We start from the raw sequence: 138,516 nt of genomic DNA, 5'->3' as shown, positions 1-138,516 counted from the left end.
TCAGGGTCCAGGGATGGAGCCCGGCATTGGGGTCTTTGCTCAGTGGGGAGCCTGCTTCCCCCTCCCTCTCTCTGCCTGCCTCTCTGCCTATTTGTGCTTTCTCTCTGTCAAATAAAATCTTAAAAAAAAAAATTAGGTAGGCATTTGCTTCAACAGTAACTACACATGCAGCTGTGCGGTAGAGGCTTCATGCCTATCTTTATCACTCTTCCTCAAGCACTTCTAAGGTGTACAGGAATCCTTTAGGACAAGCTGCAGGGAGAAGAAGAGCACCCAGCATCTCTGCCAGTGCAGTGGCTTGAGCTCAAGTGCTGGTTCCTTCCGCTGTGGCAGCCCCGCCAGGTCCATCTCCCCCCAACTACCCCCTGCCCAGCCCTCGCTGCTGTGCCACCACAGCCACCACTGCCGCCTGAGCCCCGGCCTTGAATTCTATATATTGTATAATTTTCTCCTAGTGCACGAGTGTTTCAGTTCTGTGTGCTACATAAACTTGGTATTAGTCTGATGTTCCAGCTGGTCTTCTAGGGGAGGGCCCTGCTGCACTGATTCTCAGATATCTTGGTCTCGGGGAGCTGTACCGCCCTTTGCCAGGAGGCCAGGCTCAGCATAAACTGTTTCCAGTTGCTCTACATGGCTTTTGTTCCCTGAAGGTTTTCTAAGCCACTTCAGAGGGTAAAAAGAAAAATGGCGGTGCTCCAATCTCTAGCCCCAGAGCTGAAAGATCCCAGCCCCTTCTCTTCAGTCAACCCTTAGGGAAAAGCAGTCAATTGCGTGTGTGCACCAAACTCTGCAGGCTCCTGTGGTGTGCACCCCTGTCAGTCCTCCTGGGGGAAGGACCAGGGTCTCACGTTGGTCCTGCCACTTGTTTGGCCTCTGCTTGGAGTGCAGTCACTGGAATGTGCTGCGGTTGATGGTTTATGGCAACACTGAGCTAAGAGCCCACTCTGGGGCTCTCTGATTGTAGCTGGCTTCCCTGTTCTGTTGCTTGGGAACTCTGCTGACTCAGGCACCCCCATTCTTTCTGTGACCCCAGGGATCCAGAGACCACACTGTTCCATAAAGGATTCTGCCCTGTGTTGCCACCTGAGCACCTTTTAGGCAGGGATGTCCCTCACTGAGCAGATTTCTGAAAGTTCCAATTTTCTGCTTCACTGCTGTGTCAACTTTCCTATAGCCAACTTATGGAGGCTCCCTCCCCTCACTGTTTATCTTCCAATATATCCCCTCAGATTCATAGTCTCCACAGCTTCTACCTTGCAAAAAGTGGTTGCTTGTGTATTTGTAGAATTGCAGCAGTTCTTTTCTTAGCTCTCTGGTTGAATTCACAAGTGTTCAGAATGATTTGATAGATATCTCGCTGAATTCAAGGGACCAGATGAAATGAGGGTCCCCTACTCTTCCAGCATCTTCCTTTCTCTGATTTTCATATTTTGAACCACCTTTGAATTCTCGAGATAAATCCCACTTGATCAGGATATTTAATCTTCTTAATCTATTGTTGAATTTGGTTTGCTAATTTTTTTTAAAAGACTTTATTTATTTGACAGAGAGAGATCACAAGCAGGCAGAGAGGCAGGCAGAGAGAGAGGGGGAAGCAGGCTCCCTGCTGAGCAGAGAGCCCGATGAGGGGCTCGAGCCCAGGACCCTGGGATCGTGACCTGAGCCGAAGGCAGGGGCTTTAACCCACTGAGCCACCCAGGCGCCCCAGTTTGCTAATATTTTGTTGAGTATTTTTGCCTCTGTGTTCATTTGGGATATTGGCCAGTAATTTTCTTGTAGTGTCCTCTTATTTTGGTAATGCTGGCCTTGTAAAATGACTTTGGAAGTGTCCCCTCTTCATCTTTTTGGAAGAGTTTGGGAAGGGTTGGTATTAATTCTTTAGATTTTTCATAGAATTCAGCAGTGAAACCACCTGGTCCTGGAAATTTCTTTGTTGGGAGATTTGCTATTTGCTTCATGAACTTGTATGACCAAATCTCTCTCCATGTTTGGAATGTTCTCAGCCATTATTTATTGAAATAAGTTTTTACTCCTTTCAACTTCTCTTCTCCTTATGGGACTCCAATAGTATACATAGTATTTCTTTTGATGATTCTTTGTTGAATTTTTGTATTTTGTTCTTGTGTTATTTTTCTGGTAATAATTAAAAAAAAAAACCTGGATTCTCTTGTAGCTCTCTGAGTATTTGTAGAACTTTACTTTAAATTCTTTGATCTGTTAGACCTCATCAATAAATTCAGTAAAATTTCAGGATATAAAATCAACAGACAAAAATCAGTACCATTCTATACATTAATTAATAGAATAATGAATTTTCTTTATTTTTTCAAAGACTTTATTTATTTGAAAGAGAGAGTGAGAGCATGAAGAAGGGGAGGAGCAGGGGGCCAGGGGGAGCCTGATGCATGGCTTGATCCCAGGACCTCGAGATCATGACCTGAGCTGAAGTCAGATGCTTACCCGACTGAGCCACCAGGCACTCCCATTTTTTTTGAGTTTTTATTTAAATTCCAGTTAGTTAGCATACAGTGTAATATTAGTTTCAGGTGTATAATATAGCGATTCAACACTTCTATACAATATGCAGTGCTCAACACAGCAGGTGCACTCCTTAATCCATCATCACCTACTTTACCTATGCCCCCACCAAACTCCCTCTGGTAACTATCAGTTTGTTCTCAACAGTTAAGAGTCTGGTTCTTGGTTTGTCTCTCTCTCTCTCTTTCTTTCCCCCCTTTGTTGGTTTGTTTTGCTTCTTAAATCCCACATATGAGTGAAATCATGGTATTTATCTTTCTCTGATTGACTTATTTTGTTTAGCATACTCTCTAGCTCCATCTATGTCATTGCAAATGCCAAGATTCCATTCTTTTTTATGGCTGAGTAATATTCCATTATATATGTATGCCACAGCTTTATCCATTCATCTATTGATGGATACTTGGTCTGTTTCCATATCTTGGCTATTGTAGATAATGCTGCTATCAACATTGGGGTACATGTATTCTTTTGAATTAGTGTTTTTGTATCCTCTTGGTAAATACATAGGAGTGCAATTGTTGGATTGTAGGGTAGTTCTATTTTTAACTTTTTGAGGAAATGCCACACTGTTCTCCAGAGTAGCTGCATCAGTTTGCATTCCCACCAACAACACAAGATGCTTCCCCTTTCTCCACATCCTTGCCAGCACTTGTTTCTTCTGTTGTTGATTTTCACCATTCTGACAGGTGTGAGGTGATATCTCATTATAGTTTTGATTTATATTTCCCTAATGATGAGTGATGTTGAGCATCTTTTCATATGTCCGTTGGCCATCTGTATGTCTTCTTTGGAAAAATGTCTATTCATATCTTCTGCCTATTTTTTTTTAAAAAGATTATTTATTTATTTGACAGAGAGTGAGAGAGACAGCAACAGAGGGAACATAAGCAGGGGAGTAGGAGAGGGAGGAACAGGCTTCCCACTGAGCAGGGAGCCTGATGTGGGGCTCAATCCTAGGACCCTGGGATCATAACCTGAGTTGAAGGCAGTTGCTTAACCAACTGAGCCACCCAGGTGCCCCTCTTCTGCCTATTTTTTAATTGGATTATTTTTGGGGGTGAACTCAATAAGTTTGATAAGTTCTTTATATATTTTGAACACTAACACATTATCAGATATGTCATTTGCAAATATCTTCTCCCATTCTGTATGTTGCCTTTTAGTTTTCTTGTTTCCTTTGCTGTGCAGAGACTTTTAATTTTTAATTTTCTTAAATTTTGAAGATTTTATTTATTTATTTTTGAGAGAGAGAGCGCACGAGAGTACATGAGCAGGGTTTGGGACAGAGGGAGAAGCAGACTCCCTGCTGAGCAGAGAGCCCGATGTGGGACTTGATCTCAGGACCCTGGGATCATGACCAGAGCCAAAGGCAGACACTCAACCAACTGAGCCACCCAAGTGCCCTGAAACTTTTTATTTTGATGAAGTCCCAATAGTTTATTTTTGTTTTGTCTCCTCTTGCCTCAGGAGACATATCTAGGAAGAAGTTGCTATGGCTGATGACAAATAGGTTACTTCCTGTGTTCTCCTCTAGGATTTTGATGGTTTCAATCTCACACTTAGGTCTTTAATCCATTTTGAATTTATTTTTGTGTATAGTGTAAGAAAGTGGCCCAGTTTCATTCTTTTGTATGTTGCTGTCCAGTTTTCTCAGCAACATTTGTTGAAAAGACTGTCTTTTTCCTATTGTATATCCTTTCCTGCTTTGTCAGAGATTAATTGACCATATAGTTGTGGGGAATGACTTTTCTGAAAAAGAAATAAAGCAATTCCACTTATAATAGCATAAAAACAATGAAATACTTGAAGTAAGTTTAAGCAAGAAGATGAAAAATCTCTACTCTGAAAACTACAAGACATTGATGAAAGAAATCAAAGAAGACACAAAAAAATGGGAAGATACCCCATGCAGAATAAGAATACTGTTAAAATGTCAATATTACCAAGAGCCATCTATAGATTCAAAGCAATCCCTGTCAAGATTCCAATGGCATTTTTTTACAGAAGTAGGAAAAAAACTCCTAAAATGTTTATGGAACCACAAAATTTCAAAAATCAGCCAAAGAGGGCGCCTGGGTGGCTCAGTGGGTTAAGCCGCTGCCTTTGGCTCAGGTCATGATCTCAGGGTCCTGGGATCGAGTCCCGCGTCGGGCTCTCTGCTCAGCAGAGAGCCTGTTTCCCTCTCTCTCTCTCTCTCTCTCTGCCTGCCTCTCTGTCTACTTGTGATCTCTCTCTGTCAAATAAATAAATAAAATCTTAAAAAAAAAAATCAGCCAAAGAAATCCTGAGGAAGAACAAAGCAGGAGGCATCACACTTCCTGATTTCAAGCCAACTCTATAAAGCTATAATAATCAAAATAATATAGTATTGGCATACAAACAGACCTCCATAGATCCCAGTGAACCCATAATTAGCCCTAGTTCTTTCTACCCATCCTGACCCCCATTATTATGAGTGTGTCTATAAGTGACTTCTGCAACTGCATAGGCTCCTATAGCTGGCCTCTATAGTCAAGTGTGTGCACACCACTGGCTCTGATCACCAACACTACCTGCAGTGGTTTCTACCAGTCTTGGAGGTGCCACTTAAGAGCCCAACAGCCCTTGAAGCCACTGTGGACCTCCTTCAATTCTTGCCCTAAACTACACAGTTGTCAATACTGTGGACTCCGGTGGCCTGGGCCAAAGAGACATCTTACGCATGAGGACCTGGTGCCGCCAAATTCCCCTGCATTGGTGTCCTGCAAGGTCATGAGTTCAAACTCGCATTGGTTGTAGAGATTACTAAACAAATAAACTTTAACACAATTATCGATAGGTAAGGACCTACCATTGCCATTTTGTTCATTGTTTTCTGGTTGTTTTGTAGATTCATTTTTCTCTTTTCTTATCCTGCTCTCTTCTGTGTTTTGATTCTTTAATTATCAGTATGCTTTGACTTATTTGTCATATTATTTTGTGTACTTGCTATAGTTTTTCCCTTGTGGTTACCATGAGGTACAGAAAACATCCTAAAATTATAACACCCTATTTTAAGCTGATAATAGAATTTCTAAACACTTTTACTTCTCTCTCACTTTTTTGGGTATTGCTGTTAAAATTTACATATTTTTATATCACATACCTAGCAACAGATTATTGTACTTATAGTTGTTTTCACTATATTCGTTTTTTTTTTAAAGATTTTATTTATTTATTTGACAGAGAGAGAGATCACAAGTAGGCAGAGAGTCAGAGAGAGAGAGAGAAGCAGGCTCCCCGCTGAGCAAAGAGCCCGACACGGGGCTCGATCCCAGGACCCTGAGATCATGACCCGAGCAGAAGGCAGCGGCTTAATCCACTGAGCCACTCAGGCGCCCCATCACTATATTCATTTTTAAAAGATTTTTAAACTAGAATTATAAGTAAATTATGCAACACCATTACCAAATTGGAGTCGAACATTGACAATATATTTACCATTACCAGTTAGTTTTATGCTACCTTTTAATGTTTTTATGATGTTAATTAGCATCCTTTTACTTCCACTCAAAGAGCCCTCTACTGTTTTTGTAAGGCAGGTCTAGTGGTAATGAACTCCCTCAGCTTTTGTTAGTTCAGGGAAGTTTTTATCCCTCCTTTGTTTTTGAAGGATAGCTTTTGATGGCTATAGTATTCTTGATGGACCATTCTTTTATTTTGAATATGTCATCCCACTCTCTCCCAGTCTGAAGTATTTCTGTTGATAAATCTGCCCATAGTCTTACAGGGGTTCCCTTGTTTGTAACTCTTTCTCTTTTCTCTTGCTGTTTTTCATTTTTTTCTGTTGTAATTTTTTACAATTCAATTATGTGTCTTAGCGTAGCCCTATTTGAGTTCAACCTATATGGAGTTTTTTGAGCCTCGCAGATCTGGATGTCCATTTTTCTCTCCTTCAGGAATTTTTCAGCCATTTTTGCTTTAAATATATTTTCTGTTTCTTTCTTTTCTCCTTCTGGAATTCCCATATTGTGAATGTTGTTTTGTTTCATTGTGTCTCATAAGTCTCATAGACTTTGCTTTTTTTCCATTCTTTTTTCTTTTTGCTCCTCTGACTGGATAATTTCTAATGTCCTATCCTCCTCTTCACTGATTCCTTTTTCAGCATGCTTAAGTCTGTCTTTGAAACTATTGAATTCTTCTGTTCAATTATTGTAATTTTCAACTCTAGGATTTCTGATTTTTTAAAATGATTTCTTTTTTTTTTTTTAAAGATTTTATTTATTTATTTGAGAGAGAGACAGTGAGAGAGAGCATGAGCGAGGAGAAGGACAGAGGGAGAAGCAGACTCCCCATGGAGCTGGGAGCCCGACGTGGGACTCGATCCCGGGACCCCGGGATCATGACCTGAGCCGAAGGCAGTCGTCCAACCAACTGAGCCACCCAGGCGTCCCTAAAATGATTTCTATAGCTTTGTTGAACTTCTTGTTTGTTCATGCATTGTTTTCTTAGTTTTGTTCAGCTATCTCTGTGCCCTGTAGCTAATTAAATTTATTTAAGAGGATATTTTGAATTCTTGTCTGAATGCTTTATAGGTCTCCATTTTTTTTAAAAAGATCAGTTATTGGGTTCTTTTATTGGTGTCATATTTACCTGTTTTGTTTTGTTTGTTTTGTTTTGTTTTGTTTTGTTTTTTGGTGATCCTTGATTCCTTACATTGGTGTCTGTACATTTGAGTCATCAGGTTCCTTAAGAGATTTGCTTTGGCAGTGACAATTCTTCATCAGCCAGCTCAGTTTGGGTTTCTGGGTGTATCTACTGATAATGTTGTTAGGCAGGTGGTCTATTTTTTGTTCCCTTTCTGGGGTTGATGGATTGGGAGGGTGGGTGCCACTAGCGGAGAGCAGTTAGCTAAGTTGGTTTGTTTCCCTACCCAAGTGAGCCTGGAGGACGGACTCTGTGGTTGCTGGTTCTCTGGTCAGGCTTACCAGATGGTTGTAACTGAATGCTATATTTGGTAGTATATTGGGCCATGAATCAACTTCCCTACCCTGGCGGGGCAGCAGGACATGACCCAGAACATGCATGGTACGTTGTTTGGGGACCCAAATCATGCAAGAGTGAACACAGAATTCTATGGTCAGGTGAGGTCACTGGTTATACTCAGCGGATGAGGAAAACCCTGGGCTGTGTTCTCTGTTCAAGTATCACTATACGCAGGGACGTTGGATAAGCTACATATGTGCTCTGGTTGGTTTAGCTGATCAGGCAGGCTGGGTACTGTGTTCAACACCAAGCAGCACTATGAATTAGTTCCTCTGCCTGGATGCAGTGGGAGAAGTAGCTCTAAAGCTGGTTGAGCTCTTTGTTGTCTTAACTCACACCAAGCTATGCTCCAAGATTCCTAGCCAAACAGGTCCACTGGCTTTACTCTGAGTGTCGCTGGGTCACAGAGCTTCCAGGTGTTCTCACCAGCATTTCTGAACAGATGGGGCCAGGAGAGTTAAGAGGTCTTTAATGTGTATTAATCAGGTTAAGAGTTGGGCTATGTTTATTGTTCACTGTAGATGTGGGTACCAGAGGCTTCAAACTCCTCTATTTTCTGTGTTTTTACCCCTACCATTAATTTCTGGAGCAGGTCTCCTTAAATAGAGTCTATGCCCTGTAGTTCTTCCAACTGTAATCCAGTGTTGTTGGTACTGGTGGTAAGGTGTGGGGGATGGAAAACATTCTTTAATCTTTTGATAATATTTCAGTCTTTTAGTGGTAGAACTGTATTCCTGGGCTGGCTGTTACCTTCCCCAGTGTTTCTTGGCTTTTATTCACACTATAACCCCCTTAAGTGAGACAGGAAGGCTGGAGAGGGGAGGAGTTAGATAAATGTCCTTCCTTCCAACTAGATAAGGCTCTGGAAATAGCTTTTCCTATGGAGAGTAGGTCTTTGTTATGGAGGATGATCTACATCTATTTCAAGATGGTTATTTTTGGGGCACCTGGGTGGCTCAGTGGGTTAAAGCCTCTGCCTTGGGCTCAGGCTCAGGGTACTGGGATCGAGCCCTGCATCGGGCTGTCTGCCCATCAGGGAGCCTGCTTCCCTCTCTCTCTCTCTGTCTGCCTCTCTGCCTACTTGTGATCTCTGTCAAATAAATAAATAAAGTCTTAAAAAAAAAAAAGATGGTTATTTTTCCTCTCATCTTGCCAGAGCTATTATCTTTTTTCTTGGTTCTTTACCTTGAGAACTTGCTAGGATTCTTTAGAATACCCATGAAAATGTGTCCCTTTCTCTCCCCACCAAGACTTCAGTCCCAGGAGTTTCTCACTTTCACACTAGCCTATACAGCTTCCAGTATCTGTCGAAATTACCATATAAGTGTTCTGTTTATGCCATCAGAGTTTCTGCTCAAGGTAAACAGATCATTACATGATTTTCTATATTTGCATATCTCTTCAGATTTTAGGGTGGCAATTTGTCCCACAACCTCAATTCTCCAACCAGCCCAAGAAAAGTCATTGATTTTTCAGTCTCTTCAGATCTTGTGAGGATGGGAGTGATGATCTCTGAACTTTTATATGTCAGAACTCTTACATGTCAGAAACCAGAAGTCTGATTATGGACTTTAACCTTATCTATGAAACACCTTCATAGTAATACCTAGATTCACGTCTGAATAACTAGGGATTGTAGCTTAGTCAAGTGAACACACAGAGCATGGTCTACCCCTTGTCAGCTTGCTACCCTTATACATCTCAAGCTGTACTTTATCTCAAATAAAGGTAATAACAAAGTTATACTTCTGCCTAAATAATACTGATGTGGAGTCTTCCAGTGCAATGGTCAAGAAAGAATTCTTGAGATGTTTACAGGGCAACTTAGTAAGTTTATTTAAGTAGCATGGGGACAGGACCTGTGGACAGAAAGAGCTGCACTTTTTGCTGTGTGACGCTGGTGGTTACATACTTAGCAATCAGAAGGAAAGGGGGGCATGCAGGGCATATCAGATTATAAAAATTTCTTTGAATTATTACTTGGAAAACTACTTCTGCAAGATTCATCTGGTACATATTGTATAGGCCACTTTTAGGCAGACTCGAGCAATGGAATATAGAGAGGGTCCATAGTGACCAACTGGCTGAATACAGACAGGCCCATCAGGTGGCCCACCTCAAAATATCCATAGACCCTAACTGACCAATGGTCTACTTACAACCAGGCAGAGTTACCAAAAAGGGAGAATTCTATACATCGTCATACCTCCTCACCTCCCCCCTTTAAAAGCAGCCCCCATCCATTGCCTCTTTGCAGACAGCCTCTCTCCTCTCCTATTCTGCCCACGGCTCCCTTGCAGTGCATTCAATAAACTTCTATCTCCTTTGTTCTGTCTCAGATGAATTCTTTTGCCACCTGTACCACTGGCTTCACCCAATCATCACCCCACATTTGGAGTCCCCCATCCAATCAGAACAGACATCCCATTTAGACACCACACATTTCATTCAGTTTGATATTAACTATTTGTGAGATATATAAGCAGTTGTGATACTCTTTTTTTTTTTCATGATACTCTTAAAGAATGTAGCAACCAGCATATATTTGATCCTTATCGAAACTATGCAGACTTTAAGTCGGCCTTCCAAGCTAAAGGTAAACATTTTCCTGCTTCTGTCTCTCATCAATACAATTGCCTTTTATACAATCAAAAACATGCTAGCTCTTATTCCAGAAGAGCTTTCTCCTTTGGTCCTGTAACTTAAATTCTGTGATATAAATCTATTATTAATACATCCTATGTTAGAGATGATAAGGGGCTAAGAGAGGGAAGAAAACAATATCTCCTAGCTTTTGGATACTTTCATTTATAGTATATCAAGGCAGTTCTTTATAATATACTAAGGAAAGTTTCAGCTTCATTTGGTGTAGTCGAAACCTTTGGATCCATGGTTCATCCAACCAGCCATACTATTACATCCTTTTCTAAGCCCCTTAAGTTAAAACACTGAATTCAGAATCTCTACTTAAGGGGCACCTGGGTGGCTCAGTTAAGTGTCTGCCTTCAGCTCAGGTCATGATCCCAGGGTCCTCGGATCAAGCCCTGCATCAGGCTCCCTGCCCAGCAAGGAGTCTGCTTCTCCCTCTGCTTCTGCTGCTCCTCCTGCTTGTTCTCTCTTGCTCTCTCTGTCAAATAAATAAGTAAAATCTTAAAAAAAAAAAGAATCTCTGCTTAGGAGACTCATATCAATATAGTCAGCCTGATCCAACTTTATATTCTTTCTACTGTGATCCCACACCCTTAAGATCCATTCCCACACATATGACCCATATTTTGCATCTCTATTAATTGAAAAAAGTCACGCAGGTCTTTTAGTGTGTTAGTGCATCTTTCAGTGTGCAGGTAATACTTTGTAACTCACCCTTTGGTACCTGCTGGGACTTATACCGAGTTATTGGTCTTGAAGTAAGGAGAGAGGCAGGTCCTGAAGAGAATCAACAGTGCCTTTTAAGACAACTTCTTCAGGAAACGAAGGACTAACAAAGGTAAAAAAGCTGATTCTGGGGGCGCCTGGGTGGCTCAGTGTGTTAAGCTGCTGCCTTCAGCTCAGGTCATGATCTCGGGGTTCTCGGATGGAGCCCCGCATCGGGCTCTTTGCTCAGCGGGGAGCCTGCTTCCCTCTCTCTCTCTCTTCCTGCCTCTCTGCCTACTTGTGATCTTTCTCTGTCAAATAAATAAATAAAATCTTTAAAAAAAATAAAAATTAAAAAATTTTTAAAAAAGCTGATTCTGCTGGCAAAGAGGATCTCAAAGAATTGAGAGATTCAATGTACTTGGCTTCATCTCCCCCTTGCAATTTTCAAGATCCCATTCCTTCCCAATCAGTGCCCTCATTTGAAGGGAAAACACCCTTTTGGTAAAGAGTTCAATTTTCACTGTAGTTCAACCACTTGCAAGAAAAGCCACTGTAAGCTACAGGAGATGAGCGTTCCTCCAAGGGCAGATTTACCTTTCAGGTCAATGTGACACTGAAGCTGGGAATCAGAGGCCCTGAGCTCATCCTTCTCAACTTTCTCCACCACAGTTAGGACAATCAGCCAATCTCATTACACTCCTTAGTTCCACTAAAATATTCTAATGTAACAAATACATGGTCACCTAGAATCTCACTTCCTCTAGGTATTCGATTAGGAGTATCTAATGATAATATTTTGCATATCCCTTGTCACATCATGTCATGGACTACTAGTGTCCTCTTTAGTGCTAGAAATAGAGTCATTAGTGTCTTTAATAAGATTAGAGAATCAATTCCAGAAAACCCAGAATCAATTCAGAAAATTCATCTTTAAGATTCTGTTCCTCTAGGGGCGCCTGGGTGGCTCAGAGGGTTGGGCCTCTGCCTTTGGCTCGGGTCGTGATCTCAGGGTCTTGGAATCGGGCCCTGCGTCGGGGAACAGGGAGCCTGCTTCCTCCTCTCTCTCTGCCTGTCTCTCTGCCTACTTGTGATCTCTGTCTGTCAAATAAGTAAATAAGATCTTTAAAAAAAAAAAAAAAAAGATTCTGTTCCTCTAGAACCACTTCTGGTACCAAAGTCTGTATCAGTTAAGATTCAACCAGGGAAAGAGAACCAGAACTAGATAATATATATATTAAGACATGTATGCAAAGGAATTGGCTTACATGATTGAGGGGGCTTACCAGGCAAATCCAAAATCAATATGACAGGCCATCTTCAAGGGCAGGCTAGAACTTGGGCATGGGGTGATAGAGCTGTCCATAATTGAACTTATTTGGAGAAGCAAAGTGTGTGTTCAAGAAATAACATCTATAATTATTATGTAAAAGAAAGAGGAGCAAAAACAGACCTTTAGAGTCATGAAGTTAATCTTTTTACCAGTCTACCTTCATTATATCTGGCATGGATGTATTATTCCTTTTTAAGTAGGGATACAAGGGAATCCACCTAATGTATGAACTTCCCGGTCTCTGTTCTTATTTTGGAGATCAAGGAAAGCTTGGGTTATAACCAGGTTATATTCAGCTAGATCTTTGGCTTGGATCCCAGCTGTCCCTTGCTGGGTTCCTTGACAGCCTAGTAATGTTCAGAATGGTAGAGCCTCACAAAATCAGGTACTCAATACTTTTGTTTCGTTTTTTTTTTTCTTTTATTTGTTTGTTTTTAAGTTTTTCTTTTATGAGCGCCTGGGTGGCTCAGTTGGTAGAGCCTCATCCTTTCGCTCGGGTCATGATCCCAGGACCTGGTATCCAGCCACATCTGGCTCTCTGCTCAGCAGGGAGCCTGCTTCCTCCTCTCTCTCTCTCTCTGCCTGCCTCTCTGCCTACTTGTGATCTCTATCTGTCAAATAAATAAATAAAATCTTTAAAAAAAAAGTTTTTATTTTAATTCCAGTTAACATACAGTGTTACATTAGTTTCAGGTGTACAATATAGTGATTCAACAATTCCCTATATTACCTGATGCTCATCACAAGTGCTCTCCTTAATCCCCTTCACTTCTTTCCCCCATCCCCCCAACTGTCTCCCCTCTGGCAACCATCACTTTGTTCTCTGTAGTTAAGTGTCTGTTTCTTTGTCTCTGTCTCTCCTTTTCTCGCCTTTGCTCATTTGTTCTGTTTCTTAAATTCTATGTATGAGTGAAATCATATTGGTATTTGTCTTTCTCTGATTGACTTATTTCACTTAGCATTTTACTTTCTAGCTCCATCCATGTCTCTGCAAATAGCAAGATTTCATTATTTTCTCTGGCTGAATGATATTCCATATATGTGTGTGTGTATGTGTGTGTACACATGACCCTGAGATCAAGACCTGAGATGAGATCAAGACTTGGACACTCAACCAGCTGAGCCACTCAGACACCCTGAGAGAGAGAATTTAAGCAGATTCAATCCAACGTAGAGCCTGATGCAGGGCTTGATCTCACAACCCTGAGATCATGACCTGAGCCAAAATCAAGAGTTGAGCCACCCCGGTACCCCAGATTTATGTGATTCTTTAAATTATTAAATAAAAATGGTTAAAATTTACATAACAAAATATACCATTTTAATAATTTTTAAGTGTACAATTCAGTGACACAACAGTCTTGTATAATAATCACTATTTCTAGAACATTTTTTTATCCCAAATAGACTATCCATTAAATAATAATTCCCCATGCCCTCCTCCTCCCAGCTCCTAGTAACCTCTATTCTACTTTCTGTCTACCTGAATTTGCCTACTCCAGGTACTTCATATAAGTGAACTCATACAAAATTTGTCCTTTATTATCTGGCATATTTCACTTAGCATAATGCTTTCAAGTTTCATCCATATTGTAGCATGTATCAGAATTTCATTCCTTCTTAAGGTTGAGCCATATTGCATTTTATGTATATAATGCATTTTGTTTGTTCGTTCCTCTATTGATGGACACTTGGGTTGTTTCTACCTTTAGGCTATTGCGCATATACTGCTATGAACATGGCACACAAGTATTTGTCTGAATTCCTGCTTTCAATTCTTTTGTGTATGTACCTAGGAGTGAAATTGCTGGATTATATGGTACTTTTATGTTTGACTTTTCAAGAAATTACCAGACTGTTTTACATGGTGGCTGCACCATTTTACATTCCCACCAGCAATGCACAAAAGTTTCAATTTCTCCACATTGTCACCAACATTTGTTATTATCTGGTTTGTGTGTGTGTGTGCTTTTCTCTCTCTTTTTTTCTTCCTGTAATATCTATCCTAATGGGTGTGAAGTGGTATTCTGTAGTTTTGATTTACATTCCCTTAATGACTAGTGATGTTGATCATTTTTTCATGTGCTCCCTCACTGTTTATATATCTTCTTTGAAGAAATGCCTATTCGAAAACTTTGCCCATTTTTGAGTTGGGTTGTTTGTTTTGGGGAGTGAGTTATGTTTTAATGTCCAAATCTATCTGCTCTCCAAATGATCTTCTGGAATTTTTGATATTTATTTTAATATTTTATAACTGCCATTTCTAGAAAATGCTCCACAGGAAAACATTTCATGTTTCTATGATAACTGTGTAACATATGTGAAAGATCTTTCTTTGTAATAGATGAAACAGACAGTAATTCCGAGTTGCTTCCCATGTATGTGGGCTGTTTTCAGAGAGTGCTCCTGCTCTTTCTACATGGCAACTTTCAGAAAAGGGTGATTGGGGGTGCCTGGGTGGCTCAGTGGGTTAAAGCCTCTGCCTTCGGCTCAGGTCGTGATCCCAGGGTCCTGGGATCGAGCCCCGCATCGGGCTCTCTGTTCAGCAGGGCGCCTGCTTCCTCCTCTCTCTCTGCCTGCTTCTCTGTGATCTCTGTCTGTCAAATAAATAAATAAAATCTTTAAAAAAAAAGATTAAAAAAAAGAAAAGGGTGATTGGCTGGACTAATGGGACAAGATTTTGGGGTGAGGCTCCCCAGGGCTTCAGTGATACACTGTTATCCTTCATTTTTCTTTGGGTTGAAAAATTTTCTCTCTCAATGAAATGTAAAACATAAAACAAACAAAACACCTTCACTCTCTGGTATATGGTCGTGAATTAGACCTGCAAATGAAAATTTTACTTTGTAAATTTCAAATGTCATCATCTGTATGAAATGAATGTATTCTGTATGTAAATGAAACTGTATCAACTCCAGTAGTAGGAGCTCTGACACAAATTTGCTGTGTGCCTCTTCTGGGTTGAGAGGTACATATATATTTGGTGTTAGAGATAAAGGGATAAATGTAGCTTCTGCCCTTCATCAAAAAGTTCAGAATTAGGGCGCCTGGGTGGCTCAGTGGGTTAAAGCCTCTGCCTTCAGCTCAGGTCATGATCCCAGGGTTCTGGGATCGACCCCACATCGGGCTCTCTGCTCGGCGGGGAGCCTGCTCCCCCCTCTCTCTGTCTGCCTCTCTGCCTACTTGTGATCTCTCTCTCTCTGTCAAATAAATAAATAAATAATCTAAAAAAAAAAGTTCAGAATTAGAAATTTTAAGTGTGGTTTTGAGGTTATAAAAATATAAAACACATAAAAAATGTCAATTCATGTTTGTAACAAAAAAATCAGTTGAACACATCGAGTACAATTATTTGTCTTCATGGTAGTGCAACATGTGAATGTGATTAAAAAGAATAATAGTGAAAACAATAGAAAAGAGCTACCATTTATGGAGTACTTATTATGTCCTAGGCACTATGCCACATACTTTCCATGTATGCTTGTGTTTAATAATTGTAAATCAGGAAAATGAAGCTCAAATAATTAGTTAAGAAAGTTGCTCAGGGTCAGTACTTGGTACATGGCAGAGTCTGGATACAAAGCTAAGCCAGTATGACCCCACTTCCCTAACAGAAGTACAACAACTTATAAGGAGGAGGGAAACAGGGCAATATATTTCAAATAGCTTAGTATTACTGTGAGTGACCAGGAAAGCAACATGGATATCATCTGGAAAATAGGAGATTTAAGTAAGTAGGTAGAAAGGCCTTTTTTAAAAAAACTGTTTTGGAATATTACATAAAAGTGCAGAAAGCTGAGTACTCATCTCACCTGATCAATGCAGGTGTCCTTCCAAGTGTGTTGCAGGGTTTTTTTCATATGCAATTTTTAAAAGATTTTATTTTTAAGTACTCTCTACACCCAATGTGGGGCTCGAGCCTACAAGCCCAAGATCAAGAGTCCTGTGCTCTACTGACTGAGCCAGCCAGGTGCCCCTCAGATGCAAATTTTGGATTAAAATATTTTGTTCAAAAAAAAAAAAAAAGAAAGAAAGGGGTGCCTGGGTGGCTCAGTGGGTTAAATAAAGCCTCTGCCTTCGGCTCAGGTCATGATCCCAGGGTCCTGGGATCGAGCCCTGCATTGGGCTCTCTGCTCCGCGGGGAGACTGCTTCCTCCTCTCTCTCTGCCTGCCTCTTTGCCTACTTGTGATCTCTGTCGAGTAAATTAATAAAATCTTTAAAAAAAAATATTTTGTTCATATTTTGGCTGGCTTTTATCTTGATTACTATGGTCTCTTCATTGACCTTACCACCTTTCCCTGAATAAGATGCCATCTCAAAAGTCTCTTTCCCTAAGAGTTCTTACCATGCCCTCATCTTTCAACTCTATGTCTTGACTGCTTCCTAAAACCTGTCTTTAATGGATTCCACTTCTTCAGCTGAGGTCTGAAAGTCTCCAGTGAATCTACCTTTGCCTATATCATAGTTCTTGATTCTTAACAAATAAAAATACTTTTGTGCCTTTTGTCCTATACTTCTTCATTTGTGCTTTTTTTGTTTTTGTCTTCTTTTTACCCTTTCTTTGTCAATATATAGGATTTTATGGTCCTGTTTTGTAGGTTGGAGCCTAAAGACTGTCTCTTGAATCTCTCTCTTACCAGACCAATTTTCAGCTTTCTAGGATGGAAAATTCTATTACTCTGAATTGATCAGAAATCTGCTCTTGGGTTAATCAGTCATGACTAGTTGGGTGGGCACCAGAATCTCATAGTACAGACATGGCTGCAGGCGTCTACTAATGTAAACTATGTTAGGGACATTCCTAGAAAAGTCAGAATGCTTTCTAACCAGGCATTCACCTAAGACGTGCCTCTTACACTCTGTAGAGCAAAGTGTTGGAAAGAGTCATGATATCATATAAACAAGATGCAGAAACGAGCTGAGGGGTTCGAATGAAATTATAAGCAATTGAACAATCAGATCCAAAGAAGGTGGACTGATGTTTGCCTGGAGGAATGTCATTAGTGATAATAATTTCAGGGTTCTGTTCACCCTTTCCTGATTTTAGCATTTCTCTCAATGAGTCAAGTGAATTATCCTTAGAGTCCAAATGCCCACATGAACAAAGGTCATGTCCTGGCTTCCTTGGTGCTGTTAGGCTACATTAAGAAGGTAGTAGACATAATCTCAGGAAACAAACTGAGGGTTGCTGCAGGGAAGGGGGGTGGGAGGGGTGGGGTGGTTGGGTGATGGACATTGAGGAGGGTATGTGCTATGGTGAGTACTATGAATTGTGTAAGACTGATGAATCACAGACCTGTACCCCTGAAACAAATAATACATTATATGTTAATTAAAAAAAAAAGAAAGAAAGTAGTAGACATTTGTTATTTGGGGCCACACTCAACTACCTTTCCTGAATATACCATTCCCCAGTCCTTTTTTTTTTAGGATTTTATTTTATTTTTTTAAGATTTTATTTATTTATTCATGAGAGACAGAGAGAGAGAGAGAGAGGCAGAGGGAGAAGCAAACTCCCCACTGAGCAGGTCACCTGACGTGGACTCGATCCCAGGACCCCGGGATCATGACTTGAGCCGAAGACAGATGCCCAACCATCTGAGCTGCCTGGGCAGCCCCCCTCCAAGTCTTGATGAGACTGATGGGGGTCCAAGAGGCCCCCATCAGAGTTCCCTTGGAAAACATTGACCCTGAGATGGGGAAATGGCTGGATTTCATTCAGCCCTCATCTCTCACTCCCAGCCTTTTCTCTATTTCCTTCTGGGATTCCATTTGGTGAACATTGAACTTCTGGATTTTATCTGTTCTTTCACATTTTTCTCTTTTTTTATCTTATGCTCTGGAAGATCTCCTTTATTTTATGATTCTAATTTGGAGCATTTTATTTTACCTGTTGTATTTTATTTTAAATTTTTATTTATTTATTTGACACAGAGAGAGGGAGATCACAAGTAGGCAGAGAGGCAGGCAGAGAGAGTGGGAAGCAGGCTCCCTGCTGAGCAGAGAGCCTGATGGGGGGCTTGATCCCAGGACCCTGGGAGACCATGACCCGAGCCGAAGGCAGAGGCTTAACCCACTGAGCCACCCAAGTGCCCCTTAGTTGTTGTATTTTAAATCTCTAATTGCTTTTCTGATTTTTTTTTTTTCAAATCAACCTCATGTGGTTTTATAAAATCTTTGTTATATCTTTTTGAGTCAAGTTTTCTTCTATTCCTTGATTATGTTTGTTTCCACCAGAATTTGTCTCGGTCTTTCTTTCTCAAGCTTCCAGATCTGCTGATATCTTGGTGATATTTATGTGTCTTGTCATATTTTAGAAAGAAGGTGCCGCCTCCTGATGGCGCATGGGAGAAGAATGAGGCACAAACAAGTCAGCTGCAACAGGGTGGGAGCAGGGGGCGACAGTAGAAAAGACTTAGCACTTTATTTTATTCGGGAAAGACCTAGGTGTCCAACAAATTTTATTTTATTTATCATTTAAGTTATCTTTTAAGTTTTATTTATCATTTAAGTAAAACTTTGACGTTTTAGGTTACAAAGACTTTGAAAGCTATCTTAACAATTACCCATGCAAACTTTGAGACAGACAATGAGTTATCAGTTTAGTTATCTTTTTGTTAACAAATTCCAGCAGAGATAATATGAGCTTATTTGACCTTTAGTAAACCTTAAGAGAATAAGTTTTACATTTAATGTTGATAACTTTAAAGACATGTCTATTTTAATGAAACCAATAAATTTAACTTTCTTTAAATACTGATTATTGTTTTATTTGGGCCCACCCTATTTTTTAATTTTTACCTGAGACAGGGGTTTGTAAAAGCTACAGAATGGAGCGAATAAGAGTTTAAGTAGACCGCATAGTAATTGGAACTGGTTTTCCTTTAGTAGGCAAAAGTTTTACTTATGTTTTACTTTTTTTCATGTTTGTAAATCTAAAGTCCCTAATATAGGGAATTAGGAGCAATGTTTTTTAATTACCTTTAAAAGCTCCAACAGTTTGCCCTCGCTGACTTTTGCTCCTCCCGCCTTAGGAGCCTTTTCAACAAACATCCCTAAGGGTGATACTCGTTTGTGCTCTCCAGATTACCCATACCCTGGGTAAGTACCTACAACACAGCAGCGGGGTGGGGGGTAGGGGGAGGCACTGCCGTGCAAAACTCACGTTGGGGCTGGTCTCTCAAGTCCCTGTTCGGCCACCACGTGTCGCCTCCTTGTCGCCCCCTGCTCCCGTGCTCTTGCATCTGACTTGATTGTGCCTCATTCTTCTCCCATGCACCGTCAGGAGGCGGCAAGAAGGTCCATGCAGCTGGGCTGCATCGTCTTCCCAGTGAGAAATCTGACTGCATGTTCTGCTCTGGGCATGAGGGTGGGGAGGGGAGTGGCAACTCATTTTGACCCTCAGAGCCCCTGATTGCCAGAGTGAGAACTTTACTGTGGGACATGAAGTTGAGGACTAAAAACCTTGGACTCCAGTCTTGCCTGAGGGTAGATGCCAGCCGCCTGTACTTGCTGGGTGTTGTGCAGGGGACCGGGAGATATAGGGAGTGGCAGCGAAAAAAGCAGGTGGGTACAGTTGATCCACTGTGGGAGCCTGCCCAGTTCCCCTCAGGCTGACTGACTGCCCTCCTCTGCAGCCCTCATACATCCCCTCTCTGCGGTGTCCCTTACCTATTAACCCTCTCCCGTTGACTTCCTGGCTTCCAGTTATGTGCCCACTGTCTCATCCCAATATGACATTCTCTTACCCTGTTCTCCCTCATGTATGGGTGTATTTCTTTTGTACTTCTGTTCCTTTAATACAGAGTCAAGGCAGAGAGAGCATGTCTGGTTCATTAATAAAGGTCAAAAAAAAAACCCCACATTTACTGTTTGTTATTCCACAAGTAATATTTCCAGCAAAACCCTGTATATTAATGATATATTTCTATTAAAATAAATAACTTATCTTTTACAGCTTAAAAAAGTAAACAAATTGGGGTGCCAGGGTGGCTCAGTGGGTTAAGCCTCTGCCTTTGGCTCGGGTCATGATCTCAGGGTCCTGGGATCGAGCCCCACATTGGGCTCTCTGCACATGCTTCCCCCCCTCTCTCTGCCTGCCTCTCTACCTGCTTGTGATCTCCGTCTATCTTATAAATAAGGAAAAATCTTTATTAAAAAAAAGTAAACAAGTAATGTACAAAAACATGTTACTTATAAAAATGCAAATACAAAAGCTTGTAGACTGTAAAGGGAAATTGGCTTTTCCCCTAACTTAATTCTAGAATTGCCCAGGAACTAATGGCTGTTAATAATTGGGTGTATATCCACAACTATTGCTAATGGATTTACATATCTCTGTCCATCTGTCTGGTTGTCAGGTTATTTATCTTTTTAATTTTGATGGGATCCAGTTTTATGTGTTGTTCTGTGAATTTTAACTTGGTTGTATGTCTTTTCATGGCAGTGGATGTAAAGCTATCATTCTTTCCCCTACTGGTTGACATTTAAGTAATTTAGGGTTTTTCTTTTTCTAAAAAGACAAAATCTATTAATGTTCCTGTTTCACATGTTTTACCCAAATTGAGAAACCTTGTCGTATTGCAAAGAATCCCAGTATTTTTTTTTTAAGATTTTATTTATTTATTTGACAGAGATCACAAGTAGGCAGAGAGGCAGGCAGAGAGAGAGGAGGAAGCAGGCTCCCCCACTAAGCAGAGAGCCTGATGTGGGGCTTGATCCCAGGACCCTAGGATCATGACCTGAGCCAAAGGCAGAGGCTTTAACCCACTAAGCCACCCAGGTGCCCCAGAATCCCAGTATATTAAACTAAAAAACCTGATTGGATGAAATATAGCAAGTTGAACATATAATATGTGACCACATTTAGAGGTGCAGTACTAAAACTTCTTTGCTCAACTTCATGTTATCCTATCCCAGCTAAATAATGGAACAGAACCAAATCACATTTATTTTGTTCAGAGTCAAGGAGGCAAGGCAGCTTGCATGACGTCTCTCAATCATCCTATAAACACCCAGATTCAAATGTTTTTGTTCCCCTCTGCTGTCCTTTTCCTATTATTTCCTGCCTATTTTTCTCATTTTCCTCTCCATGCTCTAAACTCTTGGTTTACTGGTCTTTCTCTTTATTATAGGTCTTGAAATTGGAATCATTTTAACCTCAAGAGGAGCATCAGAGTGTGACTTTCCAGGTGACTCCTATTTATAACAATGTGTAGGAATATCTATTGACAAAAATACAAATTTTGGCAGCCCAGAGCTCTACTTTGGAGAAAGGTCACATTCTCCACTTTTGAAGAGCAGAAATCCTTTGCATGGCTAGTTCTTATAGATCTTTATAGTGTACCATGCCAAATGGTTTTGAAAATTCTACTGTGTTTGGTTAGCACTGACTTTCCTTGGCTCTGTGGCAGAACTAACTTTTCTCCTCATTTTCATATTTCTTCATCTGTAGAAGCCTGGTGTTCACTGACCTCCATCTGCAAGGTTGGGTCAGAACTCCAGCTTAGCCCCTGCTTTTAACAAAAAGGACAGCAGCTGCAATTCACTGAGCTCTAAACTACACCAAGGCACCATTGTATGCATTTCACATTCATTCTCTCATTTAATCCTCAGAACAATCTTATGCATTTGCCTCATGCACCAAAGCCCACACTCCTACTCTCGAGGCTCCAACCCTACTTCACTGATGAATCTTCAGGAGCCCATGTTAAGGGAAACTTGAAGACACTACCTACTAGATGAGTGAATCATAGGATAGATCATGGCCCCCTCAAAAAACATTCACATTCACACCCAGGAACCTATGAATGTTGCATTTGATAGCTAAAAAAAAAAAAAAGAAAAAAAGAACTTTGCAGATATGATTAAGTGAAGGACCTTATCCAGATGGGCCCTAAATGTAATCACATGTATCATCATAAAAGGGAGGCAGAAGGAGATCTGACACACAAAGGGGCAGATAAGGCAGTGAGATCATGGAGGCAGAGACTAAGTATTACAGCCACAAATCAAGAAATGCCAGCAGCTACTAGAAGCCAGAGCCTCCAGAGGAAGGAGAGCCTTACTGATACCTTGGTGATACTGGTTTTAGACTTCTGGCCTCCAGATCTATGAGAGAATAAATTTCTGTTGTTTTAAGTCACTAAATTTGTGGTAATTTGTTATGGCAGCCATGGGAAACGAACACAGTGATTTGTGACCTCTCTAAGCCAGTTTCCTTATCTGCAAAATGAGGATATTAATGGTAATACTTAGAACCTGAAAAAAAACTAATGAATTTAAACTGTCTGGCAGGATGCCTTGTACAAGGTAAATGCTCAGCAGAGATTAGGTGTTATTATTAGCAATGGGCTCTGATGGGAACACCTATGAGGTGCTTTGGAAGCATATGAGAAGAAAGGCAACTAATCCAGCCTCTACTTCATATGATGCACATACCATCCTGGAAGGTTAACAAGACACTTGAGAGGCAAAGAAGTTAAAATTAACTTAAAGTTAAAATATATGGCATTTACTGACCATAAAAAAATTTTCCACCCCCAATTTCTAAGTGTGACTACAACCATCAGAGATGTGCTTTTCAAGTGGTCACTCTTGTCCCCTGGCAGGTGCCCCAACAACTTTCCTATTTTTCTGGATCTGATTCTGAATGGTCATTCCAGGACACATTAATTAATGAATGAAACATAAGAATAAGCAGTGCAACTGGGAATTGGAAGTGTAAATTCAGTTGCCTATCGAGGAATGTAATCGACAGCCATCACACTTTGCTGTGTTGTCCATAGAAAGGAGCGCAGCGTGGGCCGTACTGGTCTAAGGGCCGGGGTGCCAGAGAGCTATGGATCATTTCTCCCTGAGGGCTGCGCTGGAGCGGGGCCGGAGCCTTTGCCTTTGAGCTGTCTCCATTTGTTCACCCTGCTCTGAGAGACATCATCGCCTGCACTGTGGGTTGCTCTGGGCTAATGATGGAGGAGTTAGCAGCATGGCCTGGAGTGGCTCTCGGTGGGCTGGAGCCAGCTGACACACGCCACTTAGGTTTCCAAGGAGCCAAGCTGTCCCCACTCACGCACGGCTGATGCACTTGTGGCTAAATGCGTTGTAGCTGGGGGCCCGGTGCCAAATTCAGGGCAGGAAATAGAACGCCACCTCCATCACCAGGGAAACAATGGCCTGCGTGCATGATTTAAGCCAGGGCCAACGAGAAAGCTCAAAGGGACAGTCGGCAGAGGAAGGGAGACCAGAGGGCGGCTTGCAAGGATTTTGTCTTGGGTTATAACCGTTGACAAGCCACTTCACTGCCCACATATTTAAGTTTATCTGAGTATGAGATGGAGGCAACAATATTTACACATCTCACTGGGGACTTAGGAAAACAATATTTCTGACAGACCACTTGGGATCCATGGATGGAAGGTGGTATGTAAGTGCAGATGATAAACTTCCTGTGTGTTTGTGCTTTTAGCAGGTGTATTAGAGGCATGTAGACCCTCCGGAAAACACCTGTAGAGTCTGATCGAAACCAACAGGTGACAATAAAAGCTAACAATTTTAGATGCATGGATTTGTCTATGGTTTTGTGCAGGTTTGGGGAGCTGCATGTATAATTCAGACTTCAGAACCGTGTCCGAACTTATTGCTGTGATGAGTGTTTACGGGTCCTTCAATCCTTTTGAGAATGTTGTAGTTGGGGATTGTTCTCAAATGTTTGCTAACCTTTCTCTAAAAAAAAACAACAACAAACAAACCCCAAGTTACTTTCATTGTGTAGTTTCTGAGTTGCACGAGGCAACGGGCCAAAAATCTGCTTCGAAAACAAAGTGCGAAGAGGACTTGTTGCTCTTCCCACCTGGGGTTTGCTGTTTCTGAGGAGTCCTTCTGAACCTGTTATACCTACTGCGTTCGGTTCATTTAAGGCTAAGCAATTGATCTCAGACCTCCCTGGAAGGCTCTTAAATGTTGTTTTCTGTCAGGGAAGGACCCGAGGGAGTCTATGACTCTGTTCTTGGTTAATTAAACCCCTCTCTGGTACATATTGTCTCTCTAGTAATTCCTGTGGGTCCACGTAAAAGGTGACTATTATAGAAAAACAAACTTGTTTAATAACACAAATAATACACATTAAAAAATTTAGAATAATTACATGAAAGCAATATGGAAAATAAAGATCATCTACAATTCTCTCATGCAGAATTCACCATACTGGCACATAGGTAGATTTCAAACAAGCATGGGATTCTAATGTATGTACCTGCTGTTTTACGACCAGTTTTGGGGGTGAACTCTTCACCTAGTGGATCTGGGGAGAGCATCGTAAGTCCTTCGAGTCTCTGCAGCGGGGAGGGGTCCTGCTTCTCTTGCAGGCTAGAGGCTGTGCTGGGAATGAGGACCTTAGAGCTTTAGTCAGCCCTTGCTTTCAAAGACTTTCAAAGACTTATTCTCGCAGATGTCACTCCACTTCCTTAGCAGTCCCGTGTTTTGGCAACAGCGTACACCCCAGAACTAGTAAACACTTGCTGATTTTAGCTTCTGTGTGGATGATGATCCTATGCCCTTCCAATCCATTTGCACCCTGCTGTCATGTGCATTAGTCTCCCCTCCCCCCCTTATTTTCATGCTAGCCGAACTTGATTAAGGCATAACTTATATACAGTACAAAACACAAATCTTATAGCCTATGGAATACAGCAGACGGGTATGCACACATGCACACTCCAGTGTGACTGACTACCGCTCAGGATATAAAACATCTCCCAAATCCCCAAAGTGGCTTTGTGTCCTCTCTAAGTTGGTTCCCCATGCCTCAGTAATTATTCCATACATTCCTGATGTATGGAATATTACTTAAGTTAACTAACCAATTAATTAATTTTAACTAATTTAATCGTGTTATTTCCTACCTAAAAACATTCCAAAGGATTGTTGTTCCTATATTTTGCTGCTTTGGGTCTGAATGTCTCTGCCTCATTTTCTGTGTCCACTCTCTTTGGGGTCCTGCCTGCTGAATCATCTGGGCCTCCGTTGACACCTCCTGACCTGAGGCTAACTTGTGCACTCTCACCCCCACCTCCCAGGCTCCATCTGGAGCTCTGTTTCACTCTGAGTCCTCACGAGAACTGCCCTTTCTTTGGCCTCCCCAAATCTCACCCATTCACCAAGGCTCAACTCAAGTCCCATTTCCTCCATGAAATCTTCCCTCTTTGCCAAATTTTTTCCCCATGTTTTTGCCTTCCTCTTACACCTGAATTAGTTAACACCATGTGACTGAGTTTCCATAGAGAGCTGGGGCCACGGGAGCCTTGCCACTATGCTGTTCCTACTTATGGTCCCTGGTGAGCATTTCTGTCCTGCAGCAGACGGTTTCCCAAACCCTCCCTTCTGTTCACTCCCGTTCTCTTGCATCTTGAGACTGTCCCCAGTCTCCACTCTGCAACGCCAAATGCTGCTCTCTGCGTGCTATCTATCTCTCCCCTTCTTTCTTTTTTTGCTCTTGGTGCTTTGCTCCCCAGCTCAGCTAAATCCAGCCTTCCAGACCTCAGGTCACATCTTACCACTCGTTTGACACCGAAATGATTTGGTGTCAGATTTGACACCGAAAATCCCGAAACCAGTCTTTCCTCAGGGCTAGAGTGAGAGGGGAGAATTTGAGCGGATGAAGAAGGAATTCTTTTTATCAGATACAGGAAGGCTGAAAATACTGACAGAGCTTCCAATTTTGCCCCATTACACCCTACATCCTTTGAGTCAAGGAGTTAGTGACTTTCTCACTTTCTGTTGTTCTGAGATGTTAACTTTGCTCCTGCACAGATTTGCTGAGTTCCCACAACACAACAAGAGCTCTGAGCTCACAAGCATTGGCACAATCAAGGGGTTTAAAAAAGATATTGCAGCTAATTGCTTAGCACAGGGTCTGCTTTTGGTAAGGCTCAGAAAAGTGAGCTATTATCAAAGGCCTGCAGCCCCTTCTCTGATTCCTCCCAGTCAAGCCAGGTGAGTCAGGGCCCCAAAATGATGTGTGTGTGTGTGTGTGTGTGTGTGTGTGTGTGTGTGTATGTGTGTGTCATGGTGGGGAGGGGTCCAGAAACTCTGCCCTGCTGTGGACACAGGCCCGAGAGCTATAGAGCCAAGTCCAAGGTCCAAAGTGGCATAGACTCACAGTGAGAGCCTCAGTCTCTCCATGGGGAAGATGGGGGCCATAATCCGTCCGCCTCACATGAGTGTAAATGTGAGCACATGTCAAAGTATTTTTTAGGTGGTGACATCTTGCTGTGTGAGCTGGTAGAATGGCCAGCAATACAACGTCTTGGTATGAAACTGGTTGGCCTGATTCCAAATTGCACATACAATTATGTTTCTGAATTGGTACTTGGCAAAGGCAGCCCCCCCCAGAGACAGAGCCGGGTTCTAGACAGAAGATGTTTTAGTTAGACTCCTTGCAGTTGTAAGCTGACTCCAAGGCTGGCTGCCTGCATTTATATACAGGGTCTGACACTGACTTTGGAAAGTGGCTCAAACCTCAGTTTACTTGTCTGTGAAATGGGGATAATAGTCCCTTCCTCTTATAATGTTGAGGGGCAAAAGGTAATTTATATAAAGTTGTAGCACAGTGCCTGATACAAAGATGTGCTCATAAATATTAGTGCTTTTATTATTTCCTAATTAGTGTTGCCCAGTAAGTGCTGAATGAATGAAGGAACAAATGAATGGGTACTGGTCTGGATTTGGCTCCTGAGGGTGCTTTTTTTGTTCTTCTCTAGTGTTTTCAGGCTGGTCCCTTGTTTAGGCAGGGAACAATGTTGACAAGGGATGGGGGAAAGGAATTGACCAAATAGAAGGGTTTCAAGCCAGGGTAGGAATGTCGGCCACAGAAGATAGGGACATGTCGGGGGCAAACCTACTGGGCACCTGAGAGCTTGCAGGGGACCCCTCAAGCCCAGGCCAGGCTCCACATAGCTGTCATTTCCCTCTCTGCTTCTTCAGAGAGGCCAGCTTGACTTTAGTTTTGTTCTTAAGCGCAGTTCCTGGATTCATCTTGGCAGACTGATGGCTGTTGTTTTAGTATCTCTCTAGATAGCCAGGTGAGACAAGTTGTAGAAATTTTTCTATGAAAGAATAAGCATCCAATATGGTACCTGGGAGCCCGAGCCCCTTCACACCCTCCTCATTTCCACAGAGTCAAGCCTGTGGGACAGAAGCTAATCTGACTACACACACGCATGACACACACACTCATACATGTACACACACATGCATGAACATACACATGCGCGCGCGCACACACACACACACACACACCCTTCATAAACCTGCAGAGTGGGGCAGGAGTTCCATAGCCACTCTGAGGGAGACAGTTTTTGCTATCCTGTCCTGTCTTTGCCACTGACTTACTGTGTGACCTTCAGAAAGTCCCTTCCCCTCTCTGCGCTTCAAATTCTCTGTCTTCAAACTGAGGGAGTTGACCCTTGTGGTCTCTGAGATCCCTCCCATCTCCAAAAGTGGCAGGATTGTGTGAGTTATAACCACAGGGTTGGAATTCTGGCTCCATTGCTTTCTAGGTGGCCTTGGGTGAACCACTTAATTTCTAGATTAATCCCCTCTGTAAAATGGGAATGACAAATAGTAATCTACCCTATAAGGATGTAGTGAAGTTTAAGTAAGCTACTGCAGCTAAAAATGCTCAGCACAGGGTGCCTGGGTGGCTCAGTGAGTTAAGCCTCTGCCTTCGGCTCAAGTTATGATCTCAGGGTCCTGGAATTGAGTCCCGAGTCGGGCTCTCTGCTCAGCAAAGAGCTGAGCTGAGCTGCCTGCCTCTCTGCCTACTTGTGATCTCTCTCTGTGTGTCAAATAAAGAAATAAAATCTTAAAAAAAAAAAAATGCTCAGCACAGGGTCTGTCTGTGGTTACGCTCAGAAGAGGAAGTTAATAGTAAAAGCATTGTGTGACATTTGTCTGATTCCTGTGTGTGTGGGCAGGTAAGTGGGGGTCCCGAAGTGATGGGTATGTGTAAGCATCTGTGTGTGTGTGTGTGTGTGTGCGTGCGCCAGTGTGTGGAGGGCTCAGTCTTCCACGGGGCATTAAGTGATGGTATGTGCAAGCATCTGTGTGTGTCTGTGTATGCGTGTGTGTGCGCCAGGGTGTATGGAGGGCTCAGCCCCCCACGTGGTGCTCTGGGAAGGTCTGAACAGGGAGCCCCCCCCGCTAGAGAGAGCCGAGCTGGAGCCCGCACCTCATCCGGCAGGAGCCGTAGGTCTTATCTTCTCCCTCACTGCAACATGCTGCAGTCTTGGAGCACAGTGTGTCTTTGTTGCTTCCTGAATAGTTCTACTTGCAGAGGCAACGGCTGGACCTTCCTGGCCTGGAGATGACCGACGAGGTTCCCAGCCGTGCAAGCAGCCCCAGTGAAGAAAAGCGGGCCGCCAGCCCATTCTGGCTGACCGGGGCTTTCCTCTATCCCAGAGGGCTGCCTGAAGGCAGTGATTCCCAGCTCATCTCCTGGGCTCTGATACCATGATTCTGGGTTTTGAAAGCAGGTCAGTTCTGCCCTAGGCCCCCTCCCTTCTTTCCTCCCTCCTTGGACCACACAGTGTTTGTTTCACAACTGGACACTTCACTAAGTGATGCAGGAAGTAGGCCCCTGGGAAGCAGATACCGCCTCGCAAACCAGATAACTGAGTGAAGCCTCTGGATGCCTCTGGGGCCTGGGGCAGGGTCAGAGATAAGCGGAAATGCCAGGCTTATCGCTGCTGCCTGAGTTCTGGAGAAATCTCCCTGGCTAGCCAGCCCACCTCATTCCCAGCACTCCGGGCTGCTGGGCATCTCCAGGCAGAGTAAACACTGAGTTGGCACCGTGGCCGCAGCCCCAGGATGGGGACTCTGTGCCCCACGCGGGTACTTCACAGTCCCAGCGCCAGAGGCCAGCAGCGGGCGTCAGATTACATCCAGATATTTGCGGTAAGCGCGGCTCCAGGCGGGTCTGCTTTGAAGTAGGAGCCCTCAGGGACAATTGTTAGGGTCATGGGACTAAGGGAGCCTTGGTGACAATTACCCCCAGACGTAGGTCCTCTTGGACCAAGAACCGCAGTCAGCAGGAAGCTTTGGTTGATGGGTACAGCCTGGGGACGGTCAGTGTGGGCCTCCCCCAGATAACGCAGGGTGTAGTGGGCACACAAGGCCCGGCAGCTGCTAACCCCCAGCTTGTCTGCGTTGAACCCAGCGAGGCTTTCTGCGGTTCTGTTTCATCTCTGATTTCCTTTTCTGAATAAGCTCGGCTTCATGGAGGACAGGGTGGCACTTTGTGAGTGCACATCAGCTGATGGTGCCCGCAAGGGAGGTGGCCTGGGTGGGCCGGGCACCTGGGGGCTGATTTAGGCCTGGGGAGATGCCTCCTTTCCCCCCTGCCCCCACCCTGCAGTGAGGTGGCTCTACACACTGCTGTCCTGTTGGCTGATTAGCTGACCATCTGGAGCGGGGGATGGGTGCGGGCTAGTGAGTTCGATTGTCTCCTGTTTTCATGCACTTACCATGTGCCAGGCCCCATGCGAGGTGTTTCACTTACATGGGGACCCAAGCAGCCCTGTGGTTACTGCACTGTCATGTGCCCCCTTTCGATATGAGGGAAGCTGCATTCAGTGAGGTTAAGGAAGTTCCATGTATGCAGCTGGCCCCTACAGCCGTTTCATGGGAAGTAGAGAAGGCCACTGGCCTCCATCTCTCAGAAAATGGTCATATCTGATTCTGTTAGAACAAGACCCTCACTGTGGCATGCTGCAGCCTTGTTATAAATATTCACATCCCCTCGTATGCAGTACCCGGACCTCTGCAAAACCTGCTTCCCGTCCTGCTTCCCAGCGGCAAACACCGGCCGCCTTTCAGCTCTTTCTCCTGGCATTTGCCTCCGTTTGCCTCTGCGTTCCTCCTCATCAGTTTTGTACCAGATCTGTGTGCTTCCTATGAAGAGAAACGATTCAGCTTTGTCACTCTCCCCCCTCCCTCCCCCATCCTTACAACATCAGTGTTTTAACCTCGTGAAGCGTTGACCCCATTATGGCATCATAGTGTGAACAATATTCCGTGAATGCTATTTACTGAAAACTAAATCACTTCAGTGTCTCTTTCAAAAAGCGCTTACATTTTTTACATCTTCGCAAGTCTTAAAATGCTTCCTTCTGTCCTCTGACAAAGATGCAGTGTCTTCAAATCTCTAACCTAGAATTCTACGTCCTGCCTCCTATTCCAGAGGCCAGTTGTTTTTAGGATGAGAAGTCTGATGTCATCCAGAGTCTAGTTCCTTGGTATGTGATTTTTTTTTTTCTTTCAGGTTTTGGGGAGCTTTGTAATCTTCTCTTTATCCCTGTGTTCTAAAATTGCATAATGACTGTACTATTTCTTTGATAAATTCCCTCCCTCTTTCATTTCCCCTTCTGAAACTCCAGTGAACTAAATGTGGGGTTGGGTGCATTGCCTATCATCTCTTCTCTCCCCAGTAGGCATCACCATCTTTTAATTCTCCTTTCTGGGATATTATCTTAACTTTATTTTCTCATCTCCGTATTGGATTTAAAATTTTTAACCCACATACTTTTAATTTTCAAGACCTTTCTTTTATTCTATGCCTGTTCTTTCCCCATAACACCTTCTTTTTTAATGGGTGGGATAGCCTTTTGCACTTTCCCGTGGGAACTAAGGACAGGCTTTTTGAAACTTTCTGCTGTTTCTTCTGCTTCTTGTTTTCTGGGTTTTCTCCAGAGTTATGTTTCTCTTTTGGGAGACTCTCCTTTTCATCACGGGGGCTTTGTTTGACTACCTGGCGATCATTTCTTATCTGTGCATATTTCAGAATAAGGTACAAAAAACTGGGTGAGAGGTTGAAACTTGTTGACTGGCTGGCCTGTTGAGGATGATCAGATGAGGGGATCCCAGGGATCGCCAATGCCAGCATATAGAACTGTTGTATTATGGACCATCGAATTTCTCCAGAAACAGACCTCTCTTCTCCAGGGAGAGTGGGGCCTCTCTTGGCTGTGCCTGTTCTGTGCAGAGGTGGAGAAGGGGGAGAGTCACTGCTTTGGAATGGACTCCTTAGCCTTGCATTTCTGCTCCCCTCTTAGTCCACCTGGGGCCTCAGGGTCCACAGTGCCTCTGGGGTTGTACAGGGAAAGCCGGCTGTCACCAGAAAGGCCAGGGAAGAGTCTTGGGTTCAGTGCAGGCTGATCCCAGCCTATGGCAAACAGAGGTCAGTCTGTGTTTTTCTGGGAGTGCATCAGCTGTCCTGTCTTCACCCAAGAAAGATGAAGTGTCATTGGATTTGCTACTCTGTACCCATCCAGCAGGACTGCCTCTTCTCTGGTCTGTGTTCACTTGGCTTGAGGGGTGGAATGCCTCCTCTCCTCTCCTCTCCTCTGGGCAGGCACCATTGCCCCCAAAAGAATTGCCCATGGTTCTTGCTGTGTCCTGTACATCAGGGAGAGTTGGAGAGAAGCCATGCCTCAGCCCTCACAGAACTCATTTCTCCTCTAAGCAGAGAAATGTAAGGGATTCAAAGCTGGTCCTCCTGGCTGCTCCTTTCCATCAAAGAAGCGTCAAGGATTTCACCTGTTGGCATATTTCGAACTTTTCCTCAGAAGGTCCCAGGGCTTACTTCTGGGAATTGTCAAGGTGTTCTGCTGCCCTGTACTTTTTTGTTCTGGGAAACCTTAGCTGCAGTCTCCCCCTTCCACAAGTCTCCCGACACTCAGTCCAGCCTCCTGCTCAGCCAGGGCCCCCCTTAGCTCATTCTTTCCATACGGTTGTATTGAATACCCCGCACTTGCCGGGCATAGAACAGTGGCGAATGCAGCAGGCACATTTCTACAACACCAGCTGACTTGCAACCCCTTGTTGATTCAGGGAGACCTGGGACAAATCCTTTTGTAATTTAAATAATTAGCTTTCACTATAGATGTGTGTCTGGGATATTTGTTTTTCTTTGGGTTCAGCTGGACTTTCAAGATCTGTGTTCAGACTTTCTTAAGCCCAGGCTTGACTGGATGTAGGCTGCTCAGAAGGTCCCCGCAGCAGCTGCCAGTGGTTCACGCTGGTGGAAACTCCCTTCTGGAAGCTGGTCTGTCTCTTTCAATTACCCCTACCTGCTGTAGGGCAGACGTTGAGCTGGTGTTAGACCCAGAGGTTTCTCTAGGCCGCCGCTTCCCAAAGAGTGATCCAGGGACCCCTAGTCCCACAGAGCAGTATGAGGAGATAGGTGCAGGGGAAGGAGGGATTCCCTGGTCAGGCGCTGGTTTCTTTCTTTGGCAGATGAGGTCCATGGAGGGGCACTGTGAATCCCCGAGAGGAGCTGGAGCACAGCGTTCCCCAAATTTCTTTTTCCAAGGAGAGTTTATTTATGTATTTGTTTTAAATCACATTGCTCTAAGAGACCAGGGTTCTTTTGAGCATGCTCCAGGCCATTCTGCCACTGACACCCAGGACTGTGCCCCAGAAATGGGTCTGGATTTCTACATGGACGGCTGAGGGCAGCTATCCCGGCAATGCGACGGGTAGTGAGGGGTGGGTGGTCAAGCTGCACTTGTATAGCTGGCACCCCATGCTTGCGAGTCCCCTGTAGCTTAAAATAGCAAAATGACCTAAGGGTGTTTTCAGATGTCAGATTTCCAGGTCAAAGTTTATTCTCATGATTGCTTTTATTCAGAAGGAGGAAACTCAGCAGGTCACTAAAGACACCTCCCTGCCCCCACACCACGGGGCCAGCATTGACAAAGCTGTGTTAGCCTCAGGAGGCCTTGTGCTCAGGTGACCTTGGACGTATTCCCTCTCTCTTAACTTTGCTGTAGGAGGACCTGGAAGAAAATGGTGTCAGTCAGTTGCTCCCCAGCAGCCTAGGGACTCTGTGGTGACTCCTGGTGCCTCACCTCAGTGTCAGCCTGAGCATCTCCTTTGTCTGCTTTATTTATCGATGCTTCTGTAACAGTTCCATTTGAACCAAGGGTTTTGAAGCTAAAACATTTGGAAACTACAGGAAACACAGGCCCCCTTGCCCTCTAGGCTGCTACTATGTCTGTTTAAGCATAGAGAGATTGGGTGCCCCACACCTGCGTGTGTGGTCAGTGCTGGAGGAGCAGCGTAGGGGTGGGGTGGGGTGGGGGGTAGCAGGAGACCCCTGGCAGCTATGCTCCAGAGGGATCTGTGCGGAACATGACCTGAGGGATGGCACCTGGCGAGTAGCCTAAGCCATTTTCCCTCACTTCTATTTTTAGGTACAAGCAGCTAGTGACTGAGGGCCCCTTGTGGGGAGGGACCTGAAGGTACACCCCACAGGCAGCCGAAACACTTATTTGGGGCACCTTCAAAGTCGGGACACCAGAAATTTGATTTTAATTTGCAGAAGCATCAAAACTTTTATCATGGCAAAAATCAGAATGGCTTCACATATATTTTTGTTTTTTTTCTTTGTGAATTCAGTGTTTGGGGCAGGCGGGATACCGTGTGCGCCACAGAGCTTTGGATCGCTAAAGGTCTTACCCTGCCCTGGGATCCCTGAGGCCCCTTGTAAAGTCCAGCGTTCTGGTTCATTACCTAAAGGACCCCCTTTCTTCTAACCTTTCATTTCAACTATCCAAACCCCTGCCTGCCTTGGGCAGATTCTTAAAATATTTGCCCATCAGCACCCTCTCAGAGAGGAATGTCAAATGCTGCCCTGATGTCAAAAGGGCCCCAAGGAGAAGCGTCTTGCCAGACCCAGCCTGTCACTCATGGCCACGGCAGAGCGACAGATAAGCAAAGGCGAAGGCTCAGAGAGCTCCCTGGGCTCCCTGAACCACCCAGAGGATCTGTGTGGGTTGGCGCTGCAGGGCGAGACGGTTAGCTGTCAAGAACAATGAACTGCCAGGTACCACTGCCCAAGTAAAAGCCAGGAGTCGGAGGCTCTTCTGATTCCTCGCCCTTGTCAAGCCTGCATCAGGATGTCTGGAGCCTCCAAGGAGGGCCTGGAGACCCGAGGGCCGCCGGTGTCAGGCAAGGCCTGCTTAACCACCATGGACCAAAAGCTTAATGTGCTAAATGAGAAGGTGGACAAACTCTTGCATTTCCAAGAAGATGTCACGGAGAAACTGCAGTGTGTGTACCAGGGAATGGGCCACCTGGAGCAAGGCCTACACCGGCTGGAGACCTCTCAGATTCTGGGCCCAGGGGGTGCTGACCATACTCCTCCCGTTGACTCACAGGCTGGGTGGCCGGAGGTCCTGGAGCTGGTGAGGGCTGTGCGGCAGGAGGCTGCCCAGCATGGCGCCAGGCTTGAAGCCCTGTTCAGGATGGTAGTGGCTGTGGACAAGGCCATAGCTTTGGTGGGGGCCGTGTTCCAGAACTCGAAGGTGGTGGATTTCATCATGCAAGGGAGTGTCCCCTGGAGGAAAGGAAGCCTGGCTGATGGCCCTTTGGAGGTTGGTTCCTGCTTCCTTACCCCTGTACCCTTCTGGCTGAAAGGGAGACCCAGTGGTCCTGGTGGGGACGCTAGCCAGACGGCTAGGCTTAGAAGCACTAGGAGCTGTTGTTCCCTTCCTGTGCCATCTGCATGACCTGTTGATGGGGAAGGGGAGAGACTGAACCTTAATGGTCACAGGTAGATTTCCAGACAGGTCACTGACAGGCCACTCCTCCTAGGGAAAGGAAGAAGCAGTGCCTCAGTGAGGTCTGCGGGGCCTTGGGCAGCTTCAGAGCAACTAGAAGTGGGGGTAAATGGGTCATTAGGGAGAGGAGGACAGTTAAGCTTATTGGATGTACTAGTGACTTCTTTTTGCTCCTTTCTGTTTTGTCACGCCTAGAGTGAGAAACAGGTGGGAGCCAGTTTGCCCCAACAGAACCCCCCTTTTAGAACCCTCCCCTTCCTATCCACAACCTATGCTGGGTCCCAGAGTGGGCGGAGTGTGCAGCTGCTTGTTGGAAGATGAGTGTTGACAGTGACCCCTGGGGGACAAAGGCCATGAAGGAGCCGGAGCCTGGGGGTGGAGTGTGGCATTTCTGGGAGCGGCTGTTCCCTAGGATTGCATAATCAAACCCGCTGGCTAATGGAAGTTTGGCTGGGGTGTGTGTGTGTGTGTGTTTATGTGTGTGGTGTATGGAGGCAATACTGTTTGGGAGGGAACAGCTAAGAGTCAGCCACTTAGCACCCCTCAGACGGCCTGGAGCCACCATTTCAGATCACTGTAGTTATCCACCAACCTCTGGAAAGAGATAAGATGGGGTCTATAGGAGGCGGTGCTTGACTCTGTGTCAGCTCCGAGGCTTTCACAGGAGCAAGGCTTCAGGAGTGTGCCTTCTTTCCTCATCCCCAGCCAGGCCAGAGCTCACCCTGCTGACCCCTTCCCCCACCCCTGCCCTACAGCCTTGGCCAAGGTATGCCCCTCCCCCATCCAGCTCCCCACTTTCTGCACCTCTCCTACGAGTCTTGCCTGCAGGGGAGATGTGACCTTCTGCTTTTTCACTGATAAGCAACCTGGACTTTATATTTATTTATTTTTTTTTTTTAAAGGGGGAGAAGGTGAGGTGGGGGAGGGGCAGAGGGAGAGAGAGAATTTTTCTTTTTTAAAGATTTTATTTATTTATTTGACAGACAGAGATCTTAATTAGGCAGAGAGGCAGGCAGAGAGGAGGAAGCAGGCTACCTGCCAAGCAGAGAGCCCGATGCAGGGCTCCATCCCAGGACCCTGGGACCACGACCCAAGCCGAAGGCAGAGGCTTTAACCCACTGAGCCACCCAGGCACCCCGAGAATTTTTTTTTTTAAGATTTTATTTATTTATTTGACACAGAGAGAGAGGTCACAAGTAGGCAGAGAGGCAAGCTGAGAGAGAGGAGGAAGTGGGCTCCCTGCTGAGCAGAGAGCCAGCCGGATGCAGGGGCTTGATTTCAGGACCCTGAGATGGTGACCTGGGCCGAAGGCAGAGGCTTAACCCAATGAGCCCCCGAGGCCCCTGAGAGAGATTGAGAGAGAGAGAGAGATTGAGAATTTTAAGCAGGCTTCAAACCCAGCTTGAACTCACAACCCTGAAATCATGACCTGGGCCAAAATCAAGAGTCAGACACTTAACTGACTGAACCACCCAGGTGTCCCATCAACCTCAGCTTTAAAGAAAATTACTGTGATATGATTTATGCATGTGGTAAAAGACATTCATGGGGGGGCGCCTGGGAGGCTCAAGTGGCTAAGCAAAGTGCCTGCCTCATGTAGTATAAAGAGCATGTGTTCCTCCTACTCCAGTCCCCAGGCCCAAGGACCACCCTCCTCCCCATGCAGTTATAGGTGCCTGTTTCCCGCAGAACCTCCCAGACAGAGTCTGTTTATCTGTAAGCACCCCCTCTTGATTTTAACTCAAATATTAATCACCTTATTCTGGCCTTGATTTTTTTTTTAACTTAATGTATTTTGGGCACTATTTCATATGTACACATAGAAAGCTTCCTCGTTCTTAAAGTTGTAGTGTGCCCTAGTTGGGGGATGTGTCTTTATTTGTTAACCAGCCCCACATCATTGTTTGGTTATATTATTTGTCATTTTTAGCTAATATAAATAACGGTGCAGTGAATATCCACAGAAGTGTGAGCTTATCTGTACCATACACTCCTAGAAGTGGCAGGGTGAAGCCAAAGGGTAAAGTTGTGTACATAAAGCCAAACTGACCTTCAAAGGAGTTATTTCAGTTTAGTCTCCTGTCAGTAGCATATGGGAGTGCTTGTTGCCGCCCATTTTGCTAACAAAACATATTATCCAACTTTTTAATTCTTTGCCTCTGTAGTGATTGAGAACTGAGATCTTACTGAGCATGTGTTTTTTTTTTAACACTTTGAAAATTTTTGCAAAATACGAATTTTTTTATATGAAAATTTTCAAACGTTTATAAAAATAGAGATTAGTATCATGAACCCTATAAACCCGTAACAGGAGGCCAATGTTATTGCATCTCTTCCCCACTGACCTCTGTCTCTCTAGACTATTTTGAAGCCAATCTGAGACATTGGATCATTCCCTCCACAAACATTAGCATTTATATCTAGAAGATAAAGCATCTTTTAAAAAATGTAATTACAATACCATTATCATGACTAAAAAGTAAACAGTAATTTAATGTTACCAAAGTCAGTGTTCGAATTTTCTTAATTGTCTTATGCTTTATTTTCCTTGTAGTTTGTTTATTCGAATCAAGATTCAAATAAGACAACTAATTAGCTGCCTTCTAGTGCTAATTCTTTTTCTTTAATTCATAAAAAATTTAAAACTCTTCATTATGGAAAATATCAAACATAACAAGAAATAGAATGATATACCTTGTAGTTTTTTTAAAAAGATTTTATTTATTTATTTGACAGACAGAGATCACAAGTAGGCAGAGAGGCAGGCAGAGAGAGGACGGGAAGCAGGCTCCCCATTGAGCAGAGAGCCCGATGTGGGGCTCGATCCCAGGACCCTGAGATCATGACCTGGGCCGAAGGCAGAGGCTTAACCCACTGAGCAACCCAGGTGTCCCATAACACTGTATAATAACTCTACTGAAATTAAAAAATTTTTAAGAAGTCAAAAAAAAAAAAGAAAAAGAAAAAAAAGAAAAGAAAATGGTGTCAAGAGTTTGTGAAGGTCCTCCTTGGGTTTTCTGAAGAGTGTGGGATGTCATTTTGGTTGTAACAATGAATTAGATTATTACTAAAAGCTAGGTGCTCTCTCCTGAAGGACAGGGTCAGGCTCAGCCAGGCCTGGGCCCAAATCATAAGCAAGCTGTTCAGAAGACACCAGTCCTCTAGAATGGTGTCGAGGGTCTCTTCTCCTTCCACTGAATGAGCCCTGAAGACATGACGCAGCTGTGTGCGTGTGTGTTTGCCTGTGTGTGTGTGTGTGTGTGTGTGTGTGTGTGTGTGTGTGTGCCCCTACCTACACCAAGAGCAGAGGGAGGGAGAGGACATGCTGAGCCCAACAAGGTCTGCCAAAGGACAGTTTGTTCGAGTCCCTCTCTACCGGGGTGAAACAGGAGGCGTCCCGTGATAATGCTTCCAGCTCCCCCAGCTCCGGGGGTGGCAGGACAGAGTCTGCAGAAAGAGGTCCAGGGAGCGGTCTCTGCTGAGTAAGGGGATCCGGGTCACATTGATGGCGCTGTGTTAATCATGATGACAACAGCTGGTGTTTATTTATTAAGTGCCTAGCACATGCCAGGTGCAAGGCTAGGTGTTCCCATGTGCTGTTACCCTCAAAAGGACAGAACTTGGTGTGCTGGAATCCCAAAGGGATGAGCAGGTAGTAGGATTGAGAGAAGTGGGTATAGCATAGGAAAAACAGTGGAACCAACCCTTCTCAGTGCCAGGGAGGCATTCCAAAGTTGTGAGGACTGGTGCCCCAGTAAGCGGGAACTGCTCCAGCCAATTTTTGCCATGAGCTTAACGTTGTCAGATCTTCAGATTTTTTTCAGGAGAATCTTAGAGAACTTAGAATTGTTTCTAATCAGTTTTATTAAGGCATAATTTACATACAATAAATGGCACACACCACACAAAGTATGTGTGAGTACACAGTTCAACAAGTATATACACCACAATGAGAATAGAGAACAATCCTAAGCCCCAAAAGGGAACTTAGAATTTTAATGTAAAAGTCTCCTAGATTTAAAGTGTTGATAACAAATTTAAAAATTGAAAATGCTGTGTGGGCCAAACAAAATGTGTCTCAAGCTCATTTTGGCTCCAGTTGGAGCATCTGTGGGTGAGGCCAGGGAAAGGGCCTTCAGGGGTGAGTGCCTTGACCAGACCTGCTGCTGTGATAAGGATCAGGAGGAGTCTTAGGGGCTGTACCCAAGTCTTAAAACCTTTAGAAGCACCAGAGGGATCCAGCAAGGAGTCAGGTCCTATAGAAATATTTATACTTAGAAATACTGAATGTTCCTACCATTTCAGGAGTAAGAGCACTGGCCTGGTACAGAGCACTCAGTGTTAAAGGAAGAGCTGCTGAGAGCTTCTCTGGGCTTTACACATTTGATCTGTCCCTCAATCAGTTCACTCCTTGAAGACAGAGCGCTCCCTGTCTCAGGCAGGAGAAAATCCCTAGAGCTACCGAGCACTTACCATGCGCTGGGCACATTTGTCAGGACATGCCACACATCAACTCCCCCAAACCTCTTACTAACTCTACGAAGCAGATAGTATTATTCTCCCCATTTCACAGATGAGGAAAAGGAGGCTGAGGGGTGAAGATGGGGTTTAAACCCAGCAGGGTCTGGCTCTAGAGTCAAGAGAAGCTGTACTTCCGGCCACGCTACTGTATAGTAAAGGGGTGACGGTAGGAGGCACCCAGCTCCCTGGCAGGCATTATTAATTGATAGGGGCACTCTTCCAACCCTCCTCCTTGCCCCTAGCCCCCTAATCAGGCATGGGTCAATCTGACTTTAGAATCCAAGCCAAGCCAGCACTGTAATAGCCATGACTGAATGATCTGAATTGACACTTTAAATTGATCTTCCATCCCTGGTCTAAGTATTTTGACGTCCAATCCAATTAAGAAGCCGCATCAGGTCTTTCCCTTACTGGCAATGTAAGGACACATTAGAAAGAATTTGTGACTTTGTGTCTTTATCTCTAGAATGGCAGTAGCAATATCTATCCTCTAGTATTACCGTGAGACCAGGTGAAGTAATCTAAACACTTCTACCTTAAGCACGTGGTAGATGTTCAGCCAATGTCTGTGGCCTGAACAATGGTGTTGATGATGATGATTGTTCTTTCAGAACAAAGATCGAGTGGAAGAGAAAGGAGCAAAGCCAAAGCGTGCGCTGAGCACCACAGCTGTGCAAGCTGAGATCAGGGGGCCTTGGGAAGGTGAGTGGGGCCCTGTTTGCTGTGTTCCATGTTGCACACATAATGGTTTCAGAATAAAAATATATTTTTTATTTTTTCCTTTTAAAATTTATTTAATTAATTTTTAAATTTCCTTTATTTTTCCTTTTTTTCATTTTTCTTTTATCCTATATATATATTCCACTATATATTGCTGTTTTAAGTCACTTGGACTAGCTCTTTTCTGCGTAAGCTATTCCACCAACTTGAATCTCAGGTCTATTTCACTTTGCTTTACATCTTTGTGGATTGCTTTTATTCAAGTTTCATTTTCTTTTACAATTTTGGGTAATATTTACATGGTTCTGAAGTCAAATTGACAAAACAAGGGGTATTAAGAGAAGTCTGGCTTTTCTATCTTTTTTCCTCCCTTGCATATGGAACCATTCACAAAATTTTTTGTCTTTCTTTGTGTGTCCTTAGGCCATGTTATCAGTGGTTATACACATGCACCTGCATATGTGCGTTCACGTGCACACGTGTGTGTGCGCACACACACACAAACACACACGCATCCTCCCTTCCTAGAGAAACAGAAGCACCCCAGACACACTTTTCTCCGCCTGGCTCTTTTCCACTTACAGTATATCTTGAGATCAGTCTATGGCCATATCTGGAGATTCTGTGTGTATGGCTGTGCAGTGTCTGGGTGTTGGGCCGTGCTTTAGTCAACCAGCCTCCTGCTCTTGGTCACTTGGGTTGTTTCCATTCTGCCTATTATAAACATGTTTCCCTGCATGGCCTTTGCATATCCTTTGCAGTACCTTTAGGCTGGACTCATCCATATAGAAATGCATTTTTATGCTGCTGATTTTCCTGTAGAGAGCCAGAAGACAAACCTGCCAGAGGGGACAGAGGAGAGGCTGACCCCCGTCAATGCTTCCGAGATAGGATCTGACCTCCCGACCCAAGCAGAGGCCCAACCAGAGCAGGAAGGAATTGTTCCTGGCCCAGCCCAAGTGCCCCCTGGCCTCCTGCCGCTGCACACAGAGGCGGAAGCCAAAGCTCCTGGAGCATTCGCTGAGAACCCTGGGACTGGCCTGGAATTGTCTGCAGCATCCAACAGGGTCCGTGAGGCCCCCACCAGCCAGGAAGCTTTACCCAGTACAGACCAAGGATCGTCATTCAGCAGGCCTGACCCGCAGCCCTCAGAGGCAGGCGTGAGGCTCGCTCCAGGGCTGCCAGCCCAAGCCAAGGCAGCTCATGGTGGTGGAGAAACACCTGCCAGGTAAGGGGTGCTCCTCCATGCTGGGCAGGGAGGGAATTAATGGCAGCCCTTCGGCGGGAGCACGACCAAGGGGCTAGCTGCTGGGATAGATCTAGTTCCACTGTCTGCTGCGCCGGCTAGCTTCTTGAGGGCAAGACAGGAGAAGGTGTAGGCACTGCTTTGGGGAATTTAGAGCACTCTTTCTCACCTGGTGCCCGTTCGAATTGCCTGAAAGCAATTTTTAAAATACCAATGCCCAGATTTATTCAGTCTGCAGTGCAACTCACCTACCCTTCCTTCCTTCCTTCTTCCTTCTCTCCCTTCCTCCCTCTCTCTTTCTCTCTGTCTTTTTTTCTACAGGCTCCTTGGGTGATTCCTATATAGAGCAGGGCTGAGAACCACCAGCTCTCAGAGCAGTTATAATAGCTACAAGCTGGGGCTCACGGCACAATCCTAGGAGCTGGCATTGGCCACATGTTTCACAGACATCATCTTGCTGTATTCTCACAACATCCCAGGAGGAAAGTGTGGAAGTGAGGAAATGGGCTGAGAGCACCCAGGGCCATACAGCTAGGGATTCACAAAGTTGAAATCTGAATCCAGGTTTCTGGACTCCAGAATCTGCTCCCAACCACTGTACCACCCTGCCTCCTCAGGTCAGCATATAATTAGGTCCCAAATACTAAGTTGGGGAGAGAAGGATGGGGATTCATAGGGAGGCTGGTATAGGCTGAGTCCATCCAGTAAGGCTTTCAAGACGATTATACCTGGGGTCGTGAAGGTGGGATTGTGCCTTCGGAACACAGCCTCTGGACCAGCGCTCGGCCCTCAGCAGACACAGGGCAGGATAATGAAGAGCCAGAGGCTGCTGTCTGCCAAGATCTCTCTAGTCCTATGTTCCCCAGCCCTGTGGAACAGTGCATTGGGCCCCCAGGGCAGTGCTTCCCTGTCTTAAGAGGGTCTGGTGCCCTCCTGCACCTGCCCCGGGTTGTCCTTATCTGTAACACAGCCCCATCCCTGCTCTAGGCCTGCTGCAGGGAGGGGAGCTGATGTCTGTGTGCTAGGGCGACTGGCAGAAAGGCCCCGATCATTTGTCTGCCTTTGTTCTGGAAGGAAATGAGAGCCTCTGGGAGAGCTTAACCAACTAAAAGGAGGGATTCCTGGTAGGCTTTCCTGGATCCTGGTCAGGGCTGTAAACATGGAATCTAGGGATAGGGGTGGACTTTCCATGAACTTGTTAGGGGCCCCCAAAAGATTCTGCACGAGGGGAAAGTTCTCTATGTTAGTTTTTAGCCGTTCTCTGAATTTCAGGCACACTAGACCTGCCACTGGGCTCAGGAAGTGGAGAGATCACTACCTGCCTGTCCTCAGCTAGCACATGAGTATATTTTGAGAAGATGAGTTTAAAGTCAAGCATCCACTCTGATGGGCTGTGTCTGCCCGTGTCGAGGCTGCTAAGGCCCTAGCAGCAGGTGGAGGAGCACAGTGCTGGAAGTGGTCAGCAGTGCCTGCCCCGGGTGCACCGTGTAGCAGCAGGATGGAAAGCCTTGGGCGCTCGACGGCTTGGGAATGCGTGGCCGTGCGTTGAGGTCATCCCATGCCCTGCTCGGTGTGAAGACCAAGTGGGACAGCAGTGACTCTTGGCTTTATCAGCCGGTCACCTGACCACCTGGATACTCTTCCAGCAACCGGCTTCCTGCAGTTCCCATGGCCCTCAGCAGAGAGGAGGCCCAAGCCAGGCTTGGATGCCACCCTTTGCACCTACCCTGTCATCACCAACCCACACTCACTCCTCCCAAGGGGTGCAGGGCTGCGGGGTGTGTGGCTTCGGCTGCCTCCCGCCCAAGGCTGGCTGTAGACAGGCTTGCACCGAGTCAGGTGCATCCAGGAATAGGTGCTGCTTTCAGAGGACTGGCTGCAGCTCAGGGAGGGGGCCGGGCCCTCAACGGCTGGGGAAAAGCCTCACTTTTTTTTTTTTTTGGTCATCATGGTGAAAAAACACATAAAGTAACATTTACCAACTGAACTGTTTGCAAGTGTACAGTGAAGGAGGGTTGAATATCTTTCATCTTGCAAATCTGAAACTCTGTAACCATCAAACAACTCCCATCTTGCCCATCCCCCAGATCTGGCCACCACCACTGCACTTTCTACCTCTGAATTTGACTACTGTAGGTACTGCATATAAGTGGAATTGTACAAATGGACTCAGGATTTTTCTTTCTTTTCTTTTCTTTTCTTTCTTTTTTTTTTTTTTGTGACTGGCTTATTTCACTTAGCATAATTTCCTTGAGGTTCACCCAGGTGGTAGCATGTAACAGGATTCCCTTCCTCTTTAAGGCTGAATAATGTTTCATTGTATGGATATTATACGTTTTGCTTATCCATTCATCCCTCAATGGACACGTGGGCCGCTTCCACATTTGGTTGTTGTGAACAATGCTGCTATGAACACAGGTGTACAAGTTATCTCTTTGAGACTCTGTTATAAATTCTTCTAGATTTTTTTTTTTAAGAAGTGAAATTGCTGGGTCATAAGGTAGTCCTATTTTTAAATTTTTGAGGAACCATCAGCGGGTTTTACATAGCAGCTGCACCGTCTTGAGCCTCATTTTGGGACCCCTGGGGCTTTCCCCACTTCGTGGCCTCTCAGCACTCCTGTGAGGTATCAACGTCTCTGTTTGACAGAAGAGGGAGCTGATGCTGGCCTTGTCCAAGGTTGTCCAGCAACATGGTCCAGAGCTAAGACCAGAGAGGAGGCTGCTGGGCTCCCTTGTGAGACTCAGTCCATGCCAGACACTCACCCCCACCCCAATACACATAGATGCTAGCAGTAGGGTTGTAAAGAGCAGTCACAGCAGGGGCAACTCTGAGAGGGAGTGTTAAACCCTTGGGGGTAATGGTTCCCAGGGTCAGGTCCTTTCCTCTGAACGTCATTAGGACTCAGAAGGCCTTCCTGACCTCTAGCTGGGGTCCCAAACCCAATGTCGCAACGTCTGGGTAATGAAAATGGATGTGAAGTGGGCCCAGTGGTGTTGCCAGGGTACAGCAGGGTCTGTCAGGAAGGGGAGCTGCTTCTTGGCTATGCAGACATGCCCAACACAGCCAGACCTATTTGTTCAAGAGAAACGAGAAGTCTAGTCTCTACGACAAGTTCCTGATTTTTTAAAAAAAGATTTTATTTATTTACTTATCTGGGAGGGAGAGAGAGAGAGAGAGAGAGTGTGGGGGGGGAGGGGCAGAGGAAGAGGCAGAGTGTGTTTTTTTTTTAATTTAAAAATTTTTTTTATTAACATATAATGTATTATTAGTGGGTACAGGTCTGTGAATCGCCAGGTTTACACACTTCATAGCACATACCTTCCCCAATGTCCATAACCCTCTCCCTACTGCCCTCCCCCCAAGCAGCCCTCAGTTTGTTTTGTGACATTAAGAGTCTCTTATGGTTTGTCTCCCTCCCGATCCCATCTTGTTTCATTTATTCTTTTCCTACCCCCCCAAACCTCCCACGTTGCCTCTCAACTTCCTCATATCAGGGAGATCATATGATAATTGTCTTTCTCTGATTGACTTATTTCGCTAAGCATAATATCCTCTAGTTCCATCCATGTTGTCACAAATGGCAAGATTTCATTTCTTTTGATGGCTGCATAGTATTCCATTGTGTATATATACCACCTCTTCTTTTTCCATTCATCTGTTGATGGACATTTAGGTTCTTTCCATAGTTTGGCTATTGTGGACATTGCTGCTATAAACATTCGGGCGCACGTGCCCCTTCGGATCACTTCATTTGTATCTTTAGGGTAAAGACCTAGTAGTACAATTGCTGGGTCATAGGGTAGCTCTATTTTCAATTTTTTGAGGCACCTCCATGCTGTTTTCCAGAGTGGTTGCACCAGCTTGCATTCCCACCAACAGTGTAGGAGGGTTCCCCTTTCTCTGCATCCTCGCCAGCATCTGTCATTTCCTGACTTGTTAATTTTAGCCATTCTGACTGGTGTGAGGTGGTATCTCATTGTGGTTTTGATTTGTATTTCCCTGATGCCCAGTGATGTGGAGCATTTTTTCATGTGTCTGTTGGCCATCTGAATGTCTTCTTTGCAGAAATGTCTGTTCATGTCCTCTGCCCATTTCTTGATTGGGTTATTTGTTCTTTGTGTGTTGAGTTTGCTAAGTTCTTTATAGATTTTGGATACTAGCCCTTTATCTGATATGTCATTTGCAAATATCTTCTCCCATTCTGTCAGTTGTCTTTTGGTTTTGTTAACTGTTTCCTTTGCCGTGCAAAAGCTTTTGATCTTGATGAAGTCCCAATAGTTCATTTTTGTCCTTGCTTCCCTTGCCTTTGGCGATGTTCCTAGGAAGAAGTTGCTGTAGTTGAGGTTGAAGAGGTGAGGCAGAGTGTTGTAAGCAGACTCCCCACTGACTGGGGAAACCTCACACAGGCCTTGATCCCACAACCCTGAGATAATGACCTGAGTTAAAATCAAGTGTTGGATGTTTAACAACTGAGCCACCCAGGGCCCCCGCTCTTGCCTGATTTTAATAAAATATGTCTGACCTGGGGTTTCCTGTGGGATAGTTGGCTTGGTTCACCCTTTCTTCACTTAACTGAAAGGGAGATTGAGGCCTAGAGAGGGGAGCCCAGGTATCCTGCCTCCAGGCCACAGTCCTCCTGGGGCCAAAGCAGGTTTCTAAGGCCTTCATAGACATCTGGTGCCCACCAGCATCCGTCACAGGTTACTTCAGCCTTCCTTGGCCGCTTATCCCCTGGAATCCTGAGAGCAGAGAGTACCATCTCACTGAATCCAGCCTCTCCCTGGTGTCCTGTCCGGGCAGAGGTAGTCAGGTATTGGGGTCTGCTGGTTCTAAACACAACCTACCTTACTATTATAATTAATGCAAGGACCCTTTTTCCGGATGAGAAACTGAGGCCAATAAGTCATGATCATTGAGTGGCAACAGCAGGCATCTGAACCCAGGTCAGGGGTGACTCGAAAGTCCTTGCTTTTAAGGCCGTGTTTTTTCTCTGCCCCAGGATCTCCATCCATGTACAGGAGACAGATAACCCTGGGGAGATGCTTGTGACACGAGGGGACAGCCTCAGACCCATGCCCCCTGTGGAGGCTCCCACAGCTGCCCATCCAGGTGAGCAGGACCCATCTGGGCCCACGCCCCAGACCCCTGCAACCAAGTCAGAAGAACAGATCTCGAAAGGAGCCAGCAAGATTTCCCCACTGCGGAAACGGAGCAGCCATGAGGGAGTAAAGCCAGAGGAGAAGCAGGGGCCTGGGGCTGAGTCCACCACAGGACCAAGCGGGGCCATGAGGGACAAAGGAAGTGATGCTGGAGCCACAGGCTGGCAGCAGGACAAAGGCATGGGAGCAGGAAATCCTGAGCCCGGGAAGGACTGCACAGCCGGGGGTGCAGGCAGAGCTGAAGCAGGAAGGAGGACGCCCCTTGGAGCTGAAGCTGGGAGTGTGGTTCTGGGTAAGTGAACCCATTGCTGGGTGCCTCAAGGTGAGTGAGTTTGGGTGCCTACTCCTAGGGTGCCTTCCTGCAGCTTCCAGGGAGGTCTGGGAGAGTCCAAGACTTGGAACAGCCTACCAGTACCTGCTGGGGCTGGAGAATAAGGCCTGGCTAGGCAGTGGGCTGAGTTTGGGGTGACTATAACAGTAGGGGAGGAAGGAACCCATGTGGATTTCTCAAAGCCACCAGCCTGACTGAACTCTCCACCATGGGTGGCATTCTGGATTGAGCCAGAGAAGGCTCCTGCTAAAAAAAAAACATCTATTAACTGATGTCAATATTTGCCACCAACTCCCAGTGAGTGAGTTCTCGTCCTGGGGTACAGAAGGGTGTGCAGGGGCTGCTGACCTGCTTTCTGTCCCAGTGGTGGTGGGAGGGATCCTTGTGCTCTTGTGACCCAAGTGTCCTCAACTCCTCCAGCCCTTAGGGCCACACTCTCCTTGGTCGGAGCCCTCATCCCATGTGGTGGCCGGAAGGCTGATTTCCTGTCCTGGGATTTCAGGAAGTCCCCAAGGAAGGGCTGTGTGTTCTGCAGGTCATCCTGGGGCCCCTTGCCACTTCTGGGCTCTGCAGTTGCCCTGTCATAGTGACATCTCCAGCTCCTTCCTCTCCACCTGTATGACTCGGTCCAAGTGTGGACAAAGGCCTCCTTTCATTCCTAAAACACCACTGAAACCAGACGGAGACTTCACAGTCCTTTCTGGGGCTTGGGGTGGTGATAAAGCCAACGTGAACTTGGGTTCTCTGTGTACCAAGCCATGTGCCTTTGTGCCGGTGTTTCCCCTCATGAGCTGGTGGAGGGGGGATAAATGGAAACACAGGGGAGGTCAAGGAACATGCTCAGGGCCACGGAGACAGTGCTGCCCTGTCTGGCTCCAGAACCTATGTGCAAACCTTGTGGCTCTACAGCCCCTCAGAACAGAAGGCCCGTAGTGCACAGCAAAGGAAACTTCAAGGCAAATTCTAGATTTGGAATCTCTGTGGCACACACTCAGCATCCAGGCTCTCTCAGCCTTTCTAGGTCCCAGGAAAACAGCAGCAGCAGGAGCAACAGCCCATACTTGTTACCTTTGTGATCCGGGGCTCAGGGCTTGCTTTTGCAGATACAAAAAGGAAGGAGCAATATTCTCTCGAGGCAAATTCAAGCTTCTACTTTGGGGAGCAAAAACTGCTCTTATTAAGATGAACTAAGAGCAAATAGCCATGTTTTCACAGCAGGGGGTATATGGTTTCAGAGGCAGGAGAGTTGTAGGTGGAACACTCTGAATGAACCATAACGAGCCCAGAGAAACCCAATGCAAGCTGCTGACTGCTCGCCACGGAGTAGCCCAATCCTTAATATGCAAACCCGCTCAAGTCATTGTGTTTGGTGTTCTGTTTTAGTCCTTTACTCTATTTCAGGCAACATTCCTAGGTTCATACTACCTCTGAAGTGCAAGATTTTTCCCAAAAACTTAGACTATTTTTATTTTTCCAAATGCTGGTGTCCTCGGTTTCCCCTCCAGGCCCACCGTCCACTTCCAGCCTGTTGGGTCCATGGTCAAAGGAACGAGACTGATACGAAGCGAAAGTCAAGCAAAGCTTTATTTCGTGCCAAGCATCGAGAATCAAACCGACTGGTCAGGGCCGTCTCTTACAAAGAGGCCACCCTTCCCCACCTCACAGAATAGCTTTTATAGAGCAAAGGCCATGTGGTTGAGCCTGGCTACACACAGGTGACCAATGAGATTACAATTTACCCTAGCCTATCACCTTGGTCAGAATTGGTGCCCAAAAGGCGGGGCCCACTCTCCCTGGTAGCTAGGGACAGTATGCGAGCTCCACTGATTGGATGTCTCCACCTGGCCTGACCTGCCCTTGTATCTGGGCTTTGCAAGTAAGTTCCTCTGGGAGGGGCAGGGTCAATCTAAGTTTACTGCATAAACAACAAAACGGCTCCCTCAGGCTAAGTAGGCCCTTACATTCACCCCTTTTCTTTGGAGATTAGTCAAGTCTTTGACTTTTCAGCCAGTTCTATGTTCTGTTGTAAGGGGTTATATTGAGCATGTAAGACTAACCATTTACAAATGACATTAGGGCGTTTATAATGCAGGGGCCAAAAAGTAACCTTAGGGTTACTAACGTTAGGTAAAAGCACGGTCGGGTGATGAGTTAGCCATTCACCGCTTTGTATAACCTTTTCCATTTTTCCTAATTCCGTTCATCTAATTTCCCACCTATACTTTACAAAAACAGGTAACATAGGAGCAACAATACACAAACAGGTAACAATAGGAGCAACAATAAACTCATAGTCTTTTGAGTCTTAGCTTTAGTCCACGGTCAGCGGGGTCCATCGTCTGCGGCTTCCATCTCTGGGGGGCGTCCTCATCCTTGGCTCTTTTGACTTACACAGCCACCTCCCCCGAAGCTGACCTGCCGTGGGCTACCTCGTGGGCTGTTGGCCCTGTGAGGAGATCAGAGGGCTCCGGGGGAGGGAGGGAGGGAGGGAGAGTGTTTGTTCCTCCAGCTGCCTCCCTGTCACACCACCCTGGCGGGGGTCTGCAGCCTGTGCCTTCAAATACAGTTCCATCATTAAATTCTGCTTGATCACCCTGTTCAAGGGTGCCTTCCGTTTCCTGCTGGCTGCACCGATCCGCCCTGGATCCCCTCTCAACGTCAGAACAGACTGGGTAGAACTTCTCCACCTTGCAAAGAGCACCACTGTAGGTGATGGGAGATTTGGGTTTGACTCCCATCTGTCACTGACTCACTGTGTGCCGTGGGGCCAGTCACCTCACCTCTCTGAAATTCAGCTAGCTCCTCTGCCATATGGGTGACTCCAATGAGGTGATCCTTGAGAAGGGCGAGGGGCTTGTCACTTGACCCAAGCGGGTGGCTGAGTGGGGCAGGCCGCACTTAGAGGCTCACATCCTATTGTCTCCCAAACAGATGACAGCCCAGCCCCACCAGCCCCCTTTGAACACCGGGTGGTGAGTGTCAAGGAGACCTCGACCTCGGCAGGTTACACAGTGTGTCAGCATGATGTCTTGGGAGGGTAGGTGGGCTTCTGCCTTGATGAGGGGCAGGAGCAGGAGGGGTGGGGGCAGAGACACTTGGACACCTGAGCTGGCATGCTGCTGGATGCTTCTCAGGAGGGGTTGGTCGAGAGCCAAGGCCCGGGGTGGGATGGAGCGCAGAGCATGCTAGTGACCGGCTAGCCTACAGAGAGTAGGTGAGTGCAGGGGAGCCCACATGGTATATGGGCATGGGTGGGAGCCATATGCTGGAGATGGTAGGGCTGTCTGGGTGGGTGTGGAGTGAGGGCAGTTGTTTCCTGGGGTATGGCATAGACCACTTACAATAGGGTGAAGAAGATCTTCTCTAGGTTTGAGGATAACCCATATGATGTAGGGGTGATGGTTAAAGTGCCTCCGGGGTACAGGGTGATCCCCATGGTGCTTATGAACAAAGGGCAGGACCAGAAAGCCAGGGATACAGGATGGCTCACCTTGGGCTCTCAGCCTGCCTTACCATCATGTCTCTGCAGGGGCCGGTTTGGCCAGGTCCACAGGTGCACAGAGAAGTCCACAGGGCTCTCGCTGGCAGCCAAGATCATCAAAGTGAAGAGTGCCAAGGACCGGGTGAGGCATCTGCCCTGGGCCAGCTAGTACCTTGGGCCATGTTCAGGGCTCCTATACTTCCTTCTTGGCTCCCTGGCCCCATGCTTCCCCAGACCCCTGAATGCTGATCAGGAACCCTGTCAACTTCCCTGTCTCTTTTCCATGATTCCCACACTCTGCTCAGCACATCACCTCATACCCTGGGCAGCAGGGTCCCTCTGGACTTCCAAGCTTCCTTCTTGGGTCTCAGATTCCTTATCTGTGGAATGGGGGATTGAAGTAAAGTCCCTTCTGTTCTAAGAACTGGTTTGGGTCATGAGTTGGAGACCTGATGTAAGAGCAGAAAAGGAGGAGGTGGGCATGCATGTGTCCTGGGAGGCACAGCTGGCTCATTTTTCTGACCCATTTCTTGGAAACTCCTCTCCTGTCTGACTCTGCAAGGAGGATGTGAAGAATGAGGTCAACATCATGAACCAGCTCAGCCATGTGAACTTGATCCAGCTCTATGATGCCTTTGAGAGCAAGAACAGCTGTACACTTGTCATGGAGTAGTGAGTATCTTGGGAGGTGGAGTAGTGACTTCTCTGTGGGCCAGGACTTCGGACTGGGGCTTGGAGCCATAGTTCTAGGCAAAACTCTCGCTTCCTCTTCCCCTTGCCCTCTCTGGGTTATCTAGGGAATATCGTCACCTCCAATTTGGAGCATGGAGGACAAGCCATTTGCTCTAAACCAGCAGTAAACCTGACTCACTCACTCAGATATATGTCAGTCTGGCCTACAGTTTTCAGTAATTTTGATTTAGGTGTTAACAATTAGAAATTGAAGGGGTGCCTGGGTGGCTCAGTGGGTTAAAGCCTCTGCTTTTGGCTCAGGTCATGATCCCAGGGTCCTGGGATCGAGCCCCGCATCGGGCTCTCTGCTCAGCGGGGAGCCTGCTTCCTCCTCTCTCTCTGCCTGCTTCTCTGCCTACTTATGATCTCTGTCTGTCAAATAAATAAATAAAATCTTTAAAAAAAAAACAATTAGAAATTGGGAAATTTCACATTGAAACCCAGATATCTTGTTTTTTCTTAAAAATGTGAAAGATCTAGTAATGCTAGACCTGTGTTTCCAGCTAGAAAGGGTGTGCTAGAGCTCCTAATGGCTGACCTTTGTAGACAGGGCAACCAGTGTCTCATTTGCCACAGCCCCCCCCCCCCCCGCCCCATTCCCAACTACCCCTGAAGCTGAGGCCAGGGGCTCAGAGGCCATTTATTTTTGTGCTTGTGTTGCTATTTTCCTTCTGGTAAGGTTTGTCACGTCATGTCTCTACCATGAGTGAAAAAACAAAGATAGACTAAGGGGCTGTATTTTATGAAAACTTTTGACTCAGATCTGGTCTTTTTTGCTCATTTTGGTTTCTTGCCATGTAAGTACTAATTGGCTCCTGTAGGCAAATGAGTTTATTACCTGACCTAGAGTATCCAGAGTGAGCCTGGATTATCAACACTGAAGACAATTCCCAGTCTTCCTTTTGGCCCATCAATTCCTTTTTACCTCCTGCGCTCTGAGCTGGGAATAGGCCTAGAACAAAGATCTTCATGAAATACAAGATGGCAGTGGCCTCAGGCTTATCTGGGTTGGCCTCTTTTGACTCTTGGTGATAGGAGCGGACAAGTCCTCTGAGAGCCTTCCTTAGGCCAGTGCTTGCCTCTCTCTTTGTTCTGGCAGTGTGGATGGGGGTGAACTCTTTGACCGGATCACAGAGGAGAAGTACCAGCTGACCGAACTGGATGTGATCTTGTTCACCAAGCAGATCTGCGAGGGGGTGCATTACCTCCATCAACACTACATCCTGCACCTGGACCTCAAGGTCAGGCTCCACCTGGGCTTGTGGTGGTGGTGGTGGTACAGGGGGGAGACAAGGTTCCTGCTCTTCTGTGGCAGAACAGCAAAAAAACAATCTTGAGAAAGAAGAACAAAGTTGAAGGATGCACATTTCCCAATTTCAAAATTTACAGCTAAGCCACAGCAACAAAAACAGTGGGTTATGTGTATGAGGATGAATAGATAGCTCAATTGTATACAACTGAGAGTCCAGAACCAAAACTTTATATTTGTGGCCAATCAATTTTTTGATAACTGTGCCCTGACGATTCAATGAGGAAAGGATAATCTTTTCAATGGACACCATGCTTGTACCCACATGCAAAATAATACACTCATACTCTACACAAAAAAAATGGATTGTGACTTAAATGCAAGACCTAAAATTATAAAATCGTTAGAAGAAAACATAGGAGTAAATCTTTGTGACCTTGTATATTGGGCAGTGATTTCTTAGAAATCACTCAAAAGCAAAAGCTAGAAAAGAAAAATGGATAAATTAGACTTAATCAAAATTAAAAACTTTTGTGCTTCAAGGGATATCATCATGAAAGTGAAATGACAGCCCACAGAATGGGAGAAATATTTCCAAACAATATCTCTGATAAGGGACTTGTATCTATAATATGTAAAGAAATCTTACAACTCAGTAATTGAAAGACAAATTTTAGAATGGGCAAAGGATTTAAATAGACATTTATCCAATAAAGATATACAAATGGACAATAAGTACATGAAAAAATTCACAACATCATTAGTCATTAGAGAAATACAAATCAAAACTACAGTGAGATACTGTTTCACACCCATTAGACTAAGCTAAAATAAAAAATAAAACTGACAGACAATAAGAAGTTTGGCTATGATGTGGAGAAATTGGAACTCTCATACTTTTTTTTTTATTTACTTATTTGAGAGAAAGAGAGAATGAGAGAAAAAGACCATGAGAGGTGAGAGGTCAGAGGGAGAAGCAGACTCCCTGGCAAGGAGGGAGCCCAATGTGGGACTTGATCCCGGGACTCCAGGATCATGACCTGAGCCGAAGGCAGTTGCTTAACCAACTGAGCCACTCAGGCGCCCTGGAACTCTCATACATTGTTTATGAGATTGTAAAGTTGTGCATCCACTTTAGAAAACAGTTTGGCAGTTCCTAAAATGTTAAATGTAGAGTTACCACATGACCTGGTAATTTTACCTCCAGTTATGTGCTCAAGAATATAAAAAACATAAGTCAACACCAAAACTTGCATATAAATGTTCTTAGCAGCATTATGCATAATAGCCCCAAAGTGAAAACAACCTGAATATTCTCTAGCAGATGAACAGATAAACAAATATGGTATATCTGTACAATGGAATATTATTCAGCTCTGAAAAGGAATAAGGGAGGTACTGATACATACTACAATATGGATGAACTTGAAGGACACTGTGCTAAATGAGAGAAGCCAGGTGCAAAAAGGTTGGCATTTGTATGATTCCTTTATATGAAATGTCCAGAACAGGCAAATCCAAAGAGACAGAAAATAGGTTAGTAGTTATAAGATTTAGGGGTGGGAGAGAATGGAGAGTGACTACAGATGGGTATGAGTTGTGTTCTTTTGGAGGAGATAAAAATGTTCTAAAATAAGATAGTGAGGGGCACCTGGGTGGCTCAGTGGGTTAAAGCCTCTGCCTTCGGCTCAGGTCATGGTCTCAGGGTCCTGGGATCGAGCCCCGCATCGAGCTCTCTGCTCAGCAGGGAGCCTGCTTCCTCCCTCTCTCTCTGCCTGCCTCTCTGCCTACTTGTGATCTCTGTCAAATAAATAAAAAAAAAATAAATAAAATAAAATAAGATAGTGATAATCATTACATAACTCTCTGACTACATTAAAACCCATAGAATAGAATAGCACACTTTAAAATGATGAATTTTATGATATCATCATTATTATTTATATTATTATTTATATTTCAATAATGCTGTTATAAAAATTAAGTTCACTTATTTCTTTTTACCTTTTTATTGTGGTTACTAGAAAATTTTGTAAATTATATATGTAGTTCACACATTATGGTTCTATCAGGCAGTGTTGTTCTAGACTTTAAAAAGAAGACATGGAGACTTTAAATTACCGTTCTCCTGCTCCTATCTGAGAACTTGTATGACTTCATTGTACCATAAATAACAATAAAACCTTCTGTTGGGTGAAATAGTACCTGGCATTTGCTTTGAAAGCCGTACGGTGTTTTCATCCATGTTATGTGATTTGATTCTCATACCTTCCCAGGAGGAAGGCAGGAAGTGGTTATCATTCCCATTGTATAGATGGAGACACTGAGGTTTCAGGAAAGAGAAGGGACCCACCTAGGGACACAGACCTAGATAATAGACCCTAGACCTCATGTACTAGGCCTTGGGTTTCCAGGGCTGTTCTACCATAAACCCTCCACATGCACCCACCCCCACCTCATCCAAATTTGTTTTGCACAAGCAGCAAGCATCATTCCATGCTCCCTCTGGGCCTCAGAGCTGATCTGAAGAACTTGAGAGGAGAGGCCTGTCAAGACCACCACCTCCATCCCATGGGTCACAGCTATCACCACAAAATGGGAGATTGACGTTGAGCAGCTCTGATCCCCTTGAACAGACTACTGAAGCTTTGGTCCCCATCCCTGAGATTCTGTGATGTAATTAGTCAGGGTTGGAGCCTAGACCATGGGACTTTTGAGAGTTTGCCTGATCATTCTAATGGGAAGCCGGGGTTTAGAACCGTGACCCCAGACCAGCAGTCTCAAACAAGCAGCCTATGGGTCAAGCCTGCATCACAAAGGTGTTCTACGTAACTCCCGCACATGGACGTATGTTTAAACTTGAGTTGTCAATATTTAAAAGCATGGAATTTTCACATAAAGATATATACTCTGGCTTCTCTTGAGCAACTGGGCCTGCATTCCTGCATGGTGACCAGTGGCTGGAGCTGCTTTACACAGGGCAGAAGTCCCCCAGTTCCCTACAATCCATACCACTCCTTATTGTCTCACGCCAGTCCACTTTGTTTTTGTGATCTACATAATTCCTGTAGGAGCACTGTCCTGACCCATTCATTCTCTTTGAAGCTGGGAATCTGAGGCCTGTTGACGTAAGTGTGGGAGTTACGCACCTTCTTGGCTGCTGATTGAGCTAAGCAGACCTCTCGTTCTTTCCCAGCCGGAAAACATACTGTGTGTCAGTCAGACCGGACATCAAATTAAGATCATTGACTTTGGGCTGGCCAGAAGGTAAGACAGTTATATTTTGGCACTTTGACAAAACTCCTGGGGGACTGCTTGTGGCTCTTTTGGACGTGGTTACCCACAGTTCAGCCGTTTTTTTTTTTTTTTTTTTTTTTAAGTGTGCTAGCATTATTTTTATTTTTTTCATTTTTTAAAATTTTATTTCTTTTCAGTGTTCCAAGATTCGTTGTTTATGCACCACACCCAGTGCTCCATGCAATACATGCCCCCCTTAATGCCCACCACTAGTCTCTCCCATCCCCCCACCCCTTTCCCCTCCAGAACCCTCCGTTTGTTTCTCAGAGTCCACAGTCTCTCATGGTTCGTCTCCCCCTCTGATTTCCCCCAACTCATTTCTCCTCTCCTTCTCCCCATGTCCTCCGTGTTATTCCTTATACTCCACAAGTAAGTGAAACCATATGATAATTGACTCTCTCTGCTTGACTTATTTCACTCAGCATAATCTCTTCCAGTCCCGCCCATGTTGATATAAAAGTTGGGTATTCATCCTCTCTGATTTTTGAGTTTTGGAACTGACACAGAAAGCTCTGTCCCTGACAGGCTGGTAGCCTTTGATTGTGCAGAGATAGGCCTTGTTACTTACCCAGGGGGGTGGGGGTGGCTTCATGCTTCAGACTCTGCTTCTCCTTAAAAGGCTGTGGGATTCATTTTATTTCAATCCCCCTATCTGAGCAGAGAGCGTGTGACAGGTTAAAAGAGGACCACTGCATGGGTGCGGGGGGTGGGGGTGTCAGATCAGTTCTATTCATCCCCCAGACCTGGAGCTAGGATGTGCTGAGCTATATGAGGTATCCAGAACCATCTCTGCCCTCTAGGAAGCGAGTAGTTTAAATAAGAGGATGCATATGTCCCAGTGTAGGGTGGTGTCCAGCTGAGTGGTTCTGGGCCTCTCAAGACTGAGTTAAATCTTGGTAAAATGATGATAAAATGAAATGCCTGCTGACATGGGGCAGTTTTGAAGGTTAAATGGAATAATATGTCGACAGTGCAGACCCAGCCTAGGAGGGTGGCTAGGTTCTCTCCAGTTTGACTACACAAAGTAAACATGTAACTTAAAAAATATCTTAAAATTCCTTAAAATGCCTAAAGCCTAGTGAAGGATGGTTTATCCATAAGTAGTTTTACGATCCTATCCAGTCATATGTGTGATGAACACTCTGGTCCCTGGCACACACAGCTGGGTATGCGGGTTCTTAACAATGGCATTGGGGCTGTCCCCCAAACCTTCAAGCACCCACAGTCTACTTCCTCCAGAATTCTATTTCCACCAGGAATCACATTTCTCTGGGAATCATATTTTTTTAGGTAGGTCTCCACAGTGCAGCTGAATTTTCAACTCTTCAAATTTTCTCTCACCCTGCTGGACATTTACCACAAAGAAGTTGTTTTTGTCCCTTTATAAGCCTAACAGTGTCCTCCACTCCATCCACCACAGGAGAAGAAAGCAAAACCTTGTCCCTGCGGAGACAGAGCCATTTGCCTGAGCTCAGTCTCTGCTGTCCAGACCTGCCTCCCAGAAGTATTAGTCAAAACCACAGTGGCATCTTCCTAGGTCCCTCCCCATTGGTGAAGTGATAACTTTGCTTCTTTTGCAGGCGCAAAAGATGCATTTTTCAATGCCAACATGATGGATGAGGCCAAGGGTGATGTGAGAGTAACAGCAGAGGAAAGTTCATATATTCCTACTGTACCTTTAGGATCCCTATTACACAGTGTACTGTTTTTCATGAACGATATGCCAAAGCCCCCAACCCAAATGCTTCAAAATCACATTCAATCCATGATGTAAAAAATTACTCAATATTTTCGTAAATAATGTCTTATAAAGTTGGGATACATCTTATATGCTTGCATGTCTTATATGCTATAGCAATGTCTCTGAATCTATTTTTTTTAAAGATTTTTTATTTATTTATTTGTTAGAGAGAGAGAGAGAGTGAGCACAGGCAGAGAGAGTAGTAGGCAGAGGCAGAGGGAGAAGCAGGCTCTCCACCGAGCAAGGAGCCCGATGTGGGACTGGATCCCAAGACGCTGGGATCATGACCCGAGCCGAAGGCAGCCGCTTAACCGACTGAGCCACCCAGGCGTCCCTGAATCTATTTTTTAATTATCATTGCCTGCCTTCCAAAGGGTCTTTTTAGACATTTCTTTCCTAAGCATCAGGCCCCCTCCTCATGGAAGTAAATGCTGCAGTTATCCTTTGTATCTGTTTATGTATCATAGCCCTTTGGAGAGCCACAAAACATTGCCCTTCCAGGAACCAACGCTCACGTAAGTGGGGCAAACTGAGAATGCACAGCCTCCCACGGTGTGTGTGTGGTACCCTCCCAGCTGCCAGATGTCCGACTGCCAAATGAGTATTTGCAGTGATAAACTGAATTCAGAGCAAGGATTTACCAGCTGAGGCTCCTGGATTCTTGGAAGTCTTCTCTGAGCAGCTGGAAAGGAGGGATGGACAGGGAGTTGTTATCTGCAGGCAGTAGTATGCTGGCAAATGTTTATCAGCTCTGGGGGGCTGGATGGAGATGGGGTTTGACTTGTAGCCTTTGCTAATTTCAGCTGAGTTCAACCTACCAACACAACTCCTGGGAGGAGATGTGCACAACTGACTCTCCTGTACTCTTGAGAACCAGCTCCAGCACACGGGGGTGGGGGTGGGAGTGGTGGGGGTGTGTGGATGATGGGAGCTGGTAGAGAATGTACACCAGGCACACACAGGAAGGGAGGAGCTAGGGTGGGACTGGGGGAGGCAGATACAGTGAAGATGAGGGTGTTACTAGGGAGTCCTAAATGTCCTGCTAAGAAATTGGAACATTATCCTATCAGGCATCAAGTTACCTAGTGGGGAGGTGAAAAAGGCTGTAGGACAGCCTACCAAACATGTTAGTCAAAATCTATCCCCAAACTCTCAGGCAGTCCATCTCAAACTGTCAGATAAATTCATTAACCTGGTCAAAGGCATTGATGACAATAATTTTGCTGATGGCCCAGAGGCGGAGGGCAAGTTCAAGACAATAAACACAGGAAACCACATTGAAGAGAAGGCTACCCATGTGAAACTGCTGGGCACGGGGGAAGTGCAGGTGTCTGAAACACGTGGTACTCAGGAAACCGCACTCAGCAGAGCTGGGCTGACAGAGGCACTGACTCCAGCTGGGAGGTAAAAGGAAAACATCAGAAACATCCTCAGCAGTCTGGCAAACTGGCCATTGGGCAAAAGGATTATTTGGCAAGTTGGATTTTGCCAGATTGGTCTGCTTCCTGCGAAGCATGTCCTTCTAAGAGGAGGAATCTGGTGGGGGGGGGGGGATGTGCAGGTTGAGAGAGCATATTTTATATGCTAGAAGAAGCAATGTTTGTAGAGAAGAAGGAAAAGCCAATTTCCCCCTAAAATACAAACTGTAGGAAGTAAAGTGGTATTTCTGGGTGGAGCTATTAAAGATGCTGAGGTGTTCAGTGGGGGGATGGCCCCCATCATGTAGGCAGGGGTGGGGGTCTGGGGGGGTTGGCACACACAGATCTTCAGAGGCCAAAACATCCAGCCAGAGGGACCAGCATTATACCAGTGGGCAGTGAGACCCTTCAGTGGGTCTAAGTAGGGGCCTAATGGGTCAAGGATGGGGGCAGGATGGGAAGTATCTTGTTTAAGTTTGGTCTCCAGAATGTTGGGTGCAGGGTTAGGCTTCCTGACTACCAGTCCAGTGCTCAGATTGAAATACAAACCTATTTCATCAGATCCTTTGGCAGGGCAGGGAAGTGCCCACCCCAGCCCCCGTGAGGCGGCAACCTCATGTGACCCTATGGTCACAGAGTGCCTTAGGAATTTGGAGAGGAGGTCTTGGTGGATATATTGAAACAGCTTTGGTGTTAGTTACTGCCACAGTACTGCTGTGTGACAAACCCCCCCAAAATGAGGCTTAAAGCTGTTATTTATTCTCATCCACTCATTTGCGAGTCATCTGGGGGTGTGGTATGCTGGACCCACTCATAGCAGCTCATGATAAGGAACCTTGTAAACCGTTGTGAAAATGTACCATTAATTAACAATTAAATTGTATGAACTTACAATTAAAGAACTTATATTTTCAAATGTTATCACTTCCTAATTATTTTACTGCTCCTGCAATTATTGGTGCTTGTTGATAGACCATGGGATGGTGCGCTACAGCATGTCGCTTCCCAACTCTGCATCCAGACATTCATCATGTTTGAAATCAGCCATCATTAAATCAGTATTTATACCACTGAAAATGACAAATGCTGCAAATCGGGACTTTTTTTTTTTTTTTCTTAATCAGATAGCTGGTTGTTAAACATTTATCCATGGGCCAATGGTTGGGAATCACTGATTCCTGATCACTGAGTGGACTCGGGCTTGGATCTAAGACGCAGGTCAGTGAGGGCAGATCTGCTCTATGTGTCTCCCGTTCTCTCCTCATGGTGGTGGCCGAGGAACCAGGAGGCAAGCTATTACAGTCTAGCTTGGATGGGCCCGCTATCACTCCCCCTGCCAGTGTCAGTGGGGTGGGGTGAGTGAGCGACAGTCACAGGACACAGGATGTGGCTCGGGGGCGAGATGAAGCAGTGAGAACAATGCAGCCTCTGGGAAAGTGGCTTCTAGGGGCTGAGAGCCTGGGTCTTCTCTCCTCTCTCTTTTCTTCTCTCCTTTTATGCGGGGGAGGGAGGGAGGTTTCAGATCTTTTATTGTGAAACACCAAACATGCATTTTAAAAGCGAAAGTACACCTAAAAACGTATATTTATATCACAAAGCACTGACCACATCATAGCTGCAAATACATTTGCTAGAATGTGTGTATCTACACTAGTATGCAAGCCAAACTGATTTCTACACAAATATTAATATACTATCAGTAGTGATAGATATTTTGTACATTTTCAAAAGAAAACAACACACTGTTTTACAACAAAACCACAATTAAGATCTTCATCAAGGCTTCTGGATCCATTTTCTTAACAAAAGATTTTTTCCCTACACAATGAATCAAATACTTTCCCTACACAATGAATCAAATACTTCTTATCAGTCCTGAGATGCTGGAGGACGCTGTGGCATTCCCTGGGGACTTGTCTGAGCAGAGTAGCTGCTTGTTGTCCAGGGGAAAGCTGTCCCTTTCAGCTCGGCTCCTTGGCCCTGAGTCAGTTGCCAGGGTTTATCAGAGGAGGGATCCTGCTCTCTCCTTGCTTCGCACTCAATGAGGCTACCAAGATGATCCTTGTAGCTCCTTCACTGGATGAGTGTAGGCTGTATTGGCACAGGCCTGCGTTTATCTGGCTCTCAGTAAATTTGGAAGAGAAAGCTCTTTGACAAGTCACCTCCCTGGTTTAAGGGAAGCAGGACACATTGGCAGAATTTTCATTTTATTCTCAATTGCATTATCTGTAGGATGAGGACAGTAATCTTAGAGACTTCATGGGGCTATTTTAAGAATGAGAAGAGATTATATATAGGGAAAACTTTTAGCCTGGCAAATAGGATGTGCCCATTATATTCTATAAATTAATACTTTATTTTCTTTTTTTAGGAACAATCTTAGGTTCACAATAAAATTGAAGGGAAACAATCGGAGAAAGACAACTATCATATGATCTCCCTGATATGAGGGAGAGGAGATGCAACATGGGGGGTTAAGGGGGTAGGAGAAGAGTAAATGAAACAAGATGGGATTGGGAGGGAGACAAACCATAAGTGACTCTTAATCTCACAAAACAAACTGAGGGTTGATGGGGGGGGGGGGGGGGGGGGGTGGGATTATGGACATTGGGGAGGGTATGTGCTATGGTGAGTGCTGTGAAGTGTGTAAACCTGGCGATTCACAGACCTGTACCCCTGGGGATAAAAATATATTATATGTTTATAAAAAATAAAATTAAAAAAAAAAGTAAAAAAAAAAATTGAAGGGAAGGTGCAGAGATTTCCCATATACTCCTTACCCCCAGCCAAGCCCCCCCACCGCGACCAGGGTAGTACAGGGCAGTACATTTGTTACCAGTGATGAACCTACACTGACATATTATCACTCAAAGTCCATACTTCACATTACCATTCACTCTTGGGTTTGGACAAATGTGTAATGACATGTATCCATCATTTTGGTATCATATGGAGTATTTCTAAGCCCTACAAATCCATTGTTCTCTTACCTATTAATCTCTCCCTTCCTCTCCCCACCCCAACCCCTGGTCCCCACTGATCTTTTAATGTCTCCATAGTTTTGCTTGTTTTGGAATGACATATAGTTAGAATCATACAGTATGTAGCCCATTCAAACTGGCTTCTTTCACTTAGTACTGCGGGCTTGTTTCCTCTATGTCTTTTCATGGCTTGATAATTCATTTCTTTTTAGCTTTGAGTACTACTTCATTGTCTGGATGTACCACAGTTTATTTATCTACTCACCTACTAAAGGACATCTTTGATATTGCTAATTACATTTTAGCTAGAGACTTTCTAAAAGTCCACAAATTCTAAAAACCACCTTTGGCACCCCCTTTCCCACTCATCCGTCAACTCTCTTTCTAACCTTTATTAATCTTCCTATTCAGAACCATTTTTCTCTTTTCTTTTTTAAAAGATTTTATTTATTGGGGTGCCTGGGTGGCTCAGTCGTTGGGCATCTGCCTTCAGCCCAGGTCATGATCCCAACATCCTGGGATTGGGCCCCGTGTCAGCCTGTTTCTCCCTCTGCCCTTCCCCCTCCCCCTGCTTGTGCTCTCTCTCTCATTCCACACGTGCTCTCCCTCTCTCTCTCCCTACCTCCTGCTCATGCTGTCCCTCTCTCTCTCAAATAAATCAATAAAACCTTTATTGATTTATTTGAGAGAGAAAGGGACAGCATGAGCAGGAGGTAGGGGCAGAGGGAGAGGGAGAAGCAGACTCCTCGCTGAGCTGGGAGCCCATCTGAGGCTCAGTCCCAGGCCCCTGGGATCATGACCTGAGCCAAAGGCATCTGCTTAAACTGACTGAGCCACCCAGGCGCCCCAGAATTTTTTCTCATTCTTATTCTTTTTGTAATTATGTAAAACACACATGAAACTTATCATCTTAACTGTTTTTGAATTAATTCATTAGTGTTAAGTATTACTCATTGTTGTGCAACCGATCTCTAGAACCCTTTCCATCTTGCAAAACTTAAATTCTGTACCTGTTAAACAGTAACTGGTGACTTTCCCCTACCTCCAGCCCCTGGAAACCACCATTCTACCCACTGTCTCTGACTGTGACTAGTCTAGGTGCCTTTTCAAGGTGGAACCATACCAAAAGACAAAAGCATTTGTCTTTTGTGACGACTTGTTTCACTTAGCATAACGTCCTGGAGGTTCACCCATAAGTAGCACGTGTCAGAATTGCCTTATATCGTAAGGCTGAAGAATATTCCACTCTATGTGTCTACCGCATTTTACTTATGCAGTCATCCATCAGTAGACACTTTATTTCCTCCATTTGGCTATTATGAATAATGCTGCTATGAATATGGGTGTATGAATATCTCCTCAAGTTTCTGCTTTCAATTCTTTTGGATATATATGTAGGAGTGGGATTGCTGGATCATATCGTAGTTCTATTTTTATTTTATTTTTTTTTTAGGAACTGCCATACTGTTTCCATAGCAACTGCACCATTTTACATTCCCACCAGCAAGGATTCCAGTTTCTCTACATCCTAGCCAACTCTTGCTATTTTCTGGTCTTTTGTTTGTTTGCTTGTTTTATAGTAGTCATGATGTGCAGTGATATCTCCTTGTGGTTTTGAGTTGTATTTTCCTGATGATTAGTGATATTAAGCATATTTGCTTTTTCTAATTCTTACCGTCATCTCACCAACCAAACTGCTCACACCGCAAGAGCAGGCCTCCACAGACAGCTGCTATCCAATTTGTTTGTGCTTGTTCGTGTGGCTGCATGACGAATAAGATATATTGATCTTCTCTCCTTTTCACGTTGCAATTGCCTGGAGGAAGAGTGCTGTGGTTTTCTGATTCTCCCTAGTGACTTAGGAAAGTCTGAAGTTGGGGCAGAGTTATGATGATTATGTGGTGGGATGTGAGGTCTAGACAACATGGCAGACAGGAAGGGCCGGGAATGTCTAGCTCCCACCTGGAATTAGTCCCAGCCTCCACATCTTCTCTCCGGGTTCACTCTCATGGTCCTGTGCACCCTCTCTTCGCCAGGTACAAGCCTCGGGAGAAGCTGAAGGTGAACTTCGGCACTCCAGAGTTCCTGGCCCCAGAAGTCGTCAACTATGAATTTGTGTCCTTCCCTACGGACATGTGGAGTGTGGGAGTCATTACCTACATGTTGTGAGTGCCCAGGAGCCTGGCTCCCATCGTGGAACAGCCCTTCACAATTACTCTATCTGAGGGGGGAGGGACTTAGGGTATTTATACACCAACTCTTATCAGTCATTGCTTGTGAGCTGATGCCGAGGACCTTGGTTCCCTGAAACTTCTGGGCGGATAAAGCAGCTTCCACTGGAGAGAAAGCTCTCTAGCAAGGAAATACAGGTGCTGTAGTACAACAGAGCGCAAAGGAGAGGAGATGCACAGGGCAGGACACGGGCTGCTGCATCATCTAACCTTGTCCTTCCTGCCCTGCACTGTTTTCTCTGGACTGAGGGAAGCAGAGTTAGGATGGACTGAGATGAGATATGTGCACTGACTAAGCATTCTCATCTTTGTGACCTCCCTTGGCTTTTTCCTCAGAGACCCAATCAAGTCGTGCTTTGCTCCCAGACTTATCATTACAGTGCAGTTGCTACTGTGCATCCCCACACTTTGTATGGGTGTACTGCATCAGGTGGGGGAAGTTTGAAGCCCAAGGCCAGCCAGTTAGAGTGTCCTGTCCCTCCGCCCTCACTCTAGAGGGGCATAATGAAGCCAGTTTTCCTTTGGCCCCCAAGGCCTGGAGTAGTCTCTCAGCTCACCAGGCTGACTCGGAGACATGCTAAGGTATTTTAAAATTAAGTCAATATGTACCTGATAAATGGACATACTGGACTGGGTCTCAGTTTATTCTTCACTTCAGGCTAAAAGGAAAATAGGTGAGCATGACTGGGGATCTATTCAAACCCTCTTCATGCCTCTAAATTTTCAGTCCTGCTGCTTGTTCCCCTAACAGAACACACTGGACTATCTCCTGTAGAGAAGAAATGGGGGAGCCTCTTGGTTCTGGTTAATGTTCTTGAACCTCGTAAGACCTCTACCCTCTTGTTGCATGTTGGCATATATGGCTTCTACACACTGATGGTCCTTTCTCTCCTCTGTAGACTCAGTGGTTTGTCCCCATTTCTAGGGGAAACAGATGCAGAGACCATGAATTTCATTGTGAACTGTAGCTGGGATTTTGACGCTGATACCTTTGAAGGGCTGTCGGAGGAGGCCAAAGACTTTGTTTCCCATCTGCTCGTCAAAGAGAAGAGGTACCTTTCATTGCTCATCATTCTGAAGCCATTCTGACCATGACCACCCATCTGGGTGCTGTGAAGGTCAGGCTGATGCTGGGTTTCCTCTATCAATTCTGTCCAAGATTACTTAGTCTGCTACTTCATTGGAGCTAAAAAAGTAGCAGGGGAAGAGATGAAGGAAATCATTAAAAAAATAAACTAGGAGCATAAAATCTAGACAGAGTTTTAGAAAGGACCACACATATAAATTAGTCCTACTACTAAGTTATCACTTCTAGTAGGTTAATGTTGAAAGAAAGTTGAGACATGCAGATGTTATTCCCCAGAATAAAGGCCAGAAAACCTTTTGTTGATAATGAAGGCCGACTTTGTTTTCAGCAGCCCTATCCAAGTCATGGGTGGAACCATGGAGTTTTCTGATAATCAGACACTAAGAAATAATTGCAAACAACCCAGGGCGAGGTCCAAGAATCTGAGCTCTGAGACAGCCCATAGTTCCTTGGCCTTTCCTATTTTATTCTTTCTGATTGTGAAAAGTTATGAGAGGAAAAATATTTTTAATTCAGATGAACAAAACTGACATTTTTCTCTGGAAGGAGAGACAAGCTTCTTTCAAGGCTCATGTTCTTAAGAGTAACTCTTTTTTTTTTTTTAAAGATTTTATTTATTTATTTGTCAGAGAGAGAGAGCGAGAGCAAGCACAGGCAGACAGAGTAGCAAGCAGAGTCAGAGGGAGAAGCAGGCTCCCCGCTGTGCAAGGAGCCCGATGCGGGACCCGATGCGGGACCCGATCCCAGGATGCTGGGATCATGACCCGAGCCAAAGGCAGCTGCTTAACCAACTGAGCCACCCAGGCGTCCCTTAAGAGCAACTCTTAAGAGCAATTCCAGGCCCAGCTGGCCTTCCTACTCCCTGCCTTGATTCCCCAGCTCCCTCTGAAAGAGGTGATTAATCACTGGGCTACTTTCCCTCTGTAGAGGGCAGGGGCATTTTGCCGATGACTTTCTCATACTTCTAAGAAGGGGAATTTTAGGCATGAGGAGTTCCTTTTTAGTAAGTGGCACAAATCTGCCTGAATGATTAATCTGTTCCACTGACTCAGGCTTCTTAGCCAGCCGAACTATCTTCTGGACAACCAGAAAAGGCAACCCTAACTAAAAGTTTCAACTTCTCTTTGATTTCACAGCTGCAGAATGAGTGCCACACAGTGCCTGAAACATGAGTGGCTGAATAATTTGCCTGCCAAAGCTTCAAAATCCAAAGTTCGTCTCAAATCCCAGTTATTACTGCAGAAATACATGGCTCAGAGAAAATGGAAGGTATCTGTTTTTTCTTGGGAAGGCAGAATGTGTCTTTAATGTGTCCTTTGAAAGAAGTGTAGCTGTTTTTACTTACATTTTCATTCTAAATAGATTCAGGAGAAAAAAAGTGTCTCATGTCAAAACCTGTTATCTTGATTAAAAATGCCACCTACCAAAACCATCTGGCATAAAAGTGGCATTAAGTTCATACTTAGGTGGACACTTGTAATAACAGAATGAAGTTTGAGCATATGTTCCCAACGACAATAGTAGTGAAGTGTTTGGAACTTACTGCCTGCAGCTTGAGATCTGATTCATGCATGTTTCAGGAAGAAGGGCTGGAGAAACCCTATTAGGTTTTAAAGGCTTCATAATTTTGTTTACCAAACCGAACTCTTTGGTTCTATGGACATAAAATCTGTCTCAAAAACATTTGTCCTCCAGGAAAGTGGCTTTCCTGCATCTTGATATCAACTCAGATCCTCACTAAAGAACAAAACCAAAAGCCTTTACCTAGAAAGCCAGCCAGTATACAAATATACATACACATACATACGCTATGAAATAAAAATACCCCAACATTGGCTAAACAGAGTGTGATGCACTCAGATATTTTCTATTCTGTGGTATTTGTTTTCATTCAAAAAAGTGCAGGTCATAACCCACCAATTTGACTTCATGACCCAGTGGTGGATTGTGAATCACAACTTGAAAAACAGCATTCCAATGGACTTCATTTTTCATGTGAAAAGGGCAGGATAACCTATTTTCTCACTTCATACCTGCTCCAGAATGCCCCCAAATCATGTGGCTTCTGTTAGAAGGTTGCCACAAATTTGTTTTCTCCATTAAGTTCTCAGTTTTGAACAAGCCCAAGTGGCTAAACTTGTTTAAGTCCTTTTATTGTTCTTAAAGCAATTGGTCTAAAAATATTTTTTTTTCTTCTTTTCTCTCCTTAACGTCAAGAAACATTTCTATGTGGTGACAGCTGCCAACAGGCTAAGGAAATTTCCAACTAGTCCCTAATTCTCAACACTGCTGCTCCCATGGGCCCAGAAATTATTGAGACTGGTGATGAAGTGATGACTCAAGATTTTTAATAATTCAGTCTTGTACTAATATTGATTCTTCTTATTTCGTAAAGAAAGGTTATGGCTGTTGCCTTCCTTTTGGATGAAAAGTGGCTGTAAGGAAAGTGACCTACAAACTTTTTTTCTGCCTTATAAGATCAAACTATGTTGAAATGCTGTGTTTACTTTTCAAGTATAACTACTTTGGGTGATAAGCGTAAGCATGCTTTAGGTAGGTAGGAAAGCTTCTACTTTGTATGCATCAAATTTAAAGTCTAAACTTACTCTGATTAAAGAACTAAATAGACTATTACATGGGGCATGTTATTCAGTGCTATTCCCTCCAGTACAAAGAATTCTTAGAATTTTGATTTGCTCAAGAGTGAGCTGACATTTTACTATACTACCCTGCTCTTGTGGAAAGCAATGTGGATTTAGGCCAAGGATCCTCAAACTTGTTTTAACTTGTGTTCTCTTTTGAGAATCAAACCATGCATCCTTTAATATTCTTTGAAACTTCAAAATATACCACCTATCCTGGCTAAATCAGAACTATGATTATTTTGAATGTGCTTTTTAAATCTATACACACCTCCACCCTCTTCTAATTGGCCCTGTCCTGGCATTGGTAGTCTCATTCCTGAACTCCCTTCTTCAGTTACAAGCTTAGGGTCTAGTAAATCTGGAACTGACAGGCAATATGGAAAAGAGGGATAAGAGTGTAATGATGTTCAGCTTTCTGAGAGAAACACAAATGGTATATCATGAGACAATAAACTGCTCTGCTACAGCTTTAGTAAGGATATACCACTTTCAGGGGTGCCTGGGTGGCTCAGTGGGTTAAGCCTCTGCCTTCAGCCTCTGCCTTCAGCTCAGGTCATGATCTCAGGGTCCTGGGATCAAGCCCCCCCATTGCATGGGGCTCTCTGCTCAGCAGGAGCCTGCTCCACCCCATCCACCAGCCTACTTGTGATCTCTGTCAAATAAATAAATAAAATCCTTAAAAAAAAAAAAAAAGGATATGCCACTTTCAGTGTTGTCATTTAACTTATAAAATTAGTAACAAGAAGCACTTTATTATTTGAAAGTAACAAATGCTTTTAATTTCCTTGCTTCTAACCTGATTTTTGTGCTATCCTCATGAACTTCTCAGGTCAGCAGTTTTAATTACCTTTAGCTTAGTTTTTTTTTGTTGTTGTTGTTGTTTTACTTTTAGTTTTTAATTAGCCATGCAACAGTTTCACAGCCTTTCAGGATTTTTGTTCAAATAAAGACCCTGCTTTTTTTGGCAGAGGGCGTGGGTGTGGGGAGGGAGGCAGAAGGAGGCGAGGGGAGTCCTACTGCTGCAGTTCTCAAGTTGTAACTTTTCTCCAGAAGGCTAACTCTGGTCGAGAACTAAGATTTTTCAGTACCAGCGTATGTAGGCCTGCTCCAAGCTGGCCAACTAGTGGATGAACATCAGAACAGAGAGCTGCTGAAAATCTCCCTTTCATGGGAGAGTACCCTGATTTAAGATAATGCCTTATTTTAAAACAAGCTAATTCTCTGAAAAGGTTTTAGGAAGGCAACCTCCAGAAGGAGCCAGAGTTACCTTATAATTCTGTCAGGTACTGTGATTCTTACATCCCTTGGGATTTCTGACTCTTGGGAATGCTATGAATCTTCTCCCCAGAAAAACATAGTTAGCTACTTTGCTTGATCTAGAGCACCACTGACAGAAATATTATACGAACCATATACATCACTTTAAAAATTTCTAATAGCTCCCCTAAAAAAACTGGTAAAATTAATAATTTAACACAGTAAGATCAAAAACACTTCAATTTATAATCAACATAGAAACTATTAATGAGATATTTTATATTTTTCTTCACACAAATCTCCAAAATCTGGTATGTATTTTACACTTAAAATACATTTCAGTTCAGATAAGAGGTTTTCATCAGACATGCTTAGTTTGTATTTAGATTTCATGAAATTTACTGTGGAAAAATATACTCACATACTCAAGTTGTTTGAAACACCTCAAAGGTTTTCTAATAATGAGGTTATCCATTTTTACATTTAACTTAAATAAAAACAGGAATTCGGTCCTAGAGTTGCATTAGCCATAAATTAGCCACATGTGGTTAGTTGCTTCTACATTGGACAGGCCAGATATAGAGAGAATCCTTTACCTATCAGATTTTATTTTTTTCCCCCTGTATGCTGTTATTCTTTACATAGAATTCCCTCAGGAGGGCTTTGTTTAGGTCAAGCCCACACAAGTGAGAAGTAATGTGATTTTAGCCTCTCTTATCTGAAATTCAAGGGAACTTTCAAAGCTCTAAATTTTTCGGATATTTTTAGTTCTCTACTTTGCTGGTATTTTTAGATTGCAACTGTGCTGGTATCAACTATTTCTAATGGATTTTCCATTTGAATAGTCATTGGAAACTGCTGGGCAGAGAAACTCTAAAAGATAGGACCCACTTTTTTCACCTGTTAGATTGGTGTGCTTGTGGGGGTGGAGTGGGGAAATGGAATTCTTCCACTTTCGTTAGGTATGTGTCCAAATAAAAGTCATACCCACACTTTCACCCAGCAATTTTATTTCTAGAAATTTATCCCTCAGCAATTCTTGAACAAGTGGACAGAGATTTGTGCAAAATGTTTACTGTAGCACTGCTGCTAATGGCTGAATGAAAATAACCTCATATGCTTATCAGTATGAATTTAGTTAAATAAATTTTGCCACATCCATATAGGGAAATACTTTGTAGCTGTTAAACATAGATCAAGATGTACTGACCACCACCTTTTATTACAGGAAAATTACAGAATATATATATATATATAGTATCATCTCATTTGTGGAGAGACATATGCTTATATTTGTATTAAAATTTTCCAGGATATGCAAGAAACTTAGCAGTGGGGTGTGGAGTATGGGTGATGGGGAGAAGGGGCAGTTCCACTTTTCACTTTATAACTTTCTGAATAATTTGAATTTTTTTTTTTTTTACAATGAGCATGTATTGCTTTTATAATAAAAAATGAGCAATGCAATGTCAAATGTGGACCTTACTCTGACCTTGATTTGAACAAACAATAAAAGGATATTTTAGAGGCATCCAGGAAAATAAAATGCTAAATTGCATATTCAATAATACATAGAATTTCAGGGGCGCCTGGGTGGCACGGTCAGTTAAGTGCCCAACTCTTGGTTTCAGATCAGGTCATGATCTCAGGGCTCTGGGATTGACACTCACACAGAGTCTGCTTGAGATTTTCTCTGCCTCTCCCTCTCCTGGCTCATGCTACTTCTCTCTCCCTAAAATAAATAAACCTTGAAAAAATAATACATAGAATTTCTATTAATTTTGAGAGTTATGATAATGGCAATGCAGTAATAATGTAGGTTAAATGACTAGGAAAAATGGATACAGTTACGCAAATGTGGCAAAATCTTTGTTAACTATTGGGTCTGAATGATCAATACAGGGTTTTATTATATATTCATTTGAAAATTTTCATGATAAAAAGTTTTTTAAATCACTTAAATGAATACCATGAGGCGGTGTTAAAGAAGTGAGCTTCCACAAAGTCTTTACACAGTAGCACTGAAATGTACTCACTAGGTAGTAAGCATCCATCACTGGAAATATAAGTGTGCTGGAAAATTGTTGTTTTGAAAGAATTGCTTTAAGGCAATGCCTACTCCCCAACCCCAATTAACTTAAGAAATAACCATATAAGAAATAACAATGTTCCAGATAATCAAAATAATTACCATTACCTGCTTTTAAGGATAAAGGAGGAAAAAGTCACAAACATAACTTATATTTACTCTCATGGAATCAACAGTGAAAAGGCAATCTAAGATGTGGGAAAAAATATTTGCTAGCATGTATCTGCTAGTTATTATCTAGACTATATAAAGAATTCCTGGGGCACCTGGGTGGCTCAGTGGGTTAAAGCCTCTGCCTTCAGCTCAGGTCATGATCCCAGGGTCCCAGGATGGAGCCCTACATCGGGCTCTCTGCTCAGCAGGGAGCCCACTTCCTTCTCTCTCTCTGCCTGCTTCTCTGCCTACTTGTGATCTCGGTCTGTCAAGTAAATAAATAAAATCTTAAAAAAAAAAAAAAGAATTTCTACATTCTCAACAACAACAAAATAAACAACCTGATTCAAAAACGGGCAAAAGACTTAGGTAGGCACTTTTCTATAAATGATAAACAAATGACCAGCAGCACATGAAAAAATGCTCATTAATCATTACAGAAATGCAAATAAGACCTCAATGAGATACTACCTCACGCCCATTAGAATTAAAAAAAAAAACAACAAAAACAGAAAATAAAAAGTGTTCAGAAAGTAAGTGTTGGCAAAGATGCGGAGAAATTGAACTCTTGTGTACTGTTGGTGGGAATATAAGATAGTGTAGACACTATGGAAAACAGTATGATAGTTCCTCAAAAATTTAAAAATACCATTAGCACATGATCCAGCAATCCCACTTCTGAGTAGACATCCATCCAAAAGAATGGAAAGCAGGGTCTCAAAGAGATGTTGTACATCCATGTTCATAGCAGTATTATTCAGAATAGCCAAAAAGTGGAAGCAAACCAAGTATCCATTTACAGATGAATGAATAAAATGCGGTCTATCTTTACAATGGACTACTATTCAGCCTTAAAAAGGAAGGAAATTCTGACACATGCTACAAGAATGAACCTCAAGGAATAATGCTAAGTGAAATAAGCATAAGTGACATATGAATCCATTCATATGAGGTACCAATCTAGAATAGACAAATTCAGACATAAACAGTATGGTGATTGCCAAGGGTTAGGGGAGGGAGGTAGAGTTGTTTAATGGCTGTAGTCAGTTATGCAAGATGAAAGAGCTCCAGAGATTGGTTGTGTAAGAATATGAATGTACTTCACACTACTGAACTGTACACTTAAAAATGGTAAAATAGTAGGGACACCTGGGTGGTTCCATCATTAAGTGGATGCCTTCAGCTCAGGTCATGATCCCGGGGTCCTGGGATCGAGTCCTGCATCAGGCTCCTTGCTTGGTGGGAAGCGTGCTTCTCTCTCTCCCTCTGCCTGCCATTCGGCCTGCTTGTGTCCCCTCTCTCTGTCAAATAAATAAAATCTTTAAAAAAAAATGGTAAGATGGTAAATTTTGTTAGGTGCATTTTACAGTAATAAAAGAAAAAGTGAATGTGCCTCATTTTACTTGGTAATGAATAGACTGCTTTTGACCCAAAGCCAGAAATCTAAATACTGGCACCAAATAAAAAAATTATACACTTTCTTAAAATAAAATGAGGAAAGGGGCTCCTGGGTGGCTCAGTTGGTTAAGTGTCTGACTCTTGATTTGGGCTCAGGTCATGATCTCTGAGTTGTGGGATTGAACCCTGTGCCATGCAGGGCTCCGCAGAGTCTGCTTCCCCTCTCCTTCAGCTCCTCCCCTTGCCATCCCCTCAACCCCCAACCCTTGCACTCTTTCTCAAATAAATAAAATCTTAATAAATGAAGAAAAACCTCACTTACCCATTTCAGATCAAAGTAATAACAAGACCTACTGTTTAGTGAACACCTTCTAAGTGCCACTTACTTTAGAAATATTACCTTTAATCCTTACAAGGTAGAAAGTATCTCTACTTTATAAATTAGGAAACCGAAGCTCTTTAAGGTTTTGAAATTTCCGTAGGGTGGAAGTGGCAGAGTCAGAATTTAAATGCACTGTAATTGCTTTCAGGTTTATTCCCCTCTACCATAGGGCTTGCTGGACATTAAGCCTATGTTGGGATCATTTGATTGTGGCATTTCTTTGACCTTAGCTGCTAAATATCTAGAATTTACAAAGGCAGGGGAGAAGAGAAATTACTTGTTTAGCACTCCAGGTCTATGCAGCAGGCATTATGCCTTACTTTGAGCAGATAAAATGCAACCACTAGTACTACTGATACCATTCTAAATAGGTTTTCAAAATTTGGATGTAGTCTCTTTATTACATTCTTTATGGAAGTTTTTTTTTTTTTTTTTTTTTTTTTACAGATTTTATTTATTTATTTGACAGAAAGAGATCACAAGTAGGCAGAGAGGCAGGCAGAGAGAGAGGGGAAAGCAGGCTCCCCGCCGAGCAGATAGCCCGATGCGGGGCTCGATCCCAGGACCCCAGGATCACGACCCGAGCTGAAGGCAGAGGCCTTAACCCACTGAGCCACCCAGGCGCCCCTCTTTACAGTACGGGAATATTTAATTAGACCACATATTCTTAATTTTAGTTAAAATCATGCCTGGCATGCTTCAGATCCCCTAGCAACATATCTTCCACAAAGGCCCTTTCCTCTAGTTTTAAAATAAGGAGTATTTAATAAGGTTACATTCTTCAGGATGTGGATGTCAAAGAAAATAACCCTCAGTCCATCTGACTTTTTAATATGCTGCTAATGTGTAATTCATTACATGAGGCATTTATATGTGAATTTTTCTCTCTCTAGTCTAACATTTGCTAAATACTTATACCAGGTACTGTGCTAAATGTCTTACATGTATCAGCTCCGATGCACCTTCAAATTATTCTATGAAGAAGACACCATTTTTAGTCCTACTTATAGAAGAGGTATAAAGAAGTTAATTAATTTGCTCAAGGTTTGACAGGTAGTAAGTCACTGAGTGGGGTTTTAAACCCAAGAAGTCTGATTTCAGAGTTTGTGGTCTGGTGAACAGCATGGTTCAGCATATGGCTTTTTTCTACTAGAGTAGACCTAGCTTTTGGCATAGCAATGACCCCACAAACTGATGACAAGGGCAACCTGAATGTATTTTTTTTTTAATATTTTATTTATTTATTTGACACAGAGAGATCACAAGGAGGCAGAGAGGCAGGCAGAGAGAGAGAGAGGAAGCAGGCTCCCTGCCGAGCAGAGAGCCCAATGCGGGACTCGATCCCAGGATCCTGAGATCATGACCCGAGCTGAAGGCAGAGGCTTAACCCACTGAGCCACCCAGGTGCCCAACCTGAATGTATTTAAAAATAACATTTATTAACTTAGGTTGTACCATATGCTGATTTAGCCAAACCAAGAAACTTACACAAAAACCCAAGTAAAATTCTTAAGACTTCATTCGGCCTGTATTTGATATTCTGGATAGGACAGGAAACTGTCGTTTGCTTAAAACAAAAGAGCAAAATTGCTTCAATTCCATTTTGTAGGAATGCAGACCTGTGGGGAGCCAAGGCACTGTGCCTGACCTAATGAATTTGTTGCTCATGTCACCAGCCAGTCTGAGCTCAGCCCCAGTGCTGGCTTCTTCATTATTAAGGCAACAGTCTTAGGATCCTTGTTATAAAAGTTTAAACAAAATTCTAAAGCTCTCATATCTTCATTGAGGTGGCAGATGTACTGTTGGTTTACAATCCAAGGTAGTCTAGAAGCTGAAATCATTCTGCTGTAGCCTTTTGTGCTTTGGCAGCATTTTCCAAAATTTTCCTTTTCCATTCTTCATAATCCTGTGTCAGATCTTCATCTTTTTGCAGTTTATGTGAGCTTTCTACTACATTCTCTGCTTCTGTGAGAGAAAATTTTCAAAGTGTTTCAAAATTCTTATACTGACAAGTAAACTTGTTTGAAGTATCTAATTAGTTAATTAAAAATAGGTACTATCATGCTAAAATGAGAAGTGGAAACAGCAGCTAACACATCAGTTTTTTGCTTCTAAACTCCAAGCTTGGGGCGCCTGGGTGGCTTAGTGGTTAAAGCCTCTGCCTTCGGCTCAGGTCATGATCTCAGGGTCCTGGGATTGAGTCCCGCATCGGGCTCTCTGCTCAGCAGGGAGCCTGCCTCCTCCTGTCTCTCTCTGCCTGCCTCTCTGCCTACTTGTGATCTGTCTGTCAAATAAATAAATAAATAAAATCTTAAAAAAAAAATAAATAAACTCCAAGCTCTCCACAACATTCTGTAGTTAGCATTCATCAAGCACTTATCTTGTGCTTCAAGACGCTGTACCAATCACTTCAACGGCATCATCTCATTCAACTCTCACCACAATTCTATGAAGTGGGTGCTAATATTAATTACAACTTTATAGACTGGGAAATTGAGGCTTATAGAAATTAAGTGACTTTCCTAAAGTTATGGAGCCAGTGGGTGGTAAGGCAGGAGTTGAACCTAAGCAGTTTGGCTTTAGATGTTTTCTTACATAGTAGTTCTATTAAGTTCTGTAATGACTGCTTGGAAAACTGGTCTTATCAAATGATTTTCCAGATTTATTTAAAACCTAACTCTTGTCATACAAGTAGCACAGGACTAGTCACTGCATTAAACCCACTGTACACTAATCCCATTGCACTAATTTCAAACTTTGTCCAGTGTTAGTACGCCTTACCCTTTGCTAGAGGTTCAGCCATTGTTTTCTTTTTCTTCTGTGGTGGAGTAGCTGAATCTCCAGCCTCTCCTTTAAAAAAAACCCAAAAAACACAAAAGTGTCATCGGGGCTAAATTTTTGCCTGTTCTCAATTTTAGTAGTTGGGCTTATTTTGGATCACACACACAAAAAAATAAGACACCTTGACTGACCAAATATAAGGATAAGGAGAAGGCAAATGCCCTCCCTTCCTTGGTTTCTCTTGTCAGACTGAAGAATCTTTTCAAGTTTATGTATATGGAGACTGGCATTTAACACTGGAGCATGTTAACAGAGAAACTATTTTTCAGGCATGGAGTCATATAGTCACAGCTGTTTTAAAGGTTATTAAGCTACTTTATTTGAAAAACAAAAAAATTTCTCACTAAAAACTTACCTAGTCCACATTAAACACAGAATTCAGAAAGCAGCCATTTTGCAAGTTTGAAAATATTAGACTTTTACCAGTTGGTTTACATTTTCAAATGACACATTCTTGAAATACGGTATGAATACTCACTATCAGCCTGCTGTCCAATCTTCTCTAATTGTTTACATAGTCGATCAAATATGGCTTTTTTTACACCAGATGTGGCTACCATTTTGTTTTTATCCACCTTTAGCTTTAGAATCCTACAAAAGAATTTGACAAATTATGGTTTTTAAGACCAATATAGTTGTCTTCTCTGGTCAACCAGATTATTAACTTCTTTCCTTTCTGCCCATGTTTTATGAAGAGTTCCCAACTGTTTAGTTTTCCCTTTATTCCACACATATATTATTAGCTATAACTATGTAAATCTGCCTTTTGAATTTATTTATTTAGCTGTTTATGGGACTGAGTAAAAAATATACATGAGATCTGTTACGTAAGAAAAGGGATGCATAGAAGACATTTGCTCTGGTGTTTCATGCCTCGAAGAATTCCTATTAAATCTCAGAGGTGGGGCGCCTGGGTGGCTCAGTGGGTTAAAGCCTCTACCTTTGGCTCAGGTCATGATCCCATGATGCTTCCTCCTCTCTCTCTCTCTGCCTGCTTCCCTGCCTACTTGTGATCTCTGTCAAATAAATAAATAAAATCTTCAAAAAAAAAAAAAAAATCTCAGAGGTTACTGATTTGCTGAATGACGATCATAGCATTTTAAAATATTCAGCTCATTTTAATCCATGAAGCTTACATCTGTACTACAGGGATGTAAACTACTTTCCCCTCTCCAAAATCCCTAATTACCACTCCACAACAACTACTAATGAAATACACAAAACAAGACTTCTTGTCTGTTATTTAGGATACTAGATCTAGTCAAACCTTTCTTTGCTCAGCATAATTCGGTTTCAAAAGTGGAGTTGTCAATATTGTTTTTTCCAACAGCAGCCACACTCCTCTCCATATACATATCTTTGTTGAATCAAGGGGACATTTTCTATGAATGCCAATTAATTGCTTCCAGGTATGTGGCTAAGATAGCTAAAAAACCAAAATAGGCGGGGTAGTAAGAAACCCATTCTTTAAGGGCCAACTACATTTTATTTTATTTTTTTAAAGGTTTTATTTATTTATTTATTTGACAGAGAGCAAGCAGGGGAGTGGTAGGAAGAGGAAGAGGGAGAAGAAGGCTCCCCGTGGCGCAGGGAGCCAGATGTGGGGCTTGATCCCAGGACCCTGGAATTGTGACCTGAGCCGAAGGCAGATGTTGAACTGTCTGAGCTGAGCCTCCCTGGCACCCCTACATTTCATAAGTAGTTTTCCAGCAAAATAAAACAAGACAACTTTAGACAAAAATAACAATTATTAATATTTCCAAGGTAACATTTCGGTATGTAAAAAGATAACACCAAATTTTAGATCCAGATGTAAAAATGTATCATTGGTGTTTCGTAAATTATTTGAAACATAGTTGCAATTAGTACCTAAGAAAATATATAACTGGAAAAATCACAAACTACAGTTTCAATGACAGATTTTTATAAAAGGTGGAGCCTGGGGGTACCTGGCTGGCTCAGACTAAGAGCATGTGACTCTTCATCTCAGGGTTGTGAGTTCGAGCCTTACGAGCCTTACGTTGGGTATACAGATTATTAATGAAAATAAAACGTGAAAATAAAAAAAGGTGGACCCTGAAAACAGAATACCCCGCTTATATATACAAATGCCATTTGGCAAGCAGACTTTGGCAATAGGGGTTCCAAATTGTCAGCTATATTGTGGGATAAACAAAATCTGGTCATTGGCCACTGTTTCTAATATTTTTTTTTTTAAAGATTTTATTTATTTATTTGGCAGAGAGAGAGAGATCACAAGTAGACAGAGAGGTAGGTAGAGAGAGAGGAGGAAGCAGTCTCCCTGCTGAGCAGAAAGTCCAATGCAGGGCTCAATCCCAGGACCCTGAAGCTCACGACCTGAGGTGAAGGCAGAGGCTTAACCCACTGAGCCACCCAGGCGCCCCTCTAATATTATTTATATAGGAAAATACACTCTGAGTTGAAATAAACTAAGTAGAAGTCCTCTTTGGGAAAGAGAAATCTATTTTTAAATTGTGGACTTTTCTTAACGTTAAAAGGCACACTTACTTGCATGCTGAAAGTAATGCAGCAGTGGTGAAAAGTGGCCTGGATAAGTCGAGATCCAACTGCTGTGTTTGTGGAAGACTGGATTCATAGCTAAGGGAAAGCAGTGTTTGTGAAATTGTTAAAAAATATTATTTCAAAAAGACTGAAAATGTAAATCAGAACTTATAAGCTATTTAAATGTATGAAATAATGCATTATGTCACCTTACCATATTAGTTATTTTTTAAGATTGAATATAAAACATCAGATAATTCTGCTTTATGTGTCAGTATAAATTTTCAATTAAAGTTCTTTATGCTTCATACCTTTGCAGTATCTTTGAAGCCATGTTCACTGCTTCTGTACAGCTAAACTGTACAGCTAGGTCTCTTATTCCAATATTTGATTTCAGGCCCAGTAAACATTCAAAAGATTTAAGACAGCTCTGATACATCTTCTTGTTCAAACCAGAAAGTTTAATTAAATAATCCTTTGAAAAAAAAAATGCACCAATCATAAAAATCATAATCACAATCACTCTATATATTGGTGCCCTTAAACATTTGTTTAGTAAGTCAACTTTTCAAAATTAACTAATTCTGTGGCAAGTGGCTCTATCTAAACATTTAGCTTCATTTAGTCAAGTCAGTAATCCCATCAAGCAGAGCTGAGTACTGCTCTCAAGGGGCTCATACTAGACAGTCATGCATAAGCACAGATAATTTAAAAAACAAGTGTTACTACAGCCAAGCTGTGAATAAAAACACAGGAGACACATACATGGTCATCTGTTTTTCACTGAAAATGTCAATGTGCAATTCATTGGGAAAAGGAAGGAGGGAAGTAGTGGAATAGAGGTGGGAAGGATGAATGTGTGCAGGGAAAGGGAGAGAGGGAAACTGGGAAACAGAAGGATCAACAACTGAGGGAAAGCAACACTGCCTGGGAGAGTCAAGGAAATCTTCATAAAGGATGTAACAGCAAGGCAGGGTCATGTAAGACAAATAGGAGCTTATCAGAAAAGAAATGCAGGTAAAGAAAAAAGTTGTTGCATTTACAAACTATAAGTCATTAAAGTTCATGGTCTGTTAAGTAAACAGTGTAGCTTGAGGTTAGTGTTCAAGAGAAGCCGGAGAAGCTGACAGTAATGGGGAGTCAACCCATTGGGAGCTAATGGTGTTTTTAATGCCATCATTTAATGGGATAGGCACTGTTAAGTGTGTTACATACAGTATACGGTTTAATCCTCACAATCTAGTAAAATGGATATTCTTATCCCCACTTTATGAATGAGGAATCCAAGCTCACAGAGCTAGTAACTAGTGATATTAAAATCTGGTCTTAACATCTAACTTTTCTTGAATCCTAGCTTGTACTCTCAACCACTGTGATACTAGAAGAAAAACACACATTAGTTTAAAAGCATGCACTTTAGGAAGATGCTAGCAGCAGCATGAAAGATGGTCTTGAGTAAAGAAAGAGGTGGCCAAGGAAACGAGATAGTAAAGGTAATTTTCTGCAACTCGACAAAAATGATTTTAAAATACATCTAGATTATATATGACTATAGCCAGGAAAATTCTAAAACACAAGAGTTTTGAGTCTAGTCCAACCAGAAATTACAAGGTATAATTAAGTTTCAAAGTTGCAGAGGATTATTTAGACATTAATGGGACCTACTTACTCTGTCCAAGGGGCACTTCATACAAGAAGCTGCAAGGTCCAGACACATGACTGCATTGCTGGTTTCTGTGGTATGTGCAGACAGGCCATTACAATTCACCTGGGACAGCCGCAAGTACTCCTCAGCTTTCCTGGTTATAAGGGTAACATGCTCACTAAAACTTTTCCAGACGTTTGCCTAACATTCTGGTCAACAATGAATACAGCAGGGTAGATTTCATTCTGGGCATAATTCCTAGGCAAGTTTATGTGGGGATCCGAACAAGAAGCACATCCTTTGGGGATGTGGAACAATGTTTTCTAACACAGAACCAGCCCTGACTTCAGATTCCACTGTGCCCAACTACATTTAATGAAAACTAAGTTATTCAATTTCTTTTTTTTTTTTTTAAGATTTTATTTATTTGACAGAGAGAGTGAGAGAGGGAAAACAAGCAGGGGGAGTGGGAGAGGAAGAAGCAGGCTTCCCCCTGAGCAGGGAGTAGAATGCGGGACTCAGTCCCAGAATCCTGGGATCAGGACCTGAGCAGAAGGCAGACGCTTAACGACTGAGCCACCCAGGTGCCCCAGTTCTTCAATTTCTTAAAACAAAAAAACACCGGCTTTCATCCTTCCATTACTGGGACAAACATAAACTATCAGATGCTGGCAGTTACACCAGGGTTCCTTCTTCCTTTCTTTATCCGTTCCTCTAAATCAGTGGTACTCAAACTTTGAGGTACAAGATAATCACCTTGGGGCTTGTATAAAGAGATTGCTGAGTCCTATTCTCAGAGTTTCTGATCAGTAGGCGTGAAGTGGGACCCAAGAATTTGCATTTTTAACGAGTGCTGTTGCTGGTCCAGGAACCAACCACACTTTGAGAACGGCTGTTCTAAATGATTACGGCGTTCAGGAGGTCTTTACTTCAACTCTTTCAACAAGTCCTTTCCTCACCTTCCCTCATTTAACTGAGCAGCAAGGCAGGGCCTAGTCTTGTTCACACTTCAGCCACAGTAGCTTTATTTCTAACGCTAGATTATGCAAAGGGCTTATGCACAAGCTATCGCTCTTCCCACATCTTCCCATGGCTGGCACCTTCTATCAATCGGGTCTCAGCACAAGCGGCAGCCCCCTCCGAGGCCTTTCTAATATTTTTTTTCCAAAATTTTATTTAAATTCTAATTAGTTAACATATATCTAGGTGGTGGCTGTTTTTAAGGAAAAGCAGACGCCAGAACGTGCTCTGTGCTCCTCCCTCCCTCGACTCGGCTCACCACCTAGTTTCGGCTCACCACCTAGTTTCGTTTCCCTCCTAGTTCTTGGCGTATATTTACTGCAGTGACCTCCAAAAAGGTCTGTACCCCGTCTGTGTGGTTCACCACTGTAAACAGACCCTCAGGAAGTATCTGCGAAACGACCGGAATTTCGACTATCCTCGTCCCACCACCGTGCATCCCACAGAGCCATTTGTCCCCAGGGACGTCTACAATCACCCCCCTTCGTGTGTGTGTATGCCTATAAACAATCCCAGTCCTAAACCCCAGCACCTGGGAGTGTGACCTTATTTGAAAAAAGGTCCCTGGAGTTGTAAGTAGCTAGGATAAGGTCATATTTGAATAGACTGGGCCCCTAATTCAGGATAAGCACACTGCCGGGACATTCTTCCCGGGCCTGATCCCACCGGGCTCCAGCGACCCCCCTCATTCCGCGGCGCCGCCGCCCGTCACGCGGGCCTCGCCGGAGGAGTCCAAGGCCGCTGAGGCCAGCGCCGCCAGACCCACCTCAACACATCTGGCTCCGCGATACCCAAGCGTGCCGCTAAACGCCGGATCAGCCCCGACTCCATAGCACGGAGAACCACTCGCGCGAATCGCTGCAGCGCGACGAAACCCGCGCGCAAATGCCGCGCCCGCCAGTGAGGGCCAGGCCCCACCCCTCTGCTGCATCTGGATTGGCTGGGACGAGAAGCCGCGACCGCTGCGCAAATCAAGCCTAGTCTTCTTTTTGCTCATGCGCACCACGACCGCACGCTCCTGGGCAGGTGAACTCGGACTAGCGGCTCCCCCTTCTTCCATTTCTCCCGTCTTGACAGAGTCCTCAAACGATGTCTTTACTTCCTGTTGGCTCCATCCTGCCGCCGAGAGATACCCTGCTACTCTGCACCTTACCGCCCTCTCTCACACACTGGGGAGAGACTGGCTGGCACCCAGGTCCGTCAGTCCACGGATAAGTGGCAAGAGCCAATAAACACGCGAGACTTGAGTTCCTAGAAGCAGGCCAATCGAAGAGCCCCAAGCGGGTTCCGGGGGCGGGGCTAAGGAGGGCGGGGTTTGAGGAGGCCGCAGCGTCACCTGACCGCGGGAGGCTCCGCGCGGGGTGGGTGCTGCTTGCTGCAGGCTTAGGGGAGTCGCCATGGTGAGTGTTGAGGTGCTGCGGGTCCTGGGCCGACCCTTCTCCCAACCCTTGCGCTCTGCCACCGTCGTGGAGCCTTGCGGGTGGAGTTGGTGCCCTGCGGCCCAATCGGGACTGAGACCAGCCGGGCTTGGCCTGCGGGTTGAGGACAGGCCGGGGAAGGCCGCAGGCGGGCTGATTCGAGATCGGGGTGGGCGGCGGCTCCTGATCGCGGCGGTTGCCCAGGAATGGGATGGCCTTTCTGAGGGGGTGTCTCGGCCTGTAGGCTTTGAAGTCGGTGGAGGCCTGCGGCCGCCTTTGAGTGGAGTCGGCCACCGCCGTGCCTTGAGGGGACGGGTCTGAGAGTCAGGCTGGGTCGGGGGCGTGCGGAGGGCCCGAGACTCGGGGTGGCGTCGGGACCCGCCTACGGCTTGCTCTCTCGTCTGCGTGCGTTTCCACCTTTGTGCTTGATAGTGCTCTATTGGCCCCACGCCCTTTTCTTGTGCAAGAAATACCTGCTGGAGGGTCCAAATGGTGCCCTGGTCTTTTTCGGCCTCATAGTCCCCTTCCACAGCGGTGTTTGTCAGCGAATTCTAAGGACTCGCTTACGTGAATTCTCTGGAAGTACTTAGGCTATTTGATATCCATGAATTCTGACAGAAAGGAGACTTTATTTCCTTTAATATTTGTTCATTGGACACCCTGGTTCTCCTATTTGTCTCCCCACTGATGAAATCCAGGTATTTTATTTGCTTGAAGTAGGCATTCGTTCTTGTTAGTTACCATCTTCGTGATGGTAGCAAATCGTGGTGTGGCTGTTGGCCTGTAAACTTGAACTTCCTCAAAATGTGAATCCATATGCCGAGTTTCCACAAAGGAGTTGTCACTTGCATTTCATTGGCTTTTGACATAGTCTGCAGTGTATAAGTAATGTTTTTGAATGTTGGTGTCCTCTATGGCAGTTTTAATTATCTCGTTATTCACTTCGTGTAGACAGGTTTCTATAAATCTCTAAGTCTGGAAACAGGCTTCACTTTAGATGTGTTAATGCCAGAAAGTAGAATTAAATATTTGACATGTATTACTTCATATACTATATTGCCATACAAAATGATTTTATTTCTCAGAATTTTTACGATTGGGAAGTGATACAAGGACAGTGTAAAAATTTAACTAGGTTTTGTCTGTTTCCCTACATTTATGAATTGATATTTGCAGTATTTTATAATGGAAAGCACTTAACTGATCTGCTATACACCTGTTCTGTGCTGGATGAATTAATTAGGAGCAATGAGCAGTCCTGTCCTCATGAACATTTTTGAGAAAGGAAACTTGATTATCAGTCTTGTCACAGTCACTGTTTCTGTGACTTGGGCAGGTCATTCAGTCTTTGAGTCTCACTTTTGCATCTGAAAACAACTGTTGGCTTCTTTGGCCCTTTCCAGTCCTAATATTCTGGGATCCAATTCATCAAACATATTGTATGCCTTCTAATATCATGGACTGTGCTGGGCACTGGAAACAAACATAGTTCTTGCTGTCAAATAGCTTAAGAGTCTATGGAGGGGAAAAAAATAAAGAGTCTATGGAGGGAGATATGCTTGTGGAACTTAAAGTAATACAGTCTGAGGATTGCTTTATTAGCACTGTCAGTTCAGTGTTTTGGGGTCATGGAGGGAGAGAGTTCTGCACAGGGGGCTTGAAAAAGACTGCAGAAAGTAACATGTGAACTGATACAGTGAGGAAGGTAAGCACAAATTCTTCAGGTGGAGGGGTGCCTGGCTGGCTCAGTCGGGTAAGCATCTGCCTTTGGCCCACCTCATGATCCAGGGGTCCTGGGATTGAGCCCTGAGTTGGGCTCCCTGCTCAATGGGGAGTCTACTTGTCCCTCTTCCCTTACTCTTGCTTGTGTGTGCATTCTCTCTCTCACAAATAAATAAATAAAATTTTATGAGACTGATGCTGTGCCTACTGCGCTAAGGAGGCACCTGTCAGTAAATAAAATTTTAAAAAGAAAAAAATTCTCCAGATAGAGAAGAAAAAGTGTTGCCTATAGATGAAGCTGGGAGAAGTAAATATTCATGGTGTGTACCATAGAATTCCTGGGGAAATGTATTGGTAAATGAAGTTGGAGCCAGTTTTGTGTTCAGATTGTATTTTGAAGTTCCCAAGCCCTCATCATCCTTAATGCTCCCTACTTCAATTGTAATTTTGTGCCTTATAATTTTAAAAATAGTACTTTAATTAAATGTGATGAAATTCTGTATCTTTGTGAGATTGGTTATTTTTGTTTTATAGTTGATATAATTGTGTTATTAGATTACATCTGCAGCATATCAGTGAAGAGATGGATCAGCAACTAAGTTGCTAGGATGGGTGGAGGTAATTGCTTGTATCTAAGGGTGTATAATAATAATGGTAACACTTATAAAGTGCATATTACTAAGCATGTCCTGAGCTCTGGGTCATTTTATTTATTCCTCATAATAGTAATATAAGTACTCTTACTGCCCTGTTTAATAGAAGAGGAAACGAATGCACGTTGTTTGAATAAGTGGTTTTATAAGTGATCTGTCTATGATGGATTACTTTCTCTGAATTTAACAATTATATGAACTTAGGGGGGCTCTTTGACCTGGGTCTCAGGCTAACGTTAGCCTAATTACAAACGTTAATTTGATCTTGGTTCTTTAGTGTTTCCGTTTTTCTCTTATCCATGTAACTGATAAATACAAAGTCATTTGTAAATGGAGGACTACTTCCATAAGTTAGGAGACATTGATTACCTGGCTTGTGTTTAATGAGAGCATGCTCGTAACAGTTCTTACTGTTCTTATTCTATGTGACACTTCCCAGGAAAGGCATCAAGACACTCCCTTAGAATAGCCACATAATGGCTACATTTATGTAATAACTACATTGTCTTGGGAGTAATATCTAAAAATACATTTCTTTATTACAGCTTTAGTTCTTCATTTGTAGCTTATCTTGTAATAAGTCTGTAATTTTCTATATTGTATTTGTTTCTATTTTAAATCCAGTTGATACAAAATAGAATTTTGCTACAGTTTTGTTTATAGATCAGAGAATCTTTTGGATTCTATACAGATATTTTTAGAATTGTTTGTAGTCTCTTTGTTTTGTTTTTGTTTTTTAGATTTTATTTATTTATTTGCCAGAGAGGAGGAGAGAGAGAGCACAAGCAGGGGTAGCAGCAGGCAGAGGGGGAGAAGTAGGCTGCCTACTGAGCAAGGAGCCAGATGTTGGACTCGGTCCCAGGGTCTTGGAATCATGACCTGTGCTGAAGGCAGATGCTTAAGTGACTGAGCCTCCCAGGCATCTCTTTAGTATCTTTGTAACCACAGTTTTATTTGCTATATTAATGTTATTATACGCAATAGCCAGAAAGTGGAAGCAACCCAAGTTTCCCATCAGTAGAAGAATAGATAAATAAAATATGGTATATAGATACGATAGACTATTATTCAGCCCTAAAAAAGAAAGGGAATTCTGACAAACGGTACAACATGGATGAACCTTGAAGACATTCTGCTAAGTTGAAATGGCCATACACAAAAGTGTATGATTCTACTTACATGAGGTACCTAGAGAAGTCAGATTCCTAGAGAAAGTAAAATGGTGGTTGCCTGGGGTAGCGGTAGAGATTGGCAGGTTATTGTTTTATGGGTACAGAGTTTCCTTTGAGAACGATGAAAGGATACTAAAGATGAGTGGTGGTGATGACCATACAACAATGTGAATGTACCTAATGCCACTGAACTGCACATTTAAAAATGGTTAAAATGGCAAATTATGTTATTTTACCACAATGACAAAGTGTAAAAATTTCCTGATGTATCAGTTTTTATCTCTAAGTTGATCATCTGAACTTAATGAAATCCATTGATTCTAATAATTGTTAAATCTTCTGCATCTAGAGATAAAGAGCTGAAGAAATCCAGACCATAGCTTGGTGTCACTGAAGTTCTCAGAGGACTAGCCCAGGATGGCTAGTGCATTTCATTTAGTCAGAATCCTCAGATGCTGGTGTTGTCTTTGCCTCAAAGACCAATATTTTACACTAATAGTTCTGCTATATAAATTAAGATTCCCTTTAAGATTAGTTTAAATGACATAACTTTTTCTTTGAAGTTTGTATATGCTTGGGAAGAAGGGTGGTCACAAGGAAGCATAGGTTATTACATTTGCTGTAGGAAAAAAATAAAGATATTTGGTATTTCATATTACTAATGTTTTTTCTTTTTCCAAAATTAGATGAAGAAAAAGTTTTCCATTTTTATAAGTGATTCTAATTTAAAAATGGGTTTTGTGTGTTTTTTGTTAATCTCAAATTCAGTGCTGTTTTGATTGTCTTAGATAATAGAACAAATTTAACTTTTATGTTTATATGTAACTCTTTGCCTTCTTCCTTTCCATCTCATTGTGTAAGAGGCATTTTACCTTTAATCATTTAAGATTTATTTACTTATTTTAGAGGGGATGGATAACCAGTGGGGGGAGGGGCAGAGCAAGAGAGACTCCTCAAGCTGACTTCCTGCTGAGCATGGAGCCCAACTCAGGGCTCTATCCCAGGACTCTGATATCATGACCTGAACTGATATCAAGAGCTGGCTGCTCAACCGACCAAGCCACCCAGGTACCCCAAGATTTGCCATTTAAAAGTGAGCAATTCAGTGGCATTTAGTACTTTTGCAGTGTTATACAACCACCATTTCTGTCCAATTCCAAAACATTTTTATCACTTCCAGAGAAAAACCTGTACTCATTAAGTAGTTATTACCCCACTCTCTCTTCTGGGAACCAAAGTCTGTTTTCTGTTTCTGTGGATGATTTGCATATTCTGGATATTTCATTTGGACTCATACAATACATGGTCTTTTGTGTCTGGCTTCTTTAACTTAGCATAATGTTTTTTAGTTTCATTCATGTCACATACATCACTACTTTGTTCCTTTTTATGATTGAATAATATTCCGGTATATGTATTTATATATATGTGTATACCACAACTTAACCATTCATCTGTTGATTTTTTTTTTTTTTTAAGATTTTATGTATTTGAGAGAGAGAGAGAGAATGAATGAATGGGGGGAGGGGCAGAGAGAAGTGGAATCCCTGCTGAGCAGGGAACCTGATGCGGGGCTGGATCCCAGGACCCTGAGATCATGACCTGAGGCAAAGGTAGATACTTAACTCATTGAGCCACCCAGACACTCTTATCTATTAATTCTTTAGGCATTTTTAAAATTAAATATATGACCTAAACATTCTAAAACCAGCTCATTCGTTCATACAGTGAACGTTTATGAAGCATCTATTATGTCTTAGGCAACGTCTTGGGTCCCAGGGATATCGAAATGGCTATCATTTATAATTACAATATAATGCATGCTGCAGTAGAGGTGTAAACAGTGTTTATACATGTAAAGGGTCAAGTGGTTAATTCTGTTTGACCAGTAGATCTAATTAATTTTGCAAGCAGCATTTTGCTGATAACAAAGAGAAGAATATCAAGATATGTTTTGTCCATTATAGCTGTAGATTTCTCAATTTGAAGTGATAAGGTGGGTACTTGAGGAGAGTATGCCTTAGTGGTTTTCTACTATCAGTCACTATTAATAATTTCAACTACTTTATTTCTAAGTTCTTTAGTGTCTTGTTACATATTGCCTTAAAATGTAGTGTTTCATAAACTGGTTTCTTGATCTAAGACTAGACTAAAATGCAGATGAAAAGTAGTATAGAGAAAAAAAAGGCATTTAGAGATTTGGATAAGACTATACCTATCATAAGGATTGTTGTTGGAGTCACACTAACACCACATGTTTTTTGAGGCCAACCTGCTACAAGAATGTTGATCAGTTTCTGAGAGAGTAGAGATTCTCTCCATGTTACTGTTCCCTTCAGGATTATTATGCTATTAACTTGGGTGACTGGGTATAGCTCTTGTTCAGTAATTGTCAAAAATAAATAAACGGGTTTGAGATCTAGAACTGGAATGTGCCTTTTATGAAAGCCTTGGAGAAGGGCTATGTCTAAAAGTACAGAAATAACAGATTATTTTAGAAGAGAGTGCTAATGAGACATTAAGTGGAAGTATTTTTTTATTTTTCAGCCTACAACACAGCAGTCACCTCAGGATGAGCAGGAAAAGCTCTTGGATGAAGCCATACAGGCTGTGAAGGTCCAATCATTCCAGATGAAGAGATGCCTGGTAAGAATGTCAATATTGGAGGCAGAATTACAATCTGTATGTTTTGTAAGGTTGTATAGCACCAGTGCTTCTACTAAATGTAATCTTCAGTGTCTTCTGGCATACATCTTGCATCTCACCTCCTTCAAGCACTGCATGGAATAGTTCCGGAAGAGAGCCCTGTTTACTTGCATTTGCATTTATGATTTAGGAATGTCTGTCTTCCCAGAATGGAAGCTCCCTGAGGACAAGAGACCCTACCTTCTATCACCATACCAATATCTGATTCAGTTACTAGTGTCATTGCTTCTATACCTCAAACCTGAGGAGTACTTGACATATAATGGGTACCTAATATTTGTTGAATGAATGTATTTAAATGCTTTCATTTTGGATTTTTTGGCTTTTTTCTATCTTGAAGTCTGTTGTTTCCATCCTGAAACTATATATATATTTATATTTATATTTTTTAGCAACTGGCTTGAAAATTATCTTACACCAATTTCTGTGTTGTCATATTTTAAAAGACAGGGTAGGAAGTAATCTGTGTAGAAACTATAGAATCTCTGCATTAAAATTTAAGAAATGGAACCAAATAGGCTAGTACTTGAAGTTATAAGTTGTTCTGATGATGATATCTTACCTTTGTAAAATGTCTCACAATTTCTAAAGCTTCGTGATATGCTGTTTTAACCAATTATATGTATTGTATTTTTTCCTTGCAAAAAAATGTCTTGGAATGGAGAAAATGAGTGGGTATGGAACTTGGTTATTGCTTGTTTCTGTCTCTTTCTGAATATGAATATTGTTTCCTGCATTTAAAGGCATTGTCTTCATATATGTGTTCAGTGGGACACATGGGCATTGTGAGAAGGAAAGCATACTTAGAGACAGGGATGGTCAATTCAGACATCTCTGAGGAGTCTTTACCTATGACAAAGCCATTGTCAGGATAGTAGCTTGCTTTAAAAGAATTAATATGCCAGCTCCCTGGATTGCAGGTAAGTGTGAATTAATGGAGTTACTTTTATAGTCACTAGAGATTTAAAAGATTAGAGTTATGCCAGGAAGTTTGTAGTCCTAGTTACATAAGACTTGCTAAGCTTTGCAGTCTGGATGAGGAACCATGAATCTTTTTCTTTCAGTAGAGAAGGCAAGGTGAAACTAAACCTGATAAGTGATTAAAGTAATTTAAGTGCTATATACTGTGTAACAAATCCAAGTTAAATGTTTACTTAAACTAAACATTCCCATCAATTCTCTTGGTATGTCTGTAGGACAAAAACAAGCTTATGGATGCTCTGAAACATGCTTCTAATATGCTTGGTGAGCTCCGGACTTCTATGTTATCACCAAAGAGCTACTATGAACTTTGTATCTTTTGAATGTTGAAGACCATTTTGATCATACTTTTTTCTTGATGAGGCCATATTTTATTTCTTCTTGTGTTTTTCTGCCATTACATTATTTTTCGTTTTCTTAACCAAATAGTACTCCTCCATGTAAATTTTATGAGAAAAAGAAAAACTTAATATCAGAAACCGTTTTTCTATGCTTAAGCTTCTTTGTTGCTACATTTTAATTTTTCCCTTCATGAAGGATATTGAGGCTTTTAGGCAGTTGGTTCTTTAATGCTTAGATGATTGTCATGCGGGACTCCAGAATGAAAATGAATTCAGTGATTTGCCATTTCAAAACCCTCTTGTGGGGCACCTGGGTGGCTCAGTCCTAAGTGTTTCTCTTCGCCTCAGGTCATGATCCTAGGGTCCTGTGATCAAGCTCTGCATCTAGCTCCCTGCTTAGCAGGAAGCCTGCTTCTCCCTTTCCTGCTCCTTCTGCCTGTCTTGCTGTCTCTCTCTCTCTGTGTCAAATACATAAAATCTTTAAAAAAAACCAACAACCCTCTAGTAGTCTGATGGGTAATCCTTATTTTTACTGCTTTGCCTTACTGGACATCTTTAAAAACCCTTATTCAGTTTTTTTAGCATTTTATTTTATTTATTTGATTTTTAAGTTTTTATTTGAATCATCTGGTGTTTATCACAAGTACCCTCCTTATTCCCCATCACTTATTTCATCCATCCCCCACTGACCTCCCCTCTGGTAACCATCAGTTTGTTCTCTATAGTTAAAGAGTTTCTTTCTTGGTTTGTCTCTCTCTTTTTTTTTTTTCTCTTTGCTCATTTGTTTTGTTTCTTAAATTCTACATGTAAGTGAATAAAAACACTGATTTTAAAATAAGGAAAGCGTAAATGAAATTCTGTCTTCATTTAAACATGTTCTCTTGAAGGACTAACATTTAAGATACCTGCCCAATAGTGTAATGACTCCAAAAAGTTCCAGAGTATTGCCTAGGTTGGCTTAGCTTTATTTGAGTCCTTAATTGTAATTAAAAGATATGGCTATTTCTGATGAATTACACTACTTGGAAGTCTACCTGACAGATGAATTTGCTAAAGGAAGAAAAGTGGCAGATCTTTATGAACTTGTACAGTATGCTGGAAACATTATCCCAAGGCTGTAAGTAATTGAGAATCGGATATCTGCATTTTCCACTTTGATTTTTAAAAACCAATTTTAAGATTCTTTAATTTCTTAACAAATTGAGATTAACATTTTGGTAGATATTCTGCGTTTTCTTTAAAGGTTTTAAGGTAAAATTAATTTTACTTTTTATATGGATAATTGAGGAGTTTTGGAAATAGAAAAAGTAGACATGCTATTTTGTTTAATGCCTTGACTACTAGAGAAATTAATGTGACATTCTCTTACTAGTATGTGTAAAGGTGGTAATGATACTTATGTATGTGTATATGTATTTGTGTACATATTTATATACTTGTATGTACACATATATTTGTATATGTATATAAATATATATATAATTTGCATGTAAAAGCATACATAGATTGGGGGGTCAGTGAGTGGGAAGGGTTATATTTTAAATTAGGTATTTTTTCATTGTGCAGAAGAAAAACCTGGTCCCTGTCTTGCTTAATATGTTTGGATTCAGTATGTTTAGACATAATCAAATTCTTGATTTGAGTATTTATTTATTAATATTTTAATCAGATATTCCCTTATAATTCCCTTAGTTATCTGTTGATCACAGTTGGAGTTGTATATGTCAAGTCATTTCCTCAGTCCAGGAAAGATATTTTGAAAGATTTGGTAGAAATGTGTCGGGGTGTGCAGCATCCTTTGAGAGGTTTATTTCTTCGGAACTATCTTCTTCAGTGTACCAGAAACATCTTGCCTGATGAAGGAGAGCCAACAGAGTAAGTGATTTTCTCTTTTGATTTAGTTGTTATACTTCTTGTTGTAGAATATATAAGAAGAATAGAAAAGTGTATAGAGAAAAAAAAATATCAATATTTCTCCCACCCACAGCCGGTACTTGTAGCATTTCATGTAGATATTTTCTTTGGCATATGGGGTATGATGCAAAATGTGCTCTTTTAAAAATTGTAGATGATTAGAACCTGTTTTTTTCATTAAATATAATTTTATGAGAGCATTTTTCCATTACATTAAGTATTCTTTGAAGATTTGATTTTTTAAAATGGGTTATGGGGCCCCTGAGTGGCTCAGTGGGTTAAAGCCTCTGCCTTTGGCTTGGGTCATGGTCCCAGGGTCCTGGGATCGAGCCCTGCGTCGGGCTCTCTGCTCAGCGGGGAGCCTGCTTCCTCCTCTCTATCTGCCTGCCTCTCTGCCTGCTTGTGATCTCTCTCTGTCAAATAAATAAATAAAATCTTTAAAAAAAAGTAAAATAAAATGGGTTATATTTTGAAGTTCTATTTGTGATGAAATATTGACATATCCTTAACTTACTCTGTGAACTAGCTAATTTTCATGTTGTTTCTTGAATGTCTGTTATCAGTTTTTGTCATTTATGGACTGCTAGATACCCTGGATATAAGTGGTTTAAATTATCTCTGTACACAAATTACATATTAACTCCAAAACAGAAAAAACAAAAGCCTTTCAAAATTAGAGCCCTGTCTCTGGTGTGACCAGTGTTCCAGTATCCACGTCCATTGCACTTGTATTTCACATAGGGGTAGATGGTCAGCCAGCTATGGTCTGCAAGCAGCTAGGTGAACTATTTATGTGCAGAGTTCCTAGATTGAGGAACTTAATTCCTTTCGTTTAAGTTTATTTATTTAAAAAAGAAATGTTTTTTTAAGTAGTCTCTACATCCATCATGGGGCTCGAATGCAGGACCCTGAGATCAAGAGTCCCATGTCCTAGTGACTGAGCCAGTCAGGCACTCCTTCTTTAAGTTCGTTTATTCATTTATTTCTAAGGTGTACAGTTCAGTAGTTTTTAGTATTTCTGTATCAGTTCCTTTTTAAGAGAAAAAAATATAAAAATTTACCATGCATGTGATAAAGTTAAAGGTAGAAATAAAGTTAAAGGTAGAAAAGTGTAAAAATTTAACAGTGTGAGAAGATGGTGAGGTTCTTTGTTTTATTACAATTTGACTGCAAATTTTAAGCATTTAATTAGGCAATCGTTAAAAATTTTTGAAAACTATGTTCCCTATCCCAGGAGATAAAAAATAAGCAGGAAATACATGGTTTCTTCCCTCACAAAGCTTATATTCCAGTTGAAAACATAAAATGTTCAACAGTAAAATGATGTAGTTAGGGCACATGAGTGGCTCAGAGGTTAAGCGTTTGCCTTCTGCTCAGGTCATGATCCCAGGGTCCTGGTATTGAGTCCCACATCCAGCTCTGTGCTCACCATGGAGTCTGCTTTTCCCTTTTCATCAGCCCCTCCTCCCCACCGCTTGTGCACATGCGAGTGCGCGCTCTCTCTCTCTCGTCAAATAAATAAATAAAATCTTTTTTAAAATGATGTAGTTAGCAGTACATTTTAAGTATCATTTTTTTAAAAGGCTTTTTGAATTAATGGAATTGCTGTGAGAACAGGTTGACCTAGGATAGGGAATGGGGGAAAGTTTTTTGTTCTTTTACACTTGTTCTGTGTCCTTTCCCTGGTATCTTTTTTCTCTTGAGTCTGTTTCCCTTGAAATTGAACACTAAGCCAGTGAATTTGAAAGTTTCTTCTATGAAATATCGGTGTATTAAAGAGACAAGAATGAAATGCACAAAGGTGAACAATAACAGTAAGATGGTCCTCTAGTGTAAATAGTGTATGTAACGATTGTTTCAACTCTCTCTTTGCAGTGAAGAAACAACTGGCGACATAAGTGATTCCATGGATTTTGTACTACTTAACTTTGCAGAGATGAACAAGCTGTGGGTGCGAATGCAACATCAGGGACATAGCCGAGATAGAGAGAAAAGAGAACGAGAAAGACAAGAACTGAGAATTTTGGTGGGAACAAATTTGGTGCGCCTCAGTCAGTTGGAAGGCGTGAATGTGGAACGTTACAAACAGGTGTATATCCTTTTACTTGTCACCTTTTCCTATGAGATATAAATTGAAGTCTGATTTTTTAAAATTAAAATATTTTTATTAAAAAATATTACATTGAAAACCACTTTAAAATTAAAGACAAGTAAATTGAAAGATATATTTTTAGTTTGTATTTGTGGATTGGAAGACTCAATATTATTAAGATACCAATTTTTCTTAAATTGAGATTGACTGTATTTAACTCCAGGTTTACTCTAAAGCTGCATTAAGAATGTGATATCAGGGGGCATGTGGGTGGCTCAGTGGGTTAAAGCCTCTGCCTTCGGCTCAGGTCATGATCCTAGGGTCCTGGGATCAAGCCCCGCATCGGGCTCTCTGCTCAGCAGGGAGCCTGCCTCCTCCTCTCTCTGCCTGCCTCTCTGCCTGCTTGTGGTCTCTGTCAAATAAATAAAATAAAAAAAAAAAATGTGATGTTGGTGGAAGAGATAAATCAGTGGGGTGAGTTAAGCAGAGATCGACAAACTCTCTCTGTAAAGGACCAAATAGTAAATGTTGTTTGATTTTGTCCGCAACTACTAAACTGCAGCTGTAGTGAAAAGCAGTAACAGACAATATGGGAGTCCGTTACAGAAGCAGACATTGAACTAGATTTGTCAGCCCTGGAAAAGATAGTCCAGAATAGGCTCACATATATATAGTAGATTACTTTTGATAAAAGTGTAATCTTAACCTTCTCAGCGAATGTTTCTGGAAAAATTAGACATCTGTGTGCAAACAAGACCCTTGAACTATGACCCATTCTCATACCATACAGAAAAACTAAAAAAATGGATCACAGACCTAAATATAAAACCTAAAACTATAAACTTTTAGAAAATAAATACAAAATATATCTTTATAGTGTTAGATTAGGCAAAGATTTCTTAGGACACAAAAGGCACAAATCATAAAGGAAAAAAAAAATTCCTAAACTTCATCCTAAATGACTTATTAAGGAGAAGTCCAGAATTTATTTAAATTTTTAAAAAAAATTCTTCTGTTCAAAAAAATAAAATAAAATAATGCTTCTGTAAAATGTTGAAGTTTAATTTAAAAAGTAAGTATGAGTTGGAAAAATCTAAAATTAGATTCTCAAATTAATAGCTTAAATATGTTATTAGAGGAGTTTCTTAGGAATTAAAAATAATGTTTTAACTCTTACCTTTTTCTTTTAGATTGTTTTGACTGGCATATTGGAGCAAGTTGTGAATTGTAGGGATGCATTGGCTCAAGAATACCTCATGGAGTGTATTATTCAGGTAAGTGAGGACATTCATTTTATAAATAACTCATTTTGTCCTTCATTAATTTTCATTGTTTTGAAAAAAAGTCTTGATAGAATAGAAAAGAAGCTATCCTGAGGTGTCTGGATGGCTCAGTGGGTTGAGCATCTGACTCTTGATTTCGGATCTGGGAGTCCTGGGATCAAGCCCTATGTGGGGCTCCTGGTTCAGTGGGGAGTCTGCTGCTGGTCTCCCTCTCCATCTGCCCCTTCCCCCGCAATGTGTATGCTCACCCACACTCACTCACTCTTCCTAAAATAAATAAATCTTAAAAAAAAAAAAAAGGAAAAAAAAACAAGCTGTCCTGATTAAAAAGAATTATTTTCTCTTACTGGTAACTTGGTCTTTGTATTGATATGTTTTCTCCCCCCAAAATGCAGGAAAGAGTAGCCTCCAAGTTCTCTAGTTCTCATTAGTTTTAGTTTAATTGTAGATGTAGTTTGTCTAGTGGATTATTTCTACTTGGGTTTAATGTTTAAAGAGACTCAAAAGTAATGTGTTTGAATTTAGTTGTGTAAGATTAAAACTATTGTTTCCACAATACGAACTTTATCATAAGTCCAGATTATAATGTGAAATACTTTTACTTGTGTCAATTATTTATCATTTGATTTTCAGGTTTTCCCTGATGAATTCCACCTTCAAACTTTGAATCCTTTTCTCCGGGCCTGTGCTGAGTTACACCAAAATGTAAATGTGAAGAACATAATCATTGCTTTAATTGATAGGTAAGTGCTTCCAACACTGGAGGGTAGTGTTCTGACCAGGGACTAATGAATTTAAAACATTTTTGTGAATTACTTCTGTTACATCTTTATTATATTAATGATTTTAAGGCAATTACACTATGAACAGTTTAGTTCTGTAAGTATGAGTATCTACCAGGTGCTTACCTGGCTTAGGCATGAAGGAGGTTTAGCAGGAGGCATGGAGATAATGAGTTTTTTTTTTTTTTTAAGATTTTATTTATTTATTTGACATACAGAGATCACAAGTAGGCAAAGAGGCAGGCAGAGAGAGAGAGAAGGGGAAGCAGGCTCCCTGCTGTGGGGCTCGATCCCACAACCCTGAGATCATGACCTGAGCCAAAGGCAGAGGCTTAAGGCACTAAGCCACCCAGGCGCCCCTAAACATTCTTTTTTTTTTTTTAAAAGATTTTATTTATTTGAGAGAGAGAGCATAAGAGAGGGGAGTGTCAGAGAGAGAAGCAGACTCCCTGCTGAGCAGGGAGCCTGATGTGGGACTCGATCCTGGAGCTGAGGGACTTGATCTTGGGACCATGGGATCATGACCTCAGCTGAAGGCAGTCGCTCAACCAACTGAGCCACCGAGGCACCTGATAATGAATATTTTTAATCTAGACATTTAGTTGGCAGTGTCATACAGATCCATTATTTAACTCTTACATATTCAGAGAACAAAATTTGTTTTTTACGGTAATGAAAGTTACTTTTTATTGGGCACTGATTTGATTTGGAGTCTCTTTTATCAAGTAGCCATTAGATATAGATGATTAAGAATGTTCAGGTAAAGGGGGCACCTGGGTGACTAGTTGGTTATATGACTGCCTTTGGCTTGGGTCATGATCCTGGAGGCCCAGGATTGAACCCCTCCTCGTTGGGCTCCCTGCTTAGCGAGGAGTCTGCTTCTCTCTTTCCCTCTGCCCCTACCCCTGCTCATGTTCTCTCACTTGCTCACTCTCTCAAATAAATAAAATCTAAAAAAAGTTTTAAAAAGAATGTTCAGGTAAGGGTACCTGGGTGGCTCAGTCGGCTAAGGGTCTGCCCTCTGCTCAGGTTGTGATCCCAGGGTCCTGGGATTGAGTCCCACATCGGGCTCTCTGCTCAGCAGGGGATCTACTCCTCCTCCTCCCTCAGCCCCTCCCCTGGCTTGTGCTCTCTCTTGCTCATTCTTTCTCTTTCAAATAAATAAGTAAAATAATTTTAAAAATTTTAACAAAAAAGAATGTTTAGGTAATCATTCTATCATTATATTTTTTTAAAAAAGAGTTTTGAGGGCACCTGGGTGGCTCAGTGGGTTAAGCCTCTGCCTTTGGCTCAGGTCATGATCTCAGAGTCCTGGGATCAAGCCCCACATCGGGCTCCCTGCTCAGCAGGGAGCCTGCTTCCCCCTCTCTCTCTGCTTGCCTCTCTGCCTATTTGTGATCTCTCTCTCTCTCTCTGTCAAATAAATAAATAAAATTTAAAAGAAAAAAAAAAAGAGTTTTGAAGTATTAAATATGTTTAGTATATGCCCCTTAGGTTTAAATTTTACTTCTTTCGGCATTGGTCTTGGTTAAAAATATTAAACTTGGCTTTTGATAATGACTCTAATGTGTCTTCTTGGCAACTGTGCTGAGTGCTAGTATATAACATGTGTCCTACTCATTAGCTTACACATCATTGACCTTATGAAACCAGGAACCCAAGTGAAGATTTATTTCTGCAAATACCTTTATATATATATATATATATATATATATAAGATTTTTTTTTTTTTTTTAAATTTATCAGAGAGAGAGAGGGAGAGCGAGCACAGGCAGACAGAATGGCAGGCAGAGGCAGAGGGAGAAGCAGGCTCCCTGCAGAGCAAGGAGCCCGATGTGGGACTCGATCCCAAGATGCTGGGATCATGACCTGAGCCGAAGGCAGCTGCTTAACCAACTGAGCCACCCAGGCGTCCATATATATATATATATATATATATATATATTAATATATTTTTTTTTTTTTTTTTTTTTTTTTAAGATTTTATTTATTTGAGAGACACAGCGAGAGAGGGAATGCAAGCAGACGGAGTGGGAGAGGGAGAAGCAGGCTCCCTGCCAAGCAGGGAGCCCGATTCAGGGCTCGATCCCAGGACCCTGGAATCATGACCTGAGATGAAGGCAGACACTTAACACCTGAGTCACCCAGGTGCTCCTTTTTTTAGATTTTAAATACCTAAGTTATTAAAGTCTAAGATGTAGCAGATTCTCCAAATCACTAGTTTAAATCTGGACAGCAAGAATTATATGTGAATTGGGCATACTCTTAATGGAAGCTATAATGGGATTTATCTTTTAAAGATTGTTTTTTAAAATCATGGCTGTCAAATACATTTGTCCCTTTAATGCATTTTTATCTGTGATCTACTTGATTAAGTTTCAAAGACTATGGCAAAATCAGGCTGTTAAAAATCTTATGTATGGTATAAAATATGGCATATAGTAAGAATTCAGTGAAATACGACATCATTGACAAAACTGTTCAGTTAAAAATGAATTGACCACTTATACCATAAACAAAAATAAACTCAAAATGGATTAAAGACCTCAATGTGAGACCTGAAACCATAAAAAATCCTAGAAGAGAGCACAGGCAGTAATTTCTCTGACATTGGCCATAGCAGCATTTTCTTAGATATGTCTCCTGAGGCAAGGGAAATAAAAGCAAAAATAAACTATTGGGTTTACATCAAAATAAAAAGTTTCTGCACAATGAAGGAGGCAATCAACAAAACTAAGAGGCAACCTACTGAATGAGAGAAGATATTTGCAGATGACATATCTGATAAATGGTTAGTATCCAGAATATATAAAAAGCTGATAAAACTCAATACCCCAAAACCAAATAATCTGACTTAAAAATGGGCAGAAAACATGAATAGACATTTCTCCAAAGAAGTCATCCAGATGGCCTACAGACACACGAAAAGATGCTCAACATCACTTACCATCAGGGGAAATGCAAATCAAAACTAAAATAGTTGTATCTCTTCACACCTGTCAGAATAGCTAAAATGAAAAACACAAAAAACAAGTGTTGCCGAGGATGTGGAGAAAAAGGAACCGTCTTTCACTGTTGGTGAGAATGCAGACTGGTACAGCCATTGTGGAAAACAGTGTAGAGGTTCCTCAGAAACTTAAAAATGGAACTACCCTATGATTCAGCAATCACACTACTTGATATCTACCCAGAAAACACAAAAACACTAATTCAAAGGAATACATGCAACCCTGTGTTAATAGCAGCATTCCCTACAAAAGCCAAATTATGGAAGAAGCCCAAGTGTCTGTGGATAGATGAATGGATAAAGAAGACATGGTATATAAGTAATGGGATGTTATTCAGCCATAAAAGGAATGAAATCTTGCTATTTTCAGTGACATGGATGGAGCTAGAGAGTATTATGCTGAGCTAAGTAAGGCAGAAAAAGACAAATACCATATGATTTCACTCATGTGGAATTTAAGAAACAAATGAACAAAGAGGAAAAAAAAGAGAGACAAACCAAGAAACAGACTCTTAACTCTAGGGAACAAACTGATGGTTACCAGAGGGAAAGTCAGTGTGGGGTATGGGGGAATAGGTGATGGGGATTAAGTAGTGCACTTGTCATGATGAGCAATGGGTGATGTGTGGAAGTGTTGAATCACTGTATTGTACACCTGAAACTAACAAAACACTGTTAACTCTAATGGAATTAAAAACTTATTAAAAAAATGAATTGAGGGAATGATCAGCTCCATTCCGTGTCCTTTTTTAAAATCTTTTTTAATGTTGTAGGAGAAATACCTTGTAGAAAATATAGAAAAGTGTAAAGAATAAATGTCATCCATAATCCCACTACCTAAATCCCTGTATTTGTTGAAATAAAGATTATTTTCTTTTTCAGATTAGCGTTGTTTGCCCACCGTGAAGATGGACCTGGAATCCCAGCAGATATTAAACTTTTTGACATATTTTCACAGCAGGTGGCTACAGTAATACAGGTTTGTATGGCTTTTCTCCTACATTCTCAAAATTTTGAAACTTCTGAGCTGGTAGAACCTTTTGTGATTGTTTAAGATAAATTCTGTGGTTTTCTCAACATTTCAGTCTAGACAAGACATGCCTTCAGAGGATGTTGTATCTTTACAAGTTTCTCTCATTAATCTTGCTATGAAGTGTTACCCTGATCGTGTGGACTATGTTGATAAAGTTCTAGAAACTACAGTGGAAATATTTAATAAGCTCAACCTTGAACAGTAAGTCAAAGTTATATTTTTATAAAAACCCTCATCAAGCACTTTTTAATCCTAGACTTGTTTTTCTTAATTGCTTTTTGAAATGTTAGCATTTGTTAGATTGGTATGCTTGGTGTTAATCAGTGCAGAAAGTAGCAATCAATTTCTTGGTTGTATACATTGATCAAGTAGTGGCACTCAAGGACTAGAAGTAGTCTATGGACCAGAGTCTCTCCATTTCAAACCCCTTTGATATATGAATGAGTTAGTTTTCAGACTAGTAAGGAAGTTAATAGTTGACCTTAGAACAATGTTGGGGTTGGGGCACTGACCTTCTGTGCAATTGAAAAACTGCTTATAACTTTTAACTACCTAAAACTTAATTACTGATAGCCTACTGTTGACCAGAAGCCTTACCAGTAACAGTCAATTAACACATATTTTGTACATTCTACATAGTATATACTGTATTCTTACAATTATGTAAACTAGAGAAAAGAAAATGTTATTTAAAAAACTACAGGAAGAGAAAATACATTTTATTGTACTGTATTTGTAGAAAAATATCCATGTGTAAGTCAGCCTGCACTACTCAAATCCATATTCATGGGTCAGCTGTGTTTGTGGTAAGCAGTGTTTCTGTAGGGAGTGGTTTCCTAGAGATGAATATGTTTTAAAAAATTAGGAGCATATGTATAATTAAGGTGTGGAAATTAAATTGGCTTAAAATACTTCTCTATTTGACCTTTGATTTTGATACCATTGAGGAAAAAAGTCTTACTTTGTTGCTAATTGAGAGCCTCAAGGTGCTGTCCTAGTCTGTGGCATCCTCTAGTGGCCACTGTGCGTAATTCTGATCCCTTTATCTTTTCCTCAGCAGTCCCCTCGTTGTCTGTCTTGTATTGCATCTGAACATGGGGTCAAGCTAGTCCCTTTCCCCTTATCCTTATTATTCATAATTTTGCCTCATATAATCTTTTTCTTTTTCATCTCCCTTCTTGTGGTTGAGCCACATTAGGAAGATTTCTTATTTTCCTATAACTCTTTTTAATCACCATCCCGCCTTCTTTTGGTTACTTCCATTTTTTGTGAACTGAAAAATATTCCAGATCTCGAATGTTAAATGTGAGAGAAAATTAAATCATGTGTCTGTATCTTCTCCCACCAAGTACGTTTTAAAGTAAAATTAGACAAAGAATTAGAAATCCCTACCTCTAAAGATCTTATAAATGCCCAGGTATGCCTCATCTCCACAGAATGCTCCTGTGAGCTGCTACTTTAAATCCAGCCTGCTTTTCCTTGAGTGCCAGCATCTGATGCAAAAGAAGCAGGTTTTCTTCTGTTTTGTGGAGTTGCTAGTTTTGCATGGATTTTTCTCCCTACTTATTTTCATCATGAATATACAGTGTTTATTGGCTGCCTAGCAACCTAACTGCCACTTAAAATGCTTTCCTAAAAATGTCAAATTCTAGACAGTCATTTTAACTCCAGCTGTACAACCGGTAAGATGTTGTTACATCTTACTTTGTATTAACAGAACATTAAGAGGTGAGTACGTGTTTGTGTTTAGATAGGCATCTTTATCTTCTCAGAAAGTCATTGGAGTATTTTGAGATGGTGTGATCCACCTGACCTCTTTGTTTTAATGTATAAATGAAAACGTTCAAGTTTTTATGCAATCAGTATGTTTGTATATAGAGAAAGTTAATTTTACTCATTAAAGAGCTGTTGTTTTTCTTTTTGTAGTATTGCTACCAGTAGTGCAGTTTCAAAGGAGCTCACCAGACTTTTGAAGATACCTGTTGACACTTACAACAATATTTTAACAGTCTTGAAATTAAAACATTTTCACCCACTTTTTGAGTACTTTGACTATGAGTCCAGAAAGAGCATGAGTTGTTACGTGCTTAGTAATGTTCTGGATTATAACACAGAAATTGTCTCTCAAGACCAGGTAAGAGAATACCAGTGTGCTATATATTAGGAAAGCTGAGACAACGTAGTAATGATTTTAGATCCTGAGACTCACACATTAAACGGAAGAAGAGTGTAATATTAAAAAAAGAGATTATGGGGTGCATGGGTGGCTCAGTCGTTAAGCATCTGCCTTTAGCTCAGGGCATGATCCCAGAGTCCTGGGATCGAGCCCCATGTCGGGCTTCCTGCTTGGTGGGGAGCCTGCTTCTCCCTCTGCCTGCTGTTCACCCTGCATGTGCGTGCTCTCTCTGTCAAATAAAATCTTAAAAAAATAATAATAAAAATTGAAAAAGGTTACAATGAGCTTACTTATATAAATTAGAAATTAGAAGTGTATAGAGACATACCATAAGAGACTATTTATCTCAGGAAGCAAACTGAGGATTGCTGGAGTGGAGGGGGGTGGTAGGGATGGGGTGGCTGGGTGATGGACATTGAGGAGGGTATGTGCTATGGTGAGCGCTGTGAATTGTGTAAGACTGATGGATCATAGACCTGTACCCCAAAACAATGCATTATATGTTAATAAAGTAAAAAATAAGTGTGGGCTACAGAAAGGTAAATTAGAGGTCTATAAAGATGAAATTATAAAACTATAATCCTACGAGAAAGAGAATAACTACTATTAATTAATATTTGGTATATCTTTTTAGACTCTTGTCTGTATGTGTATTAGCATACATAAACCTTAAAAATAAGAGGAATTATGTTAATACTGGTTAACTTTACATAACTGGAAACCCTTTTTTAAAATTAATTTTTCTCTTAACATATAATGTATTATTAGCCCCAGGGGTACAGGTCTGTGTATCACCAGGTTTACACATTTCTCAGCAGTCACCATAGCATATACCTTCTCCAGTGTCCATAACCCCACCACCCTCTCCCTACCCCCTCCCCCCGGCAACCCTCAGTTTGTTTTGTGAGATTAAGAGTCTCTTACAGTTTGTCTCCCTCCCGATCTCATCTTGTTTCATTTATTCTTTTCCTACCCCCCAAACCCCCACATTGCATCTCCACTTCCTCATATCAGGGAGATCATATGATAGTTGTCTTTGTCTGATTGACTTAATTTCGCTAAGCGTGATACCCTTTAGTTCCATCCACGTCATTGCAAATGGCAAGATTTCATTTCTTTTGGTGGCTGCATAGTATTCCATTGTATGTATATACACCACATCTTCTTTATCCATTCATCTGTTGATGGACATCTAGGGTCTTTAACTGGAAACACTTTTAATAGTGACTTTACATGCTGATGGTCTCACCTCAGTGGATTTCTGCCTCTCATTTTATAGGTGGATTCCATAATGAATTTGGTATCCACGTTGATTCAGGACCAGCCAGATCAGCCCATAGAAGACCCTGATCCTGAAGACTTTGCTGATGAGCAGAGCCTTGTGGGCAGATTCATTCATCTTCTGCGGTCTGAGGATCCCGACCAGCAGTACTTGGTATGAGTTAACTCAGTTATCATACACCTTCATAGCTTTAGTGAAACCATGTAGATATGCCTCAAATGGTCTGATGCCCCTTTGGTCTTAGAAGGTTTTGAAAAAACTGCAACTGAAGAGATAAGTGATATTCATGGAGTTTCACTTTATATAGAAATGCATAATTGTGAGCTCATGGGAAACAAGTTGGTTGCTCTAGTTTCTTTCAAGACTTCTTAAGAATTGCAGAAAACTGATTTTCCTTTAGTTGGATGTTCAGTACTCATTCCATGTTCATTTTCTTTTTGAACTATGCTGCTTTTAGAATTGTCCAGTTGCTTATCATAATAAAATTTAAAGTATAAGCAGCAGTCCTTATATTCAGTTGTATTTATGTTTCCAAGGTTTGAAAATAAAAGTTGTATGTGTTTGCCACATTGAAAATATATGAAAAGACTTGAATCAAATGGGCTTTTTCTTAACCTTTTTTTCATGGTAAAGAACAACCAGTTGAGGTTTTCCCTTTCTTTATCTTTAGTCTCAGTAAATGTTTGTGAAGTGAATAACATGTTGCCTGGGTAGGAATGTTGGTGACTGATCTGGATGATTTATTTTAATGAAAGGTAGCACAGATGGCTAATTATTGTTTGGGCAAAGTGTAGTTTAACTTGTTGGATTCATAGGCTGATATAATGAGGAACTTTTTTATTTGAGGTTGAGTCCTGACTTTCTCCTGTTGACTTTGTTATAGGACACTCTTGTGCTCCTTCATAAGCAGGGTGAAAAAGAAGCTGACTTCTTCTGGCAGTGATAGTCTTTGACTTGCCTGATAAACATTCTGGGCACTCCAGTGTCCCACTCGGTGCACTATGTGTGATCTGTACGCAGTGATTGGCTGAGTGTTCAGATATTTTAACTGATTCCCTTATGTTTCGGTGCCTACATGTGTTTTTTTTTGTTGCTTTCCAAATGCGTTAGTAGGAAGTATGCCTTCCACATGTAGCCAATTGATTGTACCTGTGCACTGAACGACCTTTAAGGGAGGATCGTTAGCTCTGATTTCCCCAAGGGGGAATGCATTCTCATCTATTATGTTAGAGAAATTCACAAAACCTGAATATGTCACACATTGTGTCACACATATTAAAAAGTAATACTTGTGGTTTTTCTCAAACAATCTGACATTTATTTCACAATGGCTCTTTTAAAGTATATTGCCATTTCCTTTTACTTAATGGTCATTTTTTTTTTCTGAATCAGGAGGTAAGACATACCAGCAATACACACATAGTTACTTTGCATCCTAGTAATAACCAACATTTTCTGAGCCCTTGCGCCCTTTCCTTGGGTCAGGTGTTATAACTCTTCACTTGCCTTACTTGATCTTCCCAACAACAATAACAACCACCACTGCGCTTTTCAAATGAAACTTTTACTGCTAAGAGAAGGTAAATAATTTGCTCAGGGTCACTCAAGCAGTAGGTGTTAGAATCTCCTTTTAAATAGAAGTCTGTCTTCAGAGTCTGCAATCTCTGTCAACATAGCAGACTTTGTACATGTGTGTATGACAATGTGTTACTGTCTGTCTCTGCCCTTGCCTAGTTGTGTAGCTCTGGACACATTATGTAGCCTCTTTGAACCTCAGCCTTCTTTATTTGTGAAATGGGGTTACTGTCTGTCTCGGTTCTGATATCAATTACATTGACTCCATGAGATTAAAAAATACAAAGCATCTACTGTAAAGCCTGCTACATCAGATGTAGTCAAAAATGTTAGGAATAACAGTGTTTAGAGCCCTCATTTGATTTTATAAATGATTACTTATAGTGCAGGAAAGATTAATGTTTAGGTTTGTTTTTTTTTTTTTTTTTTTTTTTGTCAGATTTTAAACACAGCACGAAAACATTTTGGAGCTGGTGGAAATCAGCGGATTCGCTTCACACTGCCACCCTTGGTATTTGCAGCTTATCAGCTGGCGTTTCGCTACAAAGAGAATTCTAAAGTGGTGGGTTTACTTTTAAGTATGTCACTACTTTTTTTTCTCTTTTTCTTCTGTGTGTATGTAATTTATTATAGAAAATTTCAAACATTCAAAAATAGTGGTATAATAAAATTCCAGTTTCAGTAAATCGTTCATTATACATCTTGTATTAAGTTTCCCTAATGGTGTTGGTAGATTGCATATACTTGCTGAGCGATCACGTAAAAACACTAAGAAATGAAAGATTAAAACACTTCAGATTTCTGCCAAAAGTTTTCCTGTAATTTAAAGATTACTTGAGGGGTACCTGGGTGGCTCAGATGGTTGAGCCTCGCCTTCAACTCAGGCCATGATCTTGGGTCCTGGGATTGAGCCCTACATGGGGGTGGGGGTGGTGAGAGGGGTCGTCCTGGCCCAGCGGGGAGTCTGCCTCTCCCTCTCCCTCTCTTCCCTGCTCATGTGCATGCATACACTCTTTCTTTCTGTCTCGAATGAATAAATTCTTAAAAATCTTAAAATAAAAGAATAAAGATTATTTGTGAGACATTGATAAGTTTATGACAGAATTGGCTCAGACTGCTTCAGTTTAAGAATGATTTTACTTTCTTAGAGTCTTTACCAATTCTAAAGTGATACAGTAATTTCATGCAGAGGTTGCAAGTACGTAACAGGTGAGATCTAATTCAAGGTAGTTTTGACTCATGAAAGTGCCTAGCATTGCATTATAACCTTTCTCCAAAACCCTGAAATTGAATAATTTTATGAATTGTGTATATTTTTATGCACTTACTCCTTAAGCAGAATCGTGGCTTAAGTCTTCAATAGTTTTATAGAAAATACTTTAATATGGTGTACCTGAAATTTGGACAGTCAGGATAGTGTTAACGAATAAACCTCAGTAAACTTACTTTTCCAATAATAGAGAACCGTATACCTGCCAGCTTGACACAGCAGCTTTTGGCCAATTTATATTATGCCACCTGCTCATTTAGTCCCTTTTCTAGCATTCTATGTATAGATTTTGGTAACAATGGAAATAGCAACTAGCATTCACTGTGTGCCGTATACTGTGCCAAAGACTATCTATATACTTGGATTATTGCGTTTAATCCTTGCAGCAAGTCTATAATGATTACCCTCTTTTAAAAATGAAAAGAACTGATTGCTTTAATAAGAAATTTGGATGGTCAAACATGGATAAACTTTAACCTCACTAGTAATTTCAACAATGAACCTCTGTTTTAGAAATCATAGTGGTAAAGAGAAAAGAAAAAGAAGGTTTGCGGTGGCAGTGGTGTAATGGAAATTCATTCTCAACTAGTAATGGTGGGCATGTGAAATACTACAGTTTTTCTAAAAAACTGTCAGTGTGTAAGTAGAGCCTTAAAAGAACTAATAATTCCACTTCTAAGAATTTATACTAAGACATAATTAGGGATTCAGTAAACTGCGTGTGTATAGAGCATTAGTATTCATTGGTATTACAGATTATCCAAAAGGAAATAGTTAAGTAAATTATGCTATATTCAGTGTGTGAAGTATTTTCTAGTCATTAAAGTGATTTCCAGTAACTTAGTATCATGAGGAAAATTGTTAAGACAAAATAAGTGAAGAAAAAGAAATTTGATGCAAATATATGCAGCATGAACCCAATTTAACGCTTCTGGTGAGTTACTATAAAGTAGAAAACAAAACCAGAGTAGACATCTCAGTTACATTACATTTGCATAGAAAAAAGGTGTTAACATCAGAATGTTATTAGTGTTTATTGCTGGGTAGTAGATTTAGGGATGATTATAATTTTTAAAATTTATTTATTTTCCTAATTCTGTGCAGTTGGGATATGTGTTGATTTTCTGATGAGAAAAAAGCAAAATGCCAAATATACAAAAATTACAAAGCCAGTAAGCACAAGTGGATGGATATGTGCTTGATTCACTTGTGTGCTTCATAAATGAAATGGAGAAGGAGGAGGATGATAGAACCTTGAGCTCAGCTTTCCTGCTTTTCCTGTTTGTTCTATAGAAGTTTCATATAAAATGAATATTCTTGAGCAAGTTAATCTTGAAATTAAGGTAATTGAAACTATTTTTTTTCTTTTAGGATGACAAATGGGAAAAGAAATGCCAGAAGATTTTTTCATTTGCTCACCAGACTATTAGTGCTTTGATCAAAGCAGAGCTGGCAGAATTACCCTTAAGACTTTTTCTTCAAGGGGCTCTAGCTGCTGGAGAAATTGGTTTTGAAAATCATGAAACAGTGGCATACGAATTTATGTCCCAGGTGATGGTCTTTTTCTCCTTTCTGTGTTGTTTAATCAGTTTTGCTATGTTCAGTCACCTGTTGTACTTACAGTGGTAGTGCACATGGATTTTCTCTTCACTGAATTTGTAACTACTCCTTTCCCACTATCTTGGAACTCCTTAATACTGTAATACTTAATACTATATTGATTGGTTTGGAGCAGGAAAATAGATCAGTTACTAGGTGCTATAAAGAGATTTAAGATTTCCAGGTGGGTCTTGGTATGTGTTTCATGGAGTGAAGAGTTCGTTTATTAATTTCAGTTTGAGAACTCTGGGTTAAACAAAAGATAAAACAAGTTTCCTTGTTGCAGGTTGTCAGTTTCTTTCCTGTATCAGCTGTCTTTTTCCTCTCCATGGGAGGGGTCAGCATGTTGTGATATGAAGAGACTGCAGAGGATCTCACAAGATGAGGGTTTTGGTAGGAAGTACTTTAGAAAGTGCACCAATAGATGGTAGTAAAGGTCTCTTCTCCTTCTTATTCACCAGGCATTTTCTCTGTATGAAGATGAAATCAGTGATTCCAAAGCACAGCTGGCTGCCATCACCTTGATTATTGGTACTTTTGAGAGGATGAAGTGCTTCAGTGAAGAGAATCATGAACCTCTGAGGACTCAGTGTGCACTTGCTGCATCCAAACTTCTGAAGAAACCTGACCAGGGCCGAGCTGTGAGCACCTGTGCACATCTCTTCTGGTCTGGCAGAAACACAGACAAAAATGGAGAGGAGGTAAGGAGGGAGGTCATTCCTGACCATGTTATAGGAAAGGGGATTGTTAAGAGGGAATAGCTGCCATGGCCCTTGTGTGCTAGAGGTGAAACATTTGGACAAAGGAAATAGCTTTGTTAATTAAAAGAAATAAAGTGGACAGTAATGTATAATGTATAGAGAGTTACGTCCTGTGGTGAAGCCCCACTTTGAGTATATTGTAATATAGCAAGTTTATACCACTGCCTTTAAAAAATATAAGTAATAAACATAAAACATTTAACATATAAATATGTAAAAACAAATTATAATTGTAAAGTATAGCTGTGTGCTTTAAAAAAAATGAAGAGGATTTAAATTTGTTGTATGCCTTAAGAGCCACTGTAGGGTTATGTTTATGTCTTTGTGTGAAATGGGACATTTATAATCCATTAATCTCTTTAATAGACCCTCTCACCCCACCCTCAACCCCCTCACTCTTTTATTCTAGCTTCATGGAGGCAAGAGGGTAATGGAATGCCTTAAAAAAGCTCTGAAAATAGCAAATCAGTGCATGGACCCCTCTTTACAAGTGCAACTTTTTATAGAAATTCTGAACAGATATATCTATTTTTATGAAAAGGAAAATGATGCGGTAAGTAAACTATAATAAAATATTGTTAGTGAGGTAATATTTTTCCATCCTGTTCTTCAGAGGTTTGATATATAGAAAAACTTATCATCTTGGTAATTTCATTCTCTAGTATCTTTTTCTGTCTATAGATGTATCTCTCTAAGAGAAGAACTCATTGTGTGTAAGAAAATTCTCATCTCTTTTGTTCATGAATATTTTATAAAAAATAGTCACTGTCTGTTTGAAAAACACACAATAGGCTGATTGGTTATCAGGTACAAATTTAGAATAATTCCTAAATGGAATATCCTTTTAGCAATAATACAGTGTTGGTCAAGATTTGTTGGTTAAATAAAATACTGCTTTTCTTTTATTGGTTCATGATGCTCTGTTTTTTATTGTTTTTGTTTGTTTTTTCTTTTTGTTGTTTTAGTTTTCGTTTTTTTGGTGAATTGCCAATAGTTGCTCAAACCAGGAATGATGTTTTCATCTCTCTTTTTATAATTACTTTGGTGACTATTGAGAGTAACACAAGAGTCTCAAAACATTTTTATTGAATTATATTTTTTATATGATACATGCTTGATTATGTAACTGTACATATTCTCTTGTAGGTCACAATTCAGGTTTTGAACCAGCTTATCCAAAAGATTCGAGAAGATCTTCCAAATCTTGAGTCCAGTGAAGAAACAGAGCAGATTAACAAACATTTTCATAACACACTGGAGCATTTGCGTTTGAGGCGGGAATCACCAGAATCTGAGGGGCCAATTTATGAAGGTCTCATCCTTTAAAAAGGAAACAGGCTCACCGTACTCTTTTCCATGTACATCCAGTAAGGGTTTTATTACACTAGGTTTCCCTTCCATAGATTGTGCCTTTCAGAAATGCTGAGGTAGGTTTCCTGTTCTTACCTGTGATGTGTTTTACCCAGCACCTCCAGACACCTTCAGGACCTTAATAAAGTTATTCACTTCATAAGTGTTCAGTCTGTCTGATCACCCCAGGTAGCATGATTGATCTGCTATTTAAAACTCAAGTGGTCTATTAAAAAAGCAGAAACAAACCACCACTTATCTCAGCTACTAATGAAGCTCTTCTTCCTTTATTCTGTTTTGTTGGTTGTGTAATTTCCTTCATTACTTGGGAGTACTAACTTGAAAGTGTCTGTCTCTCTGTTCTCTAGTCCAATTTGAGATTAATTTAGAGGAAAGGGATACTGTATGTGAAATTCAGCTTGGGCTTTTCTCTAATTGCAAGATAAGGCCATGTGTAATATTTTCCCTAAAACTAGAATATATTAGTGCATGTTTGAGAATTTTAAAACACCATGGTCAACACCAAAAGCTCTATTTTGCATATTTGGATTCAGTCATCAATTAAGAACCTATGTTGTCCTCTGGGCATATTTATCAAAATAATTTTGTTCTAAATAGTATAAAATAGGAAATTTGTGATCGATATAATTTATGTATAACCTTCATTATTGTAAATTTAAGGGGAAATGCATCATACAATTATGATTTTTTTTTTTTTTGCACCAGTGGAACAATAAAGTTGCTATTAACAATTTTGGACTTTTACCCTTTCATGCTAGATGTGTAGAAGGAGCTAGTAGAATGCCTATGGAGTTTAATAGACAATCTTACATTACAGCATTTGTTTGTTCAATTCTCAACTTAAGCACTTCTTTTTTTTTTTTTTTTTTTTTTAGATTTTATTTATTTGACAGAGAGATCACAAGTAGGCAGAGAAGCAGGCAGAGAGAGAGGAGGAAGCAGGCTCCCTGCTGAGCAGAGAGCCCGATGCGGGGCTCCATCCCAGGACCCTGGGATCATGACCTGAGCCGAAGGCAGAGGCCTTAACCCACTGAGCCATCCAGGCGCCCCAACTTAAGTACTTCTTGAGCAAGGCACCATCTGCTCTTTGGTTTATACCCATTGCTTTCCTTGGCCTTACCCTGTTCTCCTAGGCATGATGTCTCCACTTAAACTCTCAGAAGGCTAATTTAGTGTCTTGAAACAAAAAACATTTATTTCACGGTTTTCTGGCTTAGGAATTTAGGAGCAGCTTAGCTGGTGGTTCTGGCTTAGGGTGTTTCAAGATTTTGGCTGGAGCTGCAGCCATCTGAAGGTTTGGTTGGAGCTGGCTTCCAGGCTCATTCACATGACCATTATCTGGAGACCTCTGTTCCTCTCCTTTTGGGCCTTTACAAGGGCAGCTTGAGTGTCCTCATGACATAGCAGCTGCCTTCCCCAGAGTGACCCACAAGACAGGGCAAAGAGGCAGCCACATGCCTTTTTATGACCTGACCTTGGAACATACTGTTGTTTTTGCCTTATTCTGTTTGTTAGAAGGGAGTTACTAAGTCCAGTTCAGTGGTAAGAGGAATTAAGCTCTACCTCTTGAAGTGAGAAGTTGCAAATTTATGGGCATTTTCAAATGACCACCTCACTTAACACCTCACCATCTGTCCCTCCCCCTGCCATTGACAAATGTCTGGCACTTGTTAGATACTGTGGTCTGAATGTGTCCTCCCTCCACCCCCCCAAATTAATGTTGAAAACCTGACCCCCAAAGGTGTTGAGTGGTGGGGCCTTTGGAAGGTGCTTTGGTCATGAGGGTAGAATCTCATGAATGGCATTAGTGCCTTTATTAAAAGAGGCCCCAGAAAGCTTGCTTGCCCCTTTTCACTTTGTAAGGACACACAGGTTGGCAGTAAGGAACTTGGGGAAGGGCCCTCACTCAGCCATGCTAGTGTCTTGATCTTGGACTTAATAGCTTCCAGAACTGTGAGAAATAAACTTCTGTTTATAAGCTACTCAGTCTATTGTATTTTGTTACAGCAGTCTGAACAGACATCAGGTTTTATAGGAATAAGTGTCTATAAAGTTGTAGTATTCGTGCCATTAAAATCTCTCAAGTATGCTTAGCTTTTCTGTAGAACCTGTTATTCTAGCAAACCCTTTCTGTACGTTGCAGGTGTCACTTTACTCTAAACCTGATTGTGGAGTGAAGTTGACATGTTCATTTTATTCACGTGTTCTGTGAAATACAGCTGAAGGGTAAAGATATGACTTGAGAATACTTGAATTTGAATTCAGAAAGGTTCAGCGGTAAAATAATGTTAGTATAGAGTATAAAGTATTTCACATTTTTTTGGTGAGGTGAAGAGACCAGATTTAAGAAACCAAAGGTCTTCTGATTTTTTTTTTTTTTAACCAGAGTTTGGCTAATCTTAATTTGCAGATTTCTTTTTATTGAACAAAAGTTGAGCACCTGCTATGTGCCATACATAGGCGCTGGGTATAAAGGTGAACAAGATATGGTCCCTAGCTTTGAGAATTTTCTTCTGGTATGAAGACAAACCAGCAATAATAAAATATATTTCTAGGAGAGCACAGAAGGACTTTCAGGTGTTAGGGGTGTTGGAATACAACCTAGAGAGGGTTTTATGAGTCTTCATGTGACTTCAAGTCACAGGGCGTCAAGCCTTTTTTTTTTTTTTTTTTTTTTTAGCCTCGTGACGCTAATGCTTGACTTGCAGTCCCATGTTTTATAGCTAGAGCCAGGCTGTCCAGCAGTGTTCCATGGACTGAAGCAAGTTAAACTCTTAACCTGTCTGTAATGAGAGAAATGCAAAGAAAATGTGGACTAAGAATTAACACACACCAATTTGGCAATTTTATGTCTAGAATCTAATGAATTAGGGCTTGTGTTTTGTAGGTCTGCTCCCCTGGTCCTTTTTCTTTGTTCTTGGGTTTTGAGAGAGAGAGAGAGCACACATGAGCAGGAGGTGGGAGGGGCAGAGAGAATCTTAAGCAGGCTCCACTGACCATGGAGCCCAACACTGGGACTCAGTTACCACTTTGAGATCATGATCTTAGCTGAAATCAAGAGTCAGATGCTCAACCGACTTGAGCCACCAGGTACCCCCGAAATACTGGTTCTGGGGAGAGCAACCCTTCATAGGTGGAGAGAAGCATTGAGCCTAGGTTAGGCCTGATGTTGAATGGGGAATTCCAAGACTAGGGAACAGTCAGTACACATCTAGGAAGGTGATGTAAGTGGAACACCTCCCAGAACATGTATATGTTCTACACAATTCAGCATCCACAAGTAGAATAGCACTGGGTTGCACTGCGTCTTCCAGCTTTAAGTTCATCTTGTACTTAAGTGCTCACTCAGTATTTTTAAAATTTATTTATAGAGAAGGGGGGAGGGGCAGAGGAGAAGGAGAAAGAATCTTCAGCGGGCTCCATGCATAACGCAGAGCCCAATATAGGGCTTGATCTCACAACACTGAGATCATGACCTAAACTGAAATCAAGAGTCGGACCCCTAACCAACTGAACTGCCCAGGTGCCCCAGTATTTTTATTTTGACTAAGCCAGTCCCCCCTACTGTTCCTGTAGGTGGCACTATGTTGCTGTGACAAAGACCAGAGGCTCTGTCTGGAGTGAGGTAGCTTAGATTCAAAAACCCACTTGGTTAGCTCTTTGTTCTAGGCAACTTACTTAACCTCTGTGGGCCTCAGTTTCTTCATGTGTAAAATGGGACACGTTTACCTGGGCCACAGGGTTGTCATGACCCTATCTATATAGGTTTTTGGATATAATCCATATAAACTTTGAACAGTATCTGACTTAAAATAAGCCTCAGGCGCCTGGGTGGCTTAGTGGGTTAAGCCTCTGCTTTCGGCTCAGGTCATGATCTCAGGGTCCTAGGATCGAGCCCCGCATCGGGCTCTCTGCTTGGCAAGAAGCCTGCTTCCTCCTCTCTCTCTCTCTGCCTGCCTCTCTGCCTACTTATGATCTCTCTCTGTCAAATAAATAAATAAAATCTTTAAAAAAAAAAACAAACCTGGGGCACCTGGGTAGCTCAGTGGGTTAAGCCTCTGCCTTCGGCTCAGGTCATGATCTCAGGGTCCTGGGATCGAGCCCCACATCGGGCTCTCTGCTCAGCATGGAGCCTGCTTCCCCCTCTCTCTCTTCCTGCCTCTCTGCCTACCTGTGATCTCTCTGTCAAATAAATTAAAAAACAAAACAAAAAAAAACCCTCAAAGGTTAACTATCAATTCTTATTGGATATTAAAAATATCTGTAAAGGCAGAAGCACAAAATAAATGTTCTTGACTCCCCTCCCCCGTATCTTTGGTGTGCAGAAAAAGTTCTGAGATAACAAAAGATAACAGGAAATTTAAGGCTGTTTGAAGATCCGAAAGATGGACATTTTACACCAATTGGGCTGCCATACTGAAGACCCTTTGGGAATGTATGTCACTGAAGTCGAAGACCCAACTCTCTACATGGTCCTGTGCTGCTAATACTGCTAATTAAGTGATTTTACTGTGTATGCCTGCAATGTACACAAAGCTTTTAATTCATAGCAAAGGAAACCTAATCACCAATGGAGCACCTCAGGAGAGCTGGCCCCAGAGTAAAGCTTACTCTGAGCTCCTGGAAATTTAGAAAATGGCACTTTAAAATGGTACTTGGGAAATGGTTTTGGTCAAATACAGTGAAAATGTAAGAAATAGTAACAGATGGGAGACAGGATGAGCTGGCTAGAATAGTGGGGAAAGCAATGGGTCTTGTCCTCAGCTATTTCTTATAATACCCTATAATCACCCAAAGACATTTTTTTTTGAAGATTTTATTTATTTATTTGACAGAGATCGCAAGTAGGCAGAGAGGCAGGCAGAGAGGTGGAGGCAGGCTCCCTGCGGAGCAGAGAGCCTGATGTGGGCCTCGATCCCAGGAGCCTGGGATCATGACCTGAGCTGAAGGCAGAGGCTTAACCCACTGAGCCACCCAGGCGCCCCACCCAAAGACATTTTTAAAGATGCCAAGCTTGGGCCCCCCTCCAAGCCCATTTAATCTAAAAGTATTTTTTTGAAGAGTGCTCCCCAAATGGTTTGAGAACTCCAGCCGAAAGTGAGGCAAATAAAGTGCCACAGAGTGGGCTTAGCCTACCTGCCAAAGCTTCTAATTTTTCTGTAGTGAACATAGATTACTTGGACAAAAGATATAAGGAGTTTTTTGTTTCTGTTTCTGTTTTTAAAGCTCAAACGAAAGTTCTTTTTACTGCTGTTCTTTTTCTCTCTGTCTCACTTAAGATTCTTTCTGCTGCAGCTGATTAGTTTCTTTGGGTCTTATCTAGATGTGCAAAACAGGGATAAAAAACTTTAGTTTCTGCTTATAGGAGATAAGGACCAAAAGAATTAGCCATCATAGAGGTTAGAGCCAAAGGGCTTTTAATCCTTCACTTTCCTACAGGAAAACAGGTGCAAGAGGTGCTGTGATGTACCAAGATCACACAATGTGTTAAGTGACTTAAATCAAGAGTGGATCCTCGGTCTCTGGACTCCTGGACCAGCCTAAAGAGCACCATTGTGAACGCACCATACTTGTGGTTGTTCATGCAAACCCTTCTCTTTGCTGTCTGCCCTGGAAATGCTGGGGCATTTTCTCTTCCCACCCAGCACTGTTCTTGGGGAGGCAGCCATGAACACTTACCAGGGAGGACAAAAATCCACTTGGCATCCGTATCACCTTTCCACTGGGCCTTGAATGTGGACATACGATCACATCTCCAGATAAGATTACGCTTACATTAAATCAGCACATACACCTAGTACAGGTCCAGGCACTGGGAAAACATCAGGAAACAAGACAACACTCCTACCCCCTTAGAGCTTGGTAGAGTCTAGTGAAGAAGACAGACAGACCTCAAATACAGTGTCAGGCTATGACAAGCTTGAGTATAATAGCACGGGAGAACTGGAGAGTGTGAGGGCTGCTATTTGACATGGGTGACTGAGGAAGGCTCTGGGGGGGGTGGTGACAGCTGAACTCAAGGTGAGAACAATGGGTGGAAAGACAAAGGTGCCTTGATAGTGTAAGGGCCTACTTAGCCAGAGCGAGCCATTTTGTTTATGTAGTAAACTTAGATTGAACCTGCCCCTTCCCCCCAAGAGGAAAGCGCTTAGAAACAGAATTGGTGAAATACGGCCAAATAGCCCCAATAACGGAGCACAGATACCAGGACATGTCAGGCTGGGCAAAAATAACAGAGCCCAGATACAAGGACGTGTCCAGCCTGGTGGAAGCGTCCAATCAGTGAAAGCGCACGTATTACCTCCCTACCCGCCGAGGACAGGCCAGGTGGAGACATCCAATCAGGAAAGCACCTCCCTAACCACCCAAGAATGTGGGCCCTGCCTTTTGGGCGCCAATTCTGACCAGGGTGATAGGCTAGTTCAAATAACTACTATGGGGTAGAATGTAATTCAATTGGCCACCTGTGTGTGACCAGGCTCAACCACATGGCCTTTACTCTATAAAAGTTAGTCTGTGGGACTGGGAGGGGTCGCCTCTTTGCAAGAGACGGCCCTGGCAGGTCAGTTTGATTCTCGATGCTTGGCGCGAAATAAAGCTTTGCTTGACCTTCGCCTTGTATCAGTCTCGTCCTTTTGTCTACGGACCCTTTCAATAGGACTTGCTTCCTTTCCTTTTAAGATTTTATTCATTTATTTGAGATAAGGGGAGAGAGAGAAGGACGCAGAGGAAGAGGGAGAAGAAGCAGGCTCTCCACTGAGAAGGGAGCCTGACATAGGCTCCATCCCAAGACCCCAGGATCATGACCTGAGCCCAAGGCAGATGCTTAACTTACTGAGCCACCCCGGCGCCCCCCCCCCTTTTTTTTTTTTGTTAAGATTTTGTTTTTTAAATTAATCTCCACACCCAATCTGGGACTCAGACCTACAACCCTGAGATGGAGAGTTGTATGCTCCATCAACTGATCTAGCCAGGGGCCCCTAGGTTTGGATCCTTCCTGACCATACTCATGACTGTAACACCTAGGGTATAATTTATAATGATAAAAATAAATCATGTGAAAGGCACAATTTATATTGCATTTTAACTTTTATATAAAGTATTTAAAACAGGCATCAGTATTTGTAACTTAGTTTTGGCAACTTTTTCTTTTCCCTTTGAATATGTGGGGTCCTAAAACATCTGGAAGCTGTGTGGTGTTTTCTCTCTTCCCTTTTCCCACTAGCCCAGCAACTCTGAACCCACCTGTGTCCCTGGCTGTCCCCCACACCAGCGGATTTGTGTCGAGCCTCTACTCACTGCCGTGGTGACAGAGGAGAACATGTCATAACTGATGATGACAATATTGAAGACCGAGGCGGTGCACACCAGCCACAATTTACAGATTCCTCCTGAACTTCCACTCCCTGGTCAGGACATAGGGGACATCCAGAAGGATGCAGAAGCCGCCTGTGGTGGCTGCCACCGGGTTGCTCATTCCGTCCTGGCCTGAGGTTCCCCAAGTTGACCCAGCTCTCGAGGGAGACTTGCAAGCCCCGGATTCCCCACTCCAGGACTGTCCAGGTGCCGCAATGACCCACCAGCAGGTCAGCGACGGCCAACTTAAGGAAGTTGCCGCTGGAGCACAGGCTGTGGTCCACGGTAAGGGCCACCACGATCAGCGCGTGGCCCAGCACCGGCAGCTCCAGGAGCGCTGCCAGCAGGGCGGCCACCCGCGCGAAGTGGCAGGCGTGTGGCCTGGGGTGCAGCCCTAGCCGGTGCCTCAGCCCACAGGCACACGCGTTGCCCGCTGCATTGGCCTCCCTGCGGTCGGTGGCAGAGATGACGCGGGGCTGGCTAGGGTAGCTCGCGGCAGTGGGGTGCGGGGCAGGAGCGGGCGCGGGCCCAAGAGGTGCGCGGGGACACAGAGGTTAGAAACGGGTTGGAAAGGGTACCTCCTGCAGCCGAGCAAGGCCGAGAGTAGGCCCAGGCGCTGGGGTTGGGATCCGGGGTGTGTAGGATAGGGACGGTCCGTGGGGCGGGGCAGGAACGCTGGGGGCGGGGCGCCCTGGCTGGGGCCTGCGGGCGGGCGGCGAGTGGGGCCTTGCTGATGAGGCGTGCCGGGAGTGGGGCCTTGCTCTGGGAGTGGGCTGGGAGGAGTCGGGACTGCTGGAGGTCGGGGGGGGGGGGGGGGGGGGGGGGGGCCCCGGCGAGCGGCTCTCGCTGCCCGGGCTCCCATCTACGAAGGCAGGGAGAACTGAGTCTTCCCAATAACTTGTTAATACTGTTCCCCATCCCCCGCCCGAAAAGGAATAATTGTTTCATTATGTTTTATGTTTTATCACAAGAGTAACATGTACTCGTGTAAAACAAACAATATCGAGGGCATCAAGTGGAAGTAAAATTTCTACCAGATATCCTCCTTCCACTTTTAACATTTTGGCTTAAGTCCTTCCAGGCTTCAGACCCTTCTTTAAATTAGCCCCCTGCCCCCAACCCCCACCCCCCACAACTCTTTCCTCCCCCACAACTCTTTCCTCCCCCACAGAACTAGACAGACAAAACAGAAACCGCCCCCCCCCACACACACACAGAACACCGCACAGATTTGCAAAAACGAAAATGGGGTTTGGCTGTTCCAACGTATAAGCTGCTTTTTCTCCCCACAAAATAATAAATCTGGACATTTTCCACATCCATATAGAATACAGATCACTATTATTATCTTTAATGATACTGTTTCCCCATCGTATGGTTGAGCATATATTTGCCCAATCTGTTTCTAAGAAACTGTGTTTCTAAGTTTTGCTTGGTTTTGCTTGTGTATCTTTTCTCACCTGTCCCAGTTTCCTCAGGAGAAACTAATGCAAGCAGAATTGCTGGGACAAAAGGAATGCAGTTACTGTTTCATAGCAGGTTGCCAGGTTGCCTCTAAAAAGTTGTTCTAATTTATCGTTGAACCGGCCACTTACACATTTTAACAGTGGTATGAAACTGAGGAAACCTCATTTAAAATAGAGGCAGGAGGGGCGCCTGGGTGGCTCAGTGGGTTAAAGCCTCTGCCTTCGGCTCAGGTCATGATCCCAGGGTCCTGGGATCGAGCCCCGCATTGGGCTCTCTGCTCAGCGGGGAGCCTGCTTCCCTCTCTCTCTCTCTGCCTGCCTCTCTGCCTGCCTGTGATCTCTGTCTGTCAAATAAATAAGTAAAATCTTAAAAAAAAAATAAAATAAAATAGAGGCAGGATACCAAAAGGGGAGCTTTCACCCCCTACCAACTCTAGGGCAATTGCAGATCCCAACTCATACCTTGCATTTTCCAGCAGGAAGAAGCCTACTTTACTACCCCAGCACACAGGAGGAAGATTCTTTTTCCTTGCCCAACTACAGCCCAGCCAATGAGAAACTGTCATCACTCTTCTCACTTTCCTCCAATGGACTTTTGTTCAAAGCCCCGCCCCCCAACTTCCTTTTTCCCCCCTATAATGTTCCTCTCCTTTGTTCTCTGGACCAGCCAGTGGTTTTGCCATAGCTTTCGTGTCGAAATTGCAATTTCTCTGCCATTTCTGAATAAATCCATTTTGCTGGTAAAGTAACTGGCTGCTTCATTTTCAAGGTTGACAGTAGGTAGTAATTGTGTGGGGTCTTAGTTTGGTCTTCTAAAGCTCCCTACTTCTCACCCGGGCCCCTTTGTTTCTCCAACATAGAAAATCCTACCTTGTGGGGAACTGGCTCAGAGCAGGCTACCTGTTGGGTACCTGTTGTGACTACAGGATTGTCATGGGGGAGAAGCAGTCTTTCCCTAGAGGGAGTGATAATCCCTTAGTGAGGGGGAGGTGGTTGGGAGACTACCAGTTAACGCTTTTATCTCCTGGGTTGGGCTGAATTAGGTAGCTCCTCCCTGAGATTTTTGGTGTGTGTGTGTGTGTGTGTGTGTGTGTGGAAGGCTGTGTGTGAAGAGGGGATGTGTATAAATTATGCAGATGATACCTGCTTTGTCTGTCCTGTTATTTGCCTCTTGCAGACCATTTTGTTCTGGTGGTGGGAAAAGCAGCCCAGTGTCATGGATGTAAATTCTTGGACCACAGAGCAGGGATGGGCCCTTGGGGGTCACTATGAGGTGACTCTCAAGCTTTTTTTTTTTTTTTTTTTTTTAAGATTTTTAATTTTTCTTGGAGAAAGAGTGCATGGGGGGTAGAGGCAGAGGGAGAGAGTCTGAAGCAGACTCCATGCTGAGCACTGAGCCGGAGGTGGGGCTCCATCTCACAGCGCTGAAATCATGATCTGAGCTGAAACCAAGAGTCAGATACTTAAATGACCGAGGTACCCAGCCGCCCCTCAAGTTTTTTGAATCACAACTCACCTAGAAAATACTGTTTACATTATAACCCAGTGTATACACACACACACACACACACACACACACACACACACACACACACTGAACACTTGTGCATGTACACGCATATTGGTGAGGAAACAGTTTAACAAAAATAGTAACTGCCCTTAGTATGATGAATTCTGGTACTTTTGGTTCTACTATATGTTTTATTTTTAGTTTTTAAATGCTGGTCTCGACCCACTACTTCTATTTCATGATCCTCAAATGGATATCAACCTGCATTTGAAACACAGTAAACTAGTTAATCCAGTCGAACCCACTCATTTTACATGTGGGGAAACAGGCCAGAATGGGAAGAGACTCAATCAAGGACATCCAGGGAGTTATGGTTGAACAGACCTGGTTCCAGACTGAGGCTGACAGACATGGCCAGTGGGGAGATGACTGTCCCTCTCAAAGATGTATGGGAATCAATAGCTCTGTTATATGCTAGGAATAACCAATTAGAAGTTTGTTGCAAAAAAATCCCATTAACAATGGCAACACAAGTCACAAATATTTATGAATAAACCCAACAAGAAATGTGCAAGAAAAGTGTGAAGAAAAAATGTTAACTTTATTGACTTAGAAGAACCACTAAATACATGTAGAGACAAATGTTTCCTCATATTTAAGACCCAATAGTATAATATATAAATATCCTTCAATTAGGAGAGCCTGGGTGAATCAGTCCCTTACATGCCTAACTAGATCTCAGCTCAGGTCTTGATCTCAGGCTCGTGAGTTCAAGCACTGCACTGGACTCCACACTTGGAATGGAGCCTACTTAAAAAAAAAAAAAAAAATTCTTCAATTAATCTGTAAATTCAATTAAATCCCAACTAAATCCCAAGTTTGTTGAGCAAAATTCACATGGGAAGGAAAAACGCACAAAAATAGGCAAAACATTTTTGAGAAAAATGGGAGAAACTTGTCCTATTGTGTATCAAAATATCATAATATAGAGTGTTAAGGAATCAAAAAATATAATAATGAAGCAAAATGGAGAATTCCGGAGCATGTGTATATGGAATGTATTTTATGAGACCCACACATGACTTGTAAACATACAAAATAATGTCACCATCACTAGCGGTCAAATTAAATGCAAATGTGAACAACAATGAGATAGCTTTTATAGCCCATAATGATTGGAATCATTTAAAGTGATTGATAAGGGCTGTGATTGAAAAAGATGCAGGAAAATGAGCTCTCGCTAATGGATGGCAGTATACATCTGTGTCAAAAGGCAAAAATTCCCATAGTTTTTAACCCTGCAATTTCAGTGCTGGAATCTATCAAAATAATTACATGTGTATAAAGATATATTTAAGAAGATGTTTGTTGCAACCTTTCTTATAATGATGAAGTGCTGGAAGCAACCTAAATGTCCATCGATATAGAAGTGAATAAATAGGGCGCCTGGGTGGCTCGGTCGGTTAAGCTGCTGCCTTCGGCTTGGGTCATGATCCCAGCATCCTGGGATCAAGTACCACATCAGGCTCTCTGCTCAGTGGGGAGCCTGCTTCTCCCCATCTCTCTCTCTCTCTCTCTGCCTGCCTCTCTGCCTACTTGTGATCTCTGTCTGTCAAATAAATAAATAAAATCTTTAAAAAAAAAGTGAATAAATAAAACATGATCCATCCTGTGGCAAATTGGAAATTTGGTCCCAAATCCTTCCCTTCCCTGCATCTGTGTTCTTAGGATGCTGTGTTGCCAGTGGCCCTGACCAAAGTTGGGGTCTGCGTCTCCACCCTTTGAATCTAGTTTGGCACCGTGACTTCCCTTGGCCAATGGCACACAACACACTCAGATGCTTGGAAGCGCTTGTGCCCTGGGACCTGTTCTCTTGCAACCCTGACACTGCTGTGCTAGTGAACCCAAGCCGGCCTGCTGGAGGATGAGAAGCCATGTAGAGAACCTGGGCACCCTGGCTGCCTTTGGAATATGGATGAGGCCACCCTCGACCATCCAGCCTCTGAAAGACCTGCCTGCTGACCACAGGTACATGAGAAAGCTCGTCAGGTATCAAACTGGATCAAACCAGAACTGTGCAGCTGGTCTTGGAAACCACAAAGTTTTGTAGCCATAGATACTGATACCCAGCCATACGATGAAATACCAGGAAGCAATTTGAAAGACTGAGATGAATACACATATAGTAGTAAACCGACATGGAAAGCTCCCAGACGCTAGTTAAAAAACCAAAGACGGGGCACCTGGGTGGCTCAGTGGGTTAAAGCCTCTGCCTTCGGCTCGGGTCGTGATCTCAGGGTCCTGGGATCGAGCCCCGCATTGGGCTCTCCACTCAGCAGAGAGCCTGCTTCCCTCTCTCTCTCTCTCTCTCTCTCTGCCTGCTTGTGATCTCTGTCTGTCAAATAAATAAATAAAATCTTTTAAAAAAAATCAAAAAACCAAAGACCTTGTAATTCTACAAGCTATCATATAGTCCTCCAATAAGTTCTCTTTTCTTCCTCTTAAGCTAGCTATTGTGGTTTCTGTTGTTTGTAGCCAAATAATTTTATTCCTAGATGTCCCTGGTAAAATAAGTTTGGAAAACCCCATGTAAAATAGTTCTCTTCAGGGTGCGTTGGTGTCTCAGTCGGTTAAGCGTCTGATTTTGGCTTGGGTCATGATCTGAGGTCCTGGGATTGAGCCCTGCATTGGGCTCGCTGCTCAGCGGGGAGTCTGCTTCTCCTTCTCTTCCCGTTCATGCTCTTTCTCACTCACTCTTTCTCTTTCAACTAAATGAATAAAATCTTTAAAGAAAAAAGAAAAAAGATCTATATGCTCAATCATTATTTAAAAAAATAAAATAGTTCTCTTTACTTCAGGATTTATCAGTGAATCCTTTCAAAAGGGGTAGTATGGGCAGCTGTCCATTGTTATTTGACATTAACAAATTTCCCACCTTGCCCTAATGTCCAGAGAGATTAATGGTCTGTACAAACACACTCTGGGAAACTCTGTCCTATTTGTACTTGTGACAAATGAGTATGGCTGTAAGGATTCTGCCATTTCTACCTGCCATTTTTTTGGAAGCCTTTCTCATTTGTGTGTTGTGCTGAGTCAGCTGTCTCACTTTCTACAAATTTATTGCCAGGAACCCATTATAATTAAAGTCAATAGAAAATGGTCTTTGCTTTAAAAAAAAAAAAATCCACTCCCCTAATTTTCCACATTAATATTATTCCTCATGTAGGCGCATAATCATCCCTTTATCAAATGTGCCACATATCAGGGCAAAGGAGATCTGTTTTAGAGAATAGAACCAATTCACATACTACCCTACGCAGAACTTGGTGAAAAATTCATATTTGGAAGTAAGTCACTTCTTGGCTTGCATGGCACTGACAGAGAAGTTATTAGCAGAGAGATACAAGGACTCAGAGCACGGGGCTGGGAGGTATACCAGTAACTGGACTAGGCTGTTCAGTTTGTCCATAAAATGAGGGTGGTAATAGTGTCCCTATCACAGGGACATTCTGACGCTCAGATAAGTTAATGGGGATGAAAGTGCCTTGTGAAGGACAAAGCACGGTATCTGTAGGGATCTACCTAGGCCCTCTCACTCTAAGAGGCAGAAACCCACACTGACCTAGCTAAAATGAAATAGGAATCTGTGTATTTGCATAAATGAAATATCCATGAGGATTTTAGCTTTAGGGAGGGTTGGATCCAAAGAGTTCCAACAAGTCTACTTCTCTCCATTTTCTGTACATTTACTGTTTTGACTCTTACCAGAAGAGGGGATATGAATGAATAAATATGCCCATGGAAAAAAAAGTAAAATAAAAAAATAAATATGCCCATGAAAATGAGTGAGAGGTTCCACAGTCCTCACCACTTACATCAGGCCTTTGCTAACTGATGATACTTTCCAGGGACTTAGGCCTGTGAGTTTGAGACCCATAATTACATTCAGCATCAGGAAGAAAGGAGCTGTCAGTCCAACCTCTGCCTCTTTCCCTGAATGTTGGTTTCTAGCCAGTTCCTCTTCTTCTCCTATCAGGAAGTGAGGGCGCTGGGCATACGAAAGACAACCTTTTATTTGGGAGGTGGATAGGAAACACATATTAGGGCCATACTTAGTAAATATGGATGGGACTGAATTGGATGTCCTCATCTAACCACTGGCTCAGGTTGTTAGGGTTCATGAAGCCTGTAAAGGAAGGACTTTTGGCTTTCCACTTGAGGGAAAAGACAATTCTACAGATGGAGAAAGGAAGGGTGGAAGGGAGAAAGGGAAGGAGGGAGGGAGGGGGGCAAGAGGCAAGAGCAGGGGAGTCTTGAGGGGCTAAAGGTACCTGCAGGCAGGGCAGGGCAGACTGGAGAAAAAGCAGAGGATTTCCCTGCACAATTTCCTTTTCTTCATGCCTTCTCTGCTCCTCCAGGTTTCTGTGGGCCCCAGTTTCCAGTTTTTAAACTTATTTTTATGACTATAAAAATTAAATACACTCATTGCAGATAAGAGAAAGCACAGAAACTATAAAGAAGCTGAAAAGCACACCGTGATACCGCTGACTGTGACCCAAAGTTTGAAGCCCAGGCCTAGAGACCCAGTGTGACCCTGGACCTGCCTACCTCTGACCTCCTCTTTCTGCTCTCTTGGCTGACTGCACTCCAGTCACATTGGCCTTTGTCCTGCCTGGGCCTGCCTTTCTGCACAGCCCTGGTCCTGCTGCCTGAGTACTGTCTGCTGTGCCCCATCAGTTCCTGGCTGGTTCTTTCAAATCTTTTAGGTCTTCAGTCAAATGTCGAAGGCCCAATTGTTTCCAAGTCACCAAGTCACTTTCTAACATCACAGAACTTATTTTTTATAGTCTTTAAAACTACCCAGATGTACATTCTTTTCCCTATTTTTGGATTTTTAGTAATGTATTTCTTAAATTTTAATTGCAGTATAGTTAACATACAGGTTTATAGTAGTTTCAGTCGTACAATTTAGTGAATTAGCAGTTCCATACATCACCTGGTGCTCATCACAAGTGCTCTCCTTAATGTCCATCCCCCATTCCACCCATTCCCCACCCACCACCTGTCTGGTAACCATCAGTTTGTTCTCTATAGTTAAGAGTCTCTTTCTTGGAGCACCTGGGTGGCTCAGTAGGTTAAAGCCTCTGCCTTTGGCTCAGGTCATGATCCCAGGGTCCTGAGATCGAGTCCTGCATCAGGCTCTCTGCTCAGCAGGGAACCTGTTTTCTCCTCTCTCTCTCTCTCTCTCTGCCTGCCTCTCTGCCTACTTGTGATCTCTGTCTGTCAAATAAATAAATAAAATCTTAAAAAAAAAAAAGAGTCTCTTTCTTGATTTGTCTCTCGTTTTTCCCCTCTGCTTGTTTGTTTTGTTCCTTAGATTTCTTAGATTCCTTTAATGGGTGAAATCATATGGTATTTGTCTTTCTCTGATTTATTTCACTTAGCATAATATACTCTAGTTCCATTCACATCATTGCAAATAGCAAGATTTCATTCTTTTTTAAGGCTGAATAATTTTCCACTTACATAAATTTCCACTATATATAAATTTCCACTATATCTCTCTATATAGAGTACATATATAATAAATAAATAATTTTCCACTATATATACACATATATACATATAATCTCCCATCTTCTGTATTTATTCATCTATTAGTGGACACTTGGGGTGCTTCCATAATTTGGCTGTTGTAAATAATGCATCAGGATGCATGTATGCCTTTGAATTGGTGTTTTGTAGTCTTTAGGTAAATACTCAGTAGTGCAATTACTGGATCATAGGCTAGTTCTATTTTACATTTTTTGAGGAACCTCCATATTGTTTTCCAGAGTGGCTGTACCAGTTTGTATTCCCACCAATAGTGCAAGAGGGCATCTTTTTCTCTACATCCTCACCAATATTTGTTGTTTCTTGTGTTTTTGATTTTAGCCATTCTGACATGAGTGAGGTGACATCTCATTGAGATCTCATTGTTTTGATCTGCACGTCCCTGATGATGAGTGATGTTGAGCATCTTCTCATGTGTCTGTTGGCCGTCCGGATGTCTTCTTTAGAGAAATGTCTGTTCATGTCTTCTGCCCATTTTTAAGTGGATTATTTGTTTTTTGGGTGTTGAATTGTATAAGTTCTTTATGGTTTTGGATATTAACCATTTCTTGGACATTTCTTTATGAATATCTTCTCAGATGTACATTCTTTTTTTTTTTTTTTTTTAAGATTTTATTTATTTGTCAGAGTGAGCACAGGCAGACAGATTGGCAGGCAGAGGCAGAGGGAGAAGCAGGCTCCCGCTGAGCAAGGAGCCCGATGCGGGACTCGATCCCAGGATGCCGGGATCATGACCTGAGCCGAAGGCAGCTGCTCAACCAACTGAGCCACCCAGGCGTCCCTCAGATGTACATTCTTTATTGGTTCACTTGTTTAACTGTGATTTTCTCCAACTAAAATGGAAGTTCCATGAGAACAAGGACATCCATCACTGTGTTGTATCTTGTGCATAATTGGTATTTACTTAATATTTGTTGAATGACTGATCAATACTTCTTGCTTCACAAAGCTTTTCCATATACCTGAAGTAGTATAATATCAGTTCAATAAGGGAATGGATTATGGAAGTCATTTTCTAAGTGGAGGAATGGAGGCTCAGAGAGGCGGAGGAATCTGCTTGAGGTTACAGAGCCTAAAACTCAAGTGTCATTCACATCCAATCCTCCATGGTCATTGTGCCTCCTGATACTATGCTTTAAGGTGAAGATGAAGGTTTTTCTATTTGCTTCTTTTGCTCTCTTGGACTATCTTCCCCATACCAAAGGAGAAACTGATGATGGGGTGGTTAGTCCTTTTCACAAGGAGGCTTAGTTATCTTTCTGCACAGTCTTGGACAGAGGGCCTTTAAATGAACTTGATGTAAACAGCCCCATGAAAGGTGGAGGAGGATGAAAATCTTGAACAGATATCTGGTTGTTCATGGGGTGAGTCAACCCACAAGGTCAAGCTTGTCTTGGATTCAATGATCCTTGTGAAAGTCCTTGTTAGGAGATAATCAGTTCTTTCTAGCAAATTTCTGGATCTTGGCATGATGTGGGCATGGGTTTGTTCTTGACTTGTCCAGTAGTGCAGAACCTGTCCATTGATTATCCAAACAGCCCACTATCATTTCTTTTTTACTCACCAGAGCTCACTTTCACTTATACAGGTGGAAACATCGAGGGACTGCTTTGTAGGGGTCCTTTGCAACATGGGTATGTAACCTGACCTAGCCGACCACATCCTAAGGGAAGTTTCTTGGGGAGAATGGGAGCTCCTAGAAGATAATGTAATCCAATCCAAGATAATAGAGGTGTGAGGGAGGAGAAATTCTCTGTGTGGTGATGTGATTCCTTGGAGATACTTTGGCTGTCTTGCAACCATGAGGGGAACATCATCATCTTGGTGAGGACAGCAGGATGAAAAGATGGAGAGAGCCTGGACCTTAATGACCTAATTGAGCCACTGAACCAACCCTTAAAAACGTCCTCCAGATTTTTTGGAAGATGGAAGAATAAAGATCTTTTTTGTTTCAGGATGTTCCCTGCCAAACTAGAAACAGATAAAATATTTTAAAAGACATTTCTGGGAGGGTATGTGCTATGATGAGTGCTGTGAAATGTGTAAACTTGGTGATTCACAGACCTGTACCCCTGGGGATAAAAATACATTATGTGTTTATTTAAAAAATTAAAAATTAAATAAAAAAGATTGGAAAAGAAAAAAAAAGACATTTCCAATTTCATCTCAGAAAGTTCTGCATACAAGTTGCTGTTACTAACATGGAAACTGGGTTTTCCTAGACCTTACCCAACTGTAGACTGGAAGAGGTCCTATGAATGGTAATAACCAGTAATTTTTCACCAGTTCTGGTCCTCACCAGCATGGAGCAGCACCTCTTGTAGTCACAGTCTGTCTTTCATCCACCACAAAGTCTCATCCAGCTCTTTCTTATACTGTGGGGCTGTCTCCGGTGAGTTCAAGAACAGTCCCATGTTTTTCTGCTTCACCTCCTTTGTTGTATCTCCTTCTTGTGAAGCCTCTTGATGGTATATCTTCTCATTGTCATTCTCTCCTCGTTGATGAGGAAGAGCACTGAAATGGGATTAAAGAGACTTGCTTCCCATTTGGACTCTGTTGTTGACAAAGTGTCCTTGGATGAACCCCTTCCCCCTGCTAGGTTCCAAGAACTATCTGAACCATGATGAGGTAGGTGGATGATATCATCTCTCAGGTAATGTCTTAGCAGTGAGGTGCTGGGATCCCAAACTCCTATCCTCAGAGCTCAGGTCTGCAGTGTGTGCCAGCTGGGAACATGGTCCATATGTCACCTCCCTAGGCTGATGCGTGGATTTAGGCTCTGCCTTCATCTGCCATGCCAGTAGGCAGAGCCAGGGCCTGCCAGGAGCCCTCTGGAAGTGGGTGTTTGCACTGAGGAGATTTGCTTCTGCATGGGGCGCCTGAGAGGTGGTGGGGAGGAAAGCGTGTGGGCAGGTGGCTCCTTCTCTACAGTGAAATCAAGGACACGACCACTGTCTGTGCTAGGAATGCTTGTGGTAGGAATTTGCCTTGTCAAAGTTTCATTCTAATCCAGACCTATACATGGAGTAGGTATTTACTGGGGCTGAAGGGAAAGGGCAGAGAAGGGAGCATACCAGGCGGAGGGAATAGAATGCATGATGGCCCTATGGTGGTGGAGAGTGTGATGTTTGAGCACCTGAAAGAAGTGAATGAGGGAGATGTGGAGATGGGTTGGAGGAGGCAAAAAGTAGCATGCATACGGTCCAGCTGGCCATGATCAGGATGCAGAACCTACCTGTGACACCAGTGGGGAAGTTCTGAAAGGCCTGAAGGAGAGAGGACATGACTGGACCTGTAGTTTGGCTGCAGCAAGGAGAAAGGGTAGAGCAGAGCCAGGTGGATGTGTGGTTCTGGGTGGTAGGCTAACACAGTCACTTACAAAGTTGTCATTATCAGGACAGTAAGGTACTGACACCTAGATCAATGGCACAGAATAGAAACCCTAGAAATGGACCCACAACTATATGGTTGACTAATCTTTGACAAAGCAGGAAAACAAATCCAATGGAAAAATGGTGCTGGAAAACCTGGACAGCAACATGCAGAAGAATGAAACTGGACCACTCTCTTACACCATACAAAAAATAACTTCAAAATGGGTGAAAGACCTAAATATGAGATAGGAATCTACCAAAATCCTGGAGGAGAACAGAGGCAGCAACCTCTTGGACCTCGGCCAGAGCAGCTTCTTACTAGACACATCACTAGAGGCAAGGGAAACAGAAGTAAAAATGAGCTACTGGCACTTCATCAGGATAAAAAGCTTCTGCACAGCAAAGGAAACAATCAACAAAACTGAAAGCCAGACTATGGAATGGGAGAAGATATTTGCAAATGACATATTGGATAAAGAGTTAGTACCCAAATCTATAGAGAACTTATCAAACTCAACACCCAAAAAACAAATAAATTCAGTTAAGAAATGGGCAGAAGACACAGATGGACATTTTTCCAGAGAAGACATCCAGATGGCTAGCAGACACATGAGAAGATGTTCAAGATCACTCATCTTCAGGGAAATACAAATCAAAACTACAATGAGATGCCAGATGCCAGAATGGTTAAAATCACCAATACAAGAAACAACAGGTGCTGGTGCGGATGTGGAGAAAGGGAAACCCTCTTACACTATCGGTGAGAATGCAAATAGTTTGGAGGTTCCTCAAAATGTTAAAAATAGAACTACCCTACAAACCAGCATTTGCACTACTTGATATTTACCCAAAGGATACAAAAATACAAATCAAAGATGTACATACACCCTGATGTTGATAGCACGTTATCAACAATAGCCAAACTATGGAGAGAGCCCAAATGTCCATCGACTGTTGAACAGATAAAGAAGGTATGGTATGTGTGTATATATATATACATATATATGTACATATATATAGGTATATACATATATATATTTGAGTATTGCTTGGTCATCAAAAAGAATGAACTCTTACCATTTGCAATATCCTAGATGGAGCTAGAATGTATTATGCTAAGCAAAACAAGTCAGTCAGAGAAAGAAAAATATCATATGATTTCACTCATATATGAATTTAAGAAACAAAACAAAAAAATATGGGAAGGGGAAAAAAAGATTGAGGGAAACAAACCATAAGAAGCTCTTTTTTTAAAAAAGATTTTATTTATTTACTTATTTGTTAGAGAGAGAGAGAGAGAGAGAGAGAGAATACAAACAGGGGGAGTGTCAGGCAGAGGGAGAAATAGGTTCCCCGCTGAGCAGGGAGCCTGATGCAGGGCCCTGGGATCATGACCTGAGCCAAAGGTAGACACTTAACCGACTGAGCCACCCAGGCACCCAAACCGTAAGAGACTCTCAAGGATAAAGAACAAACAGAGGGTTACGGGAGGGAGGTGGGTGGAGGATGGGTTAGATGTGTGATGGGTATTAAGGAGGACACTTGTTATGATGAACACTGGGTGTTGTATGTAAGTGGTGAGTCACTTAATTCTACTCTTGAAAGCAATATTGCACATTTGTTAACTAATTAAAATTTAAATAAAAATTAAAACAGGGACGCCTGGGTGGCTCAGTTGGTTAAGCAGCTGCCTTCGGCTCAGGTCATGATCCCAGCGTCCCGGGATCGAGTCCCACATCGGGCTCCTTGTTCTGTGGGAAGCCTGCTTCTCCCTCTGCCTCTGCCTGCCACTCTGTCTGCCTGTGCTTGCTCTCTCTCTCTCTCTCTGGCAAATAAATAAATAAAATCTTAAAAAAAAAAATTAAAACAAACATTTTCCTGGGTGTGTCTGTGCAGGTGTATCTGGAGGAGATTAACAGTTGAATTGGCAATCTGCTTAAAGGATTGCTGTCCCCTGTGTGGGTGGGTCTCATCCAATCTGTGGGAGACCCAAACAGAACAAAATGCCAAAGAAGGGAGATTTCTCTCTCCCTGGGTTACTCTTTGATCTGGCATGTGGGTCTTTTCCGACCTTGAGACTTGGACTTGCCCTATACCTCACACCATCTGCTCTCCTGGTTCTCAGGCCTCTTGCTTGTTGAGTAAAGATTTTGGGACTTCTCAGCCTCCATAACAATGCAAGCCAGTTCCTGAAAATAAACAAATATAAATAAATGTCCTATTGATTCTGTTTCTCTGGAGAACCCTAATACAATGTCACAGTTAAAATGCCAAAATGAACTCGGAGGCCTCCTCTATCTCCAGAATTTCCAATCCTACCCTGTGGAAAATCTGAGACAGTTCCACTTGTTGGCTAATGCGTGGTTTTAGAAGGTATAGCTCTAGAACTGCTATCAGCTGTGGGCTCTTAATCACATTGAGTCTTAGTCTGCTCATTTCTAAGGAAGGATAGTACTAGAGCAATGCTTCCCATATGTGGCTGCTCAGTGCATCATCTAGGGGTCTTAAAAAAATACTGACCCTGATTTTCATTCCCAGACATTCTGATTTAATTGGCATGAGCTATGGCTGGACACTGGGAGTTTGTAAATTTCCCCAGGAGGTTCTGGCATGAAGCAAATTTGGGAACTAGTGTAATAGAGTTTGGCTGTGGGGATTATATTCAGCAACGCATGCAAAGCTGCCCATGTGGCACGACAGTGCCAGCAAAGGCAGCTGTTAGGAATAAAGAGATGAAGTCATGTTTGACCTCAAGACGTCCAAAGGGAGTGACCAACCCTGTCCCACGCCCTGACTTTTGCCCCGCTCCATACTACTTTTCTTCTGCATCCTCAATCAGGCCACTGGCCTGAGCATTTCCAAGGAAGAAGGTGGAGCCATCTTTTTAGAGAGGACTTGGGGAGGGTGGACAGACTTCTGTCTTGTCATTCACAAATACGTTTTCCAGACAGCATCAGATTTATTTCCAAATGAACTACCAGCTGTGTGTGTTATGTCCTAAATATCCCCCTTGCCCCTGGAGAGCAACTCAGCTCTTCTAGGACTCCATAAATAACAGTCCCTAGAAGCCCAGAACCCTCTCTCCATGTTCTGTGTGGGGTCCTCATGTCCTCTGCCTTCATGCCTGGATCTCTAGGGCTGCTTCTGCTTCACATCAGCTGGATGCAAAATGAACTTTTCCACTGACTTTCAAGATAAACTCATTCCCACCAGACACTTTATGAGCTTAATACATTTTACTGAAGATTTGAGGATCACACGTCATGGAGCCTATGACAAAGATTCTTTCGTTGACCAAACCCACTCAGACTCCCCTCAACTCTTAACTAGGCCTGAATTTTGGTCTTCATATTCATCTCTGCATTGTCCAACTTTAGCAAGAATCTTGCTAAGTCAGTTTAACCAGAACCCTGCCTCCCCCCATCCTGGATATCTAATTACCTTCCAAATCTGGTTCATCTCCCCCACCATCACTGATCAATATGATTCCCCCGCCCTGCCCTCAGCAAGAACCATGATAGGTGGGTTTGAAGCCAGACACTTGGTTCTTGGACCCGTTTAGAAAGTATAAGGTGTACTATAGTTGTATTATTAACCTAGCCTCATGTTCTTTGCTTAATTATGTTTCCTTAAGTTCTGTGCATGGTTAATTATTAACTTTGCCCTTTTCACTCTCTCCCTTGTTTGCACACTGATTATAAGAATCTGATGGAAAACAGATGGTAACATTTGTCTTTTTTTTTTTTAAATTTTATTTGTTTATTTGAGAAAGAGAAAGAGGGCACGCAAGAAGGAGGGAGGGGCAGTGGGAGAGGGACAGGTAGACTCCCGGCTGAGCAGGGAGCCCGATATAGGGCTCTATCCTAGGACGCAAGGATCATGACCTCTGAGCTCAAGTCAGATGCTTAACCAACAGCCACCCAGCAATGCAGTAACATTTGTCTTAAAACTGTCTGAGGTCCTCTGGTCCCAGATGATGCCTCACTGTCCAGAAGAATGCATACCTTCAGATGGGTGGTTTCAAGACTTCCCCTAAAGTTCCAAGGAGCCCATAAACCTCCCTTCATGTTGTTCACATTCCTACCTAATTATGTATAAACTGGCCCTAGATTGAACAAAGCAAGGCAGTTTTGGGAACGATCCCCTGCCTTCTCCCTGGATTGCCCTTCTGATAAATTTTTTTTGCTTCAAAACTGATGTCCCAGACACTGGCTTACTGTACATCAGGTGCATGGAAAAGTTTGAGTCCTGTAACAGGTTTAGCCAGAATCCCCTCCAACACCTGATGTTTCCTTTTTCTGTTCATGGATCTCCGCCTGCTCCTTGGCTATAAATTTCCACTGCATGTGCTGAAATCAGAGTTGAGCCCAACCTCTCCTCCCGCTGCAAACTCCCACCTCAGTGGTCCCTACACTCATCATGATAGTCCGCCCTTGCCTTGAATGAAGTCTCCTTTATGGTGCTTGAGCAGGTGTCATTGAATAATTTATTCTTTACCAGATAGAATGAACTTTTTTTCCTTTGACATCTGCCACCTTCCTCAGTCCTTTCCTCTGCCATATAATCTGCACCTCAGAAAAACAAATTCCTCTCTTACTCTCCTATTAAAAAAATGGGGAAATACACATTCTTCTATATTCTTGGTGCTAGTTTGCAGTATCTATTTACTTATTTTTATTTATTAGAGAGAGAGAGAGACAAAGACAGTGAGAGAGAACATGAACAGGCGGGAGAGGGAGAAGCCAGATCCCCCATAAGCAGGGAGCCCAACTCAGGGCTCAATCCCAGGACCCTGGGATCATGACCTGAGCACAAGGCAGATGCTTAACTGACTGAGCCACCCAGGGACCTCTGCAGTATCCATTTAAATTTAAAACACACTTATCCCGGGTGTTATATGCAACTGATGAATCACTAAATTCTACCTATGAAACTAATAATATACTATATATCAATTAAGTTGAACTTCAAAAAAATTAAAAAGAAAATAAAAAATAAATAAGATAAAATGCACTTACTCTTTGGCCCAGCAATTCCACTGTTAAGAATTTTCTTCCATACGTACTTGCATACACTTGAAATATTCAAAAGATTAAAAAACAACCCAAATGTTCATTAGTATATGATGTAGTTTTGGAATGTTGGTGAGATCTGGAGCCAACAGCCAAGAAAGAATTCTTGGGATGTCTTTGGTGCAAAAAAGGTGATTTTATTAAAGCAAGCAGCAGGACCCGTGGGCAGAAAGAGCTGCTACAATGGGGTTGTGAAGAATGGCTGATTATATACTTGGAAGTTGGGGGAGGTAAGGAAAAAGGGAGGTGTCCAAAAGGACTTTCCTTTGCTAAAGAAAACCCTTAGGATACTGAGGCCTGGCTACTGTCGAGCTAAGGTTGTTTTCCTTTCTATAAGGCATTAACTTTAAGGAGGTTGGGCGCTGGAGATATGGTATACTCTGTCTATCTTAGGTCCTTGTCATTGCCTGGAGTTCATAAAAGAAATTTAATTTTATTTACTTTCCCTTCTACCTTTGTTTCCCACATCACTCATGGAAGGGAGGATGGTGTTAGGGCTCCAGGAAATTGAGTTATGGGTCTTTGGAAGTTAGGCTATTGATAAGAATGCTTTTTCCTTGTAAATCACTAAGATATTGGTCAACTGATGGAGACTAATGTCTTGTTGGACTGTGATCTCTATTCGTTAACCATTTGTTTTTCCTTCCCTTAGTTTTAGGGCAGCCAGGAGCCAGGAGGGCCTGAGGAATGTCAGGCAGACCCCAACAAGGGGGACTGTTGCCCGGTGTCAGCTTGTCCTCAACTTGCCTTCTGCTCCCTCATCAGCATATACTTGTTTAAATAAATTATAGTAATTCCATGTAATGAAATGATGTCTAGCCATGGAAAGAATTAGGAAGCTCTCTATGAACTGATATGGAATGATTTCTGAGAGATGTCAGGTGCAGGTTACACACATATATATTTGCTAGTGATGAAGTTCTGGAACCTAGGTGAGGTTCGGTGGGCTGAGGTCTGGAGCCGATGACCAAGAAAGAATTCTTGAGACATCTTTGGTGCAAAATGGTGGTTTATTAAAGCACGGAAACAGGACCCATGGGCAGGAAGAGCTGCTGCCCCGGGTTGTGAGAGATGGCTGGTTATGTACCTTGCGGTTGGGGGAAGGTGAGGGGAAAGAAGGTTTCAACGGAGCTTTCATATGCTAAAGAGGGCCTACAAGGTGCCGGGATACCAGAGGCCTTGTGGCTTGATCAGTGTTGTCTTTTGGCCAGCCATTAACATCAAGATAGTTGGGAGATTCCTGGTGGGATGTCACAATCCTGCTATCAAGCGTCTTTGTTAGTGAGATTTAAGTTCAGAAGAGATTTAACTATATTTACATTTCCTTCTACCTCAGCCTCCTTCAGTTTTGTTTATGGAGGGGAGGGTGACATTAGGGCTTGAGGAACCGAGTTATTTGCCTCTGGAAATTGTGCTATTGATAGGTAACTTCTTTGTTGTAAACCTCTAGGACATTTGTAAACCAAGGGAGACTCCTGTCTTGCAGGATTGTGATCTCTGCAAGTTAACTATTTGTTCTTATGGAGGTCAGGGGTGCCTGAGGAATGCTACACATATTACCGAGGGGGAGCGGATGGAGAGGGGGTGCAAGGTGCCAGCTTTTGCTTTGTCCCCAGTCAGCCTCCTGCTCCCTCATCACTAGTACACGTATAGCGTATCTCTGGGAGCATGTAAAATCAGTTGTTCATGCGGAGGGACAGTAGGGGCAGGGATATTTTTACTGAAAATGCACCACACTTTTAAAATTTGGAAACTTCGGGGTGCCTGGGTGGCTCAGTCTGTTTAGCGACTGCCTTCAGCTCAGGTCATGATCCCAGGGGCCTGGAATCAGGCGCCACATTGGGCTCCCTGCTCAGCAGGGACCCTGCTTAGCAGGGACCCTGCTTCTCCCTCTGCCTGCTGCTCCCTCCGCTTGTGTGGACTCTCTCTCTCTCTCTGTGCCAAATAAATAAAATCTTAAAAACATTTTTTGGAACCTTCAAGTTCATTGTTTATTCAAAAATTAAATTATAACTAACAATAAAACAGCACAGTGTTCGGCACATGGTATGAATTCAATAGATGGTAGCATATTATTATTGTTGTTGGCTCGGAAAGACCTAGTACAATTTGGAGTCAGATATGTAAATCAAAGGCAATTAGGGCAGGAGAATGTTGTTGAGGGAAAAGTTCTTGGAGGTTTTTGCTCTTTTATTTATTTATTTATTTTTAAGATTTTATTTATTTATTTGTCAGAGAGAGAGGGAGAGAGAGCAAGCACAGGCAGACAGAATGGCAGGCAGAGGGAGAGGGAGAAGCAGGCTCCCCGATGAGCAAGGAGCCCGATGTGGGACTCGATCCCAGGACGCTGGGATCATGACCTGAGCCGAAGGCAGCTGCTTAACCCACTGAGCCACCCAGGCGTCCCGGTTTTTGTTCTTTTAAAAAGGCAATTAGGGGCGCGCCTGGGTGGCTCAGTGGGTTAAAGCCTCTGCCTTTGGCTCAGGTCATGATCTCAGGGTCCTGGGATCGAGCCCCGCATCGGGCTCTCTGCTCGGCGGGGAGCCTGCTTCCTCCTCACTCTCTGCCTACTTGTGATCTTGGTCTGTCAAATAAATAAAAAATAAAATTAAAAAAAGGCAATTAGGCACATGCAAAAACCTTTGGCATTTGAGGTGGACATAAAGTTTTTAGTGCCTACTCTTAAGCCATCTAAAGTAGCACTCTGAGCGGCCCCTGCCCAATACAGGGAAATGAATGCCACGGCCTGATTGAGGATGTGGAAGAAAATACAGCACGACGACCAGAGCAAATGGCAGGGGATGAGAAGACTGTGATTGAATGGGGCTTAATATTTGATTACAATAGACCCCTCAGTTGCCATAGAAACAAAACCACCTCTTTGAAAAAGTACCGATGGGGCCAGGCAGGCATATATCTTAAAAAAAAAAAAAAAAAAAAAAAAAGGAAGACTAAATGAACATGATTCACAGAAGGTAAGGAATGTTCCTGAAATTGCTCCATCTGGATGGATAAATGAGGAAAGCATGAAGGTAACAAGCGGGGTTCAATGCAGACACTTCATGCGGCTGATTGAAACAGCCTTCAAATTGCAGAGGAAAAATTGTATGTGAATCTTGGCTCTTCCTCTGTGACCAGGCACCAGGTGCTGGTTTCCTCTGGCATTTCGGATAAGCAAGCCACCATCTAGTGGGCTGGGGTCAGGGCACCATCCAAATAGGATTCTGGATAACATGGTGGGAGAGAGAGAGAAAGAGGGAGACAGGGACACAGAGAGAAAGGGACAAAGAGAGAGAGAGGTACACAAAGAAACACAGAGAGACAAAATCAGACCTTGTTGCTGATACAGTTTCTGGAGCAGGTTATTGTGGTCCAGAGCTGACAGCCAAGAGAGAATTCTTGAAACGTCTTTGGTGCAAAAAAGGTGATTTTACTAAAGCACGGGGACAAGACCTGTGGGCAGAAAGAACTGCTACTCTGGGGTTGTGAGGAATGGCTGATTACATACTTGGGAGTTGGGGGAGGTAAGGAAAAAGGAAGGTGTCCCAAAGGAATTTCATATAGTAAAGGAGACCCTCAGGCTACTGGAGACGTGGGTATTGTGAAGGTAAGGTTGTTTTTTCCCCCTACAGCAAAGCATTAACATTAGGGTAGTTGAAAGTTTCCTGGAGGAATGTTACACTCGACCTAGCACAAGCATTTGTCCATTGGGCTGCAGGTTATAAGGAAATTTAATTTTATTTACATTCCCTTCTTCCTTTGTTTCCCACATCACTGTGACGGGGATTGATGTTAAGGCTCCAAGAAACGGAGTCCATGGGTTTCTGAAAGTTAGGCTCTTGATAAGAAGGCTTTTTCCTGGTAAATCTCTAAGACATTTGTAAACTGACTCGGGTCTTGCAGGACTGTGATCTCTATTAGTTAACCATTTGTTTTTCCTTCCCTTAGGTTTAGGGCAACCAGGAGTGCTTTACGAATGTCACACAGA

The 138,516-nt window shown here is 42.5% G+C and overlaps 3 protein-coding genes across 6 annotated transcripts; 2 read left to right on the top strand and 1 right to left on the bottom strand.

Moving 5' to 3' along the window:
- Positions 1-28,776: 28,776 nt before the first annotated feature.
- On the top strand, positions 28,777-68,224 carry LOC111157401 (myosin light chain kinase 3). Of its 2 annotated transcripts, none has more exons than XM_022518775.1 (13): positions 28,777-29,183; positions 39,982-40,072; positions 40,913-41,318; positions 46,339-46,790; positions 49,761-49,866; positions 50,359-50,452; positions 50,873-50,982; positions 52,142-52,283; positions 55,488-55,558; positions 63,765-63,893; positions 64,859-65,011; positions 66,183-66,315; positions 67,264-68,201. In XM_022518775.1, the coding sequence occupies exons 1-13, from the start codon at positions 29,097-29,099 to the stop codon at positions 67,321-67,323; spliced, it is 2,034 nt and encodes a 677-aa protein (XP_022374483.1). In that variant the 5' UTR covers positions 28,777-29,096; the 3' UTR covers positions 67,324-68,201. The 2 variants fall into 2 exon arrangements, with proteins under 2 accessions (XP_022374483.1, XP_022374481.1); XM_022518773.1 differs by lacking the exon at positions 28,777-29,183 and adding an exon at positions 33,397-34,663 and having other exon boundaries at positions 67,264-68,224.
- LOC111157402 (origin recognition complex subunit 6) lies at positions 65,049-82,180 on the bottom strand. Of its 3 annotated transcripts, none has more exons than XM_022518778.1 (7): positions 81,766-82,180; positions 80,004-80,133; positions 78,646-78,809; positions 78,341-78,430; positions 76,290-76,402; positions 75,752-75,820; positions 65,049-65,145 (listed from the first exon to the last, which is right to left on the bottom strand). In XM_022518778.1, exons 1-7 carry the CDS (start codon positions 81,828-81,830, stop codon positions 65,132-65,134), a joined length of 645 nt encoding a protein of 214 aa, XP_022374486.1. In that variant the 5' UTR covers positions 81,831-82,180; the 3' UTR covers positions 65,049-65,131. The 3 variants fall into 3 exon arrangements, with proteins under 3 accessions (XP_022374486.1, XP_022374484.1, XP_022374485.1); XM_022518776.1 differs by lacking the exon at positions 65,049-65,145 and adding an exon at positions 74,364-74,935; XM_022518777.1 differs by lacking the exons at positions 65,049-65,145; positions 75,752-75,820 and adding an exon at positions 74,364-74,935.
- A 116-nt stretch (positions 82,181-82,296) lies between these two features.
- On the top strand, positions 82,297-110,344 carry LOC111157368 (VPS35, retromer complex component). Its single transcript, XM_022518719.1, has 17 exons — positions 82,297-82,399; positions 88,512-88,610; positions 89,867-89,963; positions 90,986-91,109; positions 91,685-91,867; positions 93,782-93,995; positions 95,189-95,272; positions 95,915-96,024; positions 99,953-100,049; positions 100,156-100,304; positions 102,030-102,237; positions 103,559-103,714; positions 105,576-105,698; positions 107,778-107,957; positions 108,467-108,706; positions 109,176-109,319; positions 109,913-110,344. The coding sequence occupies exons 1-17, from the start codon at positions 82,397-82,399 to the stop codon at positions 110,090-110,092; spliced, it is 2,391 nt and encodes a 796-aa protein (XP_022374427.1). The 5' UTR covers positions 82,297-82,396; the 3' UTR covers positions 110,093-110,344.
- The last annotated feature ends 28,172 nt before the right edge of the window (positions 110,345-138,516 follow it).

The sequence above is a fragment of the Enhydra lutris genome, unplaced genomic scaffold (assembly GCF_002288905.1).
Source record: "Enhydra lutris kenyoni isolate GAN:26980312 unplaced genomic scaffold, ASM228890v2 scaffoldscaffold54, whole genome shotgun sequence".
Taxonomy (NCBI): domain Eukaryota; kingdom Metazoa; phylum Chordata; class Mammalia; order Carnivora; family Mustelidae; genus Enhydra; species Enhydra lutris.
The sequence above is the reverse complement of the archived record's forward strand: the minus strand, read 5'-3'. Positions and strand labels throughout refer to the sequence as shown.

Coding starts and splice junctions, on each gene's coding strand:
- LOC111157401 (XM_022518773.1), top strand. CDS start 34,187: ATGTCTGGAGCCTCCAAGGAGGGCCTGGAGACCCGAGGGCCGCCGGTG. Junction 40,073..40,912: donor GATCAGGGGGCCTTGGGAAG/GTGAGTGGGGCC, acceptor ATTTTCCTGTAG/AGAGCCAGAAGACAAACCTG. Junction 41,319..46,338: donor GGTGGAGAAACACCTGCCAG/GTAAGGGGTGCT, acceptor TCTCTGCCCCAG/GATCTCCATCCATGTACAGG.
- LOC111157402 (XM_022518776.1), bottom strand. CDS start 81,830: ATGGAGTCGGGGCTGATCCGGCGTTTAGCGGCACGCTTGGGTATCGCG. Junction 80,134..81,765: donor GCGGAGCCAGATGTGTTGAG/GTGGGTCTGGCG, acceptor CCTTATAACCAG/GAAAGCTGAGGAGTACTTGC. Junction 78,431..78,645: donor GCTTCAAAGATACTGCAAAG/GTATGAAGCATA, acceptor GCTTTCCCTTAG/CTATGAATCCAGTCTTCCAC.
- LOC111157368 (XM_022518719.1), top strand. Junction 96,025..99,952: donor ATCATTGCTTTAATTGATAG/GTAAGTGCTTCC, acceptor TTTCTTTTTCAG/ATTAGCGTTGTTTGCCCACC. Junction 100,050..100,155: donor AGGTGGCTACAGTAATACAG/GTTTGTATGGCT, acceptor TCAACATTTCAG/TCTAGACAAGACATGCCTTC.